The sequence below is a fragment of the Bombina bombina genome, chromosome 1 (genome assembly GCF_027579735.1).
Source record: "Bombina bombina isolate aBomBom1 chromosome 1, aBomBom1.pri, whole genome shotgun sequence".
Taxonomy (NCBI): Eukaryota; Metazoa; Chordata; class Amphibia; order Anura; family Bombinatoridae; genus Bombina; species Bombina bombina.
Window position 1 is genome coordinate 1,170,339,724 of NC_069499.1, and position 144,179 is coordinate 1,170,483,902.

Here is a 144,179-nt window from a genome sequence, read left to right on the forward strand (position 1 = left end):
CATTATATTTATTAACCCATAATCTGCCGCCCCCAACGTCGCTGCCACCTACCTACATTTATTAACCCCTAATCTGCTGCCCCCAACGTCGCCGCCACTATAATAAATATATTAACCCCTAAACCGCCACACTCCCACCTCGAAAACATTAGTTAAATATTATTAACCCCTTATCTGCCGGCCCTAACATCGATGCCACCTACCTACATTTATTAACCCCCTAATCTGCCGCCCCCAACGTCGCCACCACTATATTAAAGTTATTAACCCCTAAAAGTCTAACCCTAAACCTAACACCCCCTAACTTAAATATAACTTAAATAAATATAAATAAAATTTCTATCATTAACTAAATTATTCCTATTTAAAACTAAATACTTACCTATAAAATAAACACTAACGCCTAGATTTAGAGTTCTGCGGCCAAAGGGGTGCGTTAGCTACGCGTGCTTTTTTTCTCCCGCACCTTTTAAATACCGCTGGTATTTAGAGTTCACAGAATGGCTGGGTTTTCAGTGCGTTAGGCTCCAAAAAGGGAGCGTAGAGCATAATTTAACGCCACTGCAACTCTCGATACCAGCGGTGCTTACGGACGCGGACAGCTTAAAAAACGTGCTCGTGCACGATTACCCCATAGAAAACAATGGGGCTGTTTAAGCTGAAAAAAAACCTAACACCTGCAAAAAAGCCGCGTTCAGCTCCTAACGCAGCCCCACTGTTTTCTATGGAGAAACACTTCCTACGTCTGCACCTAACACCCTAACATGTACCCCGAGTCTACACACCCCTAACCTTACACTTATTAACCCCTAATCTGCTGCCCCTAACACCGCCGACCCCTATATTATATTAATTAACCCCTAATCTGCCCCCCACAACGTCGCCTCCACCTACCTACACTTATTAACCCCTAATCTGCCGAGCGGACCGCGCCGCTATTATAATAAAGTTATTAACCCCTAATCCGCCTCACTCCCGCCTCAATAACCCTATAATAAATAGTATTAACCCCTAATCTGCCCTCCCTAACATCGCTGACACCTAACTTCAAACATTAACCCCTAATCTGCCGACTGGAGCTCACCGCTATTCTAATAAATGTATTAACCCCTAAAGCTAATTCTAACCCTAACCCTAACACCCCCCTAAGTTAAATATAATTTTTATCTAACGAAATAAATTAACTATTATTAAATAACTTATTCCTATTTAAAGCTAAATACTTACCTGTAAAATAAACCCTAATATAGCTACAATATAAATTATAATTATATTGTAGCTATTTTAGGATTAATATTTATTTTACAGGCAACTTTGTAATTATATTAACCAGGTACAATAGCTATTAAATAGTTAATTTACCTGTAAAATAAAATTACCTGTAAAATAAATCCTAACCTAAGTTACAATTAAACCTAACACTACACTATCAATAAATTATTTAAATACAATACCTACAAATAACTACAATTAAATAAACTAACTAAAGTATAAAAAATAAAAAAGAACTAAGTTACAAAAAATAAAAAAATATTTACAAACATTAGAAAAATATTACAACAATTTTAAACTAATTACGCCTACTCTAAGCCCCCTAATAAAATTACAAAGACCCCCAAAATAAAAAAATGCCCTACCCTATTCTAAATTAAAAAAGTTCAAAGCTCTTTTACCATACCAGCCCTGAACAGGGCCCTTTGCGGGGCATGCCCCAAAGAATTCAGCTCTTTTGCCTGTAAAAAAACACATTCAATACCCCCCCCAACATTACAACCCACCATCCACATACCCCTAATCTAATCCAAACCCCCTTAAATAAACCTAACACTAAGCCCCTGAAGATCTTCCTACCTTATCTTCACCATACCAGGTTCAACGATCCGTCCTCGGAAGTCTTGATCCAAGACTCGGAAGTGTTGATCCAAGCCCAAGCGTGGGGCTGAAGAGTGACGTCTATCCTCGGGCTGAAGTCGGGATCCAAGCGGCGGCTGAAGAAATCCATCATCGGGCTGAAGTCGGAAGTCCATCATCGGGATGAAGTCTTCTATCAAGCCGCATCTTCAATCTTCTTTCTTCTGGAGCGGAGCGGAGCGGAGCCATCTTCTTTCCAACCGACGCGGATCCAACCTCTTCAACCGACGCCTACTCGCCGAATGACGGTTCCTTTAAATGACGTCATCCAAGATGGCGTCCCTCGAATTCCGATTGGCTGATAGGATTCTATCAGCCAATCGGAATTAAGGTAGGAAAATTCTGATTGGCTGATGGAATCAGCCAATCAGAATCAAGTTCAATCCGATTGGCTGATCCGATCAGCCAATCAGATTGAGCTCGCATTCTATTGGCTGTTCCGATCAGCCAATAGAATGCGAAGTCAATCTGATTGGCTGACCGGATCAGCCAATCGTATTGAACTTGATTATGATTCCATCAGACAATCAGAATTTTCCTACCTTAATTCCGATTGGCTGATAGAATCCTATCAGCCAATCGGAATTCGAGGGACGCTATCTTGGATGACGTCCCTTAAAGGAACCATCATTCTTCAGTTGGACGTCGCAGGAAGAAGATTGATCCGCACTGGAGGTCTTCACGATGGAGCCGTTCCTCATCGGATGAAGATAGAAGATGCCGCTTGGATCAAGATGGTTGTCGGTCTGGATCGCCTCTTCTTCCCAGATAGGATGAAGACTTTGGAGCCTCTTCTGGACCTCTTCAGCCGCAGGATTATGGATCGCCAGCCCCCGCTTGGGTTGGATGAAGATTTCGGAGCTAGGACCGATCGGTGATACCTGGCGAGGTGAAGATAAGGTAGGAAGATCTTCAGGGGCTTAGTGTTAGGTTTATTTAAGGGGGGTTTGGGTTAGATTAGGGGTATGTGGGTGGTGGGTTGTAATGTTGGGGGGGTATTGTATGTGTTTTTTTTACAGGCAAAAGAGCTGAATTCTTTGGGGCATGCCCCGCAAAGGGCCCTGTTCAGGGCTGGTAAGGTAAAAGAGCTTTGAACTTTTTTAATTTAGAATAGGGTAGGGCATTTTTTTTATTTTGGAGGGCTTTGTTATTTTATTAGGGGTCTTAGAGTAGGTGTAATTAGTTTAAAATTGTTGTAATATTTTTCTAATGTTTGTAAAAAAAAAATATTTTTTGTAACTTAGTTCTTTTTTATTTTTTGTACTTTAGTTTATTTCATTGTATTTATTTGTAGATATTGTATTTAATTAATTTATTGATAGTGTAGTGTTAGGTTTAATTGTAGATAATTGTAGGTATTTTATTTAATTAATGTATTGATAGTGTAGTGTTAGGTTTAATTGTAACTTAGGTTAGGATTTATTTTACAGGTAATTTTGTAATTATTTTAACTATTTTAGCTATTAAATAGTTCTTAACTATTTAATAGCTATTGTACCTGGTTAAAATAAATACAAAGTTACCTGTAAAATAAATATAAATCCTAAAATAGCTATAATATAATTATAATTTATATTGTAGCTATATTAGGGTTTATTTTACAGGTAAGTATTTAGCTTTAAATAGGAATAATTTATTTAATGAGAGTTAATTTATTTCGTTAGATGAAAATTATATTTAACTTAGGGGGGTGTTAGGGTTAGACTTAGCTTTAGGGGTTAATACATTTATTACAGTAGCGGCGAGATTTGGTCGGCAGATTAGGGGTTAATAATTGAAGTTAGGTGCCGGTGATGTTAGGGAGGGCAGATTAGGGGTTAATACTATTTATTATAGGGTTATTGAGGCGGGAGTGAGGCGGATTAGGGGTTAATAACTTTATTATAGTAGCGGTGCGGTCCGCTCAGCAGATTAGGGGTTAATAAGTGTAGGCAGGTGGAGGCGACATTGAGGGGGGCAGATTAGGGGTTAATAAATATAATATAGGGGTCGGCGGTGTTAGGGGCAGCAGATTAGGGGTACATAGGGATAACGTAGTTGGCGGCAGTGTACGGAGCGGAAGATTAGGGGTTAAAAAATTTAAATATAGTGGCGGCGATGTGGGGGGACCTCGGTTTTGGGGTACATAGGTAGTTTATGGGTGTTAGTGTACTTTAGAGCACAGTAGTTAAGAGCTTTATAAACCGGCGTTAGCCCAGAAAGCTCTTAACTACTGACTTTTTTCTGCGGCTGGAGTGTTGTCATTAGATTTCTAACGCTCACTTCAGGCACGACTCTAAATACCGGCGTTAGAAAGATCCCATTGAAAAGATAGGATACGCAAATGACGTAAGGGGATCTGTGGTATGGAAAAGTCGCGGCTGCAAAGTGAGCGTTAGACCCTTTAATGACTGACTCTAAATACCGGCGGTAGCCCAAAACCAGCGTTAGGAGCCTCTAACGCTGGTTTTGACGGCTACCGCCCAACTCTAAATCTAGGCCTAAGCTAGCTATAATATAACTAATAGTTACATTGTATCTAGCTTAGGGTTTATTTTTATTTTACAGGCAAGTTTGTATTTTATTTTAACTAGGTACAATAGTTATTAAATAGTTATTAACTATTTAATAACTACCTAGTTAAAATAAATACAATAGTACCTGTAAAATAAAACCTAACCTAAGTTACAATTACACCTAACACTACACTATAATTAAATTATTTCCCTAAATTAAATACAATTAAATACAATTAAATTAAATTATCTAAAGTACAAAAACAAACACTAAATTACAGAAAATAATAAACAAATTACAAGATTTTTAAAATAATTACACCTAATCTAATCCCCCTAACAAAATAAAAAAGCCCCCCAAATAAAAAAGCCCTACCCTACACTAAATTACAAATAGCCCTTAAAAGGGCCTTTTGCTGGGCATTGCCCCAAAGTTATCAGCTCTTTTACCTGTAAAAAAAAAAGTACAAATCCCCCCCCAACATTAAAACCCACCACCCACACAACCAACCCTACTCTAAAACCCACCCAATACCCCCTTGAAGATCATCTTACCGGGAGAAGTCTTCATCCAACCGGGCCGAAGTCCTCAACGAAGCCGGGAGAAGTCTTCATCCAAGCCGGGGGCGAAGTGGTCCTCCAGACGGGCAAAAGTCTTCATCCAGACAGCATCTTCTATCTTCATCCATCTGGCGCGGAGCAGGTCCATCTTCAAGACATCCGACGCGGAGCATCCTCTTCAATCGACGGCTAACACAGAATGAAGTTACCTTTAAGTGATGTCATCCAAGATGGCGTCCCTTCAATTCCGAATTCTATCAGCCAATCGGAATTAAGGTAGAAGTTGAAGTTCAATCCTATTGGCTGAACCAATCAGCCAATAGAATGCAAGCTCAATCCTATTGGCTGATTGGATCAGCCAATAGGATTGAACTTCAATCCTATTGGCTGATTGCATCAGCCAATAGGATTTTTTCTACCTTAATTCCGATTGGCTGATAGAATTCTATCAGCCAATCGGAATTGAAGGGACGCCATCTGTGTTAGCCGTCGATTGAAGAGGATGCTCCGTGTCGGATGTCTTGAAGATGGACCCGCTCCGCGCCGGATGGATGAAGATAGAAGATGCCGTCTGGATGAAGACTTCTGCCCGTCTGGAGGTTCACTTCGCCCGACTTGGATGAAGACTTCTCCGGGCTTCGTTGAGGACTTCGACCCGGTTGGATGAAGACTCCTGCCGGTAAGGTGATCTTCAAGGGGTTAGTGCTAGGTTTTTTTAAGGGGGTATTGGGTGAGTTTTAGAGTAGGGTTGGTTGTGTGGGTGGTGGGTTTTAATGTTGGGGGATTTGTATTTTTTTTTTTACAGGTAAAAGAGCTGATTACTTTGGGGCAATGCCCCGCAAAAGGCCCTTTTAAAGGCTATTTGTAATTTAGTGTAGAGTAGGGCTTTTTTTATTTTGGGGGGGCTTTTTTATTTTGTTATGGGGATTAGATTAGGTGTAATTAGTTTAAAAATATTGTAATTTTTTTATTATTTTCTGTAATTTAGTGTTTGTTTTTTTGTACTTTAGATAATTTAATTTAATTGTATTTAATTTAGGGAAATAATTTAATTGTAGTGTAGTCTTAGGTATAATTGTAACTTAGGTTAGGTTTTATTTTACAGGTACTTTTTTTATTTATTTTAACTATGTAGTTCGTAAATAGTTAATAACTATTTAATAACTATTGTACCTAGTTAAAATAAATACAAACTTGCCTTTAAAATAAAAATAAACCCTAAGCTAGATACAATATAACTATTAGTTATATTGTAGCTAGCTTAGGGTTTATTTTATAGGTAAGTATTTAGTTCTAAATAGGAATAATTTAGTTAATGATACTAATTTTATTTATATTTATTTAAATTATATTTATGTTAGGGGGTGTTAGGGTTAGACTTCGGTTTGGGGGTAATAACTTTAATATAGTGGCGGCAACGTTGGGGCCGGCAGATTAGGGGTTAATAATATTTAACTAATGTTTGCAATGCGGGAGTGCGGCGGTTTAGGGGTTAATATATTTATTATAGTGGTGGCAATGTCCAGTTCGGCAGATTTGGGGTTAAAAAATTGATTTTAGTGTTTGCAATGTTGGGGGGGGGCCTCGGTTTAGGGGTTAATAGGTAGTTTATGGGTGTTAGTGTACTTTTTAGCACTTTAGTTAAGAGTTTTATGCTATGGTGTTGTAGTGTAAAACTCCTAACTACTGACTTTAAAATGCGGTACCAGTGTTGACAGGAGAGGTTCTACCGCTCACTTTTTGGCAGACTCGTATTACCAGCGCTATCCAAGTCCCATTGTACACCTGTACCTTCAAGACTCGTAATACCAGAGGGCATTAAAAAGCAGCGTTGGGACGGCCCAACGCTGCTTTTTAAGCCTAACGCACAACTCGTAATCTAGCCGATGGACTTTTAATTGCACCAAAATAAAGTCTGCAAATCTTTCTATATTGATAGTGATACCTCTTAAATTATAAAGGTCTCTCTTATGCTGTACCATTTTTAAACAGCCAAATGATATCTAGAGGACTCACTAGGGCCGATTTATCAAATGTTTGGCGGACATGATCCTCTGTAGCGGATTATATCTGCCAGACATCGATAAATGCCGACAGCATACACTGTCGGCATTTATCATTGCGCATGCATTCCTTGTGAAATGCTTGTGCAATGCCGCCCCCTGCACATTTGCGGACATTCGGCCGCTAGCAGGGGGGTGTCAATCAACCCAATCAAAGGTGATAGGGCGGATTGCTGTCTGCCACCTCGGAGGTAGTGGACAAGTTAAGGAGCAGTGGTCTTAAGACTGCTGCTTCTTAAATTTTGTTTACAGCGAGCCTGAAGGCTCGAGCAGAAACAGAGGCATTGGGGCCGATGCGGGGCTTGTTAAATCGGCCCCTTTGGCTCTTCTTTTTAGAAGTCTAATGGATTTATGGATTAATGTTTTTTCATGTATAATACAATTCCCCTATCCCTTTTAAAACTCTATGCCTAGTGTATAAATGGGTGTAATGTGTGTGAAACATTTACATTAACATCACATATTGGGAGTGAAGTGACCCCTCAGTTTAGAAAAGGAGCTGAGTAAAGGGTCCTTTATTAACTTAGTACTCTCCATTTTCCTCATGGAAACCCATGGTTTTATGGAGCTGTCCTTATCAGCAAGTGAGCAATGAACACATAGTTATGAGTTATGCACCACTATTTTCTCATGTATAATATAGGTATATGTGCGTTTGGCATAATACTATTAAATAAATTCTGTAATAATAAATGACCATGGTAAGTTAGTTTAGGGGATAACCTCTGGTTAATTTAACAAGATAGATTTTGAGCATGTATTTACTGATAGTTCTGTACAAGAAGCTAATTAAAAACAGCATATGCCACTAAGACCATTACTCTAATAGATTTTCCATTAGAAGTATTGAGATACTGAACCACAATCATCTGCCACCTCTATAGTTTTAGACACAAAGGTGCAACCTGCAATATCTCAAACTCCACTGGAGCTGCAACGTTTTAAAAAGTAAATGTCTGCCTTCCTTTTGATTTCTCTGATTGGTAAAACATTACACAATTATAGGATACAAGTTTTCATCTTTTATTGATATTAGCAGTAAGAGCTACATGATAAAAATAGAAGCAATTATTTGCACCCAAATTAAAAAAACATTTTAGAATCTGGAATATAATTCAAGATTTTCATGGATAGTCTTTAATGAATATATGAAATGTGAACATAAATACATAAAGTGTAGACCACTCGCAGTTAATGTCAACAGGAAATGTAGACACACAAAGTGAAAAAAAAAATACAAATTAATATTAACAAGCAGAAATCACATAAAGCCTAAACTGCCATTTTAACTGAAGCAGGATTTACTGCAGCCCCTAAATCAGTCATTGAGACCCCAAGCTTCCAAGTAAACAAGTTCAAAATTGTTATAGCATTGAATCTCATAATAATCCTAATTTAATTTGCATAGATGGTTTTGGTAAATGTTGCTAACTAAGGAATCGATTTTATGAGGATTTTTATTAATAAGTTATGTGATGAGCTTTCCAAATGGAATACACTCTGGCACTACATCAATTCATTCTGGCTATAGCTGTGTTAGGATATATTGCTTGTCTGCTGTGTTCTTTGTCAATGTGAAAGGAATGCAAAAAAATATAAGGACTGTGATTCTGATCTCTCAATCAGGGCACTGCAGCTTCATACTTACAAAGTCATTCAACCATTTTTAAGAGGACAAATATCATTACAGGGTTATACACATCTGCTGCTGGATAGGGGTCTCCCATTCACCACTAGATTACAAGTGGTGAGCTAACTTTTTGGCTTTTTGCAAGCGTCGGAAATAGCGCACGTATTCCAAGTTGAAAATAAACGCCTTCGATTGCAATTTGTGGTCGTCGGGTTAATATGACTGAATAACTCACGTAAAGGGTAGTGAGTTAAAAAAAAAGTTGCACTAAACACAAAATAAATACATTTAAAAGTACAGTTATGCTCAGATAAACACTATCTGATAAAATATACTTAAAAAAAAATGTTAAAATGTTATAAGGATTCAAATATACAGTATATAGTATAAGGTGTTTGACAAAAAAGGGCTCTTACATATATATACATACATGTATGTTTACATATGTGTATATATATATACTGTATATATATATATATATATATATATATATATATATATATATATACTGTATATATATTTATATATATATATATATATATATATATATATATATATATATATATATATATGAAATTGGAGACCTTTCCTGTAAAATACCTCAAAACATTAAAACATATATTTATTAATCTTTAATAATATTTTGAACTTTGTATATACTGTACATATTTTACATTCCAATGTTCTTCATTTAGGGGAATATGTCATATGTATTTAAACCTGTATATGTATAAATTCATATGCATATACAGGTATAGATATTTATTTTACAAAATAATAATTTTATATATATATATATATATATATATATATATATATTCAAATAAAAAGATGCACTCTCAGGAATTTCAGACATTTCTGAAATTCATGAGAGTGCATCCTTTTATTTGAATAATCATTCAATTTTTGCACCAGGGTAGCTGTCTCCAGGAGGGTGGATCTGTTACAAATTGGGTTTAGCAATGTAGGTCTATCACGGTGTTGGGTTAGCACACTCGAAGACAGTTTGTGTGTTATGTAAATATTAAATATAAAAATAATGTAAAAAATATTAATAAATGTTCTATTATAGATGTTCTAAAAAATGCATATGTATTCTAATGATTTTTTAAATTTTTTTGAATAAATAATTACTATTAATATTTTTACATTACTTTTGATATATAATATTTACGTACGCGCCTTAAGATAACTGTCTTCAAGTGCGCTAACCCAACACCGTGTTAGACCTACAATGCTAAACCCGAATCACGGTTCACATATTTTACATTCCAATTTTCTTCACATAGAAATAAATGTAATATTTATAATTTTATATTTATTTCTATTTGTTTTTTAATAATTTTTAAACATATATCTATATAAATATATATGCAGGTATAGGTATATATACAGATGTATATAGAAATATATATTGAAATGTGCAATATTAATTGCTCAGTTCGGGTTGTATGTATTGGGTTCTTGTAAAGCACAGGTAATCACCCATAAGGGTCTCAAGGCGCTGCTCATTTTATCGACCTCGGAAGGATGTAAGGCTGAGTGGACCTCGCCGGGAATCGAACCTGCAACCCTTGGGTTACTACAGAGTTACCTGTGCCTTAGCATGCTGAGCTATCTGTCCGCAAGTATAGGTGTTAGTTGTTTATTAAGGTTTGCACACGCCATTGAAGTCTATGGGGAGAATAGTTATCTGAAGGTAACTTTTTGCGCGCGTCGGGTTTTAACACCTGCTCAACCTTTTTATTTTCAACTTGTAATACGAGCACTAACAGACATAAGTTAACTTTTAGCGAAGTTAATGCTCGAGCGGGGGGCGCTAAATAGCATGCCACTTGTAATCTAGTCCCAACTGGAGACATAAGTTAACTTTTAGCGAAGTTAACGCTTGAGCGGTGGGGGCGCTAAATAGCACGCCACTTGTAATCTAGTCCCAACTGTATATAAATGTACAGCTTTTGAGGAATTGAAATTGTAAGCCACATGAATGCAAACATATACTGATAAATTAAAAAAAATATATATATTTCAAGATCTTCTGTATTATAATGTATTTCACTAAAAAGATAGAATAGGCTATGAGTAATTTCTACACATTTAGTAAAGCTTATCAAATGATTCATCTACAAAACTACCCATTTAAATAAATTGTGAATTTTGAAAAATCCTTAGATAACCTTTTTTAAATGACTGTGAAGAACCCCAATGTATGGAGGCTGCAAAGTTTTGTGATCAAAGTGCTTCATGGGTGATTAAATTCAAAACTGAAACATTTCTGCTAGGTTCTCAAAACATTTTGAGGTGTGTTATTGTACCAAATATAAAGTGGCTTGTTCTATCTCAGCTGAAATAGACCATTTTCTGAAAATAGCTGTTATTTTCAAGAAGTCATCTATTATAGCAACTTAATCCAGCACAAGTCAATTCAAGTTTTTTTTTTTTTTTAATTCACTAATACCAAGCTTTAGTAGTGATATTTATCAACTACAGGTGTCAATTTATTCATTTACTTTTATTTATTAGGCCAGATTCGACAGGAAGAACCAATACAATTTAATAATACTAAAAAGAACGCACACTCAACCTGCAACATTTCTAGCCATATTTTGACAATAAAATATGTTATACAATAAAATACAACAAAAGTGAAGTAATTTCATTTTATTTTTAATTTATATTTTATTATTATTTTTTAATTTGAATATTATTATTGTATTATTGCATTTTTCATACAATATTATATTTAATTTGATACATGTATTTGGATTTTAAAGGGATATTAAACAATATGAGATTGTAATATAAAATGCTTCATTATGTGTAGTTAAAAAACACTTTGCAATATACTTTTATTATTTATGTTATCCCCTTTTCCTGTAATGTAACTCTAAAAATGTTTGGTTTTCTAAATTTCACTGAGTTTCTATAAAGTAATGGGTGCTGCCATGTTTTAACTTAAAGGGACACTAAACCTACAATTTTTCTTTCAGATAAAGAATACAATTTTAAACAACATTCCAATTTACTTCTATTATCTAATTTGCTTCATTATTTAGATATCCTTTGCTGAAGAAATAGCAATGCACATGGATGAGCCAATCACACGAGGCATCTATGTGCATCCACCAATCAGCAACTACTAAGCCTATCCAGATATGCTTTTTTTGCAAAGGATATCAAGAAAATAATGCAACATAGATAATAGAAGTAAATTAGAATGTTGTTTAAAATTACATTCTCTTGGTGGTTCCGGTGGAGGAGGAGCTCGACAGGTGTTGCTCAGCTTGCACCTCCAGTCCCACAGCTTTTGGCGGAGAAACCCCTTGCGCCTTGCCTCAACCCTTGAGGCTGCTTTCTTTGGATAGACAATAGAATTGCCTCTGGAACCACTACCAGTGGCCTGTCATCCCACTGGATATATTTGTTATCACCTGCCAGAATGTATTCCAGTATACCTACAGACTATCTAACCTAAATAAAGCGAGATTCTAAATACCGGCTTTTCCTACTCCCCCCGAGGTGACCTGCCTTCTGGTTTGGACCCCCCTCCCCGGGTCTGCCCCCCGCTCCCCCAGTTCATACACTTCCAAGGCTCGAATCCATCAGGACCATTCATAGCCTCACCTGCTGCATCGTCCGGAAGTGATCTTCCCCGGTTGGCTGGGCCCGTTGAACGGTGGCTGCCCTGCCCCCTCCCCCACCGGTGCTGCGTGGGAGGGAGACGGGTTCAACCTCGCTTGTTGGCATCCTGCTGGAGGTTCCTCCTTTGCCGACGTGGGCTCCCAGTGAAGCGCTGCTCTCTCCCCTCCCACCGTTGTTGCGTGAGGGGAGCTACAAGCTGATACATACCGCAGCGGAGCAGGAGCTCCTGAAGAAAATCTGCCTTTCTGACTGACTCCCCTTGGCGGGGGTCTGGACCAAGACGGCGGGAGCGGTGAGTGGCTAGACTACGGGAGCAGGGGTGAGTTTTGCCATATTACCTATGGTCTTAGATTCATACTCCACTAAGGGGGAAAATAGAGTCTTATATCCTGACTGGAAGTCTAAACTTGGAAACACAGGTCTCAAGGTTGTTAGATGCTGGCCTGGAGCCCCATTGTTAGTTATACACAGAAGGGGTAAAATTCAACACTATTAACTAACAGGGGACTTCAAAGAAAAATAAGACTGTTTTCCTTTTTGAGAATATAAACTGAAAAGCTGCTTCTAGCGCCGGAAAAACTCTTTCCCTATTACTAAAAAATCCTGTGTCAGTATAAATCTATTTCTTGATACTGGAGTTGGGCTTCCAGCAATTAAACAACCCGCTTTCAGGAAAAGGAGAAGGGGGAGAGAGAATAAGGAAAAGTATATCAAGAACGTTGTCTCTTTTTTTTTCCTGAGACTGCTCCTTCTTCATTGTTGGCGTTACAATCTCTCCTACAATATGACTATGTAAAAAGACCCCTGTACATATCCCTGGTCATTAAAGATGTCAAGAAGGCCCTAAGTCCTAATATCAACACCAAAAGTATTGAAAGGGGCAAGCACATTTAAATAGTAGATTTATAAGCTGCAGCATCTCCCCTTTTTTGTGTTTGTTCTGGACTATTATGTATAAGATGTTTTTTTCTGTTATAATATTTACAGACCTATCAATAACCACTTACTTTATATAGTTGCAGATCTGTTGTAAAATTACTTGACACACTGAGCTTAGTGTTCTAGGTTTGTTTCTGATCATATACAAGAGATCTTTGCAGGTTATCTTTCTCTGTTCTTGCTGGGTTACAAAGTCTATGTATTTTGGATCTCTAAAACTTATCACTGCAATTGATATGAAAAGGGTCTGGGGGATTTAGTCCTGGCTGTATATGGTATAGTTTATCACAACAAGCCCATTTATTGTTAAGCAGGTTAAAAGCTATAACTTCCTCTTCTGAGTCTAAAGAGAAGAGTGACTGTTGAAAAATTGTACCATAAGCTATGACCCATTAGTCACTAAAACTTCTCTACATTATCAAGGTTCTGGGTCTAATCTCAAAAATTTAAACATAAAAAAATCAAACGATATGGGTAAAAATGCTGGAACTTTTTTTTTGTTAGATAATCAGTACTGATTTAAGAATTGACTTTGCTGTTTTTCCTGTCCTGATCTCTTTTCATATTCAGACCTTGCTTGGGAGGTTAGAAAAACATAGAATAAGTTATTAAACTTTTTTTAGGCTAATATAACCAGATATAGCCATTAACAAAAACTAGGTATCTTATTTAAAACTAAAGGTGCAAACATTTAACTAGTCTCAGGAAGCTATACATAGTCTTTCTTTGGTTTAATGTATAATTTTCTAAAGAAGTAAACTTATTGGCAGTTTCAATTTACAGACGCAATTGTTCTAAAACCAAGATACCTGTTAAAGTAATCTAGTATCAACTTGGGTAAAACTCGAATGTATCAAAATGTCGCCTTCTTATTGTTAGTAAAAGTGAAAGGAGCTTGGCGCATTTTTCTAATCTATTTTCTTACTCCTTGCACCTAATGTGTCTGTGTCCTAATTTTAGAAATTTGAAATTAAGTTGGTTGCTTCCGGAACTTAATCTGATATAATCAAGAGAAGGGAGAAAGAGTAAAAAAAGAAAAAACCTTTCTATACTCCTATTACCCTTAAAAAATAGAATATTGGGGTACACTAGTAACTAGGTTCTTTAGCCTCAAATCAATATCTTATAAAAAGAAAAAAAAAAAAGTAGATCTTACTTCACTTTTCTGGAGAAAGGTATATCCTTTTAAACACCATAGCTGGAAGAGTTCACAGAATAGGCTCTCCACGCCTAGACAGTAATAATATCAGGGACACCCTCTCCCCCGAAAGAATAACTGCCAACCCTGGTTAAACTAGGATTGGTGGTTAATTCTAATAGAGGGCAAATATCATTGTAAATTAAATACTAGAAAAAAAGAAAAGGAAGGGGAAAAACTGTGACTTGGATCCAGGGGATTTGGAGAGAAATACTCCTTGTTACCACCATAATTTTTTTTTCTCTCACTGCTCACTATAAATTATAATTAGCAATTTTATGCTTTCTTGTCTTGCACATACTATAATCTAACTAACTTCTTTATTCACTCAACGGGCCTTGTGCCCCTTGCACTGCTGGACTCTCAGAGCCCCTAGACACTCCCCCCACCTCCTCACTTTCCCTTCACTGGCACAGCTTCACTTCCCCTCACAACCAATTTGTTACCCACAAATTCACTCCCCCCCCTTTTTTTTTTTTTTTTTTTTGTATGTGTGGCACTTGATTTTCACTCACATCCACGTGGTACATGGACAAATTCCTTTCTAACTCCCCAAAAATTCCTTCCCCAAATATGACAGGAAGGCACAAAGACAGGAAATTAAAGAGTGTGCTGGACTCAGCCACTGAACAAATAAACCCTATTAATGTGACAGTACTGCCAGAAAATCTTAATATGCAGACATTGGTGACTAATATCACGGAGGCACTTGCCCCTAAATTTGAATTACTTAAAACTGATATTAAGCTAGATATCTCCTCTTTAACTCAAGAAGTGAGGCAGTTCTCGGGTAGACTGCAAGAAGTAGAACAGAGGGTCTCGGACCTAGAAGACCAAGCAACCACACATAGTACCAAAATTGAGACCTCAGCTAAAACAATACAAAAATTGATGGACAGGGTAGAGGACCTCGAAAACCGTTCTAGACGGAATAACTTAAGAATAATAGGTCTCCCTGAAAATAAAAAATTTGAAAACCTTGATACTTTTATATCTCATACACTTACTAAAGCTCTAAAAATCCCTTCTACACACCCACTGATTATAGTTGAAAGAGCCCACAGATTAGGTCCTCCACGATCTGACAGCAACAACAGCAGTAGACCCCGGCCTATAATTGTAAGATTACTTAACTACAAAGATAAAGATCTTCTACTGCAGTATTATCGGAAGAACCAACCAATTACAATAGAGGATAGTAGAATTTTGATTTTCCAGGACTTTGCGGCAGACACAGCCTTAAAGAGAAGAGAGTTGGCCCCAATTTGTTCTAAATTTATTCAACAAGGGTGTAGGGCGGCCCTTATCTATCCCTCAAAATTGAAAGTGGTAATAAGGGGGACAACACATATTATTGAAGATCCTCAAATTGCGGAGAATCTTTTTAAGACCCTAGATACATAAATATAGTCTACAACTTACCAGTTTTGTTAGGCAGATTATGGTGAAGGCGACTACAAACACGGGGAATTGGACTCCCCCCATCCCTCTCAATTCCCCCCCCTTTTTCTTTTTTTTTTTTTCCTTCTCTTTTTTCTTTTCCTTCCTCCCGGCCGGCTCTCTCATTCCTCCCATTTCCCAATGTTACTTATCCCCCCCATACTTAGAGAAATATGACGTATAAACCTGATAATTTTAAAATTGTATCCTGGAATGTAGGAGGAATTTCCTCCCCCATTAAACGTAAAGCAATCTTATCACATTTACGGAAAGCTCAGACAGATATTGCTCTAATACAGGAAACTCATTTAAGCTTAGAGGAGTCATTAAAATTAAAATCATCCTGGGTAAAAGAAGTCTATGCAGCACCGAGTCTAGGGAAGAAAAGGGGAGTCGCACTACTTATAGGCAAAAAAATCCAAGCAGAGATTTTTCACTCTGAGGCCGATCCCGGGGGGAGGTATGTTATAGTTAAAGTGAAAATAGGTCAGGCAAAATATACAATTTGTAATGTCTACGGCCCGAATAAGACTGACCCTGAATTCTGGGACTTATTACAATCGAGACTCCTCTCTTCTGTGGAAGGCCACCTAATTTTGGGGGGGGACTTTAATATGGCCCCCCAATGTCCTATAGATAGACTCAGAAAAGACACTAAACAATTGAAACAGAAGAAGGATAATCTTGACTTTAAATTGATTAAAAAGATTAAACAGATTCTCTCCTTGCGAGATATTTGGAGATATCAGAACCCTGACATCCAAGATTTTACCTGCCTATCCAAGGCTCACAAAACCTTATCCAGGATCGATTTATTTTTGATTAGTGATCACATGAGTTCCACAAAGATTAAATCTGAGATAATGCCAATTTTCTTGTCGGACCATGGGCCCGTTTCTCTTGAATTTAACCTGGTACAATCTAGACCAAAGACCTTGCGATTCTTTTTTCCTTATTATCTTTTTGATGACAGATGGAAGAGGCGCCTCATGGGACAAGTATCGTTTGAGGCAGCAAAGGGACACACATAAGCAGCGGACCCCCCACACAGAGTGTTACTCACAAGAGCGGCGGTACAAACGTGTACCCAGACAGGCAGGACGGAACCAAAAGTCGCCCGTCAGACAGGCGTAAGCTCGGTACGCTAGGCAAACGTCACTCAGCAAGCAGCGTCAGAGTAAACCCAGCAGGGGAACCAATAGAGTCGAAGGGTCTTGAGGGAACGTTTTCCAGCAACAGCTGCACAGGACATAAATGGGAGGGGAACAAAGAGACTGCTCTTTGTTCCCCTCCCATTTATGTCCTGTGCAGCTGTTGCTGGAAAACGTTCCCTCAAGACCCTTCGACTCTATTGGTTCCCCTGCTGGGTTTACTCTGACGCTGCTTGCTGAGTGACGTTTGCCTAGCGTACCGAGCTTACGCCTGTCTGACGGGCGACTTTTGGTTCCGTCCTGCCTGTCTGGGTACACGTTTGTACCGCCGCTCTTGTGAGTAACACTCTGTGTGGGGGGTCCGCTGCTTATGTGTGTCCCTTTGCTGCCTCAAACGATACTTGTCCCATGAGGCGCCTCTTCCATCTGTCATCCACAGGTTCCCGTTGTCCACTCACCATTTCTGAGAGAGCTGCCTGGATTGCTGTTTGCCGAATCCGCCATCTGCCACATGCTGTGATCATTTGCGCACTTCTATAGAGACTCTGTGTGCTATCTCGGTTCTCTTTAATCTAGCAGTTATTATCTTTTTACTGATCTGAAATTTAAACAGTGGCTCAGGAATAAATTCAAGGATTATGCTCAACTTAACATTAACTATGTGGACCGCACAGATATCTTCTGGGAAACTGCTAAGGCAGTCCTCAGAGGAGAAATAATCGCATATTCCATTATTCAAAATAAAAAAAAAAAAGCAAGAGAAAAGGAAGTCTATAATTCTTTGACTAACGCCTATAACACCTATTTATTGGAAAGAACTCCCCTAAACTGGGCAAGGTACATACAAACTAAAGCTGCAAGAGATACCTTTTATTTAACTCAGGAAACATATAAAGAGCTTAGATTGCAAGCTAAACTGCATAAATTTGGTAATAAGTCTGGTAAAATGTTATCTAAATTAATCAAAAGCGAGAACAAAAAATCCAATATCGACAAAATCCAACATAATGAGAAATATCTCTCTAACTCTGATGAAATAACAAATACGTTCCACCAATACTTTCAACAACTTTACACCAATACGGAGTTTGACATAGACAAAGCGACCGAATTCTATAGTAAAATTATCTTCCCTATGGTTACCTCTGAAGAGGCCGCTAGACTCAATGCTCCCATTACGCCGGAAGAAATTGAAAAAACAATCTCTAAACTTTCCTTGAACAAGACAGCTGGACCGGATGGATTGCCCAATGAATTTTATAAAATCTTATCTTCAGAGATAGTTTCTTACTTAGCTAATCTTTATAATGATATCTTTATTCATCACAAACAGCCTACGTCTTCTTTCGCGTCCTCTCTAACCACTCTGATTTTAAAAGAGGGGAAGGACCCTACATGCAAGGAGTCTTACAGACCAATTGCATTGTTAAACTCAGATTATAAAATCCTCTCCTCCATTTTAGCAATGAGACTTCAGTCTATTCTATCTGCAGTAATCCATCCGGACCAAGCTGGTTTTCTTAATAATCGTAATTCGTCGGCAAAGATTAGGGAGTTACTTCTGACTATGGAATATGTTCAGAAAAAGTCCACACAGGAGGCGGGGGGAGAGGACTCCCCGGACCTGGCCATTTTGTCAATTGATGCGGAAAAAGCTTTTGACTTGGTAGTTCATAAACATCTAATCTTTTCATTAGCAAGGTTTGGGATTGAAGGTAACTTCCCTAAATTTGTGGAGAACCTCTATAGTCACTCTTTCACAAGTTTGATTATTAACAACGATATTTCTCCCCCAATTGCATTAAAAAGGGGCACTCGTCAGGGCTGTCCTCTCTCCCCGCTCCTTTTTGACTTGGCTATAGAACCTTTAGCAATTAGGATCAGGAGTTCATTGGAGGGCATAAAAATTAGGAGTCATGAAATGAAAGTCGGATTATATGCAGATGATCTACTTATATATATATCTAATACAGCACAAAATATCCCAAAACTCCTGCAGATTACTGACCATTTTGGGGTATTCTCAGGATACAAAGTAAATGCGATGAAATCAGAACTAATCTGGCTCAGGAAAAACAAGACCAGCAAGACAGACTTACCCTTTAGAGTGGTATCGGACTCATTGAAATATCTGGGAATTAAAATACCAATTAATTTAAAAGATCTGTATAAGATGAATATAACCCCAATGTTAAGGTTTATCAAGGAAAGGCTTATGGTCTGGCAAAATCTACCACTCTCAATATCTGGCCGATCAGCCCTATTTAAAATGACTCTTCTCCCAAAACTGCTTTATATTTTGCAGAATGTCCCATTAATCTTATTTGAGAAAGATATACGTTCAATGAATTCATCAATCGGGCAATTTATATGGCAGGGGAAGAGGGCCAAAATAGCCCTCCCTAAATTAATGGTGCCAAGAGAGTTGGGAGGATTGGCACTGCCGAATTTAAGATTTTATAATCTTTGTTTCTTGGCCCGCATAATAGCGGACTGGTTTTCTACCAAGAACTATGTCTTAAATAATGACCTTGAACTGAATGTATGTGATCCATATTCTCCAATAGCTCTGGCACATACGGATCCTAAAGATCTCCCCAGAAGCATAAAGGAACTTAAATCTATCTTAAACCCAATTAAAGCTTGGTTCAAAATATCCAAATTTCTTTCCATATGTCCTATGGTATCAAAACATCTTCCTTTAACTAAAAATCCAAATTTTCTACCAGGTCTGGATTCAGTTATTTTTAATAGATGGTATAACAGGGGGCTGGATAGGGTTATCTACTTTATCGACCAGGAGAAAAAATGTGTTAAATCTTTTGAGGAGCTGCGGATTGAATTTAATCTGTTAAACAAAGATTTCTATGCATATTTACAGATAAGACACTACATTACAGAGCTTATACATAAGATTGGATGGAACTGGACCTTGGGAAGCTTAGAAACCTGGTTAACAATAACCAAAAATATTTCCATGTCTATTGCCCCATGTTATTATACATTGAATCTTAACAAGGCCACCCCGATATTGGAGAAGCTGGCCGGGTCCTGGGACACTTTAATCCCGCACAGTAACATTGACTCGAAAACTATTCAATTTTCAGTTAACAAAGTAATAAAAACGACATCTTCATCCAATTGGCGAGATGCTCATTTGAAACTTCTGCATATGGCATATTTCACCCCGGAAAGAGGCCTCAGAGTCCGAAATCATCAATTTAATAAATGCCCCAAATGTTCTTATTCTGCGGCTAATATAATTCATATGTTTTGGCAATGCCCTAGGGTGAGAAATGTATGGAGTAAGCTGGAATACTGGCTTAAGAATAAACTTAAAATTGAACGAATAGCTCTTTCAATGTTCCAGATTATATTCTGTCTAAAACCGGAAGAAGGGCGACAGCCTAATGAGAAATTAGTCAACCTATCTATCTTAGCCACCAGATATCTGATTTGCAAGAAATGGAAGCTGAAGGCGGTACCAACTATTGCTGAAATCAGGGATTACCTAAAGAAACACTGGCCTAGATTTAGAGTTCGGCGGTAGCCGTCAAAACCAGCGTTAGAGGCTCCTAACGCTGGTTTTGGCCGCCCGCTGGTATTTGGAGTCAGTGATTAAAGGGTCTAACGCTCACTTTACAGCCGCGACTTTTCCATACCGCAGATCCCCCTACGCCATTTGCGTAGCCTATCTTTTCAATGGGATCTTCCTAACGCCGGTATTTAGAGTCGTTTCTGCAGTGAGCGTTAGAGCTCTAACGACAAGATTCCAGCCGCCTGAAAATAGCAGGAGTTAAGAGCTTTCTGGCTAACGCCGGTTTATAAAGCTCTTAACTACTGTACCCTAAAGTACACTAACACCCATAAACTACCTATGTACCCCTAAACCGAGGTCCCCCCACATCGCCGCCACTCGATTAAAATTTTTAACCCCTAATCTGCCGACCGCCACCTACGTTATACTTATGTACCCCTAATCTGCTGCCCCTAACACCGCCGACCCCTGTATTATATCTATTAACCCCTAACTTGCCCCCCACAACGTCGCCGCAAGCTACTTAAAATAATTAACCCCTAATCTTCCGACCGCAAATCGCCGCCACCTACGTTATCCCTATGTACCCCTAATCTGCTACCCCTAACATCGCCGACCCCTATGTTATATTTATTAACCCCTAATCTGCCCCCCTCAACGTCGCCGACACCTACCTACACTTATTAACCCCTAATCTGCCGAGCGGACCTGAGCGCTACTATAATAAAGTTATTAACCCCTAATCCGCCTCACTAACCCTATCATAAATAGTATTAACCCCTAATCTGCCCTCCCTAACATCGCCGACACCTAACTTCAATTATTAACCCCTAATCTGCCGACCGGAGCTCACCGCTATTCTAATAAATGTATTAACCCCTAAAGCTAAGTCTAACCCTAACACTAACACCCCCCTAAGTTAAATATAATTTTTATCTAACGAAATAAATTAACTCTTATTAAATAAATAATTCCTATTTAAAGCTAAATACTTACCTGTAAAATACATCCTAATATAGCTACAATATAAATTATAATTATATTATAGCTATTTTAGGATTAATATTTATTTTACAGGCAACTTTGTAATTATTTTAACCAGGTACAATAGCTATTAAATAGTTAAGAACTATTTAATAGTTACCTAGTTAAAATAATAACAAATTTACCTGTAAAATAAATCCTAACCTAAGATATAATTAAACCTAACACTACCCTATCAATAAAATAATTAAATAAACTACCTACAATTACCTACAATTAACCTAACACTACACTATCAATAAATTAATTAAACACAATTGCTACAAATAAATAAAATTAAATAAACTATCTAAAGTACAAAAAATAAAAAAGAACTAAGTTACAGAAAATAATAAAATATTTACAAACATAAGAAAAATATTACAACAATTTTAAACTAATTACACCTACTCTAAGCCCCCTAATAAAATAACAAAGCCCCCCAAAATAAAAAATTCCCTACCCTATTCTAAAATACAAATATTACAAGCTCTTTTACCTTACCAGCCCTGAACAGGGCCCTTTGCGGGGCATGCCCCAAGAATTTCAGCTCTTTTGCCTGTAAAAAAAAACATACAATACCCCCCCCCCAACATTACAACCCACCACCCACATACCCCTAATCTAACCCAAACCCCCCTTAAATAAACCTAACACTACCCCCCTGATGATCTTCCTACCTTGTCTTCACCATGCCAGGTTCACCGATCCGTCCTGGCTCCAAGATCTTCATCCAACCCAAGCGGGGGCTAGACATCCACTGAAGAAGTCCAGAAGAGGGTCCAAAGTCTTCCTCCTATCCGGCAAGAAGAGGACATCCGGACCGGCAAACATCTTCTCCAAGCGGCATCTTCTATCTTCTTCCATCCGATGACGACCGGCTCCATCTTGAAGACCTCCAGCGCGGATCCATCCTCTTCTTCCGACGACTAGACGACGAATGACGGTTCCTTTAAGGGACGTCATCCAAGATGGCGTCCCTCGAATTCCGATTGGCTGATAGGATTCTATCAGCCAATCGGAATTAAGGTAGGAATTTTCTGATTGGCTGATGGAATCAGCCAATCAGAATATAGTTCAATCCGATTGGCTGATCCAATCAGCCAATCAGATTGAGCTCGCATTCTATTGGCTGATCGGAACAGCCAATAGAATGCGAGCTCAATCTGATTGGCTGATTGGATCAGCCAATCGGATTGAACTATATTCTGATTGGCTGATTCCATCAGCCAATCAGAAAATTCCTACCTTAATTCCGATTGGCTGATAGAATCCTATCAGCCAATCGGAATTCGAGGGACGCCATCTTGGATGACGTCCCTTAAAGGAACCGTCATTCGTCGTCTAGTCGTCGGAAGAAGAGGATGGATCCGCGCTGGAGGTCTTCAAGATGGAGCCGGTCGTCATCGGATGGAAGAAGATAGAAGATGCCGCTTGGAGAAGATGTTTGCCGGTCCGGATGTCCTCTTCTTGCCGGATAGGAGGAAGACTTTGGACCCTCTTCTGGACTTCTTCAGTGGATGTCTAGCCCCCGCTTGGGTTGGATGAAGATCTTGGAGCCAGGACGGATCGGTGAACCTGGCATGGTGAAGACAAGGTAGGAAGATCATCAGGGGGGTAGTGTTAGGTTTATTTAAGGGGGGTTTGGGTTAGATTAGGGGTATGTGGGTGGTGGGTTGTAATGTTGGGGGGGGGTATTGTATGTTTTTTTTTACAGGCAAAAGAGCTGAAATTCTTGGGGCATGCCCCGCAAAGGGCCCTGTTCAGGGCTGGTAAGGTAAAAGAGCTTGTAATATTTGTATTTTAGAATAGGGTAGGGAATTTTTTATTTTGGGGGGCTTTGTTATTTTATTAGGGGGCTTAGAGTAGGTGTAATTAGTTTAAAATTGTTGTAATATTTTTCTTATGTTTGTAAATATTTTATTATTTTCTGTAACTTAGTTCTTTTTTATTTTTTGTACTTTAGATAGTTTATTTAATTTTATTTATTTGTAGCAATTGTGTTTAATTAATTTATTGATAGTGTAGTGTTAGGTTAATTGTAGGTAATTGTAGGTAGTTTATTTAATTATTTTATTGATAGGGTAGTGTTAGGTTTAATTATATCTTAGGTTAGGATTTATTTTACAGGTAAATTTGTTATTATTTTAACTAGGTAACTATTAAATAGTTCTTAACTATTTAATAGCTATTGTACCTGGTTAAAATAATTACAAAGTTGCCTGTAAAATAAATATTAATCCTAAAATAGCTATAATATAATTATAATTTATATTGTAGCTATATTAGGATTTATTTTACAGGTAAGTATTTAGCTTTAAATAGGAATCATTTATTTAATAAGAGTTAATTTATTTCGTTAGATAAAAATTATATTTAACTTAGGGGGGTGTTAGTGTTAGGGTTAGACTTAGCTTTAGGGGTTAATACATTTATTAGAATAGCGGTGAGCTCCGGTCGGCAGATTAGGGGTTAATAATTGAAGTTAGGTGTCGGCGATGTTAGGGAGGGCAGATTAGGGGTTAATACTATTTATGATAGGGTTAGTGAGGCGGATTAGGGGTTAATAACTTTATTATAGTAGCGCTCAGGTCCGCTCGGCAGATTAGGGGTTAATAAGTGTAGGCAGGTGTCGGCGACGTTGTGGGGGGCAGATTAGGGGTTAATAAATATAACATAGGGGTCGGCGATGTTAGGGCAGCAGATTAGGGGTACATAGGGATAACGTAGGTGGCGGCGGTTTACGGAGCGGCAGATTAGGGGTTAAAAGTGTAATGCAGGGGTCAGCGATAGCGGGGGCGGCAGATTAGGGGTTAATAAGTGTAAGGTTAGGGGTGTTTAGACTCGGGGTACATGTTAGAGTGTTAGGTGCAGACGTAGGAAGTGTTTCCCCATAGGAAACAATGGGGCTGCGTTAAGAGCTGAACGCTGCTTTTTTGCAGGTGTTAGGTTTTTTTTCAGCTCAAACAGCCCCATTGTTTCCTATGGGGGAATCGTGCACGAGCACGTTTTTGATGCCGGCCGCGTCCGTAAGCAACTCTGGTATCGAGAGTTGCATTTGCGGTAAATATGCTCTACGCTCCTTTTTTGGAGCCTAACGCAGCATTTGTTTGAACTCTCGATACCAGAGTTAAATTTATGGTGCGGCCAGAAAAAAACCCGCGGAGCGTTAACAGCCCTTTTACCGCCGAACTCCAAATCTAGGCCACTGTGTCTTAGAACAGAAAAATACTAATATAGATAATGAATCTGATGTAAAGAAATTTTTTGATAAATGGGCACCATTTATTAAGATTTTCCCGGAGAGTGAAATCGATTACTTAATTTCTCCATTTAAGAATTCAGAGTTAGTATTATTGGGTATTTGGTGAGTTAGAGGAGGTTCGAGAGAACCGGGTTTCTCCTTCTCTTCAATTTTCCCTTCCTTCCCTTCTTCCCCCCTCCTGCCCCCCCCCCTTTTTTTTGTTTTGTTTTGTTTTGTTTTGTTTTGGTTCGGTTTTGGTTCTGGTTTACCAGTTCTTGGTTGTTTTTTTTTTTTTTTCTTCTTTTTCTTTTTCTTTTTTCTTTTTTTCTTTTTCTTTTGTTTTGTTTTTTTATATAAATAAAACAACCCAACAATGAGTAATATGAAGATAGTCAGATGGCTTGGGTTTAACCAATTAGTTATATGATGGGTAATATGCAATTTTGGTTGACAATTATTATTTTCTTCCCATTGTTTCTTGTTTATGAACTGTAAGAGTGTGGCTTCTTGTTTTCATGGAACTTGTATTCATTGTTGGATATAAATAAATGGTTAAAAAAAAAAAATTACATTCTCTTTCTAAATCATGAAATAAAATTTGGGTTTAATGTCTCTTTAAGTTACTACAGTACTTATCTGTTTCTCTTGTTGAAAACAATTAGGAACATATATAAAAGAGGTAATAAAAGAGACTGTCCAAACAAGGCTGTGTGGAATATAGGATAATCTAAAAGCATACCACAGAGCTTTGTTTCCACACAGATAAATAGAAAACTAGTTCAAACATGATGGTGCCTATTACTTTATAGGAAATAAAGTGGGGCGCTATTTAGCGCTTTTGCTCGCACGCAAACACCAGCAGAAGTACTTTTAACATGCGCAAGTTATTACAAGTTTAAACTATTATGTATGCGTGCGAGCAAAAGCTGATGCGTGCGAAGTTGAAGACTTTGGATATAGCAACCGTGTTAACTTCTTCTCCCCATAGACTTCAATAAAGCACGCACACAAAAAAACAAAAACTAATCGCTTATCGCTTGTGCACTAACCCGACATCCATTAGACCAAATGCGATAACCCAAAGGTAGTTATGAATATTTTACATTGCAATGTTCTTTACATAGGAGAACATTTTCTATTTATTTTTGAATAGATATGTCTATAGATATCTGATGTATTTATGCAAAATATATATCTATACCTATATATCTGCATGAATATACATATATATATATAGATATATACAAATAGAAATTGGAATATCTGTTTAAAAATGTAAAGAACATTTTCTACTATGTGAAGAACATTGGAATGTACACAGTACAACACATTATTAATTATTAAACTTTATTATCTTGTTTTCAGGTATTTGAGTGGAAAGGCTCAAACGTATATTTACATGTGTATTAATGTGTATACATGTGTATGTGTCTATATAAGTATATATGTATATATATATACATATATACACATATCAACATAAATACACATGTATACGCATATAGATATGTGTATATATACATACATACATATATTTAGACATGTATATGTATGTATATAAACATTATAACCCTTTCCATTCAAATACCTTGTCATATACCTTAACTCTAATAATTTGTTTTTATAGTTATATGAATAATTATAGTGTATTTATAAGTGTAACACTTAATTAATTTTATGTTGCGTTTGGTGCAATTTTTAATTTAGTCCCAACTTTTTCTGTGAGGGCTTCAGTAGCGCTAACCTGACAAGCGCACATTTAGTTTGTGCTCGTGTAGTTAGCAAGCCACTTGTAATATGACCCATAATTGTAAAAAAATACATCTACATATAATTCTAAGGTTAATCTTCACTTTAAATACATCATTATGTTTAGTATGTATTTACTTTTAACATCCCTTTAAAGTCTGTTGTGGCTACTAAGCTGGTTTACAAGTAGGTTTGAAGCAATCTTGCAAACTCATTTACAACCAGTCACTTTACAGCAATACTACAGTTAATGCAAATTTACTAACTTTCAGTTTATACCGGTTATAACTGTTTCATTCTGTCAGTTTTAGTTTGCAATGCAGAAAACACAAAGGGCAACGTAATTTGTAAAAGCTACACAGAAATATACATAGTATGATCCTAATTTGTTAAAGTATGGACCCTATCTGAAATGTAAAGTTATTTAAAATGCAAAGCACAAAGCACAAAGTATAAGGTAACAAAACTTTCATATCATACAGTGCTATATTGCACTGGGCTTGTCTCTCCTTCATATACGGAATGAGAGAGATCTCACAGTGCTGTAGAGTTCCGCCCTTTTTCTTTTGAATATTCAGTGAGTTCAGTCCCTGTGAAGTCTGAACTGCAATTTCTCATATTCAAAAACACTCCACTCAGGCGAGATGATCTAAGACATCTCATTAGCACAGAGAGGTCCCTAAAAAATGCTAGAAACACAAATTTTAATTTGAAAGATATGTATCTCACTATACAGGGTTCTTATTGTCACCTACATTACAATATAAGGTCTAAACAAATCCTGAAGGCTTTGTATGATTTCTCTCCATGCCGGTGAGCTTTTGAATATCAGAGCTCTTTAATACCATTAACGTAAATGAAATGAATGCTTTCTAAATAATTTGGTTCTGATCCAAGCAGATAGATGCTTTGATTTTTCATATGCTTAAGAGTGCCATTTTTATACTATACATTTTTTGTTTTGTTTTTTGGCATGGAAAAAAAAGCTCTCATCTTGTTCACATACATTTTTTATTTTTTATTTCTTCAAACCATTACCAGTAATGCACTTACTTTTCCTTTTCAGGTCTTGATTGTCTGAACAAACTGAAATTCTTTTGTTAAAGCCTGACATTTGGACATGCCTGTACTGCTAAATGCGCAATATGTATATTTATGAGCACAACTTTCTGTGTGGAATTACAGACCTTAGTACCATATTATGGGCTAGATTACAAGTGGAGTGCAAAATATCACTTTCTCTTGCAAGGTGTATCCAGTCCACGGATTCATCCTTTACTTGTGGGATATTCTCATTCCCTACAGGAAGTGGCAAAGAGAGCACACAGCAAAGCTGTCCATATAGCTCCCCCTCTAGCTCCACCCCCCAGTCATTCTCTTTGCCAGCTCTAAGTACTAGGGTCTCTCTCGGGAGTGTAAAGTGAATGTTTTTTTTGTCACTTAGGAGTGATTTACTAGGCCTCACAGCTCCAGAGTAGAGTGGGAGGGGCCTAATTTTGCGCCTCAGATGCGCACTTAGAATTGCAGAGAAGTTCATGCTTTTAAATTTAAACTAGAACACCTCCGCGTTTTGCTTAGGGAGGTATTAGCTATTCTCGATGACTGCGACCCTTTGGTGATCCCAGAGAAATTGTGTAAAATGGACAAGTACCTAGAGGTCCCTGTTTACACGGATACGTTTCCGGTCCCTAAGAGGATTGCGGATATCGTTACTAGGGAGTGGGATAGACCAGGTATTCCCTTTGTTAACAAATTCCCTACTTTTGAAACTGAGGACTCTGAATTTATAGATATGTGGAACACTGTGCTTAATGATTGCTCTTTCAGGTTGATGAAATTGTTGATTACTTATAAGTCCAAAATGTTAACATCTGTAAGATCTGAGATTGTGGAAGTGCAATTGTTGTTAAATGCCTATTCTAGCACAGTGGATTATCCTAATTTTGATAAGGTATTACAGTGTACCATACAAGAAGTGAAAAATGAGATAGTTAATATTAAACATACCAAATTCATCAGGGACAAGGCAGATTATGACAGCAACAAAATCTATATTTGGAACAAGAGCCAAAGATCCCAATTTAGGAGATCTCAAAACTTCAACAGAGGGGGTAGACGGGGTAGGAGGAGAAGATCCAGGGGCAGAAGAACTGTAACTTTTTCTGAAAGTGAGGCAGATTCTGGTGGAGATAGTACACAATCAGAGAATGAGGATGGGAGTAATTTTTCTCAAGAAGTTGTGAGCATGAATACTGAATTTAATAGGAATGGGGGTCACACATATCAACAGCATAGGATGGGTGGTAGGGCAGGATCAAGGAGAGGTAGAGTAATATATAACTCTTCTCGCTCTAGGGGTCAACCAAATCAACAAATAAGATACCAACCCACAGTTGACCATCCCTACCCCCCTGCCCAATCTGCAGCAGCTCAGAATAGAGATGATGAGCTGGTACAGTTGGAGCAGGTTTTTCAGGTAGGACACCATCCCCGGGAAGGGGGAGGTATGAATCCACAGGGACCCCAACAAGGGAGATACCCATCCCGCCAGACAAGAGCCCCGTCGAAATACATACCGTCATAAACCTATCTAACCACATCTTAAGTAATTACGAGGAAAGAGTGCTATCACTTGGTCTGGGTTTTGTACCCACAGTAAACTTTAATTTATTTAAGACAATGTTGGATTTAAATAAGTTTATTCGTAATTTGACGTTGCGTAAACATTTTTCAAGGGCAAACTCAGACCAAGAGATAGCAACTGGATTCACACCAACTCAGGGGGGTCCTCTTCAGGAACTAGATTTTTTGGAAACATGTGATCTGATTACCTTAAGGGAATTAGAGAGAGAGGGAACATCAAGTATGGAACAGCAGAACCCAGATAGGGTTAGAAAATACAGAAATCCCTCCACATTCTACCCTATCCAAAGTAGGGGTAACATCATAGAGACCTTTTATAGAAGGGTGGAATCTGACTTAAGGCAATTAACCTTGTCACAGGTAAACACTCCGAGTAATATGTCACTGAATGAAAGGAAAGCCCTTAAGGCTTTGGAAGAGAACCCAGATGTGGTTATCAAGCAGGCGGACAAGGGGGGCTCAGTGGTCCTCCTAAACAGGTCTGACTACATTAAGGAAGCCCTGAGACAATTAGAAAATGTAGAAAATTACGAACATTTGAAACAAGACCCCACACACACTTTCCAGAGAGAACTTGTGCACCTTCTAGATGGAGCAGTGGAGGATGGACTGTTAGATGACAAGACTTCCAAATATCTTTTTGTAGAACATCCGGTCATCCCCTTGTTCCATCATCTTCCGAAGGTGCACAAGTCACTAGAGAATGTCCAGGGTAGACCCATAGTGAATGGCATAGGGTCTATGCTGGAACATCTCTCTGAGTGGCTGGACGGAATACTCCAACCCCTGGTTAAGTCTCTCCCCAGCTATGTCAGGGATTCTAAACAAGTATTGAACTTGGTAGAAAAGGTACCCTGGGAGCAGGATTTTGGGTGGCTCACTGTGGATGTTGTGTCCCTATATTCAATGATACCACATGAATGGGGTATTCAGGCAGTCGCATATTTTCTGGAAGAGGGAACTACCCACAGTGAGCCATTCATCTCCTTTGTTCTTAATGTCACTAAATTCCTGCTCTCTCATAACTATTTTCGGTTTGAGGGGGAATTCTACCTGCAGAGACGTGGGACTGCAATGGGGGCCAAATTCGCCCCCACTTACGCCAACCTGTTCATGGGTTGGTGGGAGCGGTCCCACGTCTATGCGGCTAGGAACCCCTTCAGATCGAAAATCAAACTGTATATTCGCTATATAGATGATCTTCTATTTATATGGAAGGGTACTAAAGAACAAGCGCAGGATTTTGCTGACTATTTGGGCCTCAATGAGGTGAATCTAAGATTCACATTCGAGTATAGCCCAACCTGGGTACACTATTTGGATTTGGAACTAAGGGGCTGGTCCTCTGGGAGGGTATCCTCACAGGTGTATAGGAAGCCCATCTCAGGAAACAGCCTCTTACACGCCAAAAGTTGCCATCCTAAACATATGCCCTATTCAGTGGCCAAAGGCCAGTTTGTGCGTATTAAACGCAACTGTACCTTATCCCAAAGTTATGCCACACATGCGGATGATCTGGAGAAACGTCTGCAACAACGGGGGTACAATAGAAAAGTCATCAAAAGAGCCAGAAAGGAAGTAGATAGCATCCCACGAGGAAGTCTCCTTCAAGACAAACAAATTCCTAATAAAAGTTCTGAAAATACACTTACCTTTGTAACAGATTATTCAGTTCAATACCCACAGATCTGTAACATAGTCCGAAATCACTTTCGGTTGTTGGTGGCAGATGATGCCCTCACAGAGACGGTGAAGAAAGGCTGTAGGTTTTCCTACAGGAGAAATAAAACAATAGGTAATCTTGTTTCCCCTTCCCAATTAAAAAGAGCTACTCCAGCTACAGGTACTTCTTCCTGGCTTAGACATAGAGGAACATACAGGTGCGGATACTCACAATGCAAAGCATGTGAACACGTACAAGTAGGTAATACTTTTTCCTCAATGGTCACAGGGGAAACTTTTGATATTTCCTCTTGTGTGAACTGCAAGTCCACATACTGTGTTTACCTCCTCTGGTGCGAGGAGTGTAATCTACAATATGTGGGTCTGACCACCAGGGATGTTCGCTCAAGGATACGCGAACATTTGTCCACTATCCGGGTGGGCAAGAGTAGTACCACACTAGTGACCCATTTTGTCCAAAAACATGACAAGGATTGTAGTTCACTTAAGTGGACGATTATTGAAAAAGTCCAACCCCAGAAGAGAGGGGGAGACCGCTTTAAGGTCCTTTCAAGGCAGGAAATGTATTAGATTTTCAGGCTCCAAACTAAGAGACCTGGGGGCCTGAATTCCGAATACGACTTTATCAACCATTGGTCGTGATAACATTCCAAAAGGATATGTATCCCCTGTGAGTGTCCTTGTTAGACTCATTTTCGTTTTTACTTTTGATCGGTCTAGAGATCAATTGTCAATATGTAGTATAGTTTCTAGTCATAGGCTCAGTTATAAAAATATATACAAATGAGTACATATGTACACAACTTTGGTTCTATTTTTCCATTCACATATTTCTCAATCTTTTAGGTATTGATAAACAAATAGATAGATCTCTTGTCATAGGCTCAATTTTGGGATTTGAGTATATATATATAATTTTTTATTATTATTATTATGTACATACACTTTTGGATATTTGTTAGGGTGCATTAGGATCCTTTGGATGGTGTATACACATAGAATATACTTTTTTCATTATCATTTTTTCATTATCATTTTTCATGTATCTTTATTATATTTTGTATATCTAGGTTCATGATGCAGTTTGTAAACCATATGTATACTGATCTTTTTACTGATGTAAATAATCCTATAGTAAGGTACAATTTGTTGTTAATACTTTATAAATGAATTTAAATTTATACAAACATGATCAACCCTAATCCCCCCCTTTTTTGGACACTTAAAGGAATTTTGTAAGGTAATTCCAATATCTAGCAATATGCTGAATAAAACACTATATGATGTGAAACTACGATAGAGAATATACCTTTAAATTTCAATTAACTGTCCAACCTATCATGATGTAACACTGGGTATTTAAGTCAGTGTGTTTTCAATGGTTTTAGGGACTATGAGTACGGCTCTCCTAGCCGAAACGCGTTAGTCTTTATTGGGGGTTACCCATACTCTCTATCGCTTAAATTCTTCGTTTTAAATGTCAAAATAAAGTTCTAAGTTTTATTTTTACTTATTGGTGCTTGGCTTATTTCCTGATTTTTTGATAATTCCCTTTGTTCCCCCTGATGTTTTAAAGAAAATGTTCCCCATATCTGACCCTGTGCGGGACTCGTGGCAGACGGTCCCTAAGGTGGAGGGGGCTGTTTCTACACTTGCTAAACGCACAACCATACCAATTGAAGACAGTTGTGCTTTTAAAACCCTATGGATAAAAAGTTAGAGGGTTTACTTAAGAAAATTTTTGTTCAACAAGGTTTTCTTCTCCAACCTATTGCCTGCATTATTCCTGTAACTACTGCAGCGGCTTTCTGGTTTGAGGCGCTGGAAGACTCGCTCCAGACGGAGACCTCATATGAGGAAATTATGGATAGAATTAACGCTCTAAAGCTAGCTAATTATTTTATCACTGACGCCGCTTTCCAAATAGCTAAGTTAGCAGCGAAAAATTCAGGTTTCCCCATTTTGGCACGCAGGGCCCTATAGCTAAAGTCCTGGTTGGCCGATGTGTCATCTAAATGCAAGCTTTTGAACATTCCTTTCAAAGGAAAGACCCTCTTCGGGCCTGAATTGAAAGAGATTATTTCAGATATCACCGGGGGAAAAGGCCATGCTCTCCCTCAGGACAAACCCTTTAAGACAAAGAATAAAGCTAATTTTCATTCCTTTCGAAATTTCAGGAATGGCCCGCTTCATCCTCTCCCGCTGCAAAGCAAGAGGGTGACGCTTCACAGCCCAGGGCAACCTGGAAACCTTACCAGGGCTGGAATAAGGGTAAACAGGCCAAAAAGCCTGCAGCTGCCACCAAGACAGCATGAAGGGGTAGCCCCCGATCCGGGACCGGGTCTAGTAGGGGGCAGACTCTCTCTCTTCGCTCAGGCCTAGGCAAGAGATGTACACGATCCTTGGGCATTAGAGATTGTAGCCCAGGGATACCTTCTAGAATTCAAGGACTCTCCTCCAAGGGGAAGGTTCCACATTTCTCGTCTGTCTACAGATCAGACAAAGAAAGAGGCGTTTTTACACTGTCTAGAAGATCTACATACAATGGGAGTGATCCACCCAGTTCCAATTGTAGAACAAGGACTGGGGTTTTACTCAAACCTGTTTGTGGTTCCCAAAAAAGAAGAAACTTTCAGACCAATCCTGGATTTCAAGATTCTAAACAAATTCCTAAAGGTGCTAGGGTCCCTCCTGGCGGTTCTAAGACCGCGGGGCATAGCAGTGGCGCCTTACCTAGAAGACATCTTAATTCAGGCGTCAACTTTCCAAAGAACCAAGTCTCACATGGAGATTGTATTGGCCTTTCTGGGGTCTCACGGGTGGAAGGTGAACATCAAAAAGAGTTCGCTCACCCAGCTCACAAGAGTTCCATTCCTAGGAACCCTGATAGACTCGGTAGAAATGAAAATATTTCTGACGGAGGTCAGAAAGCTAAAACTCTTAACTGCTTGCCGAGCTCTTTATTCCATTCCTCGGCCATCTGTGGCTCAGTGCATGGAGACAATCGGACTAATGGTAGCGGCAATGGACATAGTCCCTTTTGCTCGGATACACCTCAGACCACTGCAACTATGCATGCTCAAACAGTGGAATGAGGATTATGCAGATTTGTCTCTTCAAATTCAGTTGGACCAGGAGACCAGAGATTCTCTTCTCTGGTGGTTGTCTCAGGATCACCTGTCTCAGGGAATATGTTTCCGCAGGCCAGAGTGGATCATTGTAACGACCGATGCCAGTCTGTTAGGCTGGGGTGCGGTCTGGGACTCCCTGAAAGTTCAGGGCTTATGGTCTCGGGAAGAAACTCTTCTCCCGATAAACATTCTGGAACTGAGGGCGATATTCAACGCTCTTCAGGTATGGCCTCAACTAGCTGCGGCCAAATTCATCAGATTTCAGTCGGACAACATCACGACTGTAGCTTACGTCAATCATCAGGGGGGAACAAAGAGTTCCCTAGAGATGACGGAAGTAACCAAAATATTCAGGTGTGCGGAGGATCACTCCTGCCATCTCTCAGCAATTCACATCCCAGGAGTAGACAACTGGGAGGCGGATTTTCTAAGTCGTCAGACTTTTCACTCGGGGGAGTGGGAACTCCACCCGGAGGTATTTGCCCAGCTGACTCAGCTATGGGGCACTCCAGAGTTGGATCTGATGGTGTCCCGTCGGAACACCAACCTTCCTCTCTACGGGTCCAGGTCCCGGGTTCCCAAGGCGGTATTGATAGATGCTCTAGCAGCGCCTTGGTCCTTCAATCTGGCTTATGTTTTTCCACCGTTTCCTCTCCTCCCGCGTCTGGTTGCCAGAATCAAGCAGGAGAAGGCTTCGGTGGTTCTGATAGCACCTGCATGGCCACGCAGGACTTGGTATGCAGACCTAGTGGACATGTCATCTGTTCCACCATAGACATTGCCAATGAGGCAGGATCTTCTGATAAAAATTTAGTTTCTCTACGTCTGACTGCTTGGAGATTGAACGCTTAATTCTATCAAAGCGTGGGTTCTCTGAGTCAGTTATAGATACTCTGATTCAGGCTAGAAAGCCTGTCACCAGGAAAATCTACCTTAAGATATGGCGAAAATATCTTTGTTGGTGTGAATATAGGGTTACTCATGGAGTAAGGTTAGGATTCCCAGGATATTGTCTTTTCTCCAAGAAGGATTGGAGAAAGGATTGTCAGCTAGTTCCTTAAAAGGACAAATATCTGCTTTGTCTATCCTGTGACACAAGCTTCTGGCAGAGGTACCAGACGTTCAAGCGTTTGCTCAGGCTTTAGTCAGAATCAAGCCTGTCTATAAAACTGTGGCTCCGCCATGGAGTTTGAAACTAGTTCTTTCAGTTCTTCAAGGGGTTCCGTTTGAACCTTTACATTCCGTAGACATTAAGTTGTTATCTTGGAAAGTTTTGTTTTTAATAGCTATCTCTTCTGCTCGAAGAGTTTCAGAATTATTTGCCTTACAGTGTGATTCACCTTACCTGGTGTTCCACGCAGATAAGGTAGTTTTGCGTACCAAGCCTGGTTTTCTTCCTAAAGTTGTTTCTAACAAGAATATTAACCAGGAAATAGTTGTTCCTTCTCTGTGTCCTAATCCATCTTCGAAGAAGGAACGTCTTTTACACAATCTTGATGTAGTTTGTGCTTTAAAGTTCTATTTACAAGCAACTAAGGATTTCAGACAAACATCTTTCTTGTTTGTTATCTATTCTGGTAAGAGGAGAGGTCAGAAAGCGACTGCTACCTCTCTTTCCTTTTGGCTGAAAAGCATCATCCGTTTGGCCTATGAGACTGCTGGCCAGCAGCCTCCTGAAAGAATTACTGCTCATTCTACCAGAGCAGTGGCTTCCACATGGGCTTTCAAAAATGAGGCTTCTGTTGAACAGATTTGTAAGGCAGCGACTTGGTCTTCACTGCATACTTTTGCCAAATTTTACAAATTCGATACTTTTGCTTCTTCGGAGGCTATTTTTGGGAGAAAGGTTTTGCAAGCAGTGGTGCCTTCCATTTAAGGTACCTGTCTTGTTCCCTCCCTTCATCCGTGTCCTAAAGCTTTTGTATTGGTATCCCACAAGTAAAGGATGAATCCGTGGACTGGATACACCTTGCAAGAGAAAACAGAATTTATGCTTACCCGATAAATTACTTTCTCTTGCGGTGTATCCAGTCCATGGCCCGCCCTGGCATTCAAGTTAGGTAAAAAAAATTTTGTTTAAACTACAGTCACCACTGCACCCTATGGTTTCTCCTTTTTCTTCCTAACCTTTGGTCGAATGACTGGGGGGTGGAGCTAGAGGGGGAGCTATATGGACAGCTCTGCTGTGGGTGCTCTCTTTGTCACTTCCTGTAGGGAATGAGAATATCCCACAAGTAAAGGATGAATCCATGGACTGGATACACCGCAAGAGAAAGTAATTTATCAGGTAAGCATAAATTCTGTTTTTGCAAGGGTGATATTTTCCTCTACTCAGAAACACCAGTGCAAGCAAATGTGCACTGTTATTACAAGTTAGGGGCAATGCAAATGCGACCTCGTGTTGAGATGTTTTGCTCTTATGAAAGTGCTTCTATAGTCTCCAATGGGAGCATCGTTTTTATGCAATATATATTTATGTGTTAATATGTATATATACACATATTAACACATAAATATATATGTATATAAGCATATATATTACTTTTCAGTGCCATTTTTTTCTAACACCCCACACCCGCCAAATTTAACCCCTAAAAACTGCTTTGTGCAATTTTTTTTATTATTTTTAAAAAAGATGCTCATATTTTTTATTTACAAAAAGGAACCTAAAGCTAACACTGTGTTTTGAGGGCTAATGGAGGACATTTTCAAAATTAACCAGAGGTCTGACCTCTGGTTAATTATTTGAGTGCTAATTGCTACCACAAGCTCGTGGTAGCAATAACCAGCCAATTGTAATGGCTGGTTATGTATCGTGCACTTGTAAACAGGTGAATTTTCCCATTTAAGGGTGCGCAATAAATTAGCGCACCACTTGTAATCTAGCCCTATATATATATATATATATATATATATATATATATATATATATATATATATATATAGTATATATACAGTATATATATATATATATATATATACACACACACACACTCAATTTAATATTGTAATTTAGCAATGTACAAAATCACGCCACCTTCCTGTACAATTCTTTAAAGGGATAGTAAACAATAAAAAATGTATTGTTTAAAAAGATAGATAATCCCTTTTTTCCCATTCCCCAGTTTTCCATGACCAACACTGTTATAGAAATATAATTTTTACCTCTGTAATTATCTGGTATCTAAGCTTCTGCTGACTGCCTTCTTATTTCAGATCTTTTGACAGATTTGCATTTCAGGCAATTAGTGCTGAGTGCTGACTCTTAAATAATTTCACATGCGTGAGCACAGTGTTATCTCTAAACACATGAACTAACACCCTCTAGCTGTGAAAAAATGTCAAATGCATTCAGATGAGAGACAGCCTTCAAGGGCTTAGAAATTAGCATATGAGCCTACCTAGGTTTAGCTTTCAACAAAGATTAACACAAGAACAAAGCAAATTTGATGATAAAAGTAAATTAGAAAGTTGTTTAAAATGTCATGCCCTATCTAAATCATGAAAGTTTAATTTGGACTTTACTTTCCCTTTAAGAAAGATAATGTATTACTTTATATTTCTTGAAGGTCACAGACTAGCAGTGTAGGTAATACACTGGGGAGACAGTTACGTATAAGATATATGTTTATGGCAGCAATTTGGTCTGTAGATTTGGCATCTGCCAGAGCATCGTCCCTGGCCAGCTAGACACAAGCAAGTAATACAGTCTAGTAGTATTCTTGGTCTATGTTTAACCCTTGGTTGCCTAAAAACACTGCTACATATTAAGTAGCAAAGAAGTGCACTAGGAGTTAATTTTTTCTCATTCAGGGGAAACAGAAAGCAATTGTTCAATATCTATGCATCAAACATTTAAACTTCACTTTGTTTTACATTTTTAGTTTTCTGTTTTGTTTTAAAATAATGTGGCAGAATCTATTAAAAATATATATTTCTTTTTCTTTTTGAATGTTCATGGGAAATAGATAACGCCTTCCGGGTAGTAATTTTGCCTCAGGCTTTAGATCATATGATGATAATCTCAAGAGCTCTCCTTAGATGTTCCAAATTTACCAATACATTTTTTTAAAACAGACATTAGGAGTTATTCTTAGAATGTTTTTTTCCCCTTTGCAGAATGTGTGCTAATGTATAACTCCCTGGTTACTCTATTTCACTGAAATAAAAATAATGCTAAAGAATTGACTATATGTAATTGTGTCAGGATATTTTTGGACTAGATCCCCCTCATTACTATAGTACATATATAACCATATTTACTGACTTTACATTTTGTGCATATTTACTCGTAATAATCCAGACACTGTCAAATTTGTGACCCATAATTCATGTACTGACTTTTATTATAGTCTCATAGAAAACTCAGCACCACAAGTGAAAAGTATGTACAACCTTGTATATCAGTGTGAATCTTTACAAATGTTTTTACCTTTGAATGAAAACAACATGACATTTTGTAATTTTGTTTGTATTATTTTTTTTTAGAGAAAATAAAATAAAATATTAAAAATATGTGAAATTGTTCACTTTTTGTGGCCCGATGATCTAAAGCTCTCTGGACTGGCGAGATTATTTAAAGGGACATGGAACTCACATTTTTTCTTTCATGATTCAGGTAGCGAATACAATTTTAAATACGTTTCCAATTTACTTTTATTATCAAATTTGCTCATTCTCTTGTTATTCTTTGCTGAAGAGATATCTAGATAGGTAGCGTGTACAGGAGTGAAGCACTACATGACAGGAAATAGTGCTACCATCTAGTGCTCTTTCTAATGTATAACATTGTTGCAAAACTGCTGCCATATATTGCAGCAGACAGGTGCAAACCCCTGAACTTACCTTCTTGCTTTTCAATAAAGTATAACAAGAAAACAAAGATAATTTGATAATAAAAGTTACATGGAAAGTTGTTTAAAATTGTATATTCTGTTTGAAACAAGAAAGAAAAAAATGGGCTTTTATGTCCCTTTAAGAATGCTCTCCAGTCTTTCTATTTCCCTGGTGGAATGATCTAAAGCCACTTTTTACCATGAAAAAAAGGTTGTCTCACTAATGGGGCATATACTGCATTTAATCATTATACATTTTTCTCTGTTCTCTTGGTATTTTTATTTGAAAAGCAGGAATCTAAGTTTAGGAGCCAGCCCATTTTTGGTTCAGCACTCTGAGTAGCTCTTGCTGATTGGTGGCTACATTTATTCTAAGTTCGTCTTTTTGTGCTCGTCGGGTTAGTACGGGAGCGAAAACATATTACTTTAAACTCATAATATGAGCGCAACCCGACAAGCGCAAACAACCAAACTTATAATATTGTGTGCGCAGTTAACGCTCAAGCTGGAGAACTAATTGGTGCTTTACTTGTAATCTGGCCCTATGTTTTCCCGGCTTTCTTGGCTCTATTTGCCCTATTGCTCACAATCAAATTATTCAGCAAGCAGGTGGAGAGTTTTTTAAGTGTGGTTAGGTACTGATTTAAATGGTCAAGACAAGTCTGCTTGATTTTTTCACTGCAACTGTCAGGTGTGAAACACTGCATGCCCATATTGTTTCCTGCAACAAAATAAACAAAATATGTATCTCGTGAACTGTTGTTACATACTGTATGTGTGTTATTTCTGCTGTTATGTGTGATTTTCAATAGTGGTTGCCTGTATTTCACATGGATTTGTCTCTTCCTTCAATTTGGCGGCTAATGATGATGAATGAGATTTACTATTTTATTAAATCTGTCAGTTATCTGCATGTGCAGATTATAAGAAGACTTGGGCATATACATTGTAATAATCTTGAGCTGAATAATAATTTACTTATGTAAAACTCTTTTTTTCGTTAATTCCAAATACCATTATATTGTTATGTATGCTGAGTAATATTTCTATTCTTCGGTTGCCTTTTTTAGAGTTCATATGATTAATACAAAGAGCAATATGAGTAGATACACATTATTAAATTTTGTGATTACATAAAGTCAATAAATGCAACTAATTCAATTATATTATTATAGGATTTTCCTATCCCAAGTACCCCTGACAATAAGATATGAAAGGAATCTAAAAATCATTCATATGAAAATAAAGTTACACAATAAAGATATAAAAGTTAAACCTAATAGCTACAAAATATGTTTATTGTTTGCATTTAGCCTTTATTATATCATGGAAACATTGCTATTCAAACAGCATTAAACGAATAGGGTTAGCTTACAAGCAGAGCGGTATTTAGCACTACCGCTCAAGAACTAATACCGCTGAAAGTTTTGCTCTAGTGAAAACCAATGCGTGCAATCTATACATATATTATAGACACTTCCAATCAAACACCTTGTCATATAACATACACCTTTTAACCCTTATAACTTTTTTTTATAATATTTATATTAATATATTTATTAGATAGTGTATATGAGTGTAACCTATTTTTTTATGTATTTATTTTTGGGTAGATTACGAGTTTTGTGCTAAACAAGGACCTATTAACCCCCCCCATTGCAAAAATTAAACTATTAACCCCTAAACCTAACACCTCCTAACTTTAAATTAAAATTACAATATAACTATCTTAAAATAAATAAAAACTTACCTGTGAAATAAAAAAAACTATGTTTAAACTATAAATTAACCTAACAGAACTATTCTAATAAAATTAAAAAAACTAATAATTAAAAAATCTAAATTACAAATTTTAAAAAACCTAACACTACGGAAAAAAAAACACTCATCCTATTGGCTGTTTTGAACAGCCAATAGAATTTCAATAGCTCTCATCCTATTGGCTGTTTTGAACAGCCAATAGGATTTCAGAAGCTCTCATCCTATTGGCTGATTTGAATTTGAAGAATCAAATCAGCCATTAAAAATGCAAGGTACGCCATTTTGAAATGGCTATCTTGCATTCAACCTCAGTGTACGGCAGTGACCGTATGAAGAGGACGCTCCGCGCAGGATGTCTTCGGCTTCCAGGATGGCTCCGCGCCGCCGGGATGAAGATAGAAGACACCCCCGGGATGGATGAAGATATCGCCGCCTGGATGAAGACTTCTCGCCACCTGGATAGAGATGGATGTCTGGACTTCAGGAACCATTCGTAGATATTCTGGGGTTAATGTTAGCTTTTTTTTTCTTTTTTTTGGTGTTTTTTTAGGGCTTTTGGCTTTTTTTTTTAATGAAAAAGAGCTCAATGCCCTTTTAAGGGCAATGCCCATACAAATGCCCCTTTAGGGGCAATGGGTAGCTTAGGTTTTCTTTTATAGTTAGGTTTTTTATTTTGGGGGTTGGTAGGGTGGTGGGTTTTACTGTTGGGGGTGACTTTGTATTTTTTACAGGTAAAAGAGCTGTTTAACTTAGGTCAATGCCCTACAAAAAGCCCTTATAAGGCCTATTGGTAGTATATTGTAGACTAGGGGGTGCTTTTATTTTGAAGGGCTTTTTTATTTTAATAGGGAAATAAGTTTTTTTATTTTTTTGTAATTTTAGATTTTTTTATTTTTTTCGTAGTGTTAGGTTTTTTAAATTTGTCAAATAGATTTTTTAATTGGTAGTATTTTTTTATTTTATTAGAATAGTAAGGTTAGGTTAATTTATAGTTTAATGTTAGATTTATTTTTATTTCACAGGTAAGTTTTTATTTATTTTAAGATAGTTATATTGTAATTTAAAGTTAGGGGGTGTTAGGTTTAGAGGTTAATAGCTTTATTTAGTGGCGGCGATGTGGGAGGCCGGAGGTTTAAGGGTTAATAACTTTATTATAGTGTCGGTGATGAGGGAGGCTGGAGGTTTAGGGGTTAATAACTTTATTATAGTGGCGGTGTGGGGGAGCGGCGGATTAGTGGTTAATAACTTTATTATAGGGGTGGCGATGTGGGAGGTGGAGGTTTAGGGGTGAATAACTTTATTATAGTGTCGGCGATGTCGGGGGTGGCAAATTAGGGGTTATTAAGTTTATTTAATAGTCGGGATGTGGGTGGGCGGCATATTAGGGGTTAATACGTTTTAAATAGTGTTTGTGAAGCAGGAGGGTGGCGGTTTAGGGGTTAATAGGTAGTTTATGGATGTTAGTGTACTTTGTAACAGTTTAGTTATGAGTTTTGTGAAACAGTTTTGTTGCGCAAAACTCATAACTACTGCTCTCAGATGGCGGTATGGCTTGTGTCGGTATAGCAATACCGTCATGACTCGTAATATGCAATACTGGCCATTAACCTGGAATTGCCATTTTTTCAACGTTGAAAGCCGTAACGCAAAACTCGTAATCCACCTGTTTGTGTTTGGTGCACATTTTATTTAACCCCTAACCCTTTACGCAAGGTCTTCAGTCGCACTTATTGACTGAGCGCAAAATTAGTTTGTGTTTAATTGGTCGCATGTACTTTTCACTTGTTTTAGCTTGCCATTAAGCATAATGTTCCCCCAAACCAATGTGCCTTCTCTTTAGGTAAAACCTGAGACACTTATGCTACAGAACTGTTTGCTAGATGTCATTTTGCCCTTTGTCTATTTCCGTATTGTCTCCGAAGACATTTTCTAACACTCACAAGTTTGTTTCTTACTTGTCCTTATGGTCCCTGCATGTTTTGTAATACTGTGTGCGCCTTTACCCAGTCCCCAGCCCACTCACAAGTCATTAGTTCTAGCTCTCATAAAACCTTTATTGATTTCTTTTAGTTGCATACATCTTTGCTGCTGGAACTGTATTTGCATGTGTTTTTTTGTAGTCCTTATTAGACATGACTGTTACTTATAAGGTTATTTTACCTGGATTATTTAACATGAATGTTTACTGTTCTGATAAAAAAAAGTCCACATGCTTGAAATTATAAAAATAATTACCCTGGAGGTTTTAGGAGACCAGTTTAATATTTTTCTAAGGTAAAATAAGATATTTGTGCTGCGCTTCCTCTGAGGTCTTCTTCTGCTCAGCAATAGGCCTGGGCATTGACTACTGACTGCTTTCCTTGGCAAGTAGACTCTAACTATGTAATTTGGGATGTAGAATATAATGTATACGCAATGATCAATTGTACCTTCTAGAATTTATTAAATTGTTTACTAACATCACATTTACCTTTGTTTTGTTATTTGAAATACGTTCTGAAACCAACCCTGAAAATGTTATTGCTGTTTTATGACCATAGAAACACTATGAGGCAATTCTGAGTGGGGCACTAACTGCTACAGTATGTGTGAGCGATAAGGGGTTTATCGTGAGTGTTTGCGTGCGTCAGAAGTAGCGTGCGTATTAGAAGTTGAAAATAAACTTGTTTGCTCAAGGGCAATTGAATTTAAAGCACGTCGGGTTATCACGATATAGGTATAGATATGTATTTTAAATGAACAGTATCATATATATACATAGAAACATATATATTTAATAATAAAAATAAAACTTAGGATTCTTAAGGCACATTATTTAAATATTATATATAAAATATAAAATGATTAAAAATGAATAAACCTACTGTTTTAATGTTCTATGGATTATTTAAACATTATGGCGTCTATTTATCAAGGTCTGGCGGACCTGATCCGACAGTGCGGATCAGGTCCGCCAGACCTCGCTGAATACGGAGAGCAATACGCTCTCCGTATTCAGCATTGCACCAGCAGCTCACAAGAGCTGCTGGTGCAACGCCGCCCCCTGCCGACTCGCGGCCAATGGGCCAAGTATGATCGGGTTGATTTCCGATGATGTCTGTCCGCCTGCTCAGAGCAGGCGGACAGGTTATGGAGCAGCGGTCTTTGTGACCGCTGCTTCATAACTTGTGTTTCTGGCGAGTCTGATGATTCTCCAGAAACACGGGGCATCAAGCTCCGTACGGAGCTTAATAAATATGGGCCTATGTATAAAATATAAAATTATTAAAAATGAATAAACATACTGTTTTATTGTTCTATGGATTATTTAGAATATTTTACAGCATGTATATGTTTTAAAAAAATATTTTATATGCAATATTTTAATAGCGCACCTACGTTTTCATGTGCGCTGGTGCACTAACCTGACCACTTTAAGATATAATTTGAGAAAGGTGATGAGCAAAATGCATATTTTTACATGTTCTTCACATAGAAAGTAATGTACTTTTTATTATTAAATATATATTTCTAAATATATCTGATACTGTTCATGCAAATTACATATCTATACATATATATCTATATAAATAGATATGCAGGTACACACATATATAGAAACATGTATTTAAGAATAAAATGGACATTTTCCTGTAAGTGAAGAATGTGAAATATGTACAGTAAATATAAAGTAAAACACATACAAATATGTTTAAATGTATAGACATATATAAAAGTACATTGGTGCCCTTTTCAGTTAAGTAGCTTAAAACATGTAAAAAAACAAATATGCAATATGCATTCAGTGTTTAACTGTGTATTTACTGTAAATATTTCACATTCAAATGTTCTTCACATATGGGAATATGTTCTTTGTATTTTTAAATATATATTCATATATATCTGTATATATCTATACCTATATATAATCATCTTTGTATATAGGTATGGATATATATTTTACCAAAACACATCATATATATATATATATATATATATATATATATATATATATATATATAAAAATAAATAGAACATATACTGCTATGTGAAGAACATTAGAATGGGAAATATTAATATTTCATGTCAGGTTACCACACTTGGTTATACAGAATTGGGTTTACAAGCAAGTAGGATCTTTTCCACTTATCCTGCACCATTAAAGTCTATGGGAGAATACATTAACACAATCGCTTTTAATGTGTAAAACGCAATGTACGAAGTGAGAAAAAAAGCGTACTTCTAGCAGAGTTAGCGCATGAGCATAAGCAATATTTACCGCTCCACTCGTAATCTGGTCCTATGTAAATCAGAGGCTTCAGCAGAAATCTGCCTCCCAGTGCAGTGGGTAAACGGGAGAGACCACAGCCTATTTAAAAATGTGTTTTGAAATAAATTCTTAGCAGCTGCTTGCCTGAGTATATTGTTTATTTGTTCATTTAAGCCCAGACCAAAACTATGCTTCTACTTATACATGCAAAAACTGAGGCCATTTTAAAGTGCTTAACAGTCAAAACTAAAACGTACTTAATTTATTTCATTTTTCAGTACAAGCATTTTTGCAATAAACCTGTTAGCTATAGTTCTTCTAGTAAAACTATACTTTGTGAGTGATCATTTATAATATGCATGGATCATACTGATCTTACATATACCTCACTCACTTGCGTTCAAACACTCCACATGCTTAAACACAATTTTAGGTATTATTTCCTTTTTTAACAGTGTGTCACTTTTCTGAAGGAAGACAAATATTATATGGACATTACAATATTGGTCTAGATTACGTGCGGAGCACAAAATTAAGATTTTGCAATCTCGATATTTGCGCTCCACTCAGTAATACAAGTGCACGCAAATGTGCACTGGTATTACAAGTTAAGCGCAATGCGAACACAACCTCATGTTCTCATTGCCTTGCACTCACAAGAGTGTGCTTCCAAAGGCTCAAATGGGAGCCTTGTGAGACACGGCAAAGTACCTAGCGCAATTTTTTTTAAATTAACCAGATGTCTGAACTGTGGTTAATTGCGCTATGCTTGCGGGAGCATTAACCAGCCTATTGGCTAGTTATTTGTCCCTATACGGGTGCATGTTAAAATAGTGCTCTACTTGAAATCTACGACATTATTGGGTATGTTAACTCCAGCATTATGCTTGCTACTAGCTGCAAATTAATTTCAAAGCTATTTTCAGAGCATACATAGTTGCACATTAGTTTGTACATACAGCATCCTCACTAGACCAACAGACAAGTGTCTACATGATGATTGCATGAGATGGTGTTTATGCTCTTAGGAAGACCCCATGAGTCCCAAAAAGACAGATTTACAGTATATTTTGACTCAAATACTAAATGATATACTCTTTGCTTAGGCAAATAGTCAGAGGCCAGCTGGTAAACCAAATTCCAGTCATCTCTGAGAGACACTCTTTTGTCTTCACCAGCACACACTAAAAATAGCACTTTTATATCCATGTATTTTCTCAACCAAAAGAATCATCTCTTTCCTCAGCCAGATAGGTAATTAAAAAACACCCTGTCCAGGCTTCAGCATGGGGTCTTGTATTTCTTATAAACCTGACAACAACCAGATGAAAGCATTCTCTGCTCAGGATACGAGTTTAGGCTAAGTAACAGGTAGATTTATGGAGTGATCGTTTCAGGGTGACTACAATTATTTTGGATTCCTATACCTCTCTACCTTACCTATGAAATTGCTATCACAAATATAACTTACAGCAACAGCCTTCTTTCTTCCAGGATCAATCTGTCATGTTGTATACAGCATTTTTCCTAACACAAAAAGATAAACTATAAAATGGCCTTTAAAACTTTTACTGCCAGACACTCAAAGCTCCAGAATATTTTAACTCCTCTGTGTCCTATAGTGTATTGTAAGTTTTAGACAAATAAGTAAGCAGGATGCTATCCATAGTCCAGTTTACCCATTTACAGTGTCTGTTCTGAGGGATCTACATTTTCCTTTCACTGGTTCCTTACTGGCTCAGTAGAGAAGCATAATCTGGGGATTAGAGAGTTAATATCCTGCCTCTATTCATGCAGAAAAAGCAATGGATTAGTTACTGGCTGCAGAAGGGACAGACACTGGTCACTACTGGTTGTTCATCTACACTGCACCTTCCTGCAGCTGAAGAGACACCTTCTCTTCTGACCCCAAGACACTAACAAATGTTTAACGGCTATTTTTAATACTCCCAAACCACAGAGCAGTTTACGTTCATCCATTAAATAGAACAAGCAAGTTGATGAAACTAATTATAACAGATATTTAACTGCACAATGTACATATAAAAAGCAAATCACATCAAGAGAGCATAAAAACAAATTGATAAAAACAAGCAAACCTATCACATAAGTCTATCATGATACGCAAACCCCAAAATAAACAAAGTAAAACGTACAAAATAGAGATACCAATAAAAAACTAATCACATATAGCATAAAGAAATATAACATGCCAACCACAGGAATGTAACACATCTATTACATGTGTGTAAAATGCTAGTCATGGAAACGTCAATCTCACATTTCTAGCATCATAAATATCATATCCATGATGAAGATCATATCCATGGAATGTACATAATATAAATAGACCATCAATGAAAAAAGTCCATTATCTCTTCTCTATCAAACTTTACAGTTAGCACTATTTATGTCAGTATGTATCATTCTCCTGTCGTCCACCACCTAGAGTCTTCCATTAGACTGCCAGATGGTGAAGTGGGATTCTTCACTCTGCGGTACCAATATCCAGAGTCCAGTGGTGGGGCGCTTTACACTATTCCAGCCAATGCTTTGCATTGCACATGTTGTTGTGAGGCTTGTGTACAGCTTATTGGCCATGGAAAACCACTTCACAGATCTCTCAAACACACGGTTGTTGTGCTGAGGTTGTTTCCAGAAGCAGTTTGGAACTCTTTAGTGAGGGATGCAATAGATGATAGGCATTTTTTATCTGCTAAGCTCTTCAGCAATATCTGTGAGTTTGTGTGGATTACCACTTTGTGGCTAGGATATTGTTGCTCTGAGATACTTACATTTAACACAAATAGCCCTTACAGTTTACTGGGGGCAGATTTAGCAGGGCACAAATTTCATGAACTGACGTGTGGCAAAGGTGGCATCATATGACATTGCCACATTTAAAGCCACTGAGCTCTTCAGTATGACCCATTGTACTGCCAGTCTTTCTCTATGGAGATTTCAGGGCTATGTGCTGAATTTTATGCACCTGTTTGCAAAGGTTGTGGCGGGAACACCTGAACTAAAAAATTATTAGGGATGTCCAAATACTTTTGACCATATAGTGTAGTTAGATAGATGGATAGATATACAGACAGATTTATATAGTACAATACATTAAGATTTACATAGAAAGATTTGCAGAAATAAACAGAAAAATAGACAGAGATAGACATATAAATAGAAAAAGAAAAATATTTTTTTTTTTTTTTTTTTAAATACTTTTTATTGAAGTCATACACAAATACAATGAAAAGAGAGTGTCCCAAAACAGTTACATGAAATGCATATACAGTATTATTAGATAGATGGACATTATATATCCATATGTTTCAAGCATTAATATAAATTTGGACAATCCATGGTGAGACTTCAGTTTTATAATAAAGACAGTAAAATAACGAAAACAAAGGTGGTCCTCTCTGAGCTGTGTAGAAGATAAATAAGAGTATCTATTCAGATTAAATTAAGGCCAGGGAGGAGTTAGCTTTTAAAGTTTTATGGGGGGGGGGATGCAGCGGGCAGGAGCCGCTCGAGATGGAGTGGGGGGGGAATGGGAATGGAGGGCGGAGCCAACCAGGATACCGAGTCGATAAATACAATTGAATTTCTGAACTATCAAGTAAACTACTAATGGAGTTAACCCCTATATATAAAAGTCAGCCAGGAACACATGATATTTGATACCTAAAAATGCAAGGGCGCATAGAAGAGATTATATAGTCAGGGGGTCAGTACAATAGATATTGGTTGTTAACAGGAGGGAACATGGGTTATACTACTGAGGGAAATCTATAATATATTTTAATATGAAAAATCTGGGATGCGATAAGCATTATGCTAGCTTCTAAACCAGGGGGTAATAGGCATCTATGTCGGAGTGAGCTGTGCAATATTGAGGGGGGATAACGTAAGGAATAGTCTAGAGAGAACTTCAACTCAACATTCAACATCTGCTATGCTACAATCTTTGTATGAGTTAGTAGTTACAAAATAACTATGACATTAGAATAGTCAAATAAGTAGTGGTTTCTAAAGCCTAGTGCATATGGAGTCTCTGACTAAAAGTTTCCTCTGTGTACATAGATAGGGAGGGCCTCAAAACATATGTGAACATATTAAGATAAGAAAGAGAGCTAGTAGAAAGCTTAGTAAACCTAACTTGAGAGTAATGGTGAGGTATAACATAGTGGAAAGTAGTTAGGACTCATAAGAAGTTAAGGCTAAAGAGTGCATAGTGAAGTGTAATCGGTCTACAACCATATGTCTCCTGTCTGAGGTTTAGAAGAGTAGTAACTGACTACTTATAAAGTACATAGCGTGGGGGCTGAGCGGGGAATGCAGAAGAGAAGACCATTATTATGGCAGCTTTAACTCTGTATCCTAACTATAAGTGTTAAGAGATAGATAGCTCAATGAGTATAAGAAAATATGTGGACATGTTGTGAAAAGGAATAAACAGAAAACTTGACGGTCAATAGTGGTTCCCCTATGTACTAACATAGTAACGCTGTTATTTCTATACCCCGCAACACTAGCACAATATGAGGGAGATAAGCAACAAGCTAGGGTATGTAGTCTGTTGATATGACCAATATTATGTAGATATTCAAGATAGTTGGGGGTATGTTAGTATATGTACACCGAACTAACAACCTGGGAGAAATATGTATCTTCTGCAATCAGCAGCAGCCTTCAGGACTGCAATAGGTAGAGATTGGACACTCCCTGACTAAACTCAGTGGAAATGTGGCACAATAGAATATTATCATATAACACCCAATAGGAGTCCTGACAGAAGGTATTCAGTAAAACAAATAACATAGGAGGACAGTATTATACTAGCCAATGCATTAAACAGAATTGTCCTTGATATTAAATCACAATCTGCTTATAAATAACGTGTAAATAATAGCATAGGGGAGAAAGCATAAGCAACCTGAGAGCCAGAACACGGCAGCAAAGATACATATCAAATAGTTGATACCAGCAAAGTAGTACAACAGATAACAAGTCGAGAGTATTGAAAAAAATCAATCAAACTGAAAGAAGCTCTGCTAGCAGTGCAAAAAGTCAAATTTAAAGTTTCATGAGAACGGAGCATTTCGATAAGAAGAGACGCATTCAGCATATATCTACCCGACTCCAGCTTTGTTGATGTGGGAAGGAGACATGTCCACTGCTTGGAGCTTCTGGCCACATAAATAACCTGTCAGGGGTAACCACAACTCGTGGGGCCGACACGAAGGGTCTCTCAGAGTCAGCATTAGGTAGAATGACGTGTCCAGTGCCTGAGCTCCGACAAATTCCCACCGTACTGTGGCTTCAAATATGTTGGTGGGGTTGTTCGAAACAAAATTGGCCCCGCAGTCAGGAGCATCCGCCGGAGCCACTGGGAGACTCCCTCCTCTCACCCCCGACCAAGAGCCTCCTCCACAAAGGTAGGGATCGCTGACACAAGCTAAAACCCCGCCACGAGAGTCGGCCCGCACTCCCGCAGCCAGGAACCACACAGGAGGGCTGTAGCAAGATTAACCTCCCTTCAGAGGTAGTTAAATCTGTCGGTGTCAGTGTCAGCAGACCATTCCAAACAGGAGCTTCCACAATAGTGCCAGTAGATTGTAGATCCGAGATTGAGCAGGGCGTGTGAGAAACCTCTAATTGCGATGCTAGGAGCTGATCTGGGACTGGATGTTCTGCTGTTGAACCAGTCCCCTGACAGCCAAAGATGTCAGCGGGAATCTCTGCGCAGCAGTTTCTTGCAGTGGCGATGAGATCCTCAAATCCCCTGTCTGCCTTATGCTCTAATTCCACTATTAGTAGAGCAATAGTGTCATAAAAACCTTCCATCCTGACTTGGTAAGCGTCCGACAGTGATAGGGATGTTGCTTGGCCTTTTACCTTCACATGGATAGCAATGCCCAACACTTGGCTGTTTCAATGGCGGCGTTCGCGCCTCTTCATAAACTGCTGTTAGAGTTCGGATGCGAGAAGTTTAGATATGTTCAAGATGTGATTAGGGATACTTCACATCGAAATGATTTTCCAATTGGTGTATTTTGGAGCTACTTAAAGCACTTTATTATATTATTCGAGCAGGAGCTCTCAAACCCTGCGTCTACTCGGCACCACAGCCGGCTCCGCCGAAAAATATTTATTTTAAGTGTTTTAAATATTGTATCTTACAGAAAATACTGCAATGACTAGTTAACATTCTAATATTAAAAAAAATGTCTTAACCGTGCCTTAAAACATTAACATGAATCACACTAGAGTAATACACCAGTAACGAGCATAACATGGTAACCACATATATTTACCAAATAATTGACATTAAGAAAACAGCTATCACTGGATTAATATACACTAAAAAATATAACTAAATCCCACTAAAAGCTATAACACATGAATAAAATATCAAGATGGGAATAACACACATCATACCAATTACATTAACATTAACCGGCTATTATTATGAGAAATCAATACTCTTAAATAATCTGAAATGATAAGAATACATGTTATATAGACATAACATCCCTAAAACACAGAAGCCCAGATTACAGTGCTATCAATATCACAAGCCCACACTAAGAATAGTGAACCTTCTGATATTAAGTGTCCATGTTAAAAAAAGAATTATCAGAGAATATTAGCACAGACGGCATTTTTTGTGTGCATCCTATACTTTCAACAGATTAGCGCGGCTGTGCTAAACATTGTTCAAAATACAAGTAGTGAGTTATTAATTGGGCTCGAGCGCAACACATAACAGCATGGCTAGAGACTGGAAGTAAAGTGTTAGGGCTACAATAAAAGTATAACCAAACACATGTGAAACATAGTAAAATAAAGTATTTCACACAAAATACATATTAAAAGCAAAACATTTGTTTTTCATTAAAATAGATGTTTTAAAAAAGATGTGGTATATGATAAGCTTTTGGACTGAGAATGGCTGAAAGGTGTTTATATATACGGTATATATATATATATGCTCAGACACATACATACACAAACATATGTACACACACTTGCACACATATACACATACATAAAAACATACACATACATATGTCCACACACATAGTATACACATATAAACATAATATCCCTTTAAAACACTGTAAACACACATTTATTATTATTAACCCCTTAAGGACCAGCGACGTACCCTGTACGGGACTTGATTGTTTTATAGCGCGGTCTTGCCACCAGCGTTGAGACTGCTCTATTCCACAAATCCTGCTGGAGGGAGGGCATTAATAGCATGTTCTTGCTAGACTTGTGCTATTATGTCCTGAAAAACCCCTTAACGACCAGTGACATACAGGGTACATTGTGGTCATTAAGGGGTTAAATATATCCGGCCTCCAGATATTAGTGTGTCTGAGGCTTTTCCTCAAGCGCTACCATTTTACTTTCAATTTGTTGTAATATGAGCACAAGAATAAAAGCGCTATTGATTTAACAAGAGCTGTGCTAGCACTCAATAGTACTAATATTTTTGCGCTCTACTTGTAATCTAGGCCAGAATTTACAGAATCACAAAGTACCACTCTCATTTACAAATAACAAAATAAATTTCAATTGAATGTAAAAAAATAGTCTAAAATGTTGTCATCTGTCACCTATTCAGGTGTACAAATAGAGGCAATAGATTCCTTCAGATTTCTTATAATTTTATTGCTGTTTCATTATTATTTTATGCTATTCTGTAATGCTTAAGAACCTCAAAATAGATTTATTTTGTATAAATATTGTAGCATTGGCAAGAGTTTGTGTTTTATATTGATTTTATAAGTTCCCAAGTGATTTAAACTCTGAGATGAGTCACGCCATCTAATACAAATTATTTAATCAAATATTGCACAAAAAAGTTATAAGGGCTCAAAGATATGAGATCTCAGGTGTTAGAAAAAAAGGCGAAGGGCTTTAACATTATGTATATGTATATATATATATATATATATAATTGAAAGTAGCGGGTATTCCAGCACTCCGACTTTGGTCAGTAGTTCCGAACCTGGGTGCAATCCTCAAAAGAATAAGTAGAACAGTATAGAAAGATGAAGGGAACTCTCAGGATTTGTGAAATTTTGCATATCAGCAAAAATTATTTATTCATTGTTCTTAGTCACAACTTTGTTAAGTCGACGTTTCGCTTACGCAGAAGCCTTCATCAGGACAAGTAAAAACTGTTGAATAAAGGAAAAAACAACTAATATTTGCAATCACAATATGAAAGTACATGTACCCATCACCGAATACTTGTGTTAAAAATAAAAATAAAAAATAAGGACAACCCAAACAGCCCAAACAAGGATATCAGGCATAACAAATAAACATTATCCACTGTGTATCCATAGATAGTACCATTATCGTCCAGGCCACCCCTCCATTGTAAGAAAGTGCTGAACTAAGTGTGCCAATTCGCATGCTAGTGGGGATACCACTAAAAGCATTAGTCATAGGAATCAGATGCAACTAAACCGTATTCAAAACCGCATGGTTGCATCAACAAAATGGTGAGCATACTTAACAGACTAATCAAAGTTGAAAACATATCAGCCAAAGTGCATGTCCACACACACAAAAGGAGATAACACTCATACCAAGTGGCCAGTCTACCACCACTGCCACGCTCAAATAGGCCCAACTACATACTCTGGTTAATGCATCTAGGAGCTTATACCACATAGCCAAATTGAGAAAGTCAGCCACCTACATATGTAGAGTGTAATAAATTACTGCACCTTTTACACAGTGTATATTATACATCGCAGCCAAACCTGCAACACCCTATATCCATAGTACCAACTCTAAGCTTAGACCAGTAGAGTGTGCAAATGTGCCATACTCACTGTTGAACCTTGAATGCACAAGTAATACAAAACAAGCTACACGGTAACAGAAATTAACCATCTAAACAGTAAGCAGCACTGGCTATCCTAAACACATTCTAAAAAACTAACCACACCATATTAGTGAGGGCCACCACCAGAGTATGCAATTCAGTATCAAACAAATGTGATGAAATCACTACACAGTAACGATTATGTTGCTACCAATTATAAGCAGAGGTGACACCAATACGGAAAATGGAACAGGGGGGGAAACCTCCTGAAGAGATAGACTGTATATAAGCATAGAAAGCACCTCAGGACTATCGCAAACTCCTGCACACTACTAAGAAAAAATCACGGAACTACCATTCTAGCTTGTATAATCAAAGCTATGCAATAATCATGTACCGCTCTTACGGCTAGATTTAGAGTTTGGCGTTAGCCGTCAAAACCAGCGTTAGAAGCTCCTAACGCTGGTTTTGGGCTACCGCTGGTATTTAGAGTCAGTCAGGAAAGGGTCTAATGCTCACTTTGCAGCCGCGACTTTTCAATACCGCAGATCCCCCTACGCCATTTGCGTATCCTATCTTTTCAATGGGATCTTTCTTGGCTGAAGTGAGCGTTAGAAATCTAACGACAAAACTCCAGCCGCAGAAAAAAGTCAGTAGTTAAGAGCTTTTTGGGCTAACGCCGGTTTATAAAACTCTTAACTACTGTGCTCTAACGTACACTAACACCCATAAACTACCTATGTACCCCTAAACCGAGGCCCCCCCACATCGCCGCCACTCTATTAAAATTTTTTAACCCCTAATCTGCCGACCGCACACCGCCGCCAGCTACGTTATCCCTATGTACCCATAATCTGCTGCCCCTAACACCGCCGACCCCTATATTATATTTATTAACCCCTAATCTGCCGCCCCCAACGTCGCCTCCACCTACCTACAATAATTAACCCCTAATCTGCCGACCGTATCTCACCGCTACTGTAATAAATGTATTAACCCCTAAAGCTAAGTCTAACCCTAACACTAACACCCCCCTAAGTTAAATATAATTTAAATCTAACAAAATAAATTAACTCTTATTACATAAATTAATCCTATTTAAAGCTAAATACTTACCTGTAAAATAAACCCTAATATAGCTACAATATAAATTATAATTATATTGTAGCTATTTTAGGATTAATATTTATTTTACAGGCAACTTTGTATTTATTTTAACCAGGTACAATAGCTATTAAATAGTTAATAACTATTTAATAGCTACCTAGTTAAAATAATTACAAAATTACCTGTAAAATAAATCCTAACCTAAGTTACAATTAAACCTAACACTACACTATCAATAAATTAATTAAATAAAATACCTACAATTAAATACAATTAAATAAACTAACTAAAGTACAAAAAATAAAAAAGAACTAAGTTACAAAAAATAAAAAAATATTTACAAACATTAGAAAAATATTACAACAATTTTAAACTAATTACACCTACTCTAAGCCCACTAATAAAATAACAAAGACCCCCAAAATAAAAAAATGCCCTACCCTATTCTAAAATTAAAATAGAAAAGCTCTTTTACCTTACCAGCCCTTAAAAGGGCCCTTTGCGGGGCATACCCCAAAGAATTCAGCTCTTTTGCCTGTAAAAAAAGCATACAATACCCCCCCCAACATTACAACCCACCACCCACATACCCCTAATCTAACCCAAACCCCCCTTAAATAAACCTAACACTAAGCCCCTGAAGATCTCCCTACCTTGTCTTCACCTCGCTGGGTTCACTGATCCGTCCACCGAAGTCTTGATCCAAGCCTCCGAAGTCTTGATCCAAGCCCAAGCGGGGGGCTGAAGAGGGGTATGTGGGTGGTGGGTTGTAATGTTGGGGGGGTATTGTATGTTTTTTTTACAGGCAAAAGAGCTGAATTCTTTGGGGCATGCCCCGCAAAGGGCCCTTTTAAGGGCTGGTAAGGTAAAAGAGCTTTTCTATTTTAATTTTAGAATAGGGTAGGGCATTTTTTTATTTTGGGGGTCTTTGTTATTTTATTAGGGGGCTTAGAGTAGGTGTAATTAGCTTAAAATTGTTGTAATATTTTTTGTAACTTAGTTATTTTTTATTTTTTGTACTTTAGTTAGTTTATTTAATTGTATTTAATTGTAGGTATTTTATTTAATTAATTTATTGATAGTGTAGTGTTAGGTTTAATTGTAGATAATTGTAGGTATTTTATTTAATTAATTTATTGATATTGTAGTGTTAGGTTTAATTGTAACTTAGGTTAGGATTTATTTTACAGGTAATTTTGTAATTATTTTAACTAGGTAGCTATTAAATAGTTATTAACTATTTAATAGCTATTGTACCTGGTTAAAATAATTACAAAGTTACCTGTAAAATAAATATTACTCCTAAAATAGCTACAATATAATTATAATTTATATTGTAGCTATATTAGGGTTTATTTTACAGGTAAGTATTTAGCTTTAATTAGGATTAATTTATTTAATAAGAGTTAATTTATTTCGTTAGATAAAAATTATATTTAACTTAGGGGGGTGTTAGTGTTAGGGTTAGACTTAGCTTTAGGGGTTAATACATTTATTATAGTAGCGGTGAGATCCGGTCGGCAGATTAGGGGTTATTTATTGTAGGTAGGTGGAGGCGACGTTGGGAGCGGCAGATTAGGGGTTAATAAATATAATATAGGGGTCGGCGGTGTTAGGGCAGCAGATTAGGGGTACATAGGGATACTGTAGGTTGCGGCGGTGTACGGAGCGGCAGATTAGGGGTTAATAATAATATGCAGGGGTCAGCAATAGCGGGGGTGGCAGATTAGGGGTTAATAAGTGTAAGGTTAGGGGTGTTTAGACTCGGGGTTCATGTTAGAGTGTTAGGTGCAGACTTAGGAAGTGTTTCCCCATAGGAAACAATGTAGCTGCGTTAGGAGCTGAACGCTGCTTTTTTGCAGGTGTTAGGTTTTTTTTCAGCTCAAACAGCCCCATTGTTTCCTATGGGGAAATCGTGCACGAGCACGTTTTTGAAGCTGGCCGCGTCCGTAAGCACCGCTGGAATTTAGAGTTGCAGTGGCAGTAAATATCCTCTACGCTCCCTTTTTGGACAGCCCTTCTGTGAACTCTAAATACCAGCGGTATTTAAAAGGTGCGGGAGAAAAAAAGCCAGCGTACCCTTTGGCCGCAGAACTCTAAATCTAGGCCTATGTTAGTAAGGACGTTTCATTTCAAGCCCTTGTAATAACAGATATCGTCAGCTGAGCCAACTCACAACAAGTTATAAAAACATATATATCTGCCTAGAAAAACTTACCTCAAAAACGGCTAAAAGCCGTGCTCGCCAGAACCAGTAGATAGATGTGGTACACGCCATAACCGTGACCTATATAAGCCTACACCCCTGATCCATGATTGGTTGATCATGGGGGTGTGACGGGACTCAGACACTGCTCAGCTGTAGCCGATGTGTTTCGCGCCTCACTAGTATTACCTGCGCGCATGCGTGGAACACCACAATGGAAAGTGAGACCCCGTATGGATAAGGAGCTCAGAGACCCCCCTCAGAGTATTAACAACACCGCTAACCGACAGTGTCAATTACAGACACTGATAATGAAATAGAGAGTTGGCAAATCAGGGCTATACTCCAGCCTAAAACGCTAAAGCAAGTTGTGATGAAAAAAACAAATAATAGATATAAAGGCACGCTAAAGTTTCGAAATTTTTGACTTCCCCATACAACTGTATAACTGTTAAACATGATAAAATATATGAACACACTCAGCAACAAAAAATAGGTATGATAAAGCCCATAATGTCACAAAAACGTTCCTGAAAACTACTCTAATACATAATACTCTAATACTCTAATACATAATTAAAATGACTACAGCCAGAAGTAACATAGCACAGTGTGACAAATCACACACTCCTCAAACAGTTCAACAAGACTCATAGGTGAACATACACTGTAGTTCTCAATATGTTTAGGTAGTAAAGAAATGATAGAAAACAATCAGGAATTCAAATATCGCATTGGCAAGAGTTTGTGTTTTATATTGATTTTATAAGTTCCCAAGTAATTTAAACTCTGAGATGAGTCACGCCATCTAATACAAATTATTTAAACAAATATTGCACAAAAAAGTTATAAGGGCTCAAAGATATGAGATCTCAGGTGTTAGAAAAAAAGGCGAAGGACTTTAACATTATGTATATGTATATATATTTATATATATATATATATATATATATGTCTATATATTTGTACATATGTATTTATGTATTTATATGTATAAGTGTATATGTCTGTAAATACATATATACACATATAAACAAATAAATACATATGTAAACATATATTGACAAATATATAAGTGCATATATAGGTATTAATATATATATTGTACCAACAAACATATTAGATATTGATAGAAAATATGTATTTATGAATCAATAGAGCATATTCTTGTATGTGAAGAACATTGGAATGTTAAATATTTATATGTTGGGTTAGCGCACACAAGAATATGCGATCAGGTCTTTTTTTTCTCCATTGACTTCTATGGGGGAATACGTGAAAGCGCACACAAAATATTAACTTTGGCTTTTTGCGCTTTTCAAGTTAGCGTTAAAAGGAAAACAGTTTACTTTCAACTTGTAATACCAGCGCAACCCGACGAGCGCAAAAGCTTACTTCTAGAACAATTAACGCTCAAGCTGGATCAAAATCTGGCCCAAAAAAGTAATGAAGCTCACTAGAATGCAAATACTTGCAGAGGAGAACAAAAGTGACAATGTTCACTCATCAGTGATAGTAACATTTTTTTTTATGCACGCACAAATCAAATTACACTATTCAGTTTTATTTACCTTGTGTTAGCAAACATTCTGTTTTCCTTTACTTTCATACTCGCAATGTATAACTAGCGTACATTCTACGAGATGAAACAGTGAGGCCTACAGGCGTATATATGCTTAGATCATTTCAATATAAATTGTGAAGAAACATCATACACACTTTATTCTGCCCACTAGCCAAAGCTGTAAGACTCATTTCACAATAGAAATACAAGGAACCCTTCAAATTTTTCTTGTTTATGATTTCAAATATGTTTTTGTAAATTATCATGCACCTTAAATATGAGTTTTACATTGAATATGATTTTTTCAGAGTAATTTAAGGGCTATTTATATAGCATAATTGAAATTTGCATCTTGCACAGGGTTATTAAAGGGACGGTCTACTCCAGAATTTTTTTGTTTAAAAATATAGATAATCCCTTTATTACCCATTCCCTAGTTTTGCATAAACAACATGGTTATATTAATATGCTTCTTCCTCTTTGATTACCTTGTTTCAAGCCTCTACAGACTGCACCCTTATTTCAGTTGTTTTAAAAAGACTTGCATTTTAGCCAATCAGTGCTGATTTCTAGATAACTCCACAGAAGTGAGCACATTATCTATATGGCACACATGAACTAATGCTGTCTAGCTGTATAAAAAAACTGTCAAAATGCACTGAGATAAGAGGCAGTCATAAAGCGCTTAGAAATTAGCACACAAGCATACATAGGTTTAGCTTTTAACAAAGAATACCAAGAGAACAGAGCAAATTGGATGATAAAAGTAAATTTGAAAGTTGTTTAAAATGACATGCCCTATCTGAATCATTAAAGTTTAATTTTAAATAGACTATCCCTTTAACATCTATCTGTATGAATAATGTTTATACAGATTTTTATGCAAAATACGATTCCAATTTTTACATTGTAAATTCAATGTGCATTTGAAAGTCTTTGCTTATTGAGGACTATCATTATGTATGTATCTCACCATCATATACAGGAATGTACATTACACCTCTTAGCAAGATACACAGCTCACGGGTTAAAATATGCTTTTAGTTTATCTCATCATGGCACTTGCAGTACTGAAAGATCATTTTTGGCCTGAATGGAGAGCTTAAGATCGTTAGTTTCTATGAGAGGATATTTTTAGCACAGAATTACACTTTAACTTTGTGTAGTTTGCATTTATACTGGGAGCTGATGATGCCCAACTTACAGCAGAATACTGTACTTAGATCATATTCATAAACATTCATTTCCTGTGAGTTCTCATGCCGTTTTATTGCTTTACCAAATGAAACAGCTATGAACAACTTCCTAAAAAATATTACTAAATTGAATCACGAAGAAAGGCAGAACTTAACATTACTAAAAGACCCCCCTCTCCCACCCTTTTTAAATATAATCATACAGGCTTACCAATTGGTGCAGCTTATATCACATATACCCTCTGCCTAGTTAATTACAAATACACAAGAATCCATGTGCAGCATTGTACAATTACCCCATCACTATATTATACATTGCAGATAAAATTAAACAAAGCTGGGAGTATCTTTATTAAAATAATGCAAAATGTGTATCTATGTTATACAACAAACAGGGTGTATGTATCATTCAAGACACAGAAAAGTGTGAATCTGTAATATCCATAGAGCAGGGTGTGCATAATTATTTTACATACAGTTAAATGCCCTCTGTATTACAGAGTAACATGTGTGTCAGCATCTTAAACCAGGAAATTAATCTGTATTACACACAGACCAGTATTGTTTGTCAGGATCATAATCAATGTAATGTATCTATATTACACACAGAACATTGTATATCTGTGCAAACAACAGTGTTTATCAGCATTATTTCATAGTATGCACAGGTCATTGTGTGCGACTATTGAATACTGAAAAGTATGTGGTTATACACAGAACCACTTGTGTACACACAAGTGTGCATCTGAGATATAAATTGAGCAGCATGTGTTGTCAGCAGTATACACAGGGAAGCGTATCTATATTTAGCATCGCAATGTGTGCTTCTGTGCTAAGCACAGAACAGTATATCTATCACAAATGTGCTTTGGGTAGTAGTGTAGTACCTTATATCAAAGGTGACAAACGTTTTATTTTATATATATATATATATATATATATATATATATATATATATATATATATATATATATATATATATATATATATATGTGTGTGTGTGTATGCATGTATGTATATATATATATATATATATATATATATATATATGTGTGTGTATAAATATATCTAGGGGCTATAGACACATTCTATAATATAACCCACCAATGTCTATCCATTACACACAGTACAGCATGTTAGGCACAGAAAATACATTTCTGTATTACACACTGAACTGTCATTTACAAAAGGGCATTTTGTATACAATTATTATACACACGGTTTTATAATTAATGCACTGTGATTTTTTATGACAGCATCTGTAGCACAAAAATTGTAGTGCGTTTATTTGGATGAAGCACAGTGTGTCTTTCTATATTATACAAATGATAGCATGTGCATAACAGGGCAGAGTATAACATGTGTATAAAGAATAAAGTTATGTGTTAATATGTACTGTACACAGAACAGTTTGCCTATTTGTATTACATATTCATAGATCATAATGAATATCTCTATTATAACTGGAAAATTTAGTTAATCTGTATTTTAGGTAGAAGCTGTCAATGAATCCTCATAATGAGCAATACCTATAATTTTGCCCTGTGGGAAATTACAAGCTCAGGGTCCAGTCTCTTTTAGCCCACCTGCACCCTATACAGAGAACTCTCCTGCAGCATCTTAGTCTTATTGAGAGACACAGCCAGCCCTAGAACAGCAAGAAATCTCTTTTTAATAGCGGAATGCACTGTTTGCCTAAAAGATCCCACTTGAATAGCTCTGAGTACCACCAGGATTACATAGAATTTATCAGTGTAAGATTCTTTTGTTTGACACTGACACTGTATAATCACATATCCAAAAGGCAAAGCATTTATCAGCATGGCAATTAAAGAACACACAGAAACCCTCTTGGTTCTAAGAACATTCTTTATTGACAATGGGCGATCTATGGGGTATTTTTTTGAACATGGAAGTGATTAAAAAAAATGGCAATGTTTCATGCTGATTTTAAAAAACATACAAAAAAAAACATCTGCATAGAGTAATAATATAGTCACTTACCTGCATCAATAGAAGAGACAGGGTTATAACCAACATCATCCTGAAAACAGTGGATTAATGAGGACCACCAGCTGGATTAACTCTGACCCCCCCAGAGGTCAAAGTGATCTGGTGCCCCACAAGGAGCCCAGTCCTTTATTAATCCCTGAACCATCTGCAAACACGATCCAGGTTTGAAGCATTTAAATGGTTAACAGTAGTGGTGTTTATCTTAAGGGCAGGGTTAAGGTAATAGTCTCAGGTGTAATGGGTCAGGTACAATGTGGTTGGAAGGGAAGAGTATGATCAATAAATAGAGGACTTGAAGGGACGCATGTAAGAAAACTGGAGTGTATTTCGGATGCAGGTATTAAGGAGGGGGTGAGATAGAAGGAATGAGTTATCAGAGAGAAATAAAGTGTGAAGGAGGGTGGAAACAGTTTGGGGAGTTAGATACTTGGGGGAGTAGTTCTTGCAGGTGTGAGGAGAAAGATAAGGAGTCACTTGGACTAATTATGTTGCAAATAAAGGATTAGGGGATGCAGATGTGGGTAGTAAGTAAAGAATGAGGAGTGTGCACAAGAGTTGCAATAAAACAGGAGTGTGCAGCAGAATGGTTGGATCAGGTGAACACTGCAGGGGCCAGTTGGCAAGTGTTAGTAGCAGGATGAAGGGGCAAGTGCACTTAGGGGGAGCAGGTGAAATAAAGGGCTGCACAGAGATGCTTGCTGATGTATCACAAAAATCAGATGCTGCAGGATATGGGGACAGGTGTATGCAGCAGGATCAGAGACTGGAGGGAGCAGATTTGGGAAGCAGGCTCTCTGCAGATCTAAGTGGTCCTTCTCTCTGCCTCTTTCAGTCCTGTTCCTTGAGATTTTCCTCTTCCATCTTCCTTTTGGTTTCTGCTGTTTCAACCTTTTCTTCTGCTCTGTAAATAAATTTAACCTCTCTCTTGCTGCACTTTGCTTATTGTCGTTTTTATCTTGCTCCTTCCCTACATTTCTCTCTCCTCCTAGCAATTCTTTGCATCTATCGGCTTCATTCCTCTTCTCTCTCTCTCTCTCCCTCCTCCTCCTCTCTGTCTCCCCCCTCTATTCTTTCCCAAGGTACGATTGCACTGCTCTTGTTTCTTCCTTCTGTCAGCTCTTCGTCCACCAATATACCCACTACAGCCCCCCCTCAGAAATATCTGGAAATGCAAAACAAATAAAACTAAATATATTAATGTATGTTTTGTGCCCTGTCACTATATACTGTGTCAGCAGAACACGGGGTAATAACACCTCATCAGACACCTCATCAGAATATATTGGCTTTTCTTATAGGAACAGGACCTGCACTTCAGTTTAAGAGCTTATTTTGTAACCAGTGTATTTCTAATATCTATTATCTTTCTTTCTTTCTTTCTATCTATCTATCTATCTATCTATCTATCTATCTTCTATCTATCTATCTATCTATCTATCTTCTATCTATCTATCTATCTTCTATCTATCTCTATCTTCTATCTATCTTCTATCTATCTATCTATCTATTTATACACAAGTATATTTGATTATAGTTAATGCCAGGTTAAACAAGATAAAGTTATTTGTCCACTCCAGGTTAAATACAATAAAAAGATACATTCCTTTGTGATGAATGTTGCAATCAGGAATTTTCCTATCTAAAAATGAAAGAAATAATTACTACTGCTACTGTATATAAGGTTCCTCATATTTTACCCACAAGACATATGTAGTGAGATCATATGGTAATTCTAAGGAACTTGAAAGGCAAAGTGTAGAGCCTTTGCATTCTCTTTTCATGCATTGGGAATTAATCTAGAGGTCAGAGGTAAAACACATGTGAACGACAATCTATCATCTAAATTCTTTTAAATTAACAACTACATTTTCTGCCCATAATTGATCCATTTTCAATATAGCAGGATAGCTCTAAATATTGCACTAAATGTCATCTAATGCATAGACAAAATAATGCACTCTGAATGAAGTATATAAATACATGGCAAAAAATATGACAATAGATATCACACTGTCCGGCACTTAAAGGGAGATTAAGCCCAATATTTCTTCTTTCATGATTCAGATAAAGCATATTATTTTTAACAACTTTGCAATGTATTTCTATTATCCAATTGGTTTTATTCTATGTGTTTCCTTTGTTGAAAAGTGTGCCTAGGTAGGCTCAAAAGCTGCTGATTGGTGGCTATACATATATGTCTCTTGTCATTGGTGTTCAGTTAGCTCCCAGTAGTGCATGACTACACCTTTAACAAAGGATATTAAGAGAATGAAGCAGTTTATATAATATAAGTACATTAGAAAGTTGTTTAAAATGGTATTATCTATCTAAATCATGAAAGAAACAATTGGTAAAAACCTGCCAGACTAAACAGTCATATCTACGAGTACCGTTTATAAACAATACAATAAGAAACGTCTAGAAGTCCTAGCAAGTCCCCACTGTCCTGATATAAGGCCCTGGCACTTAAGGGTTAATTACCCTGGCCTTGTCTTTTCTATGTGCGTATTTTCTATGGGCAAATATAGTTTTATTTTACAAGTATGCTAGAGCACAAGGTGTTATCCCAATAGTACAATATGATTACCAAAGTCCTTATTGGTAATCCTCTACATACAGACAGGAGTGGTACTTAATCATACCTTTTATCCATGGCATCGCCAGTGAGAGTTTACCTTAAAGGGACATACACCAATTTTCATGAAACTGCATGTAATAGAAAGTACTATAATGAAGAATATGGACAGATGCTAATTAAAAAATGCAGTATAATACCTTTTAAAAACCTACTTAGAAGCTCCCAGTTTAGCCCTATAGATGTTACGCTGGGGCACCTACTGAAAGGGACTGAAAAAGCAGGAAGTGCAGACCCTCCTACCTTCCCTGCATATGAAAAGACTCATTGCAAAAACAGGAGCAAGCAGGAATCTGTATACTTCAGTTAACATCTGATACTTTATGGCCTGCTTAGGAGTCTGAAAATCAGCACAATGTTGTTAAAAAAATAAGCACAACAATACATTGTTATAAAAACACTCCCAGATGGTATTTATAAATGGATAATCCACCAAACATTATGCAATGAAAAATCTAGTGTACAGTATCCCTTTAATACTTCAAAGTACATGCACATCCTCATACAAACTCCGGAATGGCCATTTCATTCAAGAGGTAATATTCGGGAACTACAGCAAAAGCATCTTACTGCCAGGTGATGCGCATTTCGGCCTCTGCCCTTTTACTAGGCCCTTCAGATAGCTGAGGAAGGGGAGAGTTTCCCGAAATGTTACTATGGCATAAAGAGTTGATTCACTTGTCTGCATAAATCCAGTGAGTGCCATCTATCTTATGGATTACATGCTGCATTTTGGCACCCTGCTAACTATTTGTACATGGTAGTTAGAGTGCACATCAAAAAGACTTTCCTTTATTTATAATCCAAAAAACAGCAAATATTTTTTATACAAGACCTGACAGTTCCCTTAAATGATTGGATTCAATATATATATATATTTATATATGTGTGTGTGTTTATTTTTGTATGCGTATTTTATAGCGTGCCCCATAGACATCTATGGGGAGCAGGCGTTAGAAAGGCCGCAAACAGACTTCTAGATATTAGTGTACCTGAGGCTTTTGCTCAAGCGAAAACGTTTTACTTACAATTTGTTATATAAGAGCAAGAATAGGAGAACTATTGATTTAATTGGAGCAGTGTTAGTGCTCTATAGTGCTAATATTTATGCGCTCCTTTTCCAATCTCTACCACTCCCTTTGTTGGTAAAGTTATAGGTTTTATTATTTTCTCCTTTTAATTTTATGCAATTTTGTTTGTTAATTATTATTTTTTTGTTGTATATACCCATGCAGATTTATCTTTGTGAAGGACACATGAATCAAGCCACATACATGGTTGTCTTGGAAGAAAACTTGCTTCCTTCTGCTCTGACAATGTTCTCCAACTCAGAGGATTGTTTTTTCCTGCATGACAATGCTCCATGCCACACAGCCAGGTCAATCACGTTGTGGATGAAGGACCACCTGATTAAGACCCTGTCATGGCCAGCAAAATCTCCAGACCTGAAGTCAATTGAAAACCTTTGGAAGGTGATAAAGAGGAAGATGGATGGTCACAAGCAATCAAACAAAGCCGACCTGCTTGATTTTGTGCACTAGGAGTGGCACAAAGTCACCCAACAGCAATGTGAAACACTGGCGGAGAGCATGCCAAGACGCATGAGAGCTGTGATCGAAAATCAGGGTCATTCCACCAAATATTGAATTCTGAACTCTTGCTAAGTTAAAACATTAGTATTGTATTGTTTAAAAATGAATATGAACTTGTTTTCTTTGCATTATTCAAGGTCGGAAAACATTGCATCTTTTTTGTTATTATGACAAGTTTTCTGCAAAAAAAAATCTCAAAATGACATAATTGTTTTTGGAATTTGGGAGAAATGTTGTTAGAAGTTTATAGAATAAAACAAAAATGTTTATTTTACTTAGACACATACCTATAAATAGTAAAACTAGAGAAAAATTATCATTTTGCAGTGGTCTCTTCATTATATATATATATATATATATATATATATATATATGTGTGTGTGTGTGTATATATATTTTACAAAATATATTCATATATATATATATATATATATATGTGTGTGTGTGTATATATATTTTACAAAATATATTCATATATATATATATATATATATATATATATATATATATATAGTTCAAAAAGAAAGGGTTGCAGAGACGGTTTCCATTAAAAGCATCCAATCTTTATTCCAAACTATTTAAAATACAAAAGGAAGGTACTGGACATAAAATTCACAGAGTCACAGCATGTGTATCGCTAACATGTTTCGGCACTAGGCCATAATCATAGCTAATGAGTACACCTGTTACTTGACTTATAAACCCAACATCAACCAATGATTGGTTAATAATTGTGGCTGTTCTCAGTGATTGCAATAGTTAAAGGTAAAGGACCATTTTACTTACGCTTGCCTATAGCTATAATAGTGAGGAATACATGAATCATTCCAAATGAAGTGATATAACAAATACATTGTATTTCATGTGTTACAAAATAAAATTAAATTGTACTCTCAACGGATAACAACCTATTAAGAAAGTAGTTTACCCAATATCAAACGTTAAGCTCAAGAGAATTCTCTGAAGAATATACTTTCTAATATAATGGGAAATATTGCCTAAGCTTTGAATACCTTTTTCTCAAACCTCATATGATCACCAGATTATAAATTGTGCACAATAACAGACATTGAGTTAAAGGGGCATATTTATCAATGTGCGAGCGGACATGATAGAAGTAGCGTATCATGTCCGCCGCACATTGATAAATGCCGACAGCATATGCTATCGGCATTTATTATTGCACCAGCAGTTCTTGTGAACTGCTGGTTCAATGCCGCCCCAGCAAACTAACAATTAAACTAATATAACTATTAAACTAAAATTAAACTAACTACAATTAAAGAAAACTAAAATACACATTAAAAAAATCCCAACACTACTATAAAAATTACAAAATATCTAATTACAAAAAATAAAAAATACTAAATTACAAAAAATAACAAACACTAAATTACAAAAAATAACAAATGACATTTTTAAAATTAAAAAAGAATTACACCCCATCTAATAGCCCTATAAAAATAAGAAAGCCCACCCTAATTAAAAAAAAAAACTACCCTACAATAAACTACCAATAGCCCTTAAAAAGGCCCTTTGTAGGGCATTGCCCTTAGATAAACAGCTCTTTTACCTGTAAAAAAACCCCCACAAAGACCCCCCAACAGTAAAACCCACCACCCACCCAACCAACCCCTCAAAATAAAAAAACCTAACTCTAACAAAAACCTAAGCTACCCATTGCCCTGAAAAGCCTCTTTCCTTATATCTCCTTCTTAGATCTTCACATTGCCTGTTAAAAGTGTGTTTCTCGTGATCAATTTACGATAAGTCTCACCCATCTTTATTGACTATCAGAACTAAATCCAAAAAAGCTAATTCTCTCTGCATGCTGTTCAAATGTGAATCACAGACCAATCCTGTTGTCATTCAGTCTATACATAAATGACCCCAGCTTATCCTCTGTTCCTTGCCAGATGAGCAGCAGGCCATCTATGTATTGTCGGTAAAATACAATACATTCCTTGTATCTGTTTCGATCTCCAGATGTAGGACAGCTCCCACCAACCCATGAACAGGTTGGCGCATGATGGCGCAAATTTTGCGCCCATCACTGTCCCACATCTTTGGAGATAAACTGCCCTTCAAACTTAAAGTAGTTGTGTGTCAATAAATATTCTGTTACTCTAAGCACAAAATATCTTAACTCCTCAGAAAAGGCAGTAAATGTTTCCAAAAAGTATTCAACAGGGACAGTATACACTCATTTTCATATAACTGCATGTAATAAACAATACTATAAAGAATAAGATGCACAGATACTGATATAAAAATCCAGTACAAAACTGTTTAAAAACTTACTTAGAAGCTCTCAGTTTAGCTCTGTTGGAAAGATAGTTGGAAAGTCCACTGCAAGTGGGAAAACATAATTTATGCTTACCTGATAAATTTCTTTCTCCAACGGTGTGTCCGGTCCACGGCGTCATCCTTACTTGTGGGAATATTCTCTTCCCCAACAGGAAATGGCAAAGAGCACAGCAAAAGCTGCCCATATAGCCCCTCCTCTGGCTCCTGCCCCCAGTCATTCGACCAACGGTTAGGAGAAAAAAAGGAGAAACTATAGGGTGCCGTGGTGACTGTAGTGTATAGAGAAAGAAATTTTTCAAACCTGATTAAAAAACCAGGGCGGGCCGTGGACCGGACACACCGTTGGAGAAAGAAATTTATCAGGTAAGCATAAATTCTGTTTTCTCCAACATTGGTGTGTCCGGTCCACGGCGTCATCCTTACTTGTGGGAACCAATACCAAAGCTTTAGGACACGGATCAAGGGAGGGAGCAAATCAGGTTACCTAAACGGAAGGCACCACGGCTTGCAAAACCTTTCTCCCAAAAATAGCCTCCGAAGAAGCATAAGTATCAAATTTGTAAAATTTGGCAAAAGTGTGCAGAGAAGACCAAGTCGCTGCCTTACATATCTGATCAACAGAAGCCTCGTTCTTGAAGGCCCATATGGAAGCCACAGCCCTAGTAGAGTGAGCTGTGATTCGTTCAGGAGGCTGCCGTCCGGCAGTCTCATAAGCCAATCGGATGATGCTTTTCAGCCAGAAAGAAAGAGAGGTAGCAGTAGCTTTTTGTCCTCTTCTCTTACCAGAGTAAACAACAAACAAAGATGAAGTTTGTCTGAAATCCTTTGTTGCGTCTAAATAGAACTTTAAAGCACGGACCACATCTAAATTGTGTAACAAACGTTCCTTCTTTGAAACTGGATTCGGACACATTTCCTGGTTAATATTCTTGTTGGAAACTACTTTTGGAAGAAAACCAGGTTTGGTACGCAAAACGACCTTATCTGAATGGAACACCAGATAGGGTGGATCACACTGCAAAGCAGATAATTCAGAAACTCTTCTAGCAGAAGAAATAGCAACCAAAAACAGAACTTTCCAAGATAGTAACTTGATATCTATGGAATGTAAAGGTTCAAATGGAACCCTTTGAAGAACTGAAAGAACTAAATTTAGACTCCAAGGAGGAGTCATGGGTCTGTAAACAGGCTTGATTCTGACCAAAGCCTGTACAAAAGCTTTTACATCTGGCACGGCTGCCAGGCATTTGTGTAACAAAACAGATAAAGCAGAAATCTTTCCTTTTAGAGAACTCGCTGACAACCCTTTATCCAAACCCTCTTGGAGAAAGGAAAGAATCTTAGGAATTTTAATTTTACTCCAGGAGAATCCCTTGGATTCACACCAACAGATATATTTTTTCCATATTTTATGGTAAATCTTTCTAGTCACAGGTTTTCTGGCTTGGACCAGAGTATCTATCACTTAATTTGAAAACCCACGCTTGGATAAAATCAAGCATTCAATTTCCAAGCAGTCAGCTGCAGAGAAACTAGATTTGGATGTTCAAATGGACCTTGTACTAGAAGATCCTGTCTCAAAGGTAGCTTCCATGGTGGAGCCGATGACATATTCACCAGGTCTGCATACCAAGTCCTGCGTGGCCACGCAGGAGCTATCAGAATCACCGAGGCCTTCTCCTGTTTGATCCTGGCTACGAGCCTGGGAAGGAGAGGAAACGGTGGAAACACATAAGCTAGGTTGAACGACCAAGGCGCCACTAATGCATCCACTAGAGTCGCCTTGGGATCCCTGGATCTGGACCCGTAGCAAGGAACCTTGAAGTTCTGACGAGACGCCATCAGATCCATGTCTAGAATGCCCCATAATTGAGTTAACTGGGCAAATACCTCCGGGTGGAGTGCCCACTCCCCCGGATGGAAAGTCTGACGACTCAAATAATCCGCCTCCCAGTTGTCTACTCCTGGGATGTGAATTGCAGATAGATGGCAGGAGTGATCCTCCGCCCATTTGATGATCTTGGATACCTATTTCATCGCCAAGGAACTCTTTGTTCCTCCCTGATGGTTGATGTAAACTACAGTTGTCATGTTGTCCGACTGGAATCTTATGAATCTGGCCTTCGCTAGTTGAGGCCAAGCCCGGAGCACATTGAATATTGCTCTCAGTTCCAGGATGTTTATCGGGAGAAGAGACTCTTCCCGAGACCATAGACCCTGAGCTTTCATTGAATATCGCTCTCAGTTCCAGGATGTTTATCGGGAGAAGAGACTCTTCCCGAGACCATAGACCCTGAGCTTTCAGGGAGTCCCAGACCGCGCCCCAGCCTAATAGACTGGCGTCGGTCGTGACAATGACCCACTCTGGTCTGCGGAAACTCATTCCCTGAGACAGGTGATCCTGAGTCAACCACCAACGGAGCGAGTCTCTGGTTAACTGGTCTACTTGAATCTGGGGAGACAAGTCTGCATAATCCCCATTCCACTGTATGAGCATGCACAGTTGCAATGGTCTTAGATGAATTCGAGCAAAAGGAACCACGTCCATTGCTGCCACCATTAGACCTATTACTTCCATGCACTGAGCTATGGAAGGCTGAGGAATAGAATGAAGAATTTGACACGCCTTTAGAAGCTTTAATTTTCTGGCCTCTGTCAGAAAGATCTTCATTTCTACAGAATCTATTATTGTTCCCAGAAAGGGAACTCTTGTAGACGGGGACAGGGAACTCTTTTCCACGTTCACCTTCCACCCGTGAGACCTGAGAAAGGCTAATACAATGTCTGTATGAGCCTTTGATCTGGAAAGGGACGACGCTTGGATTAGAATGTCGTCTAGGTAAGGTGCCACTGCAATGCCCCTCGGTCTTAGAACCGCTAGAAGGGACCCTAGCACCTTTGTGAAGATTCTGGGAGCAGTGGCTAAATCGAACGGAAGAGCCACGAACTGGTAATGTTTGTCCAGAAAGGTGAACCTTAGGAACTGATGATGATCTTTGTGGATAGGAATATGTAGGTACGCATCCTTTAAATCCACGGTAGTCATGTATTGACCCTCCTGGATTGTAGGTTAAATAGTTCGAATGGTTTCCATTTTGAACGATGGAACCCTGAGGAATTTGTTTAGAATTTTTAAATCCAGAATTGGTCTGAAAGTTCCCTCTTTTTTGGGAACTACAAACAGGTTTGAGTAAAACCCCTGACCTTGTTCCGCTGTTGGAACTGGGTGTATCACTCCCATCTTTAATAGGTCTCCTACGCAATGTAAGAATGCCTGTCTCTTTATCTGGTCTGAAGATAAGCGAGACATGTGGAACCTTCCCCTTGGAGGAAGTTCCTTGAATTCTAGAAGATAACCCTGAGAGACTATTTCTAGTGCCCAGGGATCCGGAACATCTCTTGCCCAAGCCTGAGCAAAGAGAGAAAGTCTGCCCCCTACTAGATCCGGTCCCGGATCAGGGGCTACCCCTTCATGCTGTCTTGGTAGCAGCAGCAGGCTTCTTGGCCTGTTTACCCTTGTTCCAGCCTTGCATTGGTTTCCAAGCTGGCTTAGCCTGGGAAGCGTTACCCTCTTGTCTAGAGGCTGCAGAGTTAGGAGACGGTCCGCTCCTGAAGTTACGAAAGGAACGAAAATTGGACTTATTCTTAGCCTTGAAAGGCCTATCCTGTGGGAGGGCATGGCCCTTTCCCCCAGTGATGTCTGAAATAATCTCCTTCAATTCTGGCCCAAAAATGGTCTTACCTTTGAAAGGAATATTAAGCAATTTTGTCTTGGAAGATACATCCGCCGACCAAGACTTTAGCCAGAGCGCTCTGCATGCCACAATTGCAAACCCTGAATTTTTCGCCGCTAACCCCGCCAATTGCAAAGTGGCATCTAAAATAAAGGAATTAGCTAACTTAAGTGCGTGAATTCAGTCCATGACTTCCTCATATGGAGTCTCTTTATTGAGCGACTTTTCTAGTTCATCGAACCAAAAACACGCCGCCGTAGTGACAGGAATAATGCACGAAATTGGTTGGAGGAGGAAACCTTGCTGAACAAAAATCTTTTTAAGCAAACCCTCCAATTTTTTATCCATAGGATCTTTGAAAGCACAATTGTCCTCAATGGGAATAGTCGTGCGTTTGGCTAGCGTAGAAACTGCCCCCTCAACCTTAGGGACTGTTTGCCATGCGTCCTTCCTTGGGTCGACCATGGGGAACATTTTCTTAAATTTAGGAGGTGGGACAAAAGGTATGCCTGGTTTCTCCCACTCCTTAGTCACTATGTCCGCCACCCTTTTAGGTATCGGAAAGGCATCAGGGTGCACAGGGACCTCTAGGAATTTGTCCATTTTGCACAATTTTTCTGGAATGACCAAAGAGTCACAATCATCCAGAGTAGTTAGTACCTCCTTAAGTAATGTGCAGAGATGCTGTAACTTAAATTTAAACGTCATAACATCAGGTTCTGCCTGTTGAGAAACTCTTCCTGAATCAGAAATTTCTCCCTCCGACAAACCCTCCCTCACTGCCAATTCTGGTGTGAGGGTATGACAGATAAATTATCGTCAGCGCACTCTTGCTCTTCTGTATTTAAAACTGAGCAATCACGCTTTCTTTGAAATGCTGGCATTTTGGATAAAATATTAGCTATAGAATTATCCATTACTGCCGTTAATTGTTGCATAGTAACAAGCATTGGCGCGCTAGATGTAGTAGGTGTCGCCTGCGCGGGCCTAACTGGGATTGACACAGAAGGAGAGGATGGTGAACTACCCCCACTACCTTCATTTGAGGAATCATCTTGGGCAACCTTATTAAATGTGACAGTACTGTCCTTACTTTGTTTGGACGCCATGGCACAATTTTCACATACATTTGAAGGGGGGACCACCTTGGCCTCCATACATACAGAACATGTTCTATCTGAAGGTACAGACATGTTAGACAGGCTTATACAGGCTATTAATGCAATAAAACCGTTTTTAAACAAAACCGTTACTGTCTCTTTAAATGTTAAACAGGGCACACTTTATTTCTGCATGTGTGAAAAACTGTGAAGGAAATATCCGATCCTTACCAAATTTGCACCCTAGTGTCTTAATGCTTTAAAAGTATTTCACCCTAATTTTCAAGTTTGTAACCCCTTAAATGAGGAAACCGGAGCTGTTTTATCAATTCACAATTTTAAACCCACTACAGTCCCAGCCACAGCGTTTGCTGCGGCTTCACCTGTCCTTGGGGGTTATTCGCCACCGAAATAAGCCTTCCAGGAACGTTTTTAATGGCCACCAGACCCTCTCACATGAAGCTGCATGTGAGAGGGTCACATGCAGCTTCAACTGCGCAATTAAGGCGCGAAAATGAGGCTCTGCCTACTATAGTGAAAGGCCCTTCCTGACTGGGAAAGGTGTCTAAACGACTGCCTGGCGCTTAAAAACGTTACCAATTATTCTCAAGTTTTAAAAACACTTGAAAACACATATAAATATCGAATAAAGGAATCAATTTAGCCCACAATAGTGTCAACCAGTATATAGCCCATTAATAAGCCTTCATTCTGTTATGAGTCTAAGAAAATGGCTTACCGATCCCAAAGAGGGAAAATGACAGTCTTCTAGCATTACTAAGTCTTTTTAGAAAACGGACCAGTCATACCTTGAGCAGAAAAGTCTGCAAACTGTTCCCCCCAACTGAAGTTCTCTGGGCTCAACAGTCCTGCGTGGGAACAGCAATTGATTTTAGTTACTGCTGCTAAAATCATACTCCTCTTTTAAACAGAACTCTTCATCCTTTTCTGTTTTAGAGTAAATAGTACAAACCGGCACTATTTTAAAATAACAAACTCTTGATAGAAGAATAAAAAACTACAACTAACACCACATACTCTTCACCATCTCCGTGGAGATGCTACTTGTTCAGAGCGGCAAAGAGAATGACTGGGGGGCGGAGCCAGAGGAGGGGCTATATGGGCAGCTTTTGCTGTGCTCTTTGCCATTTCCTGTTGGGGAAGAGAATATTCCCACAAGTAAGGATGACGCCGTGGACCGGACACACCAATGTTGGAGAAATAGGACACTCCCCCTTCTTTTGCATATGAAAAGACCCTTTACACAAACAGGAGTAAGCTGGAGTAGGTAGCTGACGATATTCTCATAAAACTTTGGGGTTTGGTTAGGAGTCTGAAAATCAGAGCAATGCTTTTTAAAAATAAGCAAAACTATACATTTAAAAAAAACAAAAACTTTATGGGCTATATAAATAGATCATCTACAAAACATTTATGCAAAGAAAAAATGAGTGTATAATGTCCCTTTAAGCCTTCACTGTGGGGTATCGAGGAGAAGAGTACCACCACATCTACTGTTAGCCACCTATAGCAACCACCCATCCACCACTGCTCCCTTAGTAAATTTATAACATACTAGGGCCTAGATTTGGAGTTTGGCGGTAAAAGGGCTGCTAACGCTCCGCGGGCTTTTTTCTGGCCGCACCATAAATTTAACTCTGGTATCGAGAGTTTAATCAAATGCTGCGTTAGGCTCCAAAAAAGGAGCGTAGAGCATTTTTACCGCAAATGCAACTCTCGATACCAGAGTTGCTTACGGACGCGGCCGGCCTCAAAAACGTGCTCGTGCACGATTCCCCCATAGGAAACAATGGGGCTGTTTGAGCTGAAAAAAAACCTAACACCTGCAAAAAAGCAGCGTTCAGCTCCTAACGCAGCCCCATTGTTTCCTATGGGGAAACACTTCCTACGTCTGCACCTAACACTCTAACATGTACCCCGAGTCTAAACACCCCTAACCTTACACTTATTAACCCCTAATCTGCCGCCCCCGCTATCGCTGACCCCTGCATATTTTTTTAAACCCCTAATCTGCCGCTCCGTAAACCGCCGCCACCTACGTTATCCCTATGTACCCCTAATCTGCTACCCCTAACACCACCGACCCCTATATTATATTTATTAACCCCTAACCTGCCCCCCACAACGTCGCCGACACCTGCCTACACTTATTAACCCCTAATCTGCCGAGCGGACCTGAGCGCTACTATAATAAATGTATTAACCCCTAATCCGCCTCACTAACCCTATCATAAATAGTATTAACCCCTAATCTGCCCTCCCTAACATCGCCGACACCTAACTTCAATTATTAACCCCTAATCTGCCGACCGGAGCTCACCGCTATTCTAATAAATGTATTAACCCCTAAAGCTAAGTCTAACCCTAACACTAACACCCCCCTAAGTTAAATATAATTTAAATCTAACGAAATAAATTAACTCTTATTAAATAAATTATTCCTATTTAAAGCTAAATACTTACCTGTAAAATAAATCCTAATATAGCTACAATATAAATTATAATTATATTATAGCTATTTTAGGATTAATATTTATTTTACAGGCAACTTTGTAATTATTTTAACCAGGTACAATAGCTATTAAATAGTTAAGAACTATTTAATAGTTACCTAGTTAAAATAATAACAAATTTACCTGTAAAATAAATCCTAACCTAAGTTATAATTAAAACTAACACTACCCTATCAATAAAATAATTAAATAAACTACCTACAATTACCTACAATTAACCTAACACTACACTATCAATAAATTAATTAAACACAATTCCTACAAATAAATACAATTAAATAAACTAGCTAAAGTACAAAAAATAAAAAAGAACTAAGTTACAGAAAATAAAAAAATATTTACAAACATAAGAAAAATATTACAACAATTTTAAACTAATTACACCTACTCTAAGCCCCCTAATAAAATAACAAAGCCCCCCAAAATAAAAAATTCCCTACCCTATTCTAAATTAAAAAAGTTACAAGCTCTTTTACCTTACCAGCCCTGAACAGGGCCCTTTGCGGGGCATGCCCCAAGAATTTCAGCTCTTTTGCCTGTAAAAAAAAACATATAATACCCCCCCCCCAACATTACAACCCACCACCCACATACCCCTAATCTAACCCAAACCCCCTTAAAGAAACCTAACACTAAGCCCCTGAAGATCTTCCTACCTTGTCTTCACCATACCAGGTTCACCGATCCGTCCTGGCTCCAACATCTTCATCCAACCCAAGCGGGGGTTGGCGATCCATAATCCGGTCCAGAAGAGGCTCCAAAGTCTTCCTCCTATCCGGCAAGAAGAGGACATCCGGACCGGCAAACATCTTCTCCAAGCGGCATCTTCGATCTTCTTCCATCCGGAGCGAAGCGGCAGGATCCTGAAGACATCCAGCGCGGAACATCCATCCGGACCGACGACTGAACGACGAATGACTGTTCCTTTAAGGGACGTCATCCAAGATGGCGTCCCTCGAATTCCGATTGGCTGATAGGATTCTATCAGCCAATCGGAATTAAGGTAGGAATTTTCTGATTGGCTGATGGAATCAGCCAATCAGAATCTAGTTCAATCCGATTGGCCGATCCAATCAGCCAATCAGATTGAGCTCGCATTCTATTGGCTGATCGGAATAGCCAATAGAATGCGAGCTCAATCTGATTGGCTGATTGGATCAGCCAATCGGATTGAACTTGATTCTGATTGGCTGATTCCATCAGCCAATCAGAAAATTCCTACCTTAATTCCGATTGGCTGATAGAATCCTATCAGCCAATCGGAATTCGAGGGACGTCATCTTGGATGACGTCCCTTAAAGGAACAGTCATTCGTCGTTCAGTCGTCGGTCCGGATGGATGTTCCGCGCTGGATGTCTTCAGGATCCTGCCGCTTCGCTCCGGATGGAAGAAGATCGAAGATGCCGCTTGGAGAAGATGTTTGCCGGTCCGGATGTCCTCTTCTTGCCGGATAGGAGGAAGACTTTGGAGCCTCTTCTGGACCGGATTATGGATCGCCAACCCCCGCTTGGGTTGGATGAAGATGTTGGAGCCAGGACGGATCGGTGAACCTGGTATGGTGAAGACAAGGTAGGAAGATCTTCAGGGGCTTAGTGTTAGGTTTCTTTAAGGGGGTTTGGGTTAGATTAGGGGTATGTGGGTGGTGGGTTGTAATGTTGGGGGGGGGGTATTATATGTTTTTTTTTACAGGCAAAAGAGCTGAAATTCTTGGGGCATGCCCCGCAAAGGGCCCTGTTCAGGGCTGGTAAGGTAAAAGAGCTTGTAACTTTTTTAATTTAGAATAGGGTAGGGAATTTTTTATTTTGGGGGGCTTTGTTATTTTATTAGGGGGCTTAGAGTAGGTGTAATTAGTTTAAAATTGTTGTAATATTTTTCTTATGTTTGTAAATATTTTTTTATTTTCTGTAACTTAGTTCTTTTTTATTTTTTGTACTTTAGCTAGTTTATTTAATTGTATTTATTTGTAGGAATTGTGTTTAATTAATTTATTGATAGTGTAGTGTTAGGTTAATTGTAGGTAATTGTAGGTAGTTTATTTAATTATTTTATTGATAGGGTAGTGTTAGTTTTAATTATAACTTAGGTTAGGATTTATTTTACAGGTAAATTTGTTATTATTTTAACTAGGTAACTATTAAATAGTTCTTAACTATTTAATAGCTATTGTACCTGGTTAAAATAATTACAAAGTTGCCTGTAAAATAAATATAAATCCTAAAATAGCTATAATATAATTATAATTTATATTGTAGCTATATTAGGATTTATTTTACAGGTAAGTATTTAGCTTTAAATAGGAATAATTTATTTAATAAGAGTTAATTTATTTCGTTAGATTTAAATTATATTTAACTTAGGGGGGTGTTAGTGTTAGGGTTAGACTTAGCTTTAGGGGTTAATACATTTATTAGAATAGCGGTGAGCTCCGGTCGGCAGATTAGGGGTTAATAATTGAAGTTAGGTGTCGGCGATGTTAGGGAGGGCAGATTAGGGGTTAATACTATTTATGATAGGGTTAGTGATGCGGATTAGGGGTTAATAACTTTATTATAGTAGCGCTCAGGTCCGCTCGGCAGATTAGGGGTTAATAAGTGTAGGCAGGTGTCGGCGACGTTGAGGGGGACAGATTAGGGGTTAATAAATATAATATAGGGGTCGGCGGTGTTAGGGGTAGCAGATTAGGGGTACATAGGGATAACGTAGGTGGCGGCGCTTTGCGGTCGGAAGATTAGGGGTTAATTATTTTAAGTAGCTGGCGGCGACGTTGTGGGGGGCAGGTTAGGGGTTAATAAATGTAATACAGGGGTCGGCGGGGTTAGGGGCAGCAGATTAGGGGTACATAAGTATAACGTAGGTGGCGGTCGGCAGATTAGGGGTTAAAAAATGTAATCGAGTGGCGGCGATGTGGGGGGAGCTCGGTTTAGGGGTACATAGGTAGTTTATGGGTGTTAGTGTACTTTAGGGTACAGTAGTTAAGAGCTTTATGAACCGGCGTTAGCCAGAAAGCTCTTAACTCCTGCTATTTTCAGGCGGCTGGAATCTTGTCGTTAGAGCTCTAACGCTCACTTCAGAAACGACTCTAAATACCAGCGTTAGAAAGATCCCATTGAAAAGATAGGATACGCAAATGGCGTAGGGGGATCTGCGGTATGGAAAAGTCGCGGCTGAAAAGTGAGCGTTAGACCCTTTAATCACTGACTCCAAATACCAGCGGGCGGCCAAAACCAGCGTTAGGAGCCTCTAACGCTGGTTTTGACGGCTACCGCCGAACTCCAAATCTAGGCCTTAGTGTCTCTCAAATAGCTGTGAAGTCTAACTACCATGGGATTCAGAATGCCATCTAGCCATTCAGATAGGTGCTCAAATAGAGAGTCAATCCCACTTACAATAAGACGGCCCTGTACGTTGGAAAGGGTTTTGTGCACCTTTGGAAGGTGGAGGAAGATGGGAACCACTGGATGTTCAATATATAAGTAATCTCTAGTGTACTGATTAATGTGCCCATCTTCCAACCCATCGTCCAAAGTGACCTGAGTTCTCCCTGGTACATCCTGGTAGGGTCTCACACCATAGAGTCGTGGGATTTGACGCCAGCAACTAGTGAGCTGATCAGTAAGCGGAGAGCAGACGCCTGAAAAATCTACTCTATTGCAAGGCACCAGGACCGGTAAGTGGGCACAGCCGCATAGCGGTGATTTGACACGTATATGTTGTTTCAAGACCCATACCGGTAGTGTCTAAGGACTTTAAACTGAAAGTCATTTATATCCATCCCCAACAAGAGGGGCTTTTATGGACACGGACTGTTTGGTGTGCACTAAAGTGTTCAAATTGTATTTATGCAAATAGTTGCTTTAGAACTTATGCCAGGGTATCTATGGGCTTAGCTTTGGGGCTATTAAAGACTATAAAATCTGGACTTATTGTCTAATTGATCCCAGTCATTTATACCTTTTCAATTTATATATATATATATATATTAAAATAAAAATAACATTTTCTTCTATGTTAAGAACATTGGAAGTTAAGGAATTTCTAATTCACTTCGGGTTCAGCACAGTTGGTCTAATGCTGTGTCGGATTAGAAAGCGACCAATTACTGTTTTTGATTTGTTTTTTTTACAGCGTGCCCTAGTCTATGGGGAGAAATTAGCACGGTTGTGGTAGCCGAATCCTGAAGTTAGCATGCTTTGGTCTTTCTCTCACACGCTATCTTTTAATTTTCAACTTTTAACCCAGCCACAATAAATATTTACTTTCAGCACAGTTAGCGTACGAGCAAAAAAGTTAGTTAGCATAAGAGGATATTGTGCTAAGTAAAACTTAGTTGCTAATATACAGTATATATAACATATAAATGCATAAAAAATACCTTAGTGTCCCAATAAGTACTATTACACATTTTGAATGAATATCTACCTTATTAACTTGATATAAGATACTTTTACAGAAAAAAACATACTCAAGCAGAACTGAGGTAAATCATTCATAATATTTGTCTATTTTAATGATTGCAAGAAAACATAATAAGGTGAGCGCACATCATAAAATTGCTGTGGTGGATAAAATATATCTCACATTATACCTCATGGCAAAAATTATACACAAAATATATTGGTGCAGATCCTTTAAAAATATTCAATATTAAAATCAAGGAGAAAATGAGAGATCAAAATTCACTACAGAGATCTCTCAAAAAAAAAAAGACAGGGAATTCAGCACTCTTTTCCAAACATTTATCAAATTTATTGAACACAAATGTTATCAAATAGGTAATGCATATGAATTATAGCAGCATTGCTGTAGTGGAGGTATTATGATGGATGAGTGCTAAAGAGTTGGGCACATGAGTGCATTATATGGGGTCATGAGTGTTGAGAATTACGATAAGTCGGTAGGTATGTGGGGGAAAATAGTGAGTTTGTTATAGTTGGTGATTTGCCTCAGGGCTCATACTGGGGATCAAACGTACTGTATGTGTATGTATTAAATGTATTTCAAAATACAGCACTAAAATTATTTTATGATTCAATTACCCTATATTGGCCTAGATTACAAGTGGAGCTCAAAAATATTAGCTCTTTTGAGCACTAAATGAGCTCAAGTTTAATCAATGGCACTCCTATTCTTGCGCTTGTATTACAAGGTAAAAGTAAAAAGTTAGCATGCATGTGAAAGCCTTCTCAGGACACTAACATCTGGAGGTTGGACACAGCGTGATCTTACTAACTCCCTTCCCCATGTACTTCTTTGAGCGTGTTCTTACTTTCGCTCACATGCTAACCCAAAGGTGCAGTAAGACAACGTTGAGAAAAACTTGATCTTGAACAGCATGTTATTGTGTCAACCAACAACCACTTACCGCACACACACTCTCACTCTCACAGGCCTAATCAACATTCTCTTCTCTACGCACACAACTCTCAGAGACCTAGATTACAAGTTTTGTGGTATGATGTGATAAGGTTATACTGCTGAAAAATTGGCCATTGAAAATTGAATGGCAGGTCTCCCGTATTACAAGTCGCGGCGGTATAGCTATACTGCAAGCGTTTTAGCCTGTAACGCAACTCACCATTCTGCACTCAAAAAATGACTTTTGAGTGCAGGATTTTCATAGCGCCGTATAACAGGTTGTGCATTCCGGCTAAAATGCTTACGTTATGGTCTGTATCACTGTGATCCATTCCGCGATCTGAGACCAGTAGTTATAGATTTTGCAAAACAATTTTTTCCCCAAAACTCATAACTTAAATGTTACAAAGTACACTAACAGCCATAAACTACCTATTAACCCTCCTGCATCACAAATATTATATTAAACTTATTAACAACTAATCTGCCACCCACCCACATAGCCAACACTATATAAAGCTATTAACCCCTAAACCGCCAGCCCCCCAAATTGCTACTACTATAATAAACGTACAAACCCCTAAACCGCCGGCCCCCACATCGCTAATACAATATAACTATCTTAAAATAAATAAAAACTTACCTGTGAAATAAAAAAAATTAAGATTAAACTATAAAGAAACCTAACATAACTATTTTAATAAAATAAAATAAACTACAAATAAAAAAAATAAACTACAAATTTAAAAAAATATAACACTACGAAAAAATAAAAAATCTAACATTACCAAAAAAACTAAAAAACACTAAGATTACAAATAATAATAAACAAAATTATCCAAAATAATAAAAATTATACCTAATCTATTAGCCCTTTAAAAACAGAACCCCCCCCAAAATAAAAACACCCACTAGCCTAGCAATAAACTACCAATAGCCCTTAAAAGGGCCCATTTTAGGGCATTGCCCTAAGTTAAACAGCTCTTTTACATTAAAAAATTACAAAGTCCCCCCTAACAGTAAACAGTATTACCTTTCAAAGGGCATTCAGCTCTTTTACTGCCAATTAAAATAAAAAAGCCATAATCTAAAAAAAAACACCTAAAAAAAAAAAGGAAAAGGAAATCTACTCACAGTTCCTGAAGTCCAGACATCCATCTTCATCCAAGCGGCGAGAAGACTTCATCCATCGCGGGGGGATCTTCTATCTTTATCCCGGTGGCACAGAGCTCTCCAGGACTGGCGGCGACATCCAGCGCGGAATGTCCTCTTCATACGTCCTCTTCATGCGGTCGACTGCTGCACACTGAAGCTAGAATGCAAAGTACTTATTTTATATTGGGGTACCGTTGCATTCCTATTGTCTGAAAAATTAAAATCAGCCATTTGGATGAGAGCTGCTTAAATCCTATTGGCTGATTTTATGGGTTAATACGTTTATTTAGTGTCGGCGATGTTGGGGGGTGGCAGATTAGGGGTATTGAGACTAGGGGTTTATGTTAGGGTGTTAGGTTTTAACGTAACTTTCTTTTCCCCATAGACATCAATGGGGATTGCGTTACAGCAATCGCAATTCCGCAATCACAGGTGTTAGTTTTTTTCTAACACTTTCTCTCTATTGATGTCTATGGGGGAAAGCGTGCACGAGCACATTAAGTCAGGCCATGGGTTTTGTGCGGTATGGAGCTTAACGCACCATACCGCACAACACAAGAAGGTTTTTTAGTAACTTGTAATGATAGCAATATGGAGAGTGCGATATCGCTATTTTTTTGCGTTGTTTATGCACCTGGTTTAGCGCATAACTTGTAATCTTGGTGATAATAAGTAGTTTTAATTTTAAAAATGTATTAACCCTTTGGTTGCATAACTAAGTGGCTGCTGGCTTTGTACTTAGAATATGTTTTATTGTTCTTTTTCATAGATATTAACCAGTTGTTTACTAAATCTGTTTGTTCTGAAGCTGCACTGAGTTAGTTTTTTTTATAGATATACTGTTTTTAAAATGTTTCCATTTTTTAACCCAAAAAAACGTTATACTCATTTTTTTTCAATAAAGGACAAAAAGTTAAAAAAAAAACAAGTACGTTGCACTTCACTATACTGTGACATATAATCTGCCAGCAGCAACCATTTCTTTTACCTAAAAAAAAATGCAGAGAAATAATCACGACAAGAAGGACCCTGCCCCCTCAAAGCGGAGCCACAGACCCTTTCCTTCCGCAGCTCCAGACCTTTTCCTTCTCCACTGGAGCAACAAGAACATCAGTGGCCGCCCCCACTACAGACACAGCCATGACAGCACATGCAATGATACGAACCTCTGCCACCATCACCAGCAGTATTGTTAGAGACATGGGAGAACGACATGGGACCAACAGTGGTGGCAGTGTTACCCCACCACTCAAAAAGCAGGCTTCCTTTCCTGAATCACAGCCACTAGCTGAGAAAACTAGTGCAACAACTGTCAGTCTGTTTCAATTGTTTAGGTCACAACCTTCAGCCAATGTTACGCAAAAATTATTTCTGACTTGTCTAATTGAAAAAAGTAGCAGAGCAAGTACCACCAGCATACTGTGACAAAACCATCGGATGTGTCCATAGCCTCCTCCAGCTCCTCCACAGAACCTCTGAGCACTCTGCAGAAGTTAAAAATCGCCCTATCACTTCCCTCCCTACCCCTGAGAAAACATCACACACTTCCACTGATAGGCTGAGAGAAACTGTCAATTTATTCTGCTGCTCCTTCCTGGTTTGAATTCATTGGATAATGCCTGTTTGCGTCATAAAAACATCATATACCAACTGAATATTAACATTTTTAAAAGAAAATAAAGCAGTTTTATTTTCTTTTTCATTTTTTTTTTTTCATTTTCAGTGGTTTTAGTTTTCTGTAAAGCAAAGAAAATACTGAAAATTCAATTTTCTTTATTTTATTTGATTCTTTTGAAATCAAATGCACATGTCTAATATTCAGTAATCCAACATCAAAAGCAGATCCTTAGTCATGAGGACCATATGTAGTTATTCTTTTCCTTTGTAGAGAGAAGTTATTTACCCAATTGCCCAAGACATATTTGAAAGATCTGTTGTCTACAAATCTTCCTTACTGAGTGCAATAAAACATGTGCATAAAGTCATAATTCATTAATTGTTACGCAAACGAATACTGAAATTTCCAACATTTGTTTAGGTCGGACCAGATACATAAGAGCAGAAGTGCAACTCAAAATATCTGTAAAAATAAAGATATTTTGAGTTGCACTTTTGTTCTAACATATCCATTTTTGGAACTAAAGAAATGCTGAGAAAGGATGATAACATTGTTAGTCATTTGCACAAAGGATAATGAATTACAAATGTATGCAGTCTAGCACTTATATTATTTATAATCCCACAGAGAATAATTATTGAGTCTGTAATTCCATTTACTTAGTCCAACAATACAGCCATATTCTTTATCGCCCATTAAGCCACTGTTTTTTTAACTTCTCTTTTTCATTAATTTTAATTTGTATCTGATGTTTTAAATATGTTTGTAAACAAGTAAACAAATGCATTGAGCCAAAGCAGAGCTTTACTAGTTTTAGGTAGGGATAGATGTAAAAAATCAAACTGAGGCAGGCTAACCAGATATTTAGATGTGTCCAAACAAAAAAAAAAAAAATGCAATTTAATAGACACAGCAATGACTACATGTCACAATTTGAATGATTTTGAAGAGAAAATAATTAGAGTGATAAATACTAAGTTGCAGTATATCATAGAAATATATATTTAAAGTAGAGCCAAGTATATAAGGCTCCGCTATTCAAAGCATCGACATATATAATATTAAAAGAAACGGGGCGTGTCCGAGCAATGCCGGCGAGCGGCGATGTCTCTCCCATAAAAGTCAATGGGAGCGTGACGTCGCCGCCCACATGGCTAACATCACCGCTCATCTGCATTTTGCTGCGGGGGGGGGGGGGGCTAGTCAAAGTGTTGGCAAACTTCAAATATTGCCGTGGGGACCTTAGTTTATTTACACCTACACTAACTAGCTCAGGAGATGTTGTCTTAGCAGCTGATAGCTAGCAAGACAAACATGACCACTACCCTCCTCGCAACCTGCAGTTCCCTGCTTTAAACATATAGATCTTGTGTTGATGTGTCCGAAGCAAAGTGAAGGCTACTCCCACTAGGATGCCTTGCTAACCCCCCCTGACCGCCTGCATCTACGTCCCCCCTGGAATGCCCAGCTAAGTCCCTAATACCACCTACACTGATGTAATGTCTAACCTATACTCCCCTGGAAAGTCTAGCTAACTGGCTACTGTCAAAAAGAACTCACTATAATAAACTATACTATAAATAATAAACCTCCTCATTATAACTTTAAAGCTATGTCACTAAAGTTATCATCAATGTTTAAATAAGAGAAGAGGCCATGGAAGTCCACCTCCACTGCTACAAAGATGTACCCCCCGGTGCCTGAAGCATTGATGAAGAGAGCCCCTGCATTGAAGAAGATTGCAGAGTGGAGGCAGCACATGGAGTCTAGATGAAAAGGGCCCAATGTCAGATCAAGAGGAGCCGGAGTCCCCATCAACTGTAAGTAACACTTTTGGTGTTAGTAAGCGCTTTTTTGGAGTGGGTTTTTTATTTTTAAGAATAGGGTTTGTCATTTTTAAATTTCTTTTCTAGTCTAGGGTTTTTAGAGTTAGATTTTGTTCTTTGGGGGGTTTCTTAAATGTAGATGGGCAGTTTTGTAAAAAAAAAATTCCCAAAGAGCTAAAATCACTTTAGGGCAATGCCCTATATTAAGAGCTGTTGAAATTTATGCTAGTGTTAGGTTTTTTTTGTTTTGGGTGGGTTTTCTAGTTTATGGCCCTTTGAAAAAGCCTTGATGGCGAAACACGTCAGTGGCGTCTGTCTGTTTGCTTGTTGTCCTAATATTTTAATAAGCATAATGGCAACATAGTAATCATTATAAAAGGGAATTATGCAATCTTAGTGTAATATATTTATAGCACTGATTGTGTCAGCATGGATTTCTAAGATTTAGGTCTAGTGGATCCAAGGTTTCAATTGTTAATCTCCACTAATTATCTGAGTTCCTTATATACACCGAAATTACTGTGCCACAAATATACAACCATTAAAGTACAGCTAAATCCGGAAATCCAATTTATTTTCCCTTTCTTATTTTTTCATACATTCCCATTCATGTGTTTTTAACATATTCTTTGTATTTATATAACACATTCCAATAAAAGTTAAGTTTTATCTCATCTGAGCTAATATCACTATAAAAAAATTATTATGTCAGTGAGAACAACAAGTGTATTCTTTCCTTTTCAGTTTTTTACTGAAATTTCCCCCCCAAGTTTTCTATTTTATGGGCCAGGTAGTTTAGTGTTAGGTATAATGTTTTTTTTTTATTTTGGATACTATAGTTTATTATTATTTGTAACTTAGCTTTTTTCCCCCTTTAACTAAGATTTGTTTTATTTTTTTAACTTAGTGGGGTTAGTGTAGAGGGGGGGTAGTTTAGAGGGGGGTAGGTGTTAGGTAGAGCAGGGTTAGATTGCATTTGAGGTTTGGTGATTTAATTTTATTTCATTTTTTTACTTTGTTTATTTTTTTTATTCTAACTTAGGTGGTTTAGTTTAGAGGGGGGGGTTGGTGTTAGGTTAGTTTGTGTTTGGGGTATATGGCGGCATAGGGGTTAATAGTTAGAAACATGGGCCCCTATTTATGAAAGTCTGGTGGACCTGATCCGACAGTGCGGATCAGGTCCGCCAGACCTTGCTGAATACGGCGAGCAATACGCTCGCCGTATTCAGCATTGCACCAGCAGCTCACAAGAGCTGCTGGTGCAACGCCGCCCCCTGCAGGCTCGCGGTCAATGGGCCCCCAGCAGGGGGGTGTCAATCAACCCGATCATACTCAATCGGGTTGATTTTTGGCGATGTCTGTCCGCCTGCTCAGAGCAGGCGGACAGGTTATGGAGCAGAGGTCTTTGTGACCGCTGCTTCATAACTGCTGTTTCTGGCAAGCCTCCATTAGGAGCTTGATAAATATGCCCCATGGGGTTAATAGTTTATTGCGGTGGGTATGTGGCATCATAGGGATTAATAGATAGATAATAGCAGTGGATATGTGGGCAACATTTTTCCCATTTTCAATAGCGTGCTTTACAACATTTTACACTTTAAAGGCTAGATTACAAGTGGAGTGCTAATTTATAGAGCGTCCAGAACAGGCAAATTTGTAGTTTGCAGGTGCGTGATAAATAACCAGTCATTACAAGTGCAATTAGGGCTCCGAAAATTAACCATAGGTCAGACCTCTGGTTACTGTTCTAAAAGTGCCACAACTGGTTACTGTTCTAAAAGTGCCACAACTGCCCCCTCCCAAAAAAATAAAAATAATTGTAAGCTCTCTTTTAAAAAATAAAAAATTGTTGCACTAGGCAGTTTTTTTTTATAGTTGGCGGCTGTGGGGTGTTAGAAAAAAAATGGCACTGAAAAGTGCCTTTACATTGTTGTCTATAGGAACTGTGTGTTCCCTGTAAATATATATGTATATGCTTATACACTGCACTGTATATGCTATATACTGCACTGTAATTTGGGTTTCAGCATAAACAACACCTCAATCTAGCGATCGCCTTTACGCTCCTCGCACTAATGATATCGCTCCACTTTGCCCTATATCTTGAAATATTGGCATACATAAGCCACTTACACATTTCTAAAACAATCAATATATTGCCTGCAAGGTCATTTTGAAAGTATGACTGCTCCATGTCTCATATCTTCAAATTAAATTGCAAAGTTTTTACAATGTTCTAATATAGCGAGGCCCATAATTTATTATAGATGCCTCATTGTGTGTCTCTTGTATGGCGAAGATATGCTCACTTTTTTGGAACATATCGCCTGATGTGAACATTGTGAGACTGGCAAGACAGTATTGGAGCAACAGTGAACATCAGGCCCTTAGAAAGACATTTTCCGGGGTGATAAAATACATAGTAGTCTGATCCCAAACTTCCTCTGAAGAAGGAAAATGGCAACCTCATATGACTATTTCAAACGTCTGTTGACTTCGTCAGTGAGGTGCAGCCATATCCCTCTAGGCACATTGAGCAGGAAGTCCACATCTGGTTTCCTCCATCCCCCATAGAGAGACTTGGCCTAGGGTGATATATTACATATTTAGTGAAATAAAACTGCTCAAACAAGAGCATGGCAAACCTAGACGTATGCTTTGGCCTTTTTGTAAGGATACTTAGGTGGTAACTTGCCATAGAACAAGCTACTGTGCTATTGTTCTTTGACCCCACACAGTCAAGTCGCCATTTAAACCCCCCCCACAAACAACCCCTCACACCTTCTTTGGGATTGAAAGGCCGCAGCTCCTTTATTAACATAACTTATAACATAAATAACATTAACTCTTTTAAACCAAACACAGTGCTTGCCCCCACTCCACATTCCACAAGCCCCGCCCTACCCAGGGGAGGGGCTACCACCATCAAACCAACCCCCTGTTGTTGAAACAGGAAGTCCCATCACATCATAACAGGCGTAAGCCTCTACCACCCAGGGCAAGCACCCCGCCACAGCTGCGACAGTTTTAAGCCTATCTCCAGGGAGGGAGGGCAGGAATTTTACCAACGTGCTGCTCCTGCTAACCAGTGATTGCTCTCTCTTCAAATGGTTGTTGCTACTTCCTGTTATCAGCTTATCAACCCCCCTTTGCTTAGCCCACCCCCTTGTCCTTTCTCTCACCCCATGCCCTTCTTCCTAGTGGGGTCACATAACCCTCTCTTCAATTTCTTTCTACAGGGTTATTCCTTGACCCCACACAGTCAAGTCACCATTTAAAACCCCCTGTCATGATCTGTTCCTGTTCCTTTAAGGTTACCTGATACCTTTGTATAATCAGTATAAAAACCCCTCCCACAGATCATTAGGTGCTTAGTAATTTTTGTTTCCACAGTCAGTTTCTTACAGCTTTCTTGGAAACCTATTACTTGCCAACTTGAATCTAAATTGGGATCTAACATACTAAGTTTTACCAGCTTAGTTACCTCTTCAATTCTCATTGCTGTAACTCTGACCGTCAGCGTCTCCTTGTGATCGGCAAATAGCGGTGACGTCACTCGCAAACCTGCTAGCTTCCTGCTTGCCGTCCGGACGCCTTTGCTCTCACACACACCACACGCTACTTCGGCGTGTAACGGATTCTTACCTGGATCTTCCAAGCCTCTCAGCCAAATCGCAGGGACCTAAGGCTGCTCAGAAACACTTCCTCCGGTTCTTGCGGTAAGACTCTAAATCTGTTTATATTTCAAGATCGCATTACCGCTACTTCTCATTTCATAATCAGAGACTAAAAACATATCCTCTCCTTAAACTTATTACTAGCTCCTGTATTGACTGCCTCTATATACTACAGAGATCCACTCTCTGTCAGTATTTATAAATATATCCACCAGGTGTATTAGTACTATTTTACCTGCCAATCATGTTGCCACCTTTTGGCTATAGGTTATATTAGTACTACTGTTACCGTAAATCAAAGGTAAAATTGTTTAATTAATAAATGATTCCAACAATCATTTATATCCTGCTGCCATCTAATTAAACAATTCTCCCACACAACTACATATTTTATGTGGAATACTAATCTATCTAAACTTTACCTTATCTACAGTTGGATTCATAACTTAAACTATACTTCTCTTTACAGGGATTTATAGGACTTTGACTGACACGTGACATAAATTACTAAGCCCATCATGAATCCAGTAGATATAGTAACCCATGTGCAGACATTAACTGAAAAGGTTGAGTCAATAACACAGGCATTAAACACCTTGCAACATGAGAATACTGCACTTAAATCCTACATAAAGGAAATTTCAGACAAACAAAAAACATTAAACATTGTAGAACCCAATGTTAGCCCCCCTGAACATTTTTATGGAGATAGAAAACACTTCAGAGAGTTCAAGAATGCTTGTTATCTATTATTCTCACTCAAACCTCTCACATACCCCACAGATCAAACTAAGGTTTTAACCACTATCTCTTATCTAAGGGGAGAACCACGCATATGGGCTAATTCATTTTTTGAATCAAATGATCCCATATTACTATCCTTAGAATCTTTTTTTTCTGCTATGTCACAATTGTATGACGATCCCTACAAGCAGCTCACAGCTGAGAACGGTATGAGAGCATTAAAACAACTAAAAAAGCCTGTAGAGGATTATATCACTGAGTTTAAAAGATTCTCAAAGGATAGTGGTTGGAACGAATTGTCTCTTAAAAACCAGTTTAGGTTAGGGTTATGTGACGCACTTAAAGACGAACTAGCAAGAGTTGAAATGCCTCAGACATTAGAAGGGTTAATTAACCTCTCAATTAGTTTAGACAGGCGTTTGAGAGAACGTAGATCTGAACGCAATCCTAGTGAAAACACATTCAGACGATCACCTTTTCCTACAACCCCACAACAAAGCACACGTAGTCAATCACAAAATGCTCCTGAAGCCATGGATATTGGATTTGTCAAAGGTCCACTCAATCCACAAGAAAAGCTCAGACGAAGACAAAATAATCTGTGTATGTACTGCGGATCAGCACAACACACAGTAAAAGATTGTCCGATACTGGGACGTCAGAAAAGGGGTAAGAAAACATCTGTAAATACTTGTTATAATGTTCATACCCCTAATCATACCAACTGCTCACTCACTCTTATTTTGCAGTGGGAGAACCAACGAGTAACATCCAGGGCGATTATTGATTCAGGAGCCAGCACTAATTATATGGATTTGAATTTCACAACCTTAAATAAAATACCACTTATAAAAAAGACAAATCCAGTGTTACTTAGAGTTATTGACGGTAGTCAAATATCTTCCGGTCCTATATCACATCACACAATTCCCATTAAAGTATCCATAGGGGGTACTCATGTTGAATATATATCTTTTGATGTTATATCATCTCCCATATACCCTCTGGTTTTAGGTTACTCTTGGCTAAATTTACATGACCCCAATATATCATGGAAAACTTCTGATGTTTTATTCACTTCTGATTATTGTAAAAACACTTGTATATCCAGCCATCACATTTTGCAAACAGATTCTAACATACCTCCTGAATACTCGGATTTCTGTGATGTTTTTTGTAAAAAAGAGTCAGAAAATCTTCCTCCTCATAGGAAGTATGACTGCCCCATAGACTTAATCCCCGGGGCAGATATACCTTGTGGGCATATTTTTCCACTCTCAAAAATCGAATTAGACTATCTAAAAGATTATCTCGAAGAAAACCTCCGTAAGGGGTTCATAAGACCATCCACCTCTCCAGCTGGAGCAGGAATATTTTTCGTCAAGAATAAAGATGGTACAATTAGACCTATAGTGGATTATAGAGAGCTTAATCGTAGAACTATAAAGAACAGATACCCACTACCTCTGATTCCCGAGTTAATAGAGAGACTTGAGGGGGCTTCCTACTTCACAAAACTAGATCTCAGAGGTGCATATAACCTTATCAGAGTGAGAGAAGGTGACGAGTGGCTCACTGCGTTCCGTACACGCTACGGACTCTATGAGTACACAGTGATGCCATTCGGGCTCTGCAATGCGCCTGCCACCTTTCAGTATCTAATAAATGATGTATTTAAAGATCTTCTTGACATCTATGTTGTAATTTATCTAGACGACATCCTCATATACTCACAAAACAAATCAGACCACATAAAGCATGTTCGCACTGTACTGTCTAGGCTACGTCAACACCATTTATACGCCAAACCAGAAAAATGTATTTTTAATACTAATAACATCACTTTTCTGGGTTATGTCATAACTCCTGAAGGAATTGATATGGAAAAGAATAAGATAAAAGCTATTTTAGACTGGCCTACTCCCACATCCAAAAAACAGATTCAGAGGTTCATGGGGTTTGCGAACTTCTATAGGAAGTTTATTAAAAATTTTGCACTATTAGCCAAACCCCTTACAAATCTCACAAAGTCTAATGTCAAATTTCATTGGTCTGAAGAAGCTGAAAATACATTTAATACATTAAAACACAGGTTCACTACAGCACCTATTCTTTCCTATCCTAACCCCTCATTGCAATATGTCATTGAAGTAGACGCCTCAGATTATGCCATTGGAGCAGTTTTGTCTCAAAGACAAAGTCTGAAACATCCGTTACATCCTGTTGCTTTTTTTTCAAGAGTTATGTCTGAATCAGAGATAAATTACGCAATAGGGGAGAAGGAGCTTCTAGCTGTCAAAGCCTCTTTCGAACACTGGAGACACTTATTAGAGGGAACCTCCATTCCCATTCTAATATACACAGACCATAGGAACTTACAGTTTTTGAAAACCAATAGAACCCTTACTTCACGCCAGGTGCGTTGGAATCTATTCTTTAATAGATTTAACTATCTAATAACTTATAGACCTGCTAATAAGAATGTTAAGGCAGATGCTCTCTCTAGAATACCAGATAAACCTATATCACCACAATCACAAGTGTCTATAATACCCCCTGAAAACATTATAGGACTCACAGAAGATATAACTAGTTTACTAAAAACACATCTTACCTCAGATTCAGAATTGCCAAAGACACAAGTAATTCTACATAATAATGGACTGTACTATCATGACAAACTGGTGTATGTACCTAAGTCCTTAAGAGAGAAAATTCTATATAGTTACCATGACTCTGTTCTAGCTGGACATCCCGGAATCTCTAAATCAATAGACCTCATTACAAGACATTTTTGGTGGCCAACCTTAAAAACAGATGTTACCAATTACATCAATTCTTGTACTATATGTACAGTCTCTAAGACACAACAAAGACAGCCATACGGCCAACTACTACCCCTTCCCATACCCTCTCGACCTTGGACTGATATAGCACTAGACTATATAGTTGAATTACCTAAATCTTCTAACTTTACCACTATACTAGTTGTCGTGGACATTTTTAGTAAAATGGCACACTTTATTCCTACCACTAAGTTACCGACTGCTTCAGAAACAGCACTACTTCTTATGCAACACGTAATAAAACATCATGGATTACCTCTCAGTATAACATCAGACCGTGGATCCCAGTTCACGAGTAAATTTTGGTCTGAATTATGTAAAACCTTGAAAATACGCCGCCGGTTGAGTACCTCCTACCACCCACAAACCAATGGTCAGACGGAGAGGGTTAATCAGTGGTTGGAGCAATTCCTACGCTGTTTTATTAACAACCAACAAAACAACTGGTCCTCTTTATTGATGTATGCAGAATTCGCTTACAATAATTCCGTAAATAGTACCACCAAGTTCTCACCTTTCTACATTAATTACGGCTTTCATCCGGTTTTCCATCAAGAAGACTTACAAGATAGTGTTTGCCTCTTGGTCAATGATTTGGTTAACACCATATCCGAAACTTTCACTATTGTTCAGGACAATATCGCTCACTCAAAAATGTTACATAAATTTTATTATGACAAAAAACATTTAGAATCACCTAACTATAAAGTTGGAGACAAGGTATGGCTGTCCACTCGTAACTTGCGATTACCCTATCCATCTCGCAAATTATCCTCCTTGTACATAGGTCCTTATTCTATTAAAGATGTTGTGAATCAGAATGCTGTTACCCTGTCCTGCCCGGACAATTTGCGGATACATCCTACATTCCATGTATCCTTACTGAAGCCTTACAAACAGACGCGGGAGATGGAACACTGCCCTCCAGCTACTGAAGTTCTCCAAGAAGGGGACCCTGAGTATGAAGTAGCTTCTATAAAGGATTCTCGTCGTAGAGGGGGCAAACTTCAGTATTTGGTGCATTGGAAGGGTTATCCGGACGAGGATGATTCTTGGGAGCCTGCTTCAAACCTCTCTGCTCCAAGACTGGTCTCTTTGTTCCACAGGCGGCATCCTGACAGACCCAAACCTTGATCCCCTGAGTGGCTCCTTGAGGGGGGAGTACTGTCATGATCAGTTCCTGTTCCTTTAAGGTTACCTGATACCTTTGTATAATCAGTATAAAAACCCCTCCCACAGATCATTAGGTGCTTAGTAATTTTTGTTTCCACAGTCAGTTTCTTACAGCTTTCTTGGAAATCTATTACTTGCCAACTTGAATCTAAATTGGGATCTAACATACTAAGTTTTACCAGCTTAGTTACCTCTTCAATTCTCATTGCTGTAACTCTGACCGTCAGCGTCTCCTTGTGATCGGCAAATAGCGGTGACGTCACTCGCAAACCTGCTAGCTTCCTGCTTGCCGTCCGGACGCCTTTGCTCTCACACACACCACACGCTACTTCGGCGTGTAACGGATTCTTACCTGGATCTTCCAAGCCTCTCAGCCAAATCGCAGGGACCTAAGGCTGCTCAGAAACACTTCCTCCGGTTCTTGCGGTAAGACTCTAAATCTGTTTATATTTCAAGATCGCATTACCGCTACTTCTCATTTCATAATCAGAGACTAAAAACATATCCTCTCCTTAAACTTATTACTAGCTCCTGTATTGACTGCCTCTATATACTACAGAGATCCACTCTCTGTCAGTATTTATAAATATATCCACCAGGTGTATTAGTACTATTTTACCTGCCAATCATGTTGCCACCTTTTGGCTATAGGTTATATTAGTACTACTGTTACCGTAAATCAAAGGTAAAATTGTTTAATTAATAAATGATTCCAACAATCATTTATATCCTGCTGCCATCTAATTAAACAATTCTCCCACACAACTACATATTTTATGTGGAATACTAATCTATCTAAACTTTACCTTATCTACAGTTGGATTCATAACTTAAACTATACTTCTCTTTACAGGGATTTATAGGACTTTGACTGACACGTGACACCCCCCCACAAAAAACACCTCACACCTTCTTTGGGATTGAAAGGCCGCAGCTCCTTTATTAACATAACTTATAACATAAATAACATTAACTCTTTTAACCCAAACACAGTGCTTGCCCACACTCCATGTTCCACAAGCCCCACCCTACCCAGGGGAGGGGCTACCACCATCAAACCAACCCCCTGCTGTTGAAACAGGAAGTCCCATCACATCATAACAGGTGTAAGCCTCTACCACCCAGGGCAAGCACCCGCCACCCCTCACCCCTCAGGTGAGAACCGCCACCCAGAGCCAAGGCCTTCTCAATCCCCTCTCTCAATGTGAAATTAAAGAGGTGTAAACCCACCTCGTTAAGGTGGACCCCATCTTTGAGATAAAAGCACTTCCCCGATTCCCCCTCAAATTTGACATGCCTCAACCCAACACCTCCCAACCTTCTCACGTAACTGCTCACCATCCTATTGACCTTCCGTCGGGAAGCCTCCAACCTCCCAGCATCCCATGCTGACCTCCACACCACCCGGCTCTCTATCTCCGACCAAACCATAATTAAGCCCGGGAAGAGTTGCTGCAGCAGTTCCATCTCTCTCTTAATATCCTCAACCAAATCCTTTTGAGGCATGAAGACCAGGTCATTCCCCCCAACATGAATCACCAAGATCTGTGGAGGTGAGAACAATCTGGCATACTCCACCACCTTCCCAACTACCTGCCCCCACTTCATACCCCGGACTCCGAAACATTTTAATTCAACTTGCTCTCTAGACAGCCCCAGCTGGCCTCCATCCTCCTTCACCGCGGCAGCCTTCCTGGCCCAGTAAATGTAGGAATGCCCGATCACCCAACACCTCACTGGACCTGTCAAGACAAAATAGAGCCGTGTCAGCTGCCGCCCCCTCCACATACACCCTCATTCCCAACCTAACGTACCCCCGGAACCTGTCCGACCTCCACCTCCCTATCCTCTTAATCACAGATACATCCAGGCCCTACCCCGCCGCCTCCATTGCCGCCCCGATTCTGAAGGAATGGGACCCGAACTCCATCTCCCCCAGCCCCACTCTCCCCAAGGACTTTCGGAATACCGCAATAAATTGAAACCGGGACAAGGCATTCCCATCCTCGTGCACCAACAGTGGTCCCATCCTTCTTGGGCGGAGGCTGAGATACTGCCGTACCACAGCCACCGGGCAACACATGCCCCCAACCTCCCTCAACTTGATCAAAACTCCCTTTCCCAACTGGTCCGTCTTGGACCTTCTCAACCATATCTCCACTACTCCTTCCCCCAGTGTCACTTCATCTCTGTGTATACCTCCCTCGTCCCTCCTGTTCTGTCCCACTTACTCCGATATCCTGAACGCTCCAAAAAAGGCTAAAGTAAATGCTGTCTTAAACAAGACCTCCTCAAAATTTGAAAAACATAGATCCTTTAAGCATCCCACCACCTTCTCCAAAATCAAGAACGATAATGGCTGTCTGCCATCCGGCCTCCTTCTACCCCGGCACAACCCCCTCACTGCCATCCTCACCACAAATACCTTTGTTAAGTCCCCCCTTCCCAACAGCTGGAACCAAAAAGCCAATGCTGCCATCCTTTTCTTTATCTCAGAGGATGGCAGCCTCTCCTCTCCCCACCGTTTTACCCATGACAACAGTGTCACAGCTGATGATAATCAGAAGTGTTCCTTAGGTAAAAGAATCAAATGTGCAGATTCAGTCAATTATATAGAAAAAATTAAGTAGTGTTGTTTCTGCTTTAGTTTTACTTCACATACTGTTTTGAAATAAAAACTAACTGCAGAGTTTTTATATCCCACCTTATCAGAATGTAAGTTTAACTTTAACATTACATTCTTAATATAGTGGTTAGTAATTGATCTTAATGTAACATTTGCAAATGAAATAATCAGTGTGTGGACTCAGAAAATATATAAAAATAAAGATGCTGATAATTTGCTACATCGATGGTTAACAGCATAAAGAAAAAATAAGAGCATTAAGCAAAGGAACTTGTAAACTGGTTGTTTCAATTCCTCAATCACATGCAGGATAAACAAAGTCTTGGTTATAGTATCAGAAGCTGGAACAACTGAGTAAAGTGAGACTTCAAACAGCAACAGTCTGTAGTACAATGGTAATGCAGTAAGTACTTACTGGAATCCGCTGACAAAAAGGATGTGTTGTTACCAAAGAGCAGCAGGCTTCTGTTTGACTGCAAAGCTCCAGTCTGAAGGGGGAGGTGTCCAGGTGCACACTGAATCTGAAGGCAGACTTCCAGGATATGCTGCAGGAAGCAGCTGAACAAGGCAGTAAGTGGCTCTAATGAAACCAGGGGAGGTTCCTCAATAACAAGCAATGAGCAAAGCAGCTAGGATGCTTATAAAGGAACACAACAGGCAGTTCTTAAAGGGACAGGCTGTAAAGATATACTGATATTATGACAGGTCCCCCACACAAGGAAAACCTCCAGGTTTTATTTCCAGGAGTCGATTCAAAAAGAGGGTCTCTCAGGATGTCTCCGATGAAAAAGCGAGACCAAACGAGGGGCAGAAATGTTAGTGGCAGGCTCCCAAGAATCCTCCTCATGCGAATACCCCTCCCAATGGACTAAATACTGAAGTACACCCCGAAACACTCTAGAATGCAGTATTTCAGAGACCTCATACTCCTCTTGGTCAGATTGGGACTGAACCGAATCCGGAATGGACGATGGAACAGATCGGACAGGAGTATAAGGTTTAATCATGGCAACGTGGAATGAAGGGTGTATGCGATACCTTTCTGGTAACCGTAGTACAACAGCGTTGGAGTTAATGATTTTTTCTATGGGAAATGGTCCTATATACAACTGGTTGAATTTAGCTTTCGTAGCTGGTATTCGTATGTGACGGGTGGATAACCAGACCAAATCCCCGACCTTGTAATCCGGAGCTGGTCGCCGGCGTAAGTTGTAGTAGTGTTGATGGCGGGATTGAGCCCGGGTGATATTATCCTGTAATAATTTAAAATTTTGAGCGATGGAATTAACTAAGTCGTTAACAATAGGACATTGAGCATGCATATTGGGTAGGAGATCATAAGTAGGATGAAATCCATAATTGGCGAAAAAGGGGGAAAGCTGAGTGGAATCATTTTTGGTGTTATTATAGGCAAACTCAGCAGTTGCCAAATATTCAGCCCATTTATCTTGTTGCTGGGAACAGAAAACACGTAAATATTGCTCTAAAGTTTGGTTGGTGCGTTCACATTGGCCATTCGTTTGCGGATGATATGATGTTGTAAGTTTTCTTGTGATATTCAATTTGTCACATAAGGATTGCCAAAATTTAGATGTGAATTGGCTACCACGGTCTGTGAGAATACTTGTTGGTAGTCCATGTATTTTTACAATGTTTGATAAAAACAACTCCGCGGTTTGAGATGCAGTGGGTAAAGCTGGTATGGGCAAGAAATGTGCCATATTAGTAAATAAATCGATAACTACTAAAATTGTAGTATAAGTCTTAGATTTAGGCAACTCTACTATGAAATCCATAGCGACTTCTTTCCATGGTCGATCGGGTATCGGTAATGACATTAAATATCCATAAGGTTTTTTGTGATCCTTTTTGTTTTGAACACATAAAGTACAAGTTTTGACGTAATCCTCTATTGAGCTCCACATCTTAGGCCACCAGTATTTCCTTTTAATTAAATCATATGTATTTTGTATACCAGGATGTCCATTAAGAACTGAGTCATGGTTTTGTTGTAGAATTACCTTTTGTAAAGTTGGTGGTATATACAAGAGATTCTCAAAATAATATAGACCATCTGGATGTTTTATGAGATTATATTTATTTGTATTAACATCCCTGCTTTGAGCATCCTTTAATTCTTGTGTAAAAGGTTGTATGCAGGAGATGAAATTTCCTGGAGATAGAACAGTTCTCTGTGGTTCAATATGGTTATGGGGTGTTCTCTGTCTTGACAGAGCATCTGCTTTCCCGTTACGTGATCCAGGTCTGTATTGTATATGGAAGTTAAACCTAGAGAAATACAGACTCCATCTGAGTTGTCTTGATGACAGCGTGCGATTAGTCTGCAAATACTCTAGGTTCTTGTGGTCAGTATATACAAGAATTGGTATATCTGTACCCTCCAACAAGTGCCTCCAATGTTCGAAAGCTGATTTAATCGATAGGAGTTCTTTTTCCCCAATTGGATAGTTAATTTCTGGAGGTGTTAAAGATCGTGAGTAGTAAGCAACCGGATGAACGGGTTCTGTTAAACTTGTCCTTTGAGATAGGATGGCACCTATTGCATACTCCGATGCATCAACTTCTAGGATGTACTGTTTTGTAGGATCTGGGAAATGAAGTATTGGTGCAGTTGTGAAACATTCTTTTAGTAAATCAAATGCTTGTTGTGCATTCAGAGTCCAAACGAAAGGTGTCCCTTTTCCTGTAAGCCTTGTGAGAGGTTTCACTATAGAAGAAAATTTTTTAATACATTTTCGATAAAAATTCGAAAAACCTAAGAAACTTTGAAGTTCTTTTACATTGGTTGGTTGTGGCCAATTTGTAATGGAGGATATCTTAGTATCTTCCATATTGATACCATCTGCTGTAATTCTGTAACCAAGAAATGATATATCTTGGGTATGAAATGTACATTTTTCTGGTTTTGCATAGAGATGATTCTCTCTTAATCTGGTTAGTACTGTAGTTACATGTTTTATGTGTTCTTGCAAGGATTCTGAGTAAATCAGGATGTCATCCAAGTAGATGATTACACAAACATCCAGTAAATCACGGAAAACCTCATTAATAAAATGTTGAAAGGTTGCTGGGGCGTTGCAGAGGCCGAATGGCATCACAGTGTACTCGTACAAACCATATCTGGTACGGAACGCTGTGAGCCATTCGTCCCCTTTCCTTATACGGATTAAATTATATGCGCCCCTCAAATCTAGTTTAGTGTAAATAGATGCCTTACCCAACCTTTCAATTAATTCAGTTATCAAAGGTAATGGGTATCTATTTTTAATTGTAATCTTATTGAGCTGTCGGTAGTCAACAATTGGTCTAAGTGTTCCATCTCTATTGCGCACGAAAAACATTCCAGCAGCTGCTGGCGAAGTGGAAGCTCTTATAAAGCCCTTTTTTAGATTCTCATCTAGATATTGTTTTAAGTGCTGTAGCTCAGGCTGAGATAGTGGATAAATGTGACCAAAAGGTATTGGTGACCCAGGAAGGAGATCTATTGGACAATCGTAAGTCCTATGCGGTGGTAAAGTCTCCGCCTCCTTTTTATCAAATACATCCTGAAATTGGGAATAGATTTCAGGTACTGGGTGTTGTAATTTTCCAACTTGATTCTTTGTTGTGGACAGATTATTTATATGTGAGTATATTTGTTTTGGTAAACAATGTTGCTTACAATAATGAGATTGGAATTGTGTACTAAGTGTTTGCCAATCAATGCTAGGTTGGTGTTGTTGTAACCAAGGTAAGCCTAAGATTAATGGAAATAGAGGTGATGGTGTTACGTCGAATGAAATATGTTCTTTATGTTCCCCGTGTGTAACCATAATAATAGGTGTTGTTTGATGTGTGATTGGTCCGTTAGAAATTTGACTACCATCAAATACACGTAACACATATGAATTTTGTTTTTTCTTTAATGCTATTTCATTCCTATACACCACATCTAAATCAATAAAGTTGCTTGAAGCACCGGAATCAACGAGTGCCTTCAACATAATCTCTTTTGAGCCCCACTGTAAGGAAACAAGTAAATGACAGTAAGATGGTTTACCAAAACTTATGTCAGAAGTACTACTGAAGTTATAGTTCTTACCTCTTTTTATCTTGGTAAGGTTAGGGCAGTCTTTTACTTCATGTTCTTTAGATGCGCAATAAAGACAGAGGTTATTTTCCCTTCTCCTCTTTTTCTCTTCAGGGCTTAAAGGTCCCCTGATTACACCAATTTCCATTGGTTCTTCTGTAACTTTATAAGGTTGATAGGATTTCCTTATTATTGGATCTGAATTATATCTTTCCTTCTTTCGTTCCCTTAAACGTCTGTCAATATTAATTGACAAAGACATTAAATTATCCAGACTTTCTGGTATGTCTATTCTAGATAGCTCATCTTTCAGGGCTTCTGATAATCCTAATCTAAATTGGTTTCTAAGTGAGATGTCATTCCACTGTGAATCTTTTGAAACCCTTTTAAATTCGGCTATATAGTCCTCTACAGGCCTCTTTCCCTGTTTAAGAGCTCTCATTGAATTTTCTGATGTGAGTTGTTTGCACGGATCATCATACAATAATGCCATTGCATGAAAAAAAACTTCTAAGTTATCTAATACGGGATCATTTTGCTCAAAATAAGAGTTGGCCCAAGTTCTAGGCTCTGCTCTGAGATAAGAAATAACTGTCAGTACTCTTTGTTTATCAGTAGTGTATGTTTTTGGTCTTAAAGTGAATAAAAGGTAACATGCATTCTTAAAGTCACGGAACTGACTTCTATCACCAGAAAATTTTTCTGGAGGTGATACAATAGGCTCATTTGTTGAATCAATAGTAACCTGTTTAGGAGCTGTAGTATCTTTTATAATGTCTCTTAGTGTCTGATTTTCTAATTGCAACTCTCTTAAACCTTGAGAAAGTTGATCTACTCTCTGTGAAAGATTGTATACATGTGTGGGCAAATCTGCTTGATCCATTTTCAGGCTTGTTATTCTGTCACAGCTGATGATAATCAGAAGTGTTCCTTAGGTAAAAGAATCAAATGTGCAGATTCAGTCAATTATATAGAAAAAATTAAGTAGTGTTGTTTCTGCTTTAGTTTTACTTCACATACTGTTTTGAAATAAAAACTAACTGCAGAGTTTTTATATCCCACCTTATCAGAATGTAAGTTTAACTTTAACATTACATTCTTAATATAGTGGTTAGTAATTGATCTTAATGTAACATTTGCAAATGAAATAATCAGTGTGTGGACTCAGAAAATATATAAAAATAAAGATGCTGATAATTTGCTACATCGATGGTTAACAGCATAAAGAAAAAATAAGAGCATTAAGCAAAGGAACTTGTAAACTGGTTGTTTCAATTCCTCATTCACATGCAGGATAAACAAAGTCTTGGTTATAGTATCAGAAGCTGGAACAACTGAGTAAAGTGAGACTTCAAACAGCAACAGTCTGTAGTACAATGGTAATGCAGTAAGTACTTACTGGAATCCGCTGACAAAAAGGATGTGTTGTTACCAAAGAGCAGCAGGCTTCTGTTTGACTGCAAAGCTCCAGTCTGAAGGGGGAGGTGTCCAGGTGCACACTGAATCTGAAGGCAGACTTCCAGGATATGCTGCAGGAAGCAGCTGAACAAGGCAGTAAGTGGCTCTAATGAAACCAGGGGAGGTTCCTCAATAACAAGCAATGAGCAAAGCAGCTAGGATGCTTATAAAGGAACACAACAGGCAGTTCTTAAAGGGACAGGCTGTAAAGATATACTGATATTATGACAAACAGCACCTCAAACTGGGCACTATCACTTTCCAGCAAATGCCTCCCCCTGTCCAGCCTGCATCATTTTTTCCACACCTGGACGTAAGCCTTCCAAGTTGATTCTGCCAGAGATCCCTGAACCAGGTCCATCAGCCCGCGCCACCCAGGTCCCACAGGTCCTTCGGACAGGATGCCCCCTCTTCGTCCGCCTCTGGGGCTGCCGCGCGGAACTGGTCCCACTGGAAACGGGACAAAGAGTCAGCTATCACATTGAGCTTGCCCGGGACATGTACAGCCCTGAAAGATACATTATTGCGCAGGCACTCCAACACAAATGCTCTCAGCAACCTAACCACCGGCGGGGAATTAGCCGTCAGCTTGTTTATAGCCAAAACCACCCCTAGGTTGTCCGAATGAAAAGTAACCCTCTTGTCCCTCAAGATACTGGACCACACCCGAAGAGCTACCACCAACGGGAAGAACTCCAAGAATGTGAGATTCTTTGTCAGACCCACCTCTTTCCAGCTGTCTGGCCAAGCCTCCGCACACCATCTTCCCTGCAAATAGGGCCCAAAACCCTGCACCCCAGAAGCATCCGTGTATAAGCTCAGGTTGTCATCAGACCAACCGACTTCCTACATAACCAATCTCCCATTGAACTCCTCCAAGAATGTGAGCCAAACCCTCAAGTCATCCTTTAGCTCCCTCATCACCCTGATATGATGTCTAGGCTCCGTGACCCCGGCCGTCGCTAGCCCTACCTATCGGAATAATCCAACAGGCGAAGTTGAGCTTCCCCAGTAAGGACTGCAGCTGCCGCACTTTCTTAGAGGCCAACACCGCCCCCCACCACCTCTTTAAGGTCAGCCAGCTTGTCCTCCGGGAGCATGCATTCCATGCGGATTGTATCCAACTGTATCCCCAAAAAACTCAAAGAAGACACCGGGCCCTCCGATTTTTCACTCGCTACTGGGATCCCAAACTCTCTAGTCACCTCCCCGAAGACTTCCACCAGCCGCTCGCAGTCCCCTGAGCCTGCCGCTCCCACTAATAAGAAGTCATCGAGGTAGTGAACCACCGAAGACTTCCCCGATAACTAAATTTCTCGAAGTACGATCAGGATATCGAACAACCCATGGGGAGGCATAGGTCCACGAGAAACGAACCCTCAAACCAACAACCCAACAAGTGATGGCATTTAGGGTGAACCAGCAACAGCTGGAATGCAGATTCAACATCCGCTTTTGCCAGCAGCGCCCCGGGTCCCGCCCTGCGGACCAAAGTCACCGCCCTATCAAAAGACGCATAGTTCACGATACCAATTCAGGATCGATGCCATCGTTCACTGACAGCCCTTTTGGGTGAGAGAGATGATAGATCATGCGAAACTGTCCTGCCCCCTTTTTGAGGACCACACCCAGCGGAGAAATCCGCAACCCCTGCAACGGAAGCCCATTGAAGGGCCCCGCCATCCTGCCCAGTGCTACTTCTTTCCACAATTTTTCCATCACCACCGCCAGAAACTCCCTGGCTGACTTTAGATTACCCCCAAATGCCCCCACCTCCTGATCCTTAAATGGAATCACAAAACCCGAACTGAACCCTGTCAACAACAACTCGGCATCCACCGCGAACCCCCGCCTACTGGCGTATTCCCTTAGCCATGGCACCATCCTTTCTATCCTCACCGGGGTTCGTGCCCGCACTACCCACTTTGCCAGTTTCCCTCCCTGCCTCGCTTTCTTGAAGCACTTGGCAAAAGAGTGGATTCCCCCACACCCTGAGCATTCATGCTTGTATTTGCATGATGCCCCGAATCTGCATTGCCCCTCATTAAATTGAAAGCAGAGGCCTTTACATGTATCGCTGTTGATGTGTTTTCACTCCCGCCCCCGCTTCCCGTTCCCTGTCCCCCTGACCGAAAGGACTGACCCCCTCTAAGGGGCGTCATGATCTCTAACCAGATGCCCATGTCCTTATCGTCCCAACGCATCTCAGGTCTAACCGCCATCCGCTGCCTAAATCTCTCATCGTACCACCACCAAGCCGTTCCGCTGTACGTCCGATAAGCACTCGCGATCTCATCGTAATAACAAAAGAGGGACGCCCTTTGCTCTGGAAATTTCTCACACACCACGCTTGCTAGGATGCAGAATGACCTGGACCAATTCCCAAACGTCTTCGGCAGCTTCCTCCACCGCTTTTCCCTCTCATTGTCTTCCTTCTTTACTTTCTCCTTATCGTCCTCCTTCACCTCGAGCACCTGATCCAAGGGGAGCAATGGAAAAATCTCCAGGAATTCTCGTTTCTAGATCTTCTCCTTCAGCTCACTGGTGAGGTGTATTCCCAGCGGCCCCACCGAACACAGACACGGCCTCCTTAAGGCATCCTCTGGAACCCTCAGAATCTCTCCTCCAGTCCCCGCACTGACTGCTGCAACCGTACTAGCCGCCACCTGTGCCCCCACGCTCAGAGCCTCTCCATTCGGTTGCGCCCATGCCATCCCTGGCGATCCCCCTTGTCCCTGAGCTTTCTCCAAAGTCGCAATCAAGCCTTTTAACCCTGCTAATATCACCTCACGCTCCCCAGACAAACCCTCATTCATCCTAGGGAGCAGCGCAGCCGCCTCACCTGCCGACTGCACCACTGTTGCAGGTCCTAGTCTTCTCCCCTCCTCAAAGGCTCCCGCCTCTGGTCTGGTGCGTCCATCCCGACTGGAGCCCCTAGGCCTCCTGGCAGTTCCCGCTCCGTCCACCTCCAGTATGCGTCTCGCTGTCCCTCTCCTGGCAGGGGACCTCCCCCTGCCGCCCCTGCTCCTGTCCCTGGACCTCTCCACCCTGGCCCAGGTTGGCAACGTCATCTCCCTTCCTCTGCTCCTCCTGCGCAGTGGTGACCGTGACCTCCTGCGTCCCCTGGCTGTGTCCTGCCTCCTCAGGGGGGTGTGATCCCTCCCCGTATCACATCCTGGCCTTGCCGTCTGTGAAGAAATCAGACCAGTCACATCATCCCCCCTCTGTTCCCTTCTCTCTGACCTCCCCTCCCCACTTGCTGGCCCGACCCCTCCCCGTGGTGGGGATAACAACCTCAAGAGCTGCGCCAGTGTATCCATCCCCCCTACCTGACCAGCCGTTACAGCTCCTGCAGATGTTCCCTCCAGCGGATCCTCCTCGAAGTCACCGCTGGCGTCCAGCTCAAGCGGTGGCTCCGTCCACAGCTCCAGATCTTCTAACTCCCTTGTGGCATCGTCTGCCACCTCTCCCCTGGCCGTAGCGGCCCTTCCCTCTGGAAAACAAATCATATCATCAACATCATTCCATCCTCACCTCCGCTATCCTTCCCCCCCCTACCCCCCTTTACTCACCCCCCTCTTTTTTTTTTATATACACCCACCCCCCCTCCCTGTGAAGCAGTGGTGCCCCCCCTCCCCTGGCTTCTACCTCCCTTCCAAGTACCACTCCTAACCCTTAACGTCCCCTTCTGCCCAGCACCCTGCCCTATTCCTTCCTCCTTTCCTACAGTCACTGCAGCAGACCCCCCAACCCTATTGTTCCTTCCCTCCCAGTAAACTGACCCTCTGCCTGCCCCCTTCCCCATACCCCACACTATTCACCCTTTTTTGGTAACAGGGTTATCTACCCCTGACCCATTCCTCCCTCATCTCTAATTGCCTGTCATCCCCAGGCACTCTTCTCAACCCTTGCCCCAGCAATCTCCCCTGTCACCCCAACCTGACATCCTGCAGCCTCTGTGTCCTGTCCCACTTGCCACTACACATCGCCAGCCCTTATGCCCCTCTGAGCTCCTCCTTGTTCTGCCCCCCCCCCGGACCTTCCTGCCACCCTGCGCTGCCGGCCCCCCACCTCCCTTACCTTCTCCTACTCTTCCCCTTGTGCGGCTGCCTTCACACTTTGTCCCCATAGCCGACCAGCGCCATCTCCTTAGGACCCGCCCCTTCGGTCAATCCTGTCACCAGGCTTAAGCCCCCCTCCTGGCTCTTACCTGCTGTGCCCGCCTGCGACCGGCGTCCTCCGCTGCTCTCTCCTCCTGTCCTAAGGCCCGGTTGCGACCGCCGGGCCGTGATGTCATCCGTATGCGCTGGTGTAGGCTGCAAGCCTTTTCCCGGCTGTCCGTCGCCTCCGGTCCCACTTCTGCCCATTCTCCATCCTGAAGGTCCCTGGATCTCCTGCCGCTCCTCCTCAGCTGAGGCCCCGACTGCTCCTGCCTGGCCGTCCCCTCTCCGGTATCAGCCGCACTAGGCTGCAAGCATGCCCTGGGCCTGGCCGTCCTCACCGGTCCCGCCTCTGGCCGTCCATCCTCCTGGGATCCTCCTGCGGCCCCACCGGTTCTTCTGCTTGTCCTCCCTCTTCCGGAATCTGGGCTCAGGCGTTCAGGCGGCCTAGATCTCCTCACAGGCCTTCCACTCCTCCTGGGCCCAGCCTCACTGGGGCCCGGCCTCTCCTCCTCTCCTCCTCCAGCTGCTTCACCAGATGTGCCCAAGTGCTCCTTAATCCAGCCTGCTCCCTTCTCCCTGGCCACCTTCATCAGCTCAGCCAGCAAAGCCTCCATTACAGGTAAGTAAAGACAATTTTACCACCGTGCTGCTCCTGCTAACCAGTGATTGCTCTCTCTTCAAATGGTTGTTGCTACTTCCTGTTATCAGCTTATCAACCCCCCTTTGCTTAGCCCACCCCCTTGTCCTTTCTCTCACCCCATGCCCTGCTTCCTAGTGGGGTCACATAGCCCTCTCTTCAATTTCTTTCTACAGGGTTATTCCTTTCTAGTTAAGCACTTCTCCTTCTCTAAATATGGGTAACAGTCATCTTTACATCCTCTTTCATCATTTACCTTGGACAGAGATAACACAGATACATTTCACATCCACATTTCTAAGAAAAATCTGAGTATACAGTAAATTAAATTACTAGATATGTAAAGCAGCTGAATGTTATATAAATTATTATGTTCTTTATTGTAATATTATTAAGGCATATTTTATTTTTTGCCCACCAAGTAAAATTTCTGCAGACGGCCATGCTAGTGAGTAATCTTATGTGGGTATTTTTAGGACAAATATGTGAAGATATTTGTAGCTCACCCTCTAAACTTAGCATCTAGTAATGTAAATAATTATCATTTGTATACATAGTATAGTAAGTGCTATGTGACCTGACATTTGAAGGAAGAGATTCTCCTCTTACTTTTCTTTACCTGGCATCACCTTTTTGTCCTAAGTAAACTAAATATATCTCCTAAATCCTTTATTTCCATGACATTTTCATGTGTTTTCTTAGGCAAACTAGCAAGCAATAATTTGCAGGTCTCAAAAAGCTCTACATTTTACAGCAGTATTTTGGACCGAGCACAATAAGGAAGCTAATAGTGCTCTCTGAGCTATCAATTAAAAGTATAGGCTGTGCTATAAAATTGTATCAGCGTTTTAAAAGGACATAAAACTCAAAAACAAATTTCCAATATACATCTATTATCAAATTATCTTTGTTTTCTTGTAACTAGCTCTATGGGGTCAATTTATTAATGTTTGAGCGGACATGATATGATGTAGCGTAGATAAGAAAAAGAGGAAAAGTGGACAGTAATAGAGCACTCAGTTAGTACTAATTAATACATAATGAGGTAGGAAAACCACCAAGGGGGAATATATATTAAAACTTAACATTTAATAATGACATAGATAAAATGTATGGACTAACCGTGTAGGTGTGAATACAATTTACATTAAAATAAACACATAAAGGAGAGTACCAGTAATACCAATGGTTAAATTATGGACCAAATAGAGGCCATGGCAAAACCTCAGGACCGTACAAACCAAAAAAGGCTCACGGACTGCATATAATTTTAACAATAAAAGAGGATTGACCTCACACCAATAACTTCTAAAATGTGCAGTACTGGAGCGGTAAGTACCGTTCTAAGACTGAAAATGCAAAGTGCCACAATACCACAAATTACGATAGCTACCAAAGTAGTCTCAAAATTACTATTAGAAGCACTATACTGAGCAATATAGTGAAAGTATTACTGGTCTCTGGAGCGCCTGATGCGCATTTTGCCGTGTCTCAGCTTTTTCAAAGGCAAACCCGACTTGGGGACGCCATCCTACCTTAAAGGAATCTAGTAACCAATCAGGGAGGCGGAACGTAACACCCCCCGATCCGGACCTATCACTGAGGCCCTCCTATCATTAGTTAGGCATATATCACGTGACATCCGGTGTCACAATTGTTTACATCACATTGCGTGTTAAACCCGTAGAAATAATAGCAATGCGAAGGTATAAATGACTTAGGATAATTAGAAGCAATGTTTACTAGTAAGCAATGTGTCAAAATCACAAGGGCCTAGATTTGGAGTTTGGCGGTAAAAGGGCTGTTAACGCTCCGCGGGCTTTTTTCTGGCCGCACCATAAATTTAACTCTGGTATCGAGAGTTTAAACAAATGCTGCGTTAGGCTCCAAAAAAGGAGCGTAGAGCATTTTTACCGCAAATGCAACTCTCGATACCAGAGTTGCTTACGGACGCGGCCGGCCTCAAAAACGTGCTCGTGCACGATTCTCCCATAGGAAACAATGGGGCTGTTTGAGCTGAAAAAAAACCTAACACCTGCAAAAAAGCAGCGTTCAGCTCCTAACGCAGCCCCATTGTTTCCTATGGGGAAACACTTCCTATGTCTGCACCTAACACTCTAACATGTACCCTGAGTCTAAACACCCCTAACCTTACACTTATTAACCCCTAATCTGCCGCCCCCGCTATCGCTGACCCCTGCAATTTTTTTTTAAACCCTAATCTGCCGCTCCGTAAACCGCCGCAACCTACGTTATCCCTATGTACCCCTAATCTGCTGCCCCTAACACCGCCGACCCCTATATTATATTTATTAACCCCTAATCTGCCCCCCACAACGTCGCCGACACCTGCCTACACTTATTAACCCCTAATCTGCCGAGCGGACCTGAGCGCTACTATAATAAAGTTATTAACCCCTAATCCGCCTCACTAACCCTATCATAAATAGTATTAACCCCTAATCTGCCCTCCCTAACATCGCCGACACCTAACTTCAATTATTAACCCCTAATCTGCCGAGCGGAGCTCACCGCTATTCTAATAAATGTATTAACCCCTAAAGCTAAGTCTAACCCTAACACTAACACCCCCCTAACTTAAATATAATTTACATCTAACGAAATAAATTAACTCTTATTAAATAAATGATTCCTATTTAAAGCTAAATACTTACCTGTAAAATAAATCCTAATATAGCTACAATATAAATTATAATTATATTATAGCTATTTTAGGATTAATATTTATTTTACAGGCAACTTTGTAATTATTTTAACCAGGTACAATAGCTATTAAATAGTTAAGAACTATTTAATAGTTACCTAGTTAAAATAATAACAAATTTACCTGTAAAATAAATCCTAACCTAAGATATAATTAAACCTAACACTACCCTATCAATAAAATAATTAAATAAACTACCTACAATTACCTACAATTAACCTAACACTACACTATCAATAAATTAATTAAACACAATTCCTACAAATAAATACAATTAAATAAACTAGCTAAAGTACAAAAAATAAAAAAGAACTAAGTTACAAAAAATAAAAAAATATTTACAAACATAAGAAAAATATTACAACAATTTTAAACTAATTACACCTACTCTAAGCCCCCTAATAAAATAACAAAGACCCCCAAAATAAAAAATTCCCTACCCTATTCTAAATTAAAAAAGTTACAAGCTCTTTTACCTTACCAGCCCTGAACAGGGCCCTTTGCGGGGCATGCCCCAAGAATTTCAGCTCTTTTGCCTGTAAAAGAATAAATACAATACCCCCCCCCAACATTACAACCCACCACCCACATACCCCTAATCTAACCCAAACCCCCCTTAAATAAACCTAACACTAAGCCCCTGAAGATCTTCCTACCTTGTCTTCACCATACCAGGTTCACCGATCGGTCCAGAAGAGCTCCTCCGATGTCCTGATCCAAGCCCAAGCGGGGGGCTGAAGAGGTCCATGATCCGGTCAAAGTCTTCATCCAAGCGGGGCAGAAGAGGATCTTCCATCCGATTGAAGTCATCATCCAGGCGGCATCTTCTATGGTCTTCCATCCGGAGCGAAGCGGCAGGATCCTGAAGACCTCCAGCGCGGAACATCCATCCGGACCGACGACTGAACGACGAATGACTGTTCCTTTAAGGGACGTCATCCAAGATGGCGTCCCTCGAATTCCGATTGGCTGATAGGATTCTATCAGCCAATCGGAATTAAGGTAGGAATTTTCTGATTGGCTGATGGAATCAGCCAATCAGAATCTAGTTCAATCCGACTGGCTGATCCAATCAGCCAATCAGATTGAGCTCGCATTCTATTGGCTGTTCCGATCAGCCAATAGAATGCGAGCTCAATCTGATTGGCTGATTGGATCAGCCAATCGGATTGAACTTGATTCTGATTGGCTGATTCCATCAGCCAATCAGAAAATTCCTACCTTAATTCCGATTGGCTGATAGAATCCTATCAGCCAATCGGAATTCGAGGGACGCCATCTTGGATGACGTCCCTTAAAGGAACAGTCATTCGTCGTTCAGTCGTCGGTCCGGATGGATGTTCCGCGCTGGAGGTCTTCAGGATCCTGCCGCTTCGCTCCGGATGGAAGACCATAGAAGATGCCGCCTGGATGATGACTTCAATCGGATGGAAGATCCTCTTCTGCCCCGCTTGGATGAAGACTTTGACCGGATCATGGACCTCTTCAGCCCCCCGCTTGGGCTTGGATCAGGACATCGGAGGAGCTCTTCAGGACGGATCGGTGAACCTGGATGGTGAAGACAAGGTAGGAAGATCTTCAGGGGCTTAGTGTTAGGTTTATTTAAGGGGGGTTTGGGTTAGATTAGGGGTATGTGGGTGGTGGGTTGTAATGTTGGGGGGGGTATTGTATTTATTCTTTTACAGGCAAAAGAGCTGAAATTCTTGGGGCATGCCCCGCAAAGGGCCCTGTTCAGGGCTGGTAAGGTAAAAGAGCTTGTAACTTTTTTAATTTAGAATAGGGTAGGGAATTTTTTATTTTGGGGGTCTTTGTTATTTTATTAGGGGGCTTAGAGTAGGTGTAATTAGTTTAAAATTGTTGTAATATTTTTCTTATGTTTGTAAATATTTTTTTATTTTTTGTAACTTAGTTCTTTTTTATTTTTTGTACTTTAGCTAGTTTATTTAATTGTATTTATTTGTAGGAATTGTGTTTAATTAATTTATTGATAGTGTAGTGTTAGGTTAATTGTAGGTAATTGTAGGTAGTTTATTTAATTAATTTATTGATAGGGTAGTGTTAGGTTTAATTATATCTTAGGTTAGGATTTATTTTACAGGTAAATTTGTTATTATTTTAACTAGGTAACTATTAAATAGTTCTTAACTATTTAATAGCTATTGTACCTGGTTAAAATAATTACAAAGTTGCCTGTAAAATAAATATTAATCCTAAAATAGCTATAATATAATTATAATTTATATTGTAGCTATATTAGGATTTATTTTACAGGTAAGTATTTAGCTTTAAATAGGAATCATTTATTTAATAAGAGTTAATTTATTTCGTTAGATGTAAATTATATTTAATTTAGGGTGGTGTTAGTTTTAGGGTTAGACTTAGCTTTAGGGGTTAATCAATTTATTAGAATAGCGGTGAGCTCCGGTCGTCAGATTAGGGGTTAATAATTGAAGGTAGGTGTCGGCGATGTTAGGGAGGGCAGATTAGGGGTTAATACTATTTATGATAGGGTTAGTGAGGCGGATTAGGGGTTAATAACTTTATTATAGTAGCGCTCAGGTCCGCTCGGCAGATTAGGGGTTAATAAGTGTAGGCAGGTGTCGGCGACGTTGAGGGGGGCAGATTAGGGGTTAATAAATATAATATAGGGGTCGGCGGTGTTAGGGGTAGCAGATTAGGGGTACATAGGGATAACGTAGGTGGCGGCGCTTTGCGGTCGGAAGATTAGGGGTTAATTATTTTAAGTAGCTGGCGGCGACGTTGTGGGGGGCAGGTTAGGGGTTAATAAATGTAATACAGGGGTCGGCGGGGTTAGGGGCAGCAGATTAGGGGTACATAAGTATAACGTAGGTGGCGGTCGGCAGATTAGGGGTTAAAAATTTTAATCGAGTGGCGGCGATGTGGGGGGAGCTCGGTTTAGGGGTACATAGGTAGTTTATGGGTGTTAGTGTACTTTAGGGTACAGTAGTTAAGAGCTTTATGAACCGGCGTTAGCCAGAAAGCTCTTAACTCCTGCTATTTTCAGGCGGCTGGAATTTTGTCGTTAGAGCTCTAACGCTCACTTCAGAAACGACTCTAAATACCGGCGTTAGAAAGATCCCATTGAAAACATAGGATACGCAAATGGCGTAGGGGGATCTGCGGTATGGAAAAGTCGCGGCTGAAAAGTGAGCGTTAGACCCTTTAATCACTGACTCCAAATACCAGCGGGCGGCCAAAACCAGCGTTAGGAGCCTCTAACGCTGGTTTTCATGGCTACCGCCGAACTCCAAATCTAGGCCAAGATATGGACCAACATGTTCCGTACATGAATTGGTATGAAAGGATATATTTATCATTGGCCCATAATCTTCAAATATTGTTATGGAAAAAGGAGGAAATAATTGTTACTTTAAAATTCGTTACGGTTTATGATGTTGGTCTTATTATCACTAGTGAAGAAACTCACAAAGTTGATCCATTACCATATATATCCCCCTGATTATCTGTACCATATCACAAATCCAAGATCTTTAAAATAGATACAGCAGAGTGTCTTATAGATAAATACGATACATAGAATTCAAGGACCAACGAAAAAAGATATTGAATCCTGCAAAAAAAGGTTCAATGATATCAAGCGTCAAAATAAATCCAAAATTGCCATAGAAACGTAATATGCACGTGGTACTGGAGGCGGACAACCTTATGTCGCAGATTTGACTGACTTTGAAAGAAAAGTTCTACAGAGGCTTGGCAAGGAGGTCATTGAGGGCATAACTGATGACTGTGATAGCAATATTCGAGGTAATTATAAATTAATGTCCAAATTAATATTTATATTGTTTAATTGTCTGCACCAAAAATGTGTCTCTTACGTTAATGTTTTTCAAAAACATTCGCCTAGATTTGGAGTTTGGCGTTAGCCGTCAAAAGCAGCGTTAAGGGCTCCTAACGCTGCTTTTTAACGCCCACTGGTATTTAGAGTCAGACAGGAAAGGGTCTACCGCTCACTTTCTTTCCGCGACTCGAGGCTACCGCAGATCCCCTTGCGTCGATTGCGTATCCTATCTTTTCTATGGGATTTGCCTAACGCTGGTATTACGAGTCTTGGAAGAAGTGAGCGGTACAGCCTCTACCGACAAGACTCCAACCGCAAAAAAAAGTCAGTAGTTAAGAGTTTTATGGGCTAACGCGGGAACATAAAGCTCTTAACTACTGTGCTATAAAGTACACTAACACAAATAAACTACCTATGAACCCCTAAACCGAGGCCACCCCCTACATCGCAAACCCTATAATAATTTTTTTTAACCCCTAATCTGCCGACCGGAAACTGCCGCCATCTACATTATCCCTATGAACCCCTAATCTGCTGCCCCTAACATTGCCGACACCTATATTTATTAACCCCTAAACTGCCCCCCCAACGTCGCCGCCACCTACCTACAATTATTAACCCCTAATCTGCCAACCGGACATCGCCGCCACTATAATAAATGTATTAACCCCTAAACCGCCGCACTCCCGCCTAGCAAACACTATAATAAATTTTATTAACCCCTACTCTGCCATCCCTAACATCGCCGCCACCTACCTACACTTATTAACCCCTAATCTTCCGTCCGGACCTCGCCGCTACTATAATAAAGTTATTAACCCCTAAACCTAAGTCTAACCCTAACCTTAACATCCCCCTAACTTAAATATAATTTAAATAAAACGAAATAAATTTACTATAATTAAATAAATTATTCCTATTTAAAACTAAATACTTACCTATAAATAAACCCTGATATAGCTACAATATAACTAATAGTTACATTGTAGCTATTTTAGGATTTATATTTATTTTACAGGCAACTTTGTATTTATTTTAGCTAGGTACAATAGCTATTAAATAGTTAATGACTATTTAATAGCTACCTAGTTAAAATAATTACAAAATTACCTGTAAAATAAATCCTAACCTAAGTTACAAATACACCTAACACTACACTATCATTAAACTAATTAAATAAATTACCTACAATTAGCTAAACTAAAATACAATTAAATAAACTAATCTATAATACAAAAACAAACAAACACTAAATTACAGAAAATACAAAAAATACAAGAAGTTTAAACTAATTATACCTAATCTAAGCCCCTAATAAAATAAAAAAGCCCCCCAAAATAATAAAATGCCCTACCCTATCCTAAATTACAAAGTAATCAGCTCTTTTGCCAGCCCTTAAAAGGGCTTTTTGTGGGGCATTGCCCCAAAGTAATCAGCTCTTTTACCTGTAAGAAAATACAACCCCCCCTAACATTAAAACCCACCACCCACATACCCCTACTCTAACCCACCCAAACCCCCCTTAAATAAACCTAACACTAACCCCCTGAAGATCTCCCTACCTTTCGTCGTCTTCACCCAGCCGAGCCGAATTCTTCATCCAAGTGGAGCAAGAAGAGGTCCTCCATCCGGTAGAAGTCTTCATCCAAGCGGGTCAGAAGAGGTCTTCCATCCGATTGAAGTGTTCATCCAAGCGGCGTCTTCTATCTTCATCCACCCGGAGCGGAGCCATCTTCCATCCAACCGACGCGGAGCCATCCTCTTCAACCGACGGACTAACGACGAATGACGGTTCCATCCAAGATGGCGTCCCTCAAATTCCGATTGGCTGATAGGATTCTATCAGCCAATCGGAATTAAGGTAGGAAAAATCTGATTGGCGGATTCAATCAGCCGATCAGATTGAAGTTCAATCCGATTGGCTGATCCAATCTACCAATCGGATTGACCTCGCATTCTATTGGCTGTTCCGATCAGCCAATAGAATGCGAGGTCAATCCGATCAGCCATCAGATTTTTCCTACCTTAATTCCGATTGGCTGATAGAATCCTATCAGCCAATCATAATTCGAGGGACGCCATCTTGGATGACGTCCCTTAAAGGAACTGTCATTCGTCGTCAGTCCATCGGTTGAAGAGGATGGCTCCGCGTTGGCTGGATGGAAGATGGCTCCGCTCCGGATGGATGAAGATAGAAGACGCCGCTTGGATGAACACTTCAATCGGATGGAAGACCTCTTCTGCCCCACTTGGATGAAGACTTCTACCGGATGGAGGACCTTTTCTTGCTCCGCTTGGATGAAGAATTCGGCTTGGCTGGGTGAAGACGACTCAAGGTAGGGAGATCTTCAGGGGGTTAGTGTTAGGTTTATTTAAGGGGGGTTTGGGTGGGTTAGAGTAGGGGTATGTGGGTGGTAGGTTTTAATGTTGGGGGGGTTGTATTTTTTTTACAGGTAAAAGAGCTGATTACTTTTGGGCAATGCCCTGCAAAAAGCCCTTTTAAGAGCTGGTAAAAGAGCTGATTACTTTGTAATTTAGGATAGGGTAGGGCATATTATTTTGGGGGGCTTTTTTTATTTTATTAGGGGGCTTCGATTAGGTGTAATTAGTTTAAACATCTTGTATTTTTTTTATTTTCTGTAATTTAGTGTTTGTTTTTTTGTATTATAAGTTTATTTAATTGTATTTTAGTTTAGCTAGTTGTAGGTAATTTATTTAATTAGTTTAATGATAGTGTAGTGTTAGGTGTATTTGTAACTTAGGTTAGGATTTATTTTATAGGTAATTTTGTAATTATTTTAACTAGGTAGCTATTAAATAGTTATTAACTATTTAATAGCTATTGTACCTAGCTAAAATAAATACAAAGTTGCCTGTAAAATAAATATAAATCCTAAAATAGCTACAATGTAACTATTAGTTATATTGTAGCTATATTAGGGTTTATTTTATAGGTAAGTATTTAGTTTTAAATAGGAATAATTTACTTAATTATAGTAAATTTATTTAGATTCATTTAAATTATATTTAACTTAGGGGGTGTTAGGGTTAGACTTAGGTTTAGGGGTTAATAACTTTATGATAGTAGCAGCGACGTTGGGGGTGGCAGATTAGGGGCTAATAGTTGTAGGTAGGTGGCGGCGATGTTAGGGAGGGCAGATTAGGGGTTAATAAAATTTATTATAGTGTTTGCGAGGCAGGAGTGTGGCGGTTTAGGGGTTAATATATTTATTATAGTGGCGGCGAGGTCTGGTCGGCAGATTAGGGGTTAATAAGTGTAGGTAAGTGGCGTTGACGTTGGGGGGGCAGATTAGGGGGTAATAAATATAATATAGGTGTCGGCGATGTTAGGGGCAGCAGATTAGGGGTTCATAGCGATAATGTAGGTGTCAGCGATAGCGGGGGCGGCAGATTATGGGTTAATAAGTGTAAGGTTAGGGGTGTTTAGACTCGGGGTTCATGTTAGGGTGTTAGGTGTAGACTTAGAGGGTGTTTCCCCATAGGAAACAATGTGTTGCGTTAGGAGCTGAACGCTGCTTTTTTGCAGGTGTTAGTTTTTTTTTTGGCCAGCTCAGCCCCATTGTTTCCTATGGGGATATCATGCATGAGCACGTTTTTCCAGCTTACCGCTACCGTAAGCAACGCTGGTATTGAGGGTTGAAGAGACGCTAAATTATGCTCAGCGCTCACTTTTCAAAGCCTAACGCAGCCATTCAGACAACTCTAAATACCAGCTTTGTTTAAAGGGTGCGCTGGAAAAAAAGGAGCGTTAGCTCCACGGGTCTTTCCCGACAAAACTCTAAATCTAGGCGATTATTAACAGTTTTTTAATGTGCTATTTACTCGTATTATCAATTTTTCTTCCTTCTCTTTCTATCTTTATTTAAAAAGCCGGAATGAAAATCTTAGCAGTCAGCACATTTTAGTTTCATCACCATGGATAGCGGTTGCTTTTTGGAGGTCGACATTTAACCACCAATAAGCAAGCATAACCCAGGTTCTCCACAAAAATTGGGCATGCTCCTATGCATCCTATTTATGCTTTTAAAAGAAACATAGCAAGAGAATGAAGAAAAATAGATAATACAAGTAAATTAGAAAGTTGCTTAAAATTGCATGCCCTATCTGAATCATGAAAGAAAAAAATTGTGATTAGTGTCCCTTTAATCACACCAATGCTAAATACATTTATCATTTCAATTAGAGTTACAGCTATATGAAAACAAACAATTTCGGTTTCCTCACTCATATATGCAATAGTATTATAAAAAATAAAAACATTAAAATTGGTTATGTAATTTGATTACTTCTCTGTTTATCTTTTTCTTTAAAGGGACACTGAACCCAAATTTTTTCTTTCATGATTCAGATAGAGAATGCAAATTTAAGCAAGTTTCTTATTTACTCCTATTATCAATTTTTCTTCGTTCTCTTGCTTTCTTTATTTGAAAAAGAAGGCATTTAAGCTATTTTTTTGGTTCTGGACCATGGAAAGCACTTGTTTATTGGGTAAATTTATCCACCAATCAGCAAGAACAACACTGTGTTCACCTAAAATGGGCCGGCATCTAAACTTACATTCTTGCATTTCAAATAAAAATACCAAGAGAATGAAGAAAATTTGATAATAGGAGTAAATTAGAAAGTTGCTTAACATTGCATGCTCTATCTGAATCACAAAAGAAAAAAATGTGGTTCAGTGTCCCTTTAATGTTTATCAAGGCAAGCTTATGAGCAACATAGAACATATGCTCTATCTTGTTGTGTATACATTTCAATTTATATTGTCACTGGCTCACCCATGATTTCAATTTTAATCCATTATGGACTTGGTACTTATTTTTTCAATGATACCAAGATAATTATTGAAATTCAATAATACAATGTAAAACCATAATGGATTTAATTTTAATATGAGATAGCAATCATGAGTTACACAAATTGTGTTTTATTTATTTATCTATTTTAAATTTTAAAATTCTTATGGTATTATATTGCTGCATACTTACACATTCATTGGGGGTTTTCATGTGCCTCAATAATGTACATGCCTCAATAAAGATACATACTGGACAGATATGTAATATGTTATGTAATGTGTTAATTGAAATCTTTATTTGCTATTTCATAGGTGGTTCTGTTCGATCATCGACTTCTGCATGTGTCAATACCCCATCTACCTCTATAGGACAGGAACCACGTCCGTCGACATCACATCAAATTGAAAATGTGAATGTTAGACAACCACCACAACATGGGCAATATATACGCTCCACAACAAATACAAGCCACAGCCTACCGTCTGCTGATACCCTTCCAGATGTAAGGAGCAGTACACAGGACACAGCGGTTGGAAGAAGCTCTGGTATATTGTTTGAATCCAATTATATATACACCTTTAAATATTTAAATATAAATTAAATATTAATCTTTAATATATATATTTTATTTTTTCAGCGGATGTTGGACGTCTATTCTGAGCTATGGTGACAGATTCTGCACCACTTTTTGATGGTAAGTTACTTTTGGAAAGTAAATATAGGATGATAACAAACCTGATTTCGGTATAAAGTAACCAAAGATTTTTAATTTTTTTTTGATAGTCACACTGTGAGACTGTGAGATGGATAGACTAACATTAAACACCCCTGTACTTAATATAGTGTACACTTTAGTCTGTTTCATGTTACATCCATCCAATATTATTGTATGTATTGTGATTTTATATTAACACAGTTTAAACATGCAAAATCACACTTATTTATTAATACAAAATATATTATAGGGGGCGCCCTTGCTACAACAATGGTTGTATAATTACAATCTTATAAAATATGTGAGAAGGTGACAAATAAATATAGGTCTGTAACCCTAGAATAAGCTTAACTCAGTAATAAATACTGAGTGAAGGCTAATGTAAAATAGTAACAATGAGTGAAACAATTATAACAGTGTAGTAATGAAACAAATAATACCCCAAATTGTTATTATATAAATATACAATAAATATATGTGAAAAGTCTCTTTTGAAGACAATGTGGTCAGTTGGAGACAGCAATCTGTAGCGGACCAGGCCTGGATCCAAGAACAGCAATCTAGAAAAACAAGAGAAGACAGATGCGCCACATGGCCCAATATTGTTTGATCCAAAGGTATATTCGTTATGTGTATTGAATGCACTCATATGTGATGTAACACATCAAACGGTGCAATTGGAGCAGTCTGGGATCTATAACAATCACCCAGAAGACCGACCTCCTGAGAGTAGTAGATAATCTGTGATAAAAATAATAAGAGACACAGGGTGCCTATATGGCCTAGTACTGTTTATCCCAAGAAAAATGCAAATAAATATTATAGTATGCACTCACATTTGTTGTAGCATCTACTTTGATGCTAATAGAGCAGGCTGGGATTAATACAGTCACCCAACAGACTTATTCAGAGGCAGTCAGGATACTCCAAAACTCCAGGTAGAATCAGGATACACAATGATGTTCCCCAAAGAACTCAGGTAAAGGCAGCAAGTGTTAAAAGTAATCAGCTTACTTTATTAAATAGTTACAAATCAACTAGCAACGCGTTTCTCAGCCACCAGTGGCTGTTTCATCAGGCTTAATTATTATTATTAAGAAGGCCTTTAATCTTCTTGTTTAAACCAAAAAACAAAGACTGACATAACTGCGTGAATACACACCTTGATGGCTGTCCTGACACAAGCCAACAAACTGCATTAATACAGAGCTTGTGGAATACATACATATGCACTCATCCAAACACAAAACAAAAAAGACAATGGCTATAAATAAAAACAATATCACTGCACTCAAGGACAATTATCAAATCTTAGGATGAGATGGCTAGCTTGTCCCAAACCGCAAATGATTTACATATAACGACTATAGTAGTGACATTTTACAGCCAACAGTACTGTATAAATTTCTTATGTATAGTCACACTGTTTAACCATTAACCCCCTAACCATTACTGTAGGAACAAATCGTAATCTGATGTTACATAATGTTGGCTAGTCTTCTTTTAATTGCTTCATTTCAATATTTCTAATTATATTTTCTGTTTTTTTTATTTAAGATATCGAAGAGGAGGATGATTCTTCTAGAGAGGTCATTCTGAATCTTGTTCCTGTTAGAGCACATAGTCCAGAGGTTATATCTCCAGACTGTGGAAGCTTAACTCCTGACCTCTCACAGATGGGACAAGATCAGGATTTTGTTATTCATGAACCTGTAACAAACCCCTCTAATGAGGATGACAATCAAAATCTACCTCATGATGTTGTTGCAGAGCCGGCAATTGAAGCTTTTGAACCTGCACCTGCTCAACTTATACTGATGCTGCTCTAAATGAAATGCTAAATCTTGCCAGAGGATATAGAGCAGACAGTAGACAGGTTCAGGATATCTTGTCTGCACATTTAGAAAGATTTGATAACTACAACCAGCAATGATTGGAATTGGACCGTGAAATCTTTCAGTGACAAAGAGAAATGGACAGAGAAAGGAACCAGCAAATAACCAGGGCCTTTGCAATAGCCAAAAATAACATACAGATGGCTCAAACTACTATGCAGTCTATGTTATATATAATAAGAGATAGACAGCAGAACCAAGAGTCGCCAGATCCTAAAAGACAAAGGTTCCATTAGTGCAGTTAGTTGAATGGTTTAATTTATTATTTTTATTTGTTTTGATCATAAAATATATTATTGTTATTTGTACATATGTTTATTAACGTTTCTCTTTTTTTATTTAATGTATTATGTATTTTGTTTCCCATTGACTTGAAATCATTTAAAGGTTTTGAAATAATGTGACACAAAGACAAATTATATTGAACAAAGTTAACATTTATTAAAAACTGAATTTGAAAAATTAAGAAACAAAAAAGCATTTGAAAAAAAAAAACATTGAGGGTCCTCCTGGCCACTACAGTAATTTTTGGGTGGTAATTGAACTTTTGAATATAAAAAAAAAAACAATTGTAATGTCATCAAAGTGCAAATTAAATAGCTATTTGGATCTTACAAAAAATTCTTATAATATATATAAACAGTATCAATACTGTAAATATTACAATATTAAAATTCAATAATTGCTTAGATGTTTTCATAACATAATTTTTGTAGAGATTTTGAACCTGGGTATTTAAATTATTTATAGAATCCATTATTTGTTTAATTTCTTCACAAACAGAGGCTTGTACTTGTGATGCAACTTGTAACCCGGAATCTAGATAAGAATTTTTTTTTAAAATAAGTTATGGATTGTCACACAATTTTTTTAAAAAAAGGGTGTTAAAAAGCAGTTATCAATAAATTATTACCATTTAGATTAGAGGGGGTATTTTCCATAGCTGGACTTGTCTGTGTGGATTAAGAAACCTTAGATATTTTCTAGTCAATATCAGTATCAGAAATATTTGTTGAGTTTTTTTCACTACTTGCATCTGTAATATATATTTATAATTCGATACATATATAGATTGTTAGATTGTAGTATAATCTTTATTAATAGAGTAAATTTACCAATATCAAACATTTACCTAGTTGCAAAGTTACTGACATCCTTTGAGGAGCATTATTTTCCTCATTGTCACTATCTATGAACAATTACAGAATAGCACAATTAAAAAATTATCACTGTAATATTTTAATGTTACCAAATATACGAAAAATTCCTTCTGTAGAAGATAATTGCAATATTCTTCTGAACCTTTTTTTCTTCATTTTCAACACTCTTTTATTGGTTTCTGTTATTACCAAAAAAATCCAAATCATTATTATGTTAATAAGTTCTGTAACTTTAGATATTTAATTCATGGTTCCTTTTGTACCTTGAGGTGAATGTACGGTTGTTAGGCGCCTGACACCTCCTTTCTGTGGAGACAATTCTCTGTCAAGCAAAGGGCGGGGATCTAGCCTCACTGCGAGGTGTCAAATTTAGAATAGGCCTTAAATAACGTGGAGGAGGAGCACCACAAATATTTTCTTTCTTATCTGAAATAGTGAATACAGATATACAAAACAAGATTACTAAATCTATTTTTGCTATTTAAGTTTTAATTTTTAAAAGGGACATGTAATTTTACATGTCCAATTGATAAAGTTCAAGAATAAATGTTCTATTATTTAAATGTTTAAAATTTTCTCTTTGATTTTGATTTTTTTAAATTTATTTATAAAACATAAAAAGAGAATACATCTATTTAAATAATAGAATACAATCTGATATTTAAAAAAAAAATATTTTTATATCATAACTGTGACAAATAAAGAACATTGTAGAATTGTGATTTGTATTCAAAAAGTGTAATCATCAAGTCTAATAATTGCTGATGTATGCTGGATGATTACTAAATTTGTATGTTTAAAAATGTATTTATAGTTTTATAAATAAAATTAGTTGTAATATAAATTTAAATTTTGTAAGTAAAAGTTTAATCCAGACATCATTGTTTCTTAGTTTGCTCAAATTGTAGATCTCGTTTAGACTATGTTTATAGTTTTTAGAATTTCTTTAGAATTTCTTTAAAAATAGAAATGACAAAACCATAAATCCTAATGTTAATAGATAACTTCAAAGAGCCCGTATGTACATCAAAATTATAATTATGGTACACTTAAACCAAAATTATTCTTTTATGGTTCATATCGATGCTGAAATTTTTAACAAATGTATAATTTAAAACAATAATAATTGTTTTATTGTTTATGTTATTTTTATTTTTTTAAAGCTGGGATGTAATTTTGAAAAACAAGCATATTTTAGTTTCAGCATCATGCATAGCAATTTCTTATTGGAAGATTAGATTTTGCCACCAATAAGCAAGCTTAAAAAAGTTTATGAATCTAACATGGGTTAGGCTCCAAAGCATAACATTACTGCTTTTTAAATAAAGATATCAAGATAACTATGAACATTTTTTAATCTTATTTAATTATAAAGTTGATAACAATTCCATGTATAGATAGATTTCATGTATAGATAGATAACAATTCCAATATAGTTGATTATTGTGCCTTTATTATTATTATTATCATTTATTTGTATAGCGCCGCCAAATTCCATAGCGCTGGAAATAGAAAGAATATATTCCTGTTAAAGTCATGTATAGCAACACAGGAAAGCGCACAATGATATCTAAATGGCGCATAACCTAATATTAATCTAAAAACAATTTAATAAACTTACATGTCCTTAGAAGGCTCCTAGTGGATTGGCAATATTGTGGTTCTCTACGTCTAATATCACTGTAGCGTCTCAAACATTGATGTCTGGTCTTTTTAATTTTTGATACACGATACATTCTGTGTATCATTTCGTATATAGTTTTGTCCCTTTCATCTTGCATGACTCCTCGGACACCCCCTAAGAGTTTTGGAAAATATCGGTCCATCACATGCACTAGAATTATTATTTCCCCAGATGTGAATGGTGTAAGTCTCTTCATCCTTCCTGGTCGCATAGCAACTTTCTAAATGGGTGTGTCGCATATATAAAGCTTCTAAATCTCACGTTATTCAGTGTTTCTAAAAAAATTATTATATTTTAGTAAAATGTTTGAAATATTTACATAAATTAATTTTCAAGTTGTACTATTTATTGTAAGTCTAGCTTTTTTTTTTATCCGAAGAAAATATGTGAATAATAATTAATGTTAAATGTAATTTAAGTTTTCAGTAGAATTGTTAGTCTAAGTTCAATATAGTTATCAATAGTATATTTTATGTTAGTTTGTAATGTAGTATAGAGAGTCATGTAATTAAAGATCGTTATTAGATTTTTGTATATATATATATATATATATAGTTATTATCGAATCTGTATATTTGAAATGAAAAATAAAGTTTGATTATTAATCAATCGTTAATGTGACATCTTTAAAAAATGTATTGATATTGATTTTTAATGGTTATATACACACATTAGAAGCATGGGCTAATAAAGAAGTAAATTTTAGATTTTTTTTTTATTTTTAAATAGTAGCTACTAATTTGAATTTATAGCCGTTATATATCTTTCACATCTATTTCAATGTTAGAAAAAATAAGACTGGTGTTCTATGATATCCTTCAAAAACTAAATACATATGTGTATATTGATATTTTTATCATCTAAGGATATCTATTCAAATAATCTTTTTTGAATAACATCAGTCAGTTACTTTATGGATAACTTTTTGAAACCTGCGTCATATTGATACAATTTTTTCTATCTAACATACAAATGTAAAATCATGTGAATAAACTGTATTTATAAAATCAATCATTAAAATAGTTTTCAGCAACATAATTTTTGGCGTTAATGGCCAGTCTTGTTGGTGCATCGTTGCAGATGACCTCCGGGAAGTACTCAAAGGAGATTTCATTAGCATCCTCAATTTCACATCCTCTTCTTATTGCTATGTTATGAAGAATACAGCATACCAGAATTATTTTTGCAACCTTTTCTGGAGCATACTGCATCACACCACATGAATGGTCAAGACAACGAAAGCGCATTTTTAACAATCCAAAAGCTCTCTCGATGATTCCTCAGGTGGATCTGTGTGCCTCGTTGAATTTAACCTCACATCTTCTTTGAGGATTATTATATGGTGTGAATAACCATTCTCTACTGAAATAACCAGCGTCCCCTATGAAAATTAAAAAATTAAAGATTAACATTTATAATATGATAAAGATGATAAATTTATAGTCAATTGAGTATGTTATTGAGTTACATATATCATCATCAAACTCAATAACATAATGAAAGTAACAATTCAAATACAACTACACTTATTTTACATAGCTTAAATTTTTTTATTTATTTACCTAACAGCCATCCTTCAGGCATCTCTCCATCCTCAAACTTACAATATAAACCAGACTGACGCAAGATATACGAATCATGGCAGGATCCAGGGAAGTTGGAACGGGCACTGATTATTTTCATGTTATGGTCACACACCATCTGAACATTGAGAGAATGGTACTGTTTTCAGTTCCAGTAAACTTCCTCACGTTCTCGAGCTGGTTTGACTGCCACATATGTGCAATCAATGGCTACAAGGACATTGGGCATTCCTGACATTCTATAAAAGTTAAACTTCACAGATTGTCAATCTTCAGGAGTCAATGGAAGGCACACGTACCTTGGAAAGACCACCATCAATGCATCAATGACTTTGGTTAGGTGCCTCGAAAAAGCAGACTGGTTGATGCCAATTATAACGCCAGACACAGCTTGGAATGAACCAGTGGCAAAAAAGTGTAAGGCTGCCAACAGTTTTAATAGTCCATTGGCTCCAGGTATTCTGCTATTTCATTGTAAAGTTCCATAATAGCTTCTCTGTCCAAACTGAATCTCTGGATAATCTCCCGATCAGAAATGGCTTCCAAACCCATACTTGGAAGGAAAACTCTAGGGACTCTCAGTCTTCGACCTCTCCTTCTTTGAAATCCATTGTTTTCAACTGGTGCCTGTATAGCCCTTCTTCCTCGTAATTGAATCAATCTGAATAGAAACATATGTAAAAGTGTCTCCATCTTCATTCAGTGATCCAAAAACCAATAATGAAACTATTGTAGTCTAGTCCTTTCACTTAAGTACTTCAACCTGGCGTCAGTTTGATACCCCCTATAGTTTTCTATTGTATTCGCTACCTAAATGGTCGTGAAGCAAATCACACAAAGTTAGAGTGAAAGTTGTAGCGGACTGATTATTTGTAACATTGATAATTTCCGATTAGAGCGAATTTCCGTGCGATCGATCATGTAGTAAGTGGAAAAAGGGTTAGGAACGATTAGTTGCATAAAATTACGATCGCTGATGAAAAATAGTGGTTTTTCAATTCGATCGCAGATTGGTAACTAAGAGATGCAGATCGTGAGCGAATTTTGATGTGGAAATACAGACGAAGGGTCACTTCGATGCTTAGAACATGGCGCCCATTGTCTCAACATTTCCACCTCTAATACCAGGTTTAATTTCCTGTAATACTGATATTTTTAAGTCTGGTTTGGTTCCATGTTTTTTTTAAAAATGTTGGGCAACGGGAGTGAGGTTTTTGTCTTTTTTCTTATCACTTTCACAGTTTTTAATGCTGTTTATATGTTCTCCCAATCTTATGCGTAGTTCCCGTGTAGTTATCCCTATGTACCTTTTACCACATACAATAAACCACATTTTTGGTTCTACAATTTGCAAAACCAAACATTCTTTTAGTGCTGCCGGTAACTCTAAGAGCCCAAATATTGATTCCTAAAAAGAGAACCAATGTCTCTGATGAAAAAATGTGATTTGTAACCACATTTAATGCTGACCACCAAACCATAAGTGACATATTGAATCGTCACTGTGGTAATCTCAAATCTGACAAAGATATATCCCATTTTGTGGGGGGGGGGATCAGCACTAGCTTGAGGAGAGCACCCACAATTGGTAACAAATTAGTCAGGAGTCATTTCATTAGAAAAAAAACAAGCAATAGAAATGTCTGCGGAACATATACATGTGGTTCTTGCAGTTATTGCAAATATGTTCATAATGAGAGAGAATATATCACAGTTACCGGCAGCACTAAAAGAATGTTTGGTTTTGCAAATTGTAGAACCAAAAATGTGGTTTATTGTCTCCTCTGTGTATGTGGTAAAATGTACATAGGGATAACTACACGGGAACTATGCATAATATTGGGAGAACATATAAACAGCATTAAAAACTGTGAAAGTGATAAGAAAAAAGACAAAAACCTCACTCCCGTTGCCTGACATTTAAAAAAAAAAAAACATGGAACCAGGGGCGTGTCCGTACAGTGTCCTGGAAAGGACGCAACTTCTGAAGGCTCCAGCAGAATTGACACTAATCCGCTGATTATTGTGTCCAAACAGCAAGATTACAACAAAATTTTATAAAGATACCACAATTCTAGCAGTTGTGGCCAAGTAATTACCCTTCTTGCTGTTTTTATGAATCTGGGGACTCAGCTCGGAACCTTGTCTTTGGCCTAGGGCGGCTGCCCACTGTTAGGTATCCACCCCCCCCCCCCCCCGGGAAGAAACGGGTTATTGGTGCTGTTGGCTTACTCAGACTTACCGATTCTTCATCATCACACAACCCTAACGGACAATAGGGCTGAACCTGCATACCATCAATAACGGGAAACAGTCAAAACCTGTTTATAAAACACTTGCAACAAGCAGACATTGACCAATATGGTGGAGGAACAACTACACCATGAGGAACTCATGGCAAGATTTACTGCATGCATGCTAATGCTGATAGATAGAGCTCCATATGAATACCTAATGCAGCGCTTGGAGGTAGAACAGGAGAGTGAGACTCCCACTGAGGATCCTTTACCGGGACAAACTCAGACAGGCTTAATCATAACTGAGCCTTCCCCTACCGCACAGGAGTTGTATGGAGCACAGAAGGTGGATTCTTTTCTCAGAACACCCAGGGGTGAGAAGCAGCTCATACACCGGCAGACCTATACTCTAAGCAAGGTCTATAGAGAGCAGTGTGAAGAGGAGCTTTGTCAAGCGGATCAACCCCTGATGACTACAGACCCCAGGGAACCTCAACGCCAAATCACAAGTGCCACAACACAGAGAGAAGCAGAGAGGGACGCAGCAATGCGGTCCCAGCATAAAGCAGGCAATGGATCAAGTTTTATAAAGACAGTACCCAAAACTGGTCCACCACATGGAATCCAACACAAAGTAAGCAATACAGTGCCAACCTTAGAGGAGCACAAACATGTCGGCTTATCCTTCTGAGGTATTTGGTAACAGGCTCAAAGCACTGGAGACATTTACTAGCTTTTCGGGACCTTTAGCTCTAATAGCCACACGAGACATGATCTGGCTTGGAAGCTATCGCTCAATAACCTATAATACTATCATGTTTCAAGTCGGCTCCTGGCATAACAACTATGATCCCCGTAGCAGCGATCATGCACAGCAGAAGGGAGAGGGGTAGATGGTAAATACTCCTTGTAGTCAGAGCGTAACTGACATTGCCCTTAAATGCCGTTGTTTTCATCAGCTGACGCCACACAAAATAGAGTCTGGTAACCTCTTGATATAAATGACTTTATAATGGGATGTGCTGAAATGTCATAAATTTAATCCTGTTTATATGGTTGGTGGGTCTAGGGTATCCCCTGCTTATTATTTGTATTGTAGCTCTCTCATTATTTTTATTAGAATCACGGGAAATATGGGCTTTATGTTACATAATCTTGTAGAGCCTATTTGTTAAATGTATCGCTCTAGGTCCATTATCGCACATCCCTTCCTATTAAAATCAAAGGGAAACAAAGACATATGCCAGAGCATGGTTAGAAAGAAAATATAAATTATATGGCATGATAGCTTTGCTCCTACTATATTTATGAAATGTTTGCTCTCTATACTTACTTCTAGTCAGTTACGTCCACTTGTGCCAGTAGGTCTGAGATATTGTCTCATTATGGAGCATTGTTAATTGAGAACTAACTTGTGGGCGTAACATATCTTTAAGGCTCTAGTCCATAGCCTCAGACTTTACAAAATATTCTCATGTATTTATGTCAATGTCTCATATGCCTCCTACAAATTATCCTGATATACTACTCTACAGTAAAATCCAATTCACATTCTTACGAAGTCTAGTTTTTATATCTGTAAACCCAATCCAGACTAAAAATATCCTAAGCCCTATGTCTCTCACTATACCACAATTTATAGTTTCCCTTACCCCCAGTTCTCCCCCTACATTGTTAATTATGCCCAACACTGTTTACTTGTGTACCTGTTTTAGACCCAAGAGTGGTTTATATAGTTAGACAATTGGTATCAGTTAAGACATACACTACATTTATCATCAAGTGCTGAAGTGAAAGTCCATAAGAATGCTTTACAATTTCTTGAAGTTTTTTTTTTACAATGGATTATCGTAACAATATATTACATTATACTGCTTTGATGTATGAAATACATATATATTGCATATCGTGTATGTAAGTTTATCAAAATAAAGCTTTTTTGAAAATTAAAAAAAAAAAAAAAAAAGTAGAAACAAGTAAAAAAAAAAAAAAAACATGGAACCAAACCAGACTTAAAAATCTCAGTATTACAGGTAATTAAACCTGGTATTAGAGGTAGAAATGTTGAGACAATGGAGCCTATTTATCAAAGGTCTTGCGGACCTGATCCGACAGTGCGGATCAGGTCCGCAAGACCATTTAACATTGCACCAGCAGCTCACAAGAGCTGCTGGTAAAACGCCGCCCCCTGCTGACTCTCGGCCAAACGGCCGCCAGCAGGGAGGTGTCAATCAACTGGATCGCACTCGATCGGGTTGAATTGTGGCGATTCCTGTCCGCCTCATCAGAGCAGGCGGACAGGGTTATAGAGCAGCGGTCTTTAGACCGCTGCTTCATAACTGCTGTTTCTGGCGAGTCTGAAGACTCGCCAGAAACACGGGCCCACAAGCTCCGTTCGGAGCTTGATAAATGGGCCCCAAAGCTTTTACAAGCAGAATGTAGATGGATATTTTGGCTGAATACTCTAACCCCTGTAGGCATCAATGAACAAGATGGCTATGGTTCTTTTGTATAAAGGAGCTAACGTATAATCATGCCACACTCTTTGTATTTATTAGCAATCATACAAATGTATAGAGAATTAATTTGTTGATAGTACAACTAACTCATTATCAATATAATGTCCTTACTACCAAACAGTATAGATGTACTAATTAGTTTACTAATATTCAGGGGTCTGATCATGTACCCCTGATTTATCGATTCAATATGGAATTATATTAACTATTATTTTGGGATTTTAAGTATGATGTGTGTCAAACACTGATTAAGTGTGTCAAACACTGATTAAGTGTGTCAAACACTGTACTATATCCTTATCACCTGTTCTTTATATGTGGTATAGCACTATGATATTTTCTGAAAGAACTGTATACAACACATCTATCTGTTCATGCAGTCAGCATCAATTGAACAAAAGGTGTATGCATTTGTATATATATCTTTTGTGATATTGTGATTCACTACAATTTAAACTTATATGAACCACTGGTAAAAACAAAAACATATACCGAATGGATAATAAATGGATGCACTGTTGTATATATTTTTCTGATCTCCATTGAATTCTATATATCGTATTTATCTATAAGACACTCTGCTGTATCTTATGTTAAAGATCTTGGATTTGTGATATGGTACAGATAATCAGGGGGATATAGCTGTATATGGTAATGGATCAACTTTGTGAGTTTCTTCACTAGTGATAATAAGACCAATATCATAAACCTTTTTTTTTCCAAATTGTTTTTTTATTAATACACAAAAAGTAAGAATACACACCTTTCAAATAGGCTTGTATTTCACCTCGCAGGGTGTATCAAAGCTCATAAACAATCTCCAATTTATGCTTACATTTCACCACGCAGGGTGTTTATTGTAGAACATAAAAGGCATAACGGAAAAAATAAGAACAGCCTCTCAATCGGGCTCACATTTCACCTTGCAGGGTGTGTACTAAGATATATATAAATGAAGAGAGAAAAACAAAAATAGAATCAGCCGGCCTCTCCTTTAAGCTTCCATTACCCCTCCCGGGATGTAATGGTACAACATAAAACTCTATACTATGTTAGAGAGGCCTGCTCATCAGATATTCAGATATCAGCTACCCTACTACTTTCTTTTCCCTAAAACAATCTTTTAAATACCGTACACCACCCTAGTTTTCCACCTTATACTTTTGGTATATATTTTTCCCCTTTTTTTTTCTACATCTTGACCTAAACATACAAGATATACCAACCAAACCGCAAACAAACAAACAAACAGACCGACTTATAGACAAAAAAAAAGAAAAAGGGTTATATTCCTCCCCCTCTCCACCCCACCTCTACACCTTTTATTCAATCATTTGGCCAAATGTTGATATTTATTTAACAGGGTTAACTGTTGGAATGCCTGAGAATCCTGTAATGGGGCTATAATTTGTTTTCCCACGAATGAGACAATAAAAAATTATCCCATTTTGTCATCAATATTTTCAATTTACTCTCTAGAATGATCAGCCGGTCTTTAATATCCAAAGCTAATTGGAGAGACATATTTTTAATAAATGTGGCTATACTTGGTGCTCTATTCGCTTTCCAATTTCTTAGAATTAATTGTCTCGCAATCAGAATTGCCGTATTAGCTAGCTGTTTATTCTGTATCTCTTTCTCTTGTACAAGCAATATAACCTGCTCTTTTTTTAGTTTAATTTTACTTGGAATAAATCTATTGAGCCAATATTCTACTTTGCGCCAAAACTGATGAATTTTAGGGCAAGAGTAAAAAACATGTATCCGATCTGCTTCTAAAGAGCTACATCTTGTACATTTAGTGACTTTTGAATTCTTCCATTTTGACATGGAAAGCGGGGTCAGATACGCTCTATTCAGTAATTTGATGTGGGACTCTCTAAATGAAATTTCTTGAGAATACTCTGAGATTCGTATCAAACTATTTTTAAAATAATCTATACTTACATTACTAAGATCTCTGCGCCACTTAGCAAATAACATTAAAACTTTATCTTTAGCTTCTGAGGAGATAATACTTCTATACAAAAAAGATATGGAATGATTCCCCGACCGATAAATATTAATAATCGCATCTATATTTCTCAGGTTAATTGGATTAAGCTCTGTTAGTTTATTAGTATCAATAAAATGTCGAACTTGTAAATAGGCAAAAAAAAATTTTTTTCCAACTTGTATTCTTTAACCAAAAAATCAAAAGATTTAACGGTTTTAGTCTGTGTGTCAATTAGTTGACTAACCCATATTAATCCTTTTGGAGCCCATTCACAAAATGCAAGCATTTTCATTCCACTTATAAAATGTGGATTCCCCCTTATAGGCAAATATTGTGATATCTTGTAATCTATTTGAAGCGCTTGGCATACTTTCTTCCAGGCTAAGGTTATATTATATATTGTATATTTAAAATTGGTCCTCTCAGCTGGTTTTATCACTGGAGAGTGTAGCAGCGCTCTAAGAGATAAAGGAGATACCACTATCTCCTCATTTTGATAATTAGATATATATTCTACACCTGTTATCCAGTCTAATGCTATTTTTGCTAAACAGACCCAATTATACACTTTTAAATTGGGAAGAGCGAGCCCCCCATCACTTCTCAAATGTGATAATTTCTTAAGTCCTATGCACGGCTTTCTTCTACCCCAGAAGAATTGTGTACATTGAAAATTACATTTTTGAAGATCTTTTGCCAAGATAAAGACTGGTATGTTTTGCATAAGAAATAAGATTTTTGGGAAGATCATCATTTTAATAAGAAGTACTTTAGCCGAAAAGGAGAGTGGTAATTTGGCCCAATTTTTTAAAGTATCAATACATTTCTGCCATACAGGTGCATTGTTTAGGCTATACCAGTCATCTGGATTCTTTGACAATATAATCCCAAGATACTTAATTTTCCCCACTGCTAATTTAAACGGATTTTCAAGCAGGCTATTCTTTTTTTTATGATCCATAAGATCTCAGATTTATTTAGGTTAATTTTGTAGCCTGAAAATTTACTAAATTCACCAATTATATCAGTGAGACGTGGTATATTAACCCTAGAATTACATATATAAAAGAGAATGTCGTCCGCGTACATAGAGAGCATAATTCTTTTATCGCCCAATAAAAATATCATAAACCTTAACGAAATTTAAAGTAACAATTATTTCCTCCTTTTTTCATAACGATATTTGAAGATTATCGGCCAATGATAAATATATCCTTTCACACCAATTCATATACGGAACATGTTGGTCCATATCTTGTGATTTTGACACATTGCTTACTAGTAAACATCGCTTTTAATTATCCTAAGCCATTTATACCTTCACATTGCTATTATTTCTACGGGTTTAACACGCAATGTGATGTAAACAATTGTGACATCAGAGTCACGTGATATATGCCTATCCAATGATAGGAGGGCCTCAGTGATAGGTCCGGATCGGGGGTGTGTTACGTTCTGCATCCCTGATTGGTTACTAGATTCCTTTAAGGTAGGATGGCGTCCCCAAGTCGGGTTTGCCTTTGAAAAAGACGAGACACTGCGAAATGCGCACCAGGCGCTCCAGAGACCAAGTAATACTTTCACTATATTACTCAGTATAGTGCCTCTAATAGTAATTTTGAGACAACTTTGGTAGCTATCGTAATATGTGGTATTGTGGCACTTGGCATTTTCAGTCTCAGAATGGTACTTACCGCTCCAGTACTGCACATTTTAGAAGTTATTGGTGTGAGGTCAACCCTCTTTTATAGTTAAAATTATGTGCAGTCCGTGAGCCTTTTTTGGTTTGTACGGTCCTGAGGTTTTGCCATTGCCTCTATTTGATCCATAATTTAACCATTGGTATTACTGGTACTCTCCTTTATGTCTTTATTTTAATGTAAATGTTATTCACACCTACACAGTTAGTCCATACATTTTATCTATGTCATTATTAAATTTTAAGTTTTAATATATATTCCCCCTTGGTGGTTTTCCTACCTCATTATGTATTAATTAGTACTAACTGAGTGCTCTATTACTGTCCACTTTCCCTCTTTTTCTTATTTACTTATATATTAGGACAGTGAGCACCCCCATTACACTGATATTGCCAGGAGGGTTATTATACCCTTCCCTATTTGCCAAGGTTTATTTTGTATAACCATGGCAACTAATTAATTTTGTTTATGGGGTATTAATAGATACATTTCCCTATAATCTATATTAATCTAATACATTTATTTACGCTGTTTATGACAGCAATTTCCAGGGATTTTTCTCACATTAACATCATAATTTAATTTGTATTAAATATGACGTCCTCAAGTCTATCACTTGAATATGACGTCCTCAAGTCTATCACTTGACTTTAAAAACTGACATGATCAACGTACTAGATAATAGAGAAAAATAAATCATACAAACACAATGTTCAAAAATGAAACGTGATCTCAAAGATTTTGAAAAAGGAAAATTTCTCACGTGGGATGACAAACAGCCCAGACGTAGGCCTATTAATAGTCTGTAGACTATTTCTAAAATAAGTAAAGATGAAGCTGAAGCTTTAAACAAAATGACCTCTTGGGACGATATTCTAGTCAAACCCTCAGACAAGGAGTGTAACGTTGTAATTTGGGAGAAAGAGAATTACATATTGGAAGTAAAAAGACAACTCTCGGATAAGAAATGCTACAGACATTTATTCTCGAATCCCATTGCTCAGTTCCTAATAGAATACAATACCATGATTGACAATGTTAAATGGAAGGCTTAATTAGCCAAAAAGAATGGCTTTTCTTACAAGTGAAAAATCCAAAAGTAGCAACTTTATATCTATCTGTTACCAAAAGTTCACAAGAATAAGAACAAACCACCTGGGAGACCAAATGTCTCTAGCATTGGCAGTTTATGTGAGCAAGCGAGTAGATTTTTGAATCTATACTTACAAGATATTGTTTGGTCTTTACCATCTTTCATCAGAGATACAATGGATATCTTAAGTAAGTTCAATGAATTATCAGTAGAGAAAGAAGCCATCTTAATAACATGCGATGTGGAATCGCTATACACGTCAATCAAGCACGAAAAACGTAACAAATTCATCCTAACTCTACTCAGTTTTGTATTGAATCATAATTATTTTGTATTCAATGATAATTTTTACCTACAGATCCATAGCACAGTCATAGACTCATCATGTGCACCCACATTTTAGTTGTAGATGGATATTTTGGCTGAATACTCTAAGCCCTGTAGGGCAGGCATCAATGAACAAGATGGCTATGGCTCTTTTCTATAAAGGAGCTAACGTATAATCATGCCACAATCTTTGTATTTATTAGCAATCATACAAATGTATAGAGAATTAATTTGTTGATAGTATAACTAACTCATTATCAATATAATGTCCTTACTACCAAACAGTATAGATGTACTAATTAGTTTACTAATATTCAGGGGTCTGATCATGTACCCCTGATTAATCGATTCAATATGGAATTATATTAACTATTATTTTGATATTTTAAGTATGATGTGTGTCAAACACTGATTAAGTGTGTCAAACACTGTACTATAACCTTATCACCTGTTCTTTATATGTGGTATAGCACTATGATATTTTCTGATAGAACTGTATACAACACATCTATCTGTTCATGCAATCAGCATCAATTGAACAAAAGCTGTATGCATTTGTATATATATCTTTTGTGATATTGTGATTCACTACAATTTAAACTTATATGAACCACTGGTAAAAACAAAAATATATATACCGAATGGATAATAAATAGATGCACTATTATATTTTTTTTTGTGATCTCCGTTGAATTCTATGATATATATCATATTTATCTATAAGACACTCTGCTGTATCTTATGTTAAAGATCTTGGATTTGTGATATGGTGCAGATAATCAGGGGGATATATGTGGTAATGGATCAACTTTTTGAGTTTCTTCACTAGTGATAATAAGACCAATATCATAAACCGTAACGAAATTTAAAGTAACAATTATTTCCTCCTTTTTCCATAACAATATTTGAAGATTATGGGCCAATGATAAATATATCCTTTCACACCAATTCATGTACGAAACATGTTGGTCCATATCTTGTGATTTTGACACATTGCTTACTAGTAAACATTGCTTCTAATTATCCTAAGCCATTTATACCTTCGCATTGCTATTATTTCTACGGGTTTAAAGCAATGTGATGTAAACAAATGTGACATCGGAGTCCCGTGATATATATGCCTATCCAATGATAGGAGGGCCTCAGTGATAGGTCCGGATCGGGGGTGTGTTACTTTCCGCATCCCTGATTGGTTACTAGATTCCTTTAAGGTAGGTTGGCGTCCCCAAGACGGGTTTGCCTTTGAAAAACCTGAGACACGGCGAAATGCGCATCAGGCGCTCCAGAGACCAGTAATACTTTCACTATATTCCTCAGTATAGTGCCTCTAATGGTAATTTTGAGACTACTTTGATAGCTATCGTAATTTGTGGTATTGTGGTGCTTGGCGTTTTCAGTTTCAGAACGGTACTTAGCGCTCCAGTACTGCACATTTTAGAAGTTATTGGTGTGAGGTCAATCCTCTTTTATAGTTAAAATTATATGCAGTCCGTGAGCCTTTTTTGGTTTGTACGGTCCTGAGGTTTTGCCATTGCCTCTATTTGGTCCATAATTTTATTATTGGTATTACTGGTACTCTCTTTATGTGTTTATTTTAATGTAAATTTTATTTACACCTACACGGTTAGTCCATTCATTTTATCTATGTCATTATTAAATGTTAAGTTTTAATATATATTTCCCCTTGGTGGTTTTCCTACCTCATTATGTATTAATTAGTACTAACTGAGTGCTCTATTACTGACCACTTTCCCTCTTTTTATTATTTACTTATATATTAGGACAGTGAGCACCCCCATTACACTGATATTGCCAGGAGGGTTATTATACCCTTCCCTATTTGCCGGGTGTCCGGTATTTTAGGGAGATCTCCTTGTAGCCCTATGTCCGCTGCACATCAAAAAATGCTGACAGCATATGCTCTCGGCATTTATCATTGCCCCAGCAGTTCTGGTGAACTGCTGGTGCAATACTGCCCCCAGCAGATTCAAGGCCGCTAGCAGAGGGTGTCAATCAGCCCGATTGTATTTGATCGGGTTGTTTTCTGTCTGCGACCTCAGAGCAGGCGGACAAGATATGGAGCAGCGGTCTTTGGAAACATGGGGCATCAAGCTCCGTACGGAGCTTGATAAATTGACCCCTATGTGTTTATCCCTTGGTCAGATGCAGAGGTCCCACTTGCCTGGCTGCTCTCAGGAGAGGCAGGTGCTAAACCTTGCCAATCCCTGGCTGTGTCCTGCACAGATGCTGAAAGACTTGCAGCACTCTCCTGTACTTTACATTTGTGGGGGTAAAATACATAAAGAACTTGTTTTTACTAATGTTATAATTTTAACTTAGAATATGAATGTCCCTTTAAGTTTTTCCTGCTGTTGTAAATTGTGTATGTTTATATTCTTTCTACAGTTCTGAGCAGAAATAAAAAAAAAAGTATTTTCAATCTGTTAAAATGTTTGTATCAAAAACAAAAAAAAAAATGCCTAGATTTAGAGTTCTGCGTTAGCCGTCAAAAGCAGCCTTAAGGGCAGGAAAGGGTCTAACGCTCACTTTCAAGCCGAGACTTTTCCATACCGCAGATCCCCTTACGCCAATTGCGTATCCTATCTTTTCAATGGGATCTTCCTAACGCCGGTATTTAGAGTCTTGGCTGAAGTGAGCGTTACACCCTTTACCGACAAGACTCCTACCGCCAATGGAAAGGCTGTAGTTAAGAGCTTCATGGGCTAATGCCGGTTTATAAAGCTCTTAACTACAGTGCTCTAAAGTACACTAACACCCATAAACTACCTATGTACCCCTAAACCGAGGTCCCCCCACATCGCCGCCACTATAATAAATATTTTTAACCCCTAATCTGCCGACCGCACATCGCCGCCACCTACATTATCCCTATGAACCCCTAATCTGCTGCCCCTAACATCGCCGACACCTACATAATATTTATTAACCCCTAATCTGCCCCCCCAACGTCGCCGCTACCTTACCTACACTTATTAACCCCTAATCTGCCGACCGGACCTTGCAGCCACTATAATAAATGTATTAACCCCTAAAACGCCGCACTCCTGCCTCGCAAACCCTATAAAATAGTATTAACCCCTAATCTGCCCTCCCAACGTCACCGCCACCTAACTTCAAGTATTAAAGGGACAGTACACTGTAAAATTGTTTTTCCATAAATGTATTTTAAATGACTTGTTATACCAACTGCAGAGTATAAAATATTTGAGAAATTGCATTTTTGGGTTTATTTGTGTATCTGAAGTAGCTGGTTTTGTGCTTTGAAACCACAGCCTATTACAATGGGTTGAGCTTCAGGTAATATCAGATCTCATTATGTTATCACTTTTATGTACACAGACTTGCTTCCTTATCTTATATTTGTCTGGAACACCAAAGCTCAATACATAGAGAGAACAATGGAAAATTATAATTTTATTACTTAACTATCATGCCCCCCACTGAGGGTGTAATCTCTTCTGCTGGCTGAGTTTACTTAGGCTTGTCAATAGCGTATACGCCAGTATCAAAACTTTCAGTATAGGTTGGGAAACCACAAGCTAAATCAGCTATTTCAAATGCTGAAATAGGAGTAAAGGAGCCACTTGCAACCAATTTAATACACTCTAGCAGGTAAAAAGGATCATTGGGAATAATTTAAAGGGGAGAAAGTTTTTGGGTGAACTGTCCCTTTAACCCCTAATCTGCCGACCGGGCTACTCTAATAAATGTATTAACCCCTAAAGCTAAGTCTAACCCTAACCCTAACACCCCCCTAAGTTAAATATAATTTCAATCTAACGAAATAAATTAAATCTTATTAACTAAAGTATTCCTATTTAAAACTAAATACTTACCTGTAAAATAAACCCTAAACTAGCTACAATCTAACGAATAATTATATTGTAGCTATTTTAGGATTTATATTTATTTTACACTTACAGGCAACTTTGTATTTATTTTAACTAGGTACAATAGCTATTAAATAGTTATTTACTATTTAATAGCTACCTAGTTAAAATAATTACAAAATTACCTGTAAAATAAATCCTAACCTAAGTTACAATTAAACTTAACACTACACTATCAATAAATTAATTAAATAAATTACCTACAATTACCTAAAATTAAATAAACTAAACTAAGTTACAAAAACAAACAAACACTAAATTACAAAAAATAAAAAAAGATTACAAGAATATTAGGCTAATTACACCTACTCTAAGCCCCCTAATAAAATAAAAAAGCCCCCCAAAATATTAAAGGTCCCTACCCTATTCTAAATTAAAAAGTAATCAGCTCTTTTACCAGCCCTTAAAAGGGCTTTTTTCGGGGTATGCCCCAAAGTAATCAGCTCTTTTGCCTGTAAAAAAACATACAACCCCCCCAACATTAAAACCCACCACCCACATACCCCTACTCTAACCCAAACCCCTCTTAAATAAATCTAACACTACCCCCCTGAAGATCTCCCTACCTTGAGTCGTCTTCACCCAACACCGTCAAAAGCAGCCTTAAGGGCAGGAAAGGGTCTAACGCTCACTTTCAAGCCGAGACTTTTCCATACCGCAGATCCCCTTACGCCAATTGCGTATCCTATCTTTTCAATGGGATCTTCCTAACGCCGGTATTTAGAGTCTTGGCTGAAGTGAGCGTTACACCCTTTACCGACAAGACTCCTACCGCCCATGGAAAGGCTGTAGTTAAGAGCTTCATGGGCTAATGCCGGTTTATAAAGCTCTTAACTACAGTGCTCTAAAGTACACTAACACCCATAAACTACCTATGTACCCCTAAACCGAGGTCCCCCCACATCGCCGCCACTATAATAAATATTTTTAACCCCTAATCTGCCGACCGCACATCGCCGCCACCTACATTATCCCTATGAACCCCTAATCTGCTGCCCCTAACATCGCCGACACCTACATAATATTTATTAACCCCTAATCTGCCCCCCCAATGTCGCTGCTACCTTACCTACACTTATTAACCCCTAATCTGCCGACCAGACCTCGCCGCCACTATAATAAATGTATTAACCCCTAAACCGCCGCACTCCCGCCTCGCAAACCCTATAATAAATAGTATTAACCCCTAATCTGCCCCCCCAACGTCACCGCCACCTAACTTCAAGTATTAACCCCTAATCTGCCGACCGGACTACTCTAATAAATGTATTAACCCCTAAAGCTAAGTCTAACCCTAACCCTAACACCCCCCTAAGTTAAATATAATTTTAATCTAACGAAATAAATTAAATCTTATTAACTAAAGTATTCCTATTTAAAACTAAATACTTACCTGTAAAATAAACCCTAATATAGCTACAATCTAACGAATAATTATATTGTAGCTATTTTAGGATTTATATTTATTTTACACTTACAGGCAACTTTGTATTTATTTTAACTAGGTACAATAGCTATTAAATAGTTATTTACTATTTAATAGCTACCTAGTTAAAATAATTCCAAAATTACCTGTAAAATAAATCCTAACCTAAGTTACAATTAAACTTAACACTACAATATCAATAAATTAATTAAATAAATTACCTACAATTACCTACAATTAAATAAACTAAACTAAGGCCTAGATTTGGAGTTTGGCGTTAGCCGTGAAAACCAGCGTTAGAGGCTCCTAACGCTGGTTTTAGGCTACCGCCGGTATTTGGAGTCACTCAAAATAGGGTCTAACGCTCACTTTTCAGCCGTGACTTTTCCATACCGCAGATCCCCTTACGTCAATTGCGTATCCTATCTTTTCAATGGGATTTTTCTAACTCCGGTATTTAGAGTCGTTTCTGAAGTGAGCGTTAGACATCTAACGACAAAACTCCAGCCGCAGGAAAAAAGTCAGTAGTTAAGAGCTTTCTGGCTAACGCCGGTTTATAAAGCTCTTAACTACTGTGCTCTAAAGTACACTAACACCCATAAACTACCTATGTACCCCTAAACCAAGGTCCCCCCACATCGCCGACACTCGAATAATTTTTTTTAACCCCTAATCTGCCGACCGCCACCTACGTTATCCTTATGTACCCCTAATCTGCTGCCCCTAAAACCGCCGACCCCTATATTATATTTATTAACCCCTAACCTGCCCCCCACAACGTCGCCTCCACCTACCTACACTTATTAACCCTTAATCTGCCGACCGCAAAGCGCCGCCACCTACCTTATCCTTATGTACCCCTAATCTGCTGCCCCTAACACCGCCGACCCCTGTATTATATTTATTAACCCCTAATCTGCCCCCCTCAACGTCGCCTCCACCTGCCTACACTTATTAACCCCTAATCTGCCGACCGGACCTGAGCGCTACTTTAATAAAGTTATTAACCCCTAATCCGCCTCACTAACCCTATAATAAATAGTATTAACCCCTAATCTGCCCTCCCTAACATCGCCGACACCTAACTTCAATTATTAACCCCTAATCTGCCGACCGGAGCTCACCGCTATTCTAATAAATGTATTAACCCCTAAAGCTAAGTCTAACCCTAACACTAACACCCCCCTAACTTAAATATAATTTTAATCTAACGAAATTAATTAACTCTTATTAAATAAATGATTCCTAATTAAAGCTAAATACTTACCTGTAAAATAAATCCTAATATAGCTACAATATAAATTATAATTATATTATAGCTATTTTAGGATTAATATTTATTTTACAGGTAGCTTTGTATTTATTTTAACCAGGTACAATAGCTAAAATAGTTAAAATAATTACAAATTTACCTGTAAAAGAAATCCTAACCTAAGTTACAATTAAACCTAACACTATACTATCAATAAATTAATTAAATAAACTACCTACAATTACCTACAATTAACCTAACACTACACTATCAATAAATTAATTAAATACAATTCCTACAAATAAATACAATTAAATAAACTTGCTAAAGTACAAAAAATAAAAAAGAACTAAGTTACAAAAAATAAAAAAATATTTACAAACATAAGAAAAATATTACAACAATTTTAAACTAATTACACCTACTCTAAGCCCCCTAATAAAATAACAAAGCCCCCCAAAATAAAAAAATGCCCTACCCTATTCTAAATAACTAAAGTTCAAAGCTCTTTTACCTTACCAGCCCTGAACAGGGCCCTTTGCGGGGCATGCCCCAAGAAGTTCAGCTCTTTTGCCTGTAAAAAAAAAAATACAATACCCAAGCCCCCCAACATTACAACCCACTACCCACATACCCCTAATCTAACCCAAACCCCCCTTAATTAAACCTAACACTAAGCCCCTGAAGATCTTCCTACCTTATCTTCACCATACCAGGTTCACCGATCCGTCCTGAAGAGCTCCTCCGATGTCCTGATCCAAGCCCAAGCGGGGGGCTGAAGAGGTCCATGATCCGGATGAAGTCTTCATCCAAGCGGGAGCTGAAGAGGTCCATGATCCGGATGAAGTCTTCTATCAACGGCATCTTCAATCTTCTTTCTTCCGGATCCATCTTGCAGACCTCCGACGCGGAACATCCTGCTGGCCCGACGGACTAACGACGAATGACGGTTCCTTTAAGGGACGTCATCCAAGATGGCGTCCCTCGAATTCCGATTGGCTGATAGGATTCTATCAGCCAATCGGAATTAAGGTAGGAATATTCTGATTGGCTGATGGAATCAGCCAATCAGAATCAAGTTCAATCCGATTGGCTGATCCAATCAGCCAATCAGATTGAGCTTGCATTCTATTGGCTGATCGGAACAGCTGAACTTCTTGGGGCATGCCCCGCAAAGGGCCCTGTTCAGGGCTGGTAAGGTAAAAGAGCTTTGAACTTTAGTTATTTAGAATAGGGTAGGGCATTTTTTTATTTTGGGGGGCTTTGTTATTTTATTAGGGGGCTTAGAGTAGGTGTAATTAGTTTAAAATTGTTGTAATATTTTTCTTATGTTTGTAAATATTTTTTTATTTTTTGTAACTTAGTTCTTTTTTATTTTTTGTACTTTAGCAAGTTTATTTAATTGTATTTATTTGTAGGAATTGTATTTAATTAATTTATTGATAGTGTAGTGTTAGGTTAATTGTAGGTAATTGTAGGTAGTTTATTGAGGCTGGCCGTGTCCGTAAGCAACTCTGGTATCGAGAGTTGAAGCTGCGTTAAAAATGCTCTACGCACCTTTTTTGGAGCCTAACGCAGCCTTTTTGTGGACTCTCAATACCAGAGTTATTTTTATGGTGCGGCCAGAAAAAAGCCGGCGTTAGTTTTTCGGGTCATTACCGACAAAACTCCAAATCTAGCCGTTAGTTACAAAAACAAACAAACACTAAATTACAAAAAATAAAAAAGGATTACAAGAATATTAGGCTAATTACACCTACTCTAAGCCCCCTAATAAAATAAAAAAGCCCCCCAAAATAATAAAGGTCCCTACCCTATTCTAAATTAAAAAGTAATCAGCTCTTTTACCAGCCCTTAAAAGGGCTTTTTTCAGGGTATGCCCCAAAGTAATCAGCTCTTTTGCCTGTAAAAAAAATACAACCCCCCCAACATTAAAACCCACCACCCACATACCCCTACTCTAACCCAAACCCCTCTTAAATAAACCTAACACTACCCCCCTGAAGATCTCCCTACCTTGAGTCGTCTTCACCCAACACACTAACACCCATAAACTACCTAAACCGAGGTCCCCCCACATCCCCGCCACTATAATAAATATTTTTAACCCCTAATCTGCCGACCGCACATTGCCGCCACCTACATTATCCCTATGAACCCCTAATCTGCTGCCCCTAACATCGCCGACACCTACATAATATTTATTAACCCCTAATC